The 138500-nt window shown below is 51.5% G+C and overlaps 9 protein-coding genes, 1 long non-coding RNA gene and 12 other non-coding genes across 22 annotated transcripts; 11 read left to right on the forward strand and 11 right to left on the reverse strand.

Moving 5' to 3' along the window:
• Positions 1–10492: 10492 nt before the first annotated feature.
• LOC100903646 (5-hydroxytryptamine receptor 3A) lies at positions 10493–12338 on the reverse strand. The gene is made up of 6 exons (XM_029110733.1): positions 12143–12338; positions 11763–11991; positions 11461–11652; positions 11213–11327; positions 10989–11108; positions 10493–10888 (listed from the first exon to the last, which is right to left on the reverse strand). The coding sequence occupies exons 1-6, from the start codon at positions 12336–12338 to the stop codon at positions 10493–10495; spliced, it is 1248 nt and encodes a 415-aa protein (XP_028966566.1).
• Positions 12339–18792: 6454 nt separating this feature from the next.
• LOC100904987 (uncharacterized) lies at positions 18793–20162 on the forward strand. Its single transcript, XM_003740731.2, has 5 exons — positions 18793–18884; positions 18987–19073; positions 19220–19344; positions 19440–19488; positions 19626–20162. The coding sequence occupies exons 1-5, from the start codon at positions 18859–18861 to the stop codon at positions 19705–19707; spliced, it is 369 nt and encodes a 122-aa protein (XP_003740779.1). The 5' UTR covers positions 18793–18858; the 3' UTR covers positions 19708–20162.
• A 3180-nt stretch (positions 20163–23342) lies between these two features.
• On the forward strand, positions 23343–26564 carry LOC100903784 (uncharacterized). The gene is made up of 10 exons (XM_003740805.2): positions 23343–23378; positions 23499–23643; positions 23806–23951; positions 24034–24190; positions 24424–24650; positions 24739–25017; positions 25588–25719; positions 25831–26067; positions 26177–26347; positions 26436–26564. Exons 1-10 carry the CDS (start codon positions 23343–23345, stop codon positions 26562–26564), a joined length of 1659 nt encoding a protein of 552 aa, XP_003740853.2.
• Positions 26512–27473, reverse strand: LOC100905128 (uncharacterized). Its single transcript, XR_001951157.1, has 4 exons — positions 27334–27473; positions 27090–27235; positions 26905–27006; positions 26512–26790 (listed from the first exon to the last, which is right to left on the reverse strand). It is a non-coding gene; the product is annotated as an uncharacterized LOC100905128 (long non-coding RNA).
• Positions 27474–27769: 296 nt separating this feature from the next.
• LOC100903929 (mitochondrial ubiquitin ligase activator of nfkb 1) lies at positions 27770–29832 on the reverse strand. The gene is made up of 5 exons (XM_003740806.2): positions 29530–29832; positions 29098–29309; positions 28743–28954; positions 28388–28624; positions 27770–28292 (listed from the first exon to the last, which is right to left on the reverse strand). Exons 1-5 carry the CDS (start codon positions 29659–29661, stop codon positions 28018–28020), a joined length of 1068 nt encoding a protein of 355 aa, XP_003740854.1. The 5' UTR covers positions 29662–29832; the 3' UTR covers positions 27770–28017.
• A 1545-nt stretch (positions 29833–31377) lies between these two features.
• On the forward strand, positions 31378–34079 carry bbc (choline/ethanolaminephosphotransferase 1 bbc). Its single transcript, XM_003740733.2, has one exon. The coding sequence runs from the start codon at positions 31714–31716 to the stop codon at positions 32887–32889; it is 1176 nt and encodes a 391-aa protein (XP_003740781.1). The 5' UTR covers positions 31378–31713; the 3' UTR covers positions 32890–34079.
• Positions 34080–38482: 4403 nt separating this feature from the next.
• Positions 38483–43346, reverse strand: LOC100904077 (peroxisome biogenesis factor 1). Its single transcript, XM_029110734.1, has 16 exons — positions 43210–43346; positions 42941–43049; positions 42732–42846; positions 42400–42629; positions 42144–42282; positions 41825–42006; positions 41397–41677; positions 41076–41272; positions 40744–40958; positions 40508–40642; positions 40231–40354; positions 39931–40109; positions 39641–39840; positions 39395–39534; positions 38901–39277; positions 38483–38677 (listed from the first exon to the last, which is right to left on the reverse strand). The coding sequence occupies exons 1-16, from the start codon at positions 43344–43346 to the stop codon at positions 38483–38485; spliced, it is 2955 nt and encodes a 984-aa protein (XP_028966567.1).
• A 2931-nt stretch (positions 43347–46277) lies between these two features.
• LOC100904219 (putative GTP-binding protein 6) lies at positions 46278–48270 on the reverse strand. Its single transcript, XM_003740808.1, has 5 exons — positions 47883–48270; positions 47646–47787; positions 47262–47490; positions 46543–47130; positions 46278–46403 (listed from the first exon to the last, which is right to left on the reverse strand). Exons 1-5 carry the CDS (start codon positions 48268–48270, stop codon positions 46278–46280), a joined length of 1473 nt encoding a protein of 490 aa, XP_003740856.1.
• Positions 48271–48859: 589 nt separating this feature from the next.
• TRNAR-CCU (transfer RNA arginine (anticodon CCU)) lies at positions 48860–48932 on the reverse strand. The gene has a single exon. It is a non-coding gene; the product is annotated as a tRNA-Arg (tRNA).
• A 1134-nt stretch (positions 48933–50066) lies between these two features.
• Positions 50067–56382, reverse strand: LOC100904359 (bromodomain-containing protein 4-like). Its single transcript, XM_029110735.1, has 6 exons — positions 55553–56382; positions 54837–55522; positions 54516–54728; positions 53591–53808; positions 50338–50761; positions 50067–50200 (listed from the first exon to the last, which is right to left on the reverse strand). The coding sequence occupies exons 1-6, from the start codon at positions 56380–56382 to the stop codon at positions 50067–50069; spliced, it is 2505 nt and encodes an 834-aa protein (XP_028966568.1).
• TRNAR-UCU (transfer RNA arginine (anticodon UCU)) lies at positions 53181–53253 on the forward strand. The gene has a single exon. It is a non-coding gene; the product is annotated as a tRNA-Arg (tRNA).
• On the forward strand, positions 54298–54370 carry TRNAK-UUU (transfer RNA lysine (anticodon UUU)). Its single transcript has one exon. It is a non-coding gene; the product is annotated as a tRNA-Lys (tRNA).
• An 11110-nt stretch (positions 56383–67492) lies between the features above and the next one.
• TRNAF-GAA (transfer RNA phenylalanine (anticodon GAA)) lies at positions 67493–67565 on the forward strand. Its single transcript has one exon. It is a non-coding gene; the product is annotated as a tRNA-Phe (tRNA).
• Positions 67566–71813: 4248 nt separating this feature from the next.
• TRNAE-CUC (transfer RNA glutamic acid (anticodon CUC)) lies at positions 71814–71885 on the forward strand. Its single transcript has one exon. It is a non-coding gene; the product is annotated as a tRNA-Glu (tRNA).
• A 53-nt stretch (positions 71886–71938) lies between these two features.
• On the reverse strand, positions 71939–72010 carry TRNAD-GUC (transfer RNA aspartic acid (anticodon GUC)). The gene has a single exon. It is a non-coding gene; the product is annotated as a tRNA-Asp (tRNA).
• A 3128-nt stretch (positions 72011–75138) lies between these two features.
• Positions 75139–75210, forward strand: TRNAA-CGC (transfer RNA alanine (anticodon CGC)). The gene has a single exon. It is a non-coding gene; the product is annotated as a tRNA-Ala (tRNA).
• An 846-nt stretch (positions 75211–76056) lies between these two features.
• TRNAY-GUA (transfer RNA tyrosine (anticodon GUA)) lies at positions 76057–76142 on the forward strand. The gene is given in 2 exon segments: positions 76057–76093; positions 76107–76142. It is a non-coding gene; the product is annotated as a tRNA-Tyr (tRNA).
• A 992-nt stretch (positions 76143–77134) lies between these two features.
• TRNAV-CAC (transfer RNA valine (anticodon CAC)) lies at positions 77135–77207 on the reverse strand. Its single transcript has one exon. It is a non-coding gene; the product is annotated as a tRNA-Val (tRNA).
• Positions 77208–77527: 320 nt separating this feature from the next.
• On the forward strand, positions 77528–77599 carry TRNAE-UUC (transfer RNA glutamic acid (anticodon UUC)). The gene has a single exon. It is a non-coding gene; the product is annotated as a tRNA-Glu (tRNA).
• Positions 77600–77604: 5 nt separating this feature from the next.
• TRNAQ-CUG (transfer RNA glutamine (anticodon CUG)) lies at positions 77605–77676 on the forward strand. Its single transcript has one exon. It is a non-coding gene; the product is annotated as a tRNA-Gln (tRNA).
• Positions 77677–77997: 321 nt separating this feature from the next.
• Positions 77998–78069, reverse strand: TRNAG-UCC (transfer RNA glycine (anticodon UCC)). Its single transcript has one exon. It is a non-coding gene; the product is annotated as a tRNA-Gly (tRNA).
• A 1755-nt stretch (positions 78070–79824) lies between these two features.
• Positions 79825–84927, reverse strand: LOC100904504 (ras-associated and pleckstrin homology domains-containing protein pico). Its single transcript, XM_029110736.1, has 10 exons — positions 84820–84927; positions 84631–84712; positions 83669–83857; positions 83347–83552; positions 83142–83219; positions 82844–83003; positions 81068–82660; positions 80729–80938; positions 80374–80576; positions 79825–80233 (listed from the first exon to the last, which is right to left on the reverse strand). The coding sequence occupies exons 1-10, from the start codon at positions 84925–84927 to the stop codon at positions 79853–79855; spliced, it is 3210 nt and encodes a 1069-aa protein (XP_028966569.1). The 3' UTR covers positions 79825–79852.
• Positions 84928–138500: the final 53573 nt, after the last annotated feature.

Below are 138500 nucleotides of genomic sequence, written 5' to 3' on the forward strand. Positions count from 1 at the left end.
ATCGATCTGTAGACCTCGCTCCGCTCGAACTCTATCCGATATCCCCAATGTCTAAGAGCTCTGTTTTCGTTCTCCAGCTCGGTCGACCTCTCCCCGTCCGGCGGTTTTGAACATCGCGAGACGCATTTCACTTTGCTGAACGATGGACCTTGAACAGAAAATTCGATACCCAGATCAGACATGATGAGGAAAAAAGTGACCCGATCTCTAGCCATAAACAGGAGATTCCGAGAATTGGATTGAGATCCGACGATGGACTCTCATCATCAAGAGTGCTGAACTCAGTGTGAAATACTCAGTTTCGCGTTCCTCGAAGCCAGGAATCTTGAATAGTGCACTCCTCCGAGAGGTTCAGCCAGCCCAGTACGCTCGTTGTCGGGCGCTCCAAGTTTTTTTATTCCGGAGAAAATTGAGAAATTCCTTCCTTGATCGACGGATCTCTCTTACACTCCGTGAGTGCAGCACGTTAAGCTCTTTACCTCCCTCAGAGAGCTGGGGGCTCAAGGATAATTCAATGTAGGACGCTTTTTCTGTATTTCCGCGCATTGCAAGAAAATCAGGAACTCGTTTTGCACCGACAGACAGAAGAATATCCAGGTTGAGAGAAGCCGGGGAGAGCCGTCGAGCAAGCGGTCTCGAAGAGCAAGGAGGATTCGTGTGCTTTATACAATTTGGAGATCGGGGTTTGTCGCGACTTGGCGATAATGAGATTTATTCTGCAAGCGAGGTGTAGGACGGTTGTTCGAGTGGGAGGGGAAAAGAGCAGGCGATAGCGACAAGATTCGGACGATGCCTCTCTCCCGGAAAACCTAAATGTCAGGGAAAGTATGGAAGTGCTGGAATAGGGGAAGACGGTTCGGAGACGCTATCCAGGTAGAGCTCGGAGAGCTTACGTGGGAATGTGTGGTTTCGCTTCAGGGGCGTTTGGACCACCGAATCTGGCTGTCGGGAGACTGATAACTAGACCCAACAAGCGAAACCTTTGATGTTCCAAGCCTCATTATCCGGAGAATCATTAGTTTCCTTCTCGAAATCGCAGAGTTCTCCCTCAATTTTTCCCAAAATAATCTCCGCTCCCCCCTGCTGGATCTGAGCCCGGATTGCTCCTCATCTTCGGAAACCCACTCAATCAGCGGGGGCATTGATGGAGGATGTGCGCACCCGCTATCCTCAGCAAACTGTCCTCACTTATCCTTTTCCAACTCGTTACAGGATCTCTTCGACTCTGCCTAGTCGACCAACCGGGGGCGAGGCTGTGCAATCGCCAGCCAATTCAGCTGCTAGGAAGCCTCATACTTGCTTTCCCACTCGGTTTTTCTTCCTGTTCACGTCCGAAGCGGGGGACAATGTCCTTATCGACTGGAATGCTCAGGCGAATGAATGACTGTCTGCCTACTTCGGGAGGCATCGGGAAAGAGTGTACAGAATTGCGGTCGAAAGGTGGGATGTTCCGCCCTCGACGGCTTTTGTTGCCTCTTCTGTATATTCATGACCCAATCCTCGTGTTATTCCTTCGAACATGGTCTTCGTTTTTCCGTCGCTGTCAACCGGAAAACATCGATTGAGTCTCGGATATCTGGATCATCCCTACCCCTCTCGATCACAGTGTCTGACGTTCGGGCTTGCGGAAGTGCGTGTCCCTGCTATTCGCGTTCGAGATGTGGACTCGTTTTCGATTACACCCGCTTCCGGCTATGCTACGAAAACAAAGGATCCAAGAAAAAATGAAGTATCCAAGCTCAAGAAGCTGAGTCAGAAAAACTAAGATGGGAACAACTCATCCCCGGCAATCTCATACTCGGATGGAAACGCGGATGTCCTTCCATGAGACAGAGGCGCGCAGTGATGCTATGTATCCAATCTCCGATACGGGGAGACATGCCCAACGTCGGAGAGGTCTCGTGTCCGAGCGTATTCCCGAATAATTGAGCCGAGCAGAATTACTGCGTTCGAGAGCTGCAATCTATTGATGCAGGCCGCGAAGAAGCTCCAAGAGGGCCCCAACCCGGGATAAACTCGGAAAGTGACTGATCGGGATCAGGTATTCGGCGAACGACCCGCCTAGCAGGGAGCTTTTCGTTCGAGATGACTTTCCGGGGAACATCGAAGTCTTCCATCCGAAACAAACCGGTGAAAGTCTTGAACAGACACAGGACTAAAAACTCACCAGAGTCCATTAAATTCTTTCTCAGACTTTGAATCTAATTTCCATCTCAATGAGCTTCTCGCTGGCCGTCCTCAGAGGCGCTTCAAGAGAGCATTGGAGTCTCTAGAGGAAACGCTTCGCCTTTTGGCTCCGATTGGAGCGTCCGGCGCCCTGGTCGCACGCTGTCCGATCGCGACTCGGGAAAGTCCGAGTCATTGTGGTAGGCGAAAAACATTGGGGATCCGTTGCGATCGATCAAACATCGAAGCAGTTTGATGATCCGGGAGAACGTAGGGGAAACGTTCTGGACAGATGGATTCTGTCCTAGACATTGGAGCTAGCAAGGGGTTATATGTGTTGCTGATTATGAGATTCGGGACTCAACTTGGGACGTTTTCGGACATCGTAGGTGGGGGACCTTCCTCGTGTCCACTGCGTGGCTCCAGCGTGGCTTCAGTACCTAGATCAGATTTTCGTAGAGGGAGGGCCGTATATGTCAATCATCCTCGGACGTCATTGAAATCAGCTGACGCCACTTCTCTGAGAAAGTCTTGCTGATCCGATCGATTCGAACATCATGAAATTCTCTCGAACCATCAAGGGAAACTTCGAGGGATGATTGATAGAATCGACGAGCTAGAAACTTTCAGAAATAATGCTCGACGAGGCGGAGTCACGATCTCATTCTGGCCGGGCTGGCGAACCGATCGTGGGATCACAGGGGGCCACCATCGTGAGTAGCCGCTCATTCAGCATCCTGAATTATTATGCCGCGACTCCCGTAGCCGCTGGATGATAATCCCGTCCACAATGCCCGGTGGATCTTATTGTCGGGACAGTAGGCGCAGCCGGAACAAAGCCGGGCTATAAGGATTAAGAAAGAAAATCTCGACGGAGTTCCCACGATGCTGCCATTCATGAGACCTGGAGAGGATGGAGCGCCCTTGGGGAGGAGCGGATATATTCCGGGCGAGCGACTAGCCTACGAGAGCCCGTCCTCAAAGTTGGTTCCATCGAGTCGACAGCTTTTCTTCCGCGGAATAGCGGTGTTTCGGGACCCTTCTCCCCCGGCGGGGAAGGTGGGTCATGAAGCACCAAAAAACTCTCCCTCGTGGTATCCAGCGCAGTCCACAGATGAAGCGCTGGCTTCTCATCCACGAGACGCTTCCGTCGCTTGGATTCCGGCACCTTTGAATAAGGTTGTTTGCGAGAGTTGGTAGCGGAGGCGCCACCGGCGAGAAGGAATCTTGCGATGCAGGGGAGCCACTCTAATGAAAGGCTCACGAGGAAAAACTCGCAAGGTTCTCCGACTGAAATTTCTAATCGTAGGCATCATTATGATCCTGCGCCGCGAGACACCAATGGTGCAAGTTGTCTCCCGCCAGCGTCGGTTCCTCGCTAGTATAGAATTTTTTGCTCTCGTGCTAATGGCTTTCTGCGACAGCATTTCCTCAAGAGTGCTGCCTCATCAGCTTGAGCACCAGGGTAAGATCCAGCGAGCTCAACAGGAACAAGCGAACTCCGAGAAATTTCCCGCAGGGAGTAGCGATCTTCCGCCGCTGCGCGTGCAAGTCCTGCCGGCCAGTCGGATCCGGACGCCTCCTGCCAGAGCTGTCTGGAGGTGAAGGGTGATTGCGCCGTGAGCTCTTCTCGCTTGTAATCTCTCGGTGCATCTCCAACTCGCACACGAGGGTCACCTTCATAAGGAGAACGTATAAAAAGTGCATTGGTTCTCCTGACACGTCGTAAACAGGAAAGTGGCTGAGAACAGCGCGAACGATCCGAGCTCGAAGATACGGAAGATCATGAATGAGTCAGCTGTCCCCCGGCCAGCTGTGTACCGAGGGGGCTACCGGCCTCGTGAATGACGTACTTTTTTCTCGCTCCTCGGTTACGCTGTCCATCCACAGAGAACGAGAACGTCCCGAGGCGCGGGTTCCCTTAGAATGATGGAATATGGATTGGGAGCATCCGTACTCGTGTCGGAAGTTCCCCATTGTTCTCTCATTCTGGCCGTTTCCAAGCTCGACAAGATGCAATCGGAAAATGAAAATCAAGCTCCTCGTGCATGTATGATCCGATTTTTCCCCGCGTATCAACCCGCACCCAGTCCTCAGAACTTGGGATTTCGGCTACGAACGAAGCTCATCGGAGACTTTTCGATGCCCTTCATTTCTACGTTCCCTGCCCGGCCGGAGTCCGGAACGAAGAGTGTCAAGACTTAGTATTTTCTGAACTGCGTGCAGGATCGGAAAAACCGCAGCCATCCCAATCGCCCTGGGTGCATCGAGTCGAGCGTCCCGTCTCTGAGCTTGGAATCTTTTCCTTCGTTGCCGACGAATATCGAGAGCGAGGAGTGTAGGGAGCAGGATGAGACGCTCTTCACATTCCTTGAACATTGATCGTATGAAGTAGGTACCGTGATTTTGGTAGCAGGCGAGGTCCGACTTGCAGATTAAGCCTCTGTGGGGGGAATTCCGAAGGAGATTGAGCACGACTGCTTTGGCGATGAGACTCGGTGGCCTGACACGGAACAGCATCGACTGCAGAACCCACGCACCGTGCACATGGTTGAAGCCGTCCACTCCGGCGATAGGAAATCTGTAAAAGAAACGCCGATAAGCAAATATTTTGCAGGCGCTCTCGAGCACAAGAGGCCGCTAGCAGATGGAGGTTTCATTATCTCGCCCGGTATGTGCCGGCGACTATTCTGTCGATCCGCCGAAGCAAACGTGACTATGTCAATATTGGGAGAGAATCTGGCGTGAGATGAATCTTTGCAGACAAAAACTCTCGTCGAATAAATATGTCCTCATTCTTGAGATGTCCGTGACGCAGCAAAGCAAGCGTCAGACTCGAGCCCGACACGGCTTGCACAAAGCGCTCCTCTCTGCTCTCTCCGAGGGAGTCCACCTGCCCACTTACTTTTCCTTCGGAATACCTCGGACATCTTCCAGAACTGTGAATGCCATAGTTCCTTGAAGCTCGCGGGAGATCTGATTCGGAGCCCGTGAAATTCCAAACTCGGAATAGCATCGGCGAAGTTTACGACGGACCTACATAGCTCGAATGTTCCGGAGCGGGTATAACCAACAAGCATTAAATAACTCACAAATCCGGAAGCGAGCATGTTAGCGCTCATTCGAAGGTCAAGACGCCTAGCAGCAAAAACCCACGAACTCGGAACTTATTGAGCGGACACCGGAAGGTTGTATTGGTAGGCCACCGAAGGTCGAGAAGGTTGCCGAAGCGCTCCCAGCGACAGGAAAAAAGTCTGTGATATTGCCCATGTAATATATGGACCATGGTCCGCTCCCATATGACAGGAAAAGGTCCGCGAGCCATGTTGGAGACTCTGAGCGGAGAGCAAGTCTTTCTGTGAGCTTCTATCGCACCACCAGAGGCTCAGCGGCTTTCGGAATTCAAGAGAGGTGATTATTCCCCCTGATCATCAAGTGTTCCTTGTCGGAGCTCGAGAGGATTGGATCTTCCGTGTCGGAAAAGCCTGCGAGAGTCCACTTGGATTTTCCCTCGTAGGTATTCGAATAAGATCCGCATGCTGCCTGGAGCGCGTCGTTCGATGCGGCGAAGCCCCGAGTCGAAACGGAATGAGAATCGAAATCGATGATCAACTCGAAAACTCTGCGGGTTCTGATAGCCTACGTCATCTACGCTGACTGAGTTGTTGTTTTTCTTATGGGCCTGACTTGATGGGGCAGCGGAGCTTACTCCCATGGTCCTCCTCCCGTCTAAGTTGTGAGTACAAGCGATTTTCTTTTACGGCGCCTCGCTAGCCTCTCCGACACATCGCATTTCCATATTAGAATGCCTTAGAGCACCCCGAGCTCTGCTGTTGAAGACATTAAAATCGAGGACCGCGACCTCCGGCCCAGGCGGACCTTGCTGTGCGACTCACTTACCAGTCGCTGACTTTCTGAGGAATCATTTGTAGTAGTCACGCAACAATGTCTCATGCGTCACGAGGTGACTCGCGTGAGAATTGCTACTTGCAATCCGCCTTTCATCACTCTGACGTTCGAGCAGAGCGAGACCTAGAACGATTGATGCTCCCGTTCCTGGTTGCGATCAAACGGTTTCGGATGTGGTGTGTCTCGGGACTACCAACGCATCGCTCTCACGCAGGTACATATATCGACAGAGCAGCCGAAATTTCGGGAGTGTGTCACGTTTAACTGGCTCCGACGTGGAGCGAGTGACCCCCTCAGCCTCGGGAGCTTCAAAAAACAATTAAGACTATGCGATCGCCTTCGATCAATGTTCGGATTTAGGGGAAGAAAAGAGGATTTCGCATCCGAAAAGAGCATTTCCAATTGTGATGGGGCTCTGGGCTGAGTGTGCGGAGCCGAGGCTATCGAACGTTTCTTGTAATTTATGCAAAGTCGAGCGATATCAAGTTCCATCTAAATTGTGCCGGCAGACCGATCACAATGAATTCTCTCTCGAGCGGAATCCCTCGTTCGTCTTTTATTGAATGACCTCGCGGGAGAAGTTCGCTCAAACCGAATGAAGATCTGAGCAGATGTTTTCTGGTTCAAGAGATTTGATGCGGCTCTGATACGTTGCATTAAAACCTTATTAGCCGTCCATGATCTGGCGTCCCGTTTGCCATGTTGGGGCTCTTGAATGAGAATATCGCGAGCTCGGTAGAAGTAACAGGAGGGAGCCTCCGACCCAAGGAACTTGAATTTTTTGAGGGAGTTCTGCTATGTCGAAGACATCTTTCGGGTGCTCCAGCATGCGATCGGCGGAGTATCGTATACGCCATTTCCGAGAATCGAGGAGTGATGTCCTGATGGGGAAGCCGACATGAAAATAGTCAAGGTCTGCATTTTCACCGGCACTTTCTCGTTCCAAAATAGCACTCCCTCCCTATCCGGTCGCTGTTTTTTCCTCAAGATCTGGCGGCTCGAATCTCACGAATGCGGAATTGCAGTTTTTATCCTTTTTAGTTAGTATCCACCCCGAGCTCACCCCTCACAAGGAAGGCGATCGAGAAATTGAGAACCGGGCGATCGATAAGACTTCAGACCGGCTAGATCTTTAATGGGAGCGACGGAGTCAGTGATCATTGGCTGGGGGAAATGACCGACTTCAACTCCTGCTGATTTAGAGAATTGGAACGCTCAATGGAGGAACCGATATGTCTATAAATTGAAACGCTTTCAACTTTGATTATTAATGGCGAATTATATCACTAGGATTATATCACGAGTTATATCACGCTAGTTCTTTGACTGAGAATAATTCTTCCCAATGATCAATATCGCTTGCTCTAACGCTTTCAGGAAGAAGGGGCTAACAGTTGCAGCTGAGACGTGGAACCTTCTTCGCCATGTCTCGATTGTTTGATGAGAAAGCGGAGGAACCTCGTCTGACGAACCCATTGACGTCTCAAGGCTGTCTGGGAGATCATCAAGCAGCCCTGGGGACTTTCTTGTCGTGGGATGAGTTCCGTCGTCACCGAAATCCTTGAGGAAGCAATGGTAGATGCCATTAGCTCCGTATATGAGTTGGGTCGGATGCTGCTGTAGCTCCCGAGCTACCAGAGTTTCGCGGTATGTAAATTGCGATGAAATTAGGCAGCGAACTTTCTCTGTGAGCCTATAGTGCGCATCTTACAAGTGCATCCACGCACAACTCGTTTCCATTGGAATAAAATCCAAGTGTGGCGTCAGAGAAGGCCTATCGATCGACATGAAGAACGGAGACTCAATAAAAAGTGATTCATCCTTTACTACTTTTATTTTTATAGGTCTGCTCCGGAGCATACAAATAGTTTCAAGTCTACGACCTCGAAACTCTCAAACTCAATGGTGTCTCGAGAAGAAGAGCGGTCGGCGCATGGTACAGCACACCCGTCGGGTCTGCTGACTATTCAAGGCTGATTGAGGAAGCGTGTACAAAGAACCGTAATTCTGACTGCTTAATTGCATCGATTGTGTCAGGGAGCATGCGGACAAGCATTCCCGTCCCTAATCGATGCCGGCCTGTCCGGCTGTCCTGTTGTCACGGCGAAAAGGCTGTTGTTTGGCTGTGCTCGCTCCCATTGTGAATTGTGAGCCTGTAGCCGATCCGGTGTGTATCTGTGGGCGCTAACGCCGGCGACGGATCAACCCACGAGTAGAGCTTGGTATGTCCTCCAGCAGGAATCCCGATCGCAGCCGAACCGGAGGACTCCGTGTCCGCGGACGTCCGAGAATGCGGGCCAATCCTTACTAATGAATTTCTTGGTCAGAGCCGTGATAGGTAACCGCTGGCTTCCATTGATCTGCGCCTCCCCCCCCCCCATGAATGTCGTCAACTCCAGGCGGGGGGGGGGGGGTGGATGCACAACAGCAGGGGAAGACTACGTTCTGACTCGGGAGCGCAACAGGTAATAAGCAGGTGGGGCAGTCGGGCACCTGCTGCGAGTCCTGGAGAATTTCCGGTTCTGTTACCTCCGGCGACAAATTACTCGTCATTAAGTCGACAGGGCAGCGATTGAACGACCTCGATACCTCGAGGATGAAGGTCTTTCGCAGTTTGATCAGATGTTGGCCAAGGTCTCTTGTCCGGTGAAATTCCAGCCATTATCGATCCTCCATGTTACTCTGGGAGCTTCGGGCCGAGAAGTGGACAGTCCGCGGCTATCTCGGCCTAATTGGTGACCGGTCAGAGACAGTTACACTCGAGGGGGCCCTCTCGAATCGATATTGAGGTTTTCAAGGTAAGCATCTTGCTTCGTGCTCGACCATCGGTTCTGTGAGGCCGCTGGAGCAAGAGAAGACTCTTTGACTGTATATCACCCTTGTTTAGAGTACAATGGGCTCTGCCGTATACCACCATCGGATGAGGAGATTCCAGCGTCCTTGAAATCAAGAATCCCGGAGTATGGGCTGGCCTAATTGTACGGGAGGTTTGCGCGTTTGACGCGTCTTTTGCCATCATCGCACAGACAGCTGTAATGAGGTGGCGTCTGTTCCACGAGTTCCAGAAAAAGCAGAACCACCTTTTTTTGTTGTCTGCGGGATCCACGCGAAATTTCTTCACTGCGCGTCACGCTAATCATGATCATGTTTGGTCACAAAGAACTCCGATGTATGGGGCGTATCCGGACTCGAAGACATTAGAGGAAGTGTCAGCGAACAGAATGGAAAGCCGTGGACCGTTGGATCAATTCCGTCGGGGGAATTCCTTGGCATTCATTCCCGGGAGCGCGGCACTGTCTCTTCCAGATCTTCAACAGAATCTACAGAAGTCGGCGGGGTGGGCTGGCTACTCCTTCGATTATTTCCACGAAAGCGGTATCCCGGTCTTGGAAGTAAGCATTGAATTTTTGAAGGCTTGGAGGGTCTCTCGATAATCCAGGAAGATTGTTGCCGGGGACTCGTCTTTGTGTGACTGAGAGTGTCAAACCCTCGAACTGAATGTGGTTTCCTATATCGAACAAAAACTTGGATAACAATGGCGGCAGAGTGTATCGGCAAGCCTTTCCCAGCACTTGCCGGTCATAGTTTCCTCAGCTTTCTCAAGAGCTCCTCTTTAGAGTGCGGCCAGAATATTCAACCGGATCTCTGCGGAATTGAGAGTCAGTCAGGAAAGCAGTGATAAAGCCTCAAACTTCCACCGCCTTCCCCCGAGCGAGTGAGGGGGCAATCTGGAGCGGCGTCCAACCTTCACGGACTTTGTGAACCTATCGATTGCATTGCTTGCTCGTCGAGGACATAGCTGCGGTCAAGCGATGAATGGAGTTCCGAACAACAAGGTTCGTGTGCGCTTTCAATCGCTTCATCTGAAGGAATGGAATCTGGGGGTGGAAATATTTCGCTAGCCTGATTCTGCGTCCACTTACCCAGGGGCAGATGAGATCGCCATACGGGATTCAATCGAGCATTGGCGATGTTTGGCACCGAAAGTTTTCTGCGAACTCGTTCGCAATTGTGAACAATGTCACATGTCCGCTGGAACTGACGTAAGTTAGACAACGGTGAGCGGAACTCGTTCCGGCGCTCGACCGTCCTGAGAACACATTGACGTCTTGATCGCCGTGAGCGTGAGGCTCGAAGCAGACGATGGAGGTGAGGGTAGGCCTCGTACCGCAGGCACTGACTGCAGGAGTACTCTTCCTATGGGTACACTACGGAGCTTTTTATAGATTCTGCGGCCGCGCATCAGGACCTCTATACACTCCGATGCGCATGGTCTCTAAACTTCGTATCGCATAATGAAACTTTCGGGATTCTCCTTCATGGTTCCGAGTCCTATCAAAGACATTGATTCTTCGTTTTTATCTACGACGGAAAAAAATGCTCTTGTAGAACAGGGTTATAGAAAGAATTTATTATTCTAGAGAAGCATGACGCAGAAGCTTAGTATGTTGTATAAGCTCACGACAGTCACAAAGAATCGGATTGTTATGCCGGCGAAAAAAAGGAAACTCATCGGGGTTTCTTCTTGTGGATTCTTCTGTGATTCATTTGGATCCACTTCTTCGTCAAACTTTTCGAAAGCCCATCCGAAGAAGTTCACTCGGGTCCACTCTGCGTATTTGTGCACGACGCTGTGAGAGTACACGAAGTCCAGTTGAGCGTAGAGCCGTCGGATACTGTCGGAGTTCTCCAGGGAAACTTCGAATATAACCAAAATTCCAATCAGTAGCTGACCAACGACGAGTTGCCCGAGCAGTGACAGGACCGTGGGTGGTTTTGAGCAATGCATGAGATGCCTCGAGTACAGTTGTATCTAGAAGTTTCAGACAAATCTAGGATTATCCATCCTGCGTCCCCCGTGTCTCTTTCAGAGGAAGAGTCCTCGGGCAAGGGACTAAGAGGAGTCTTCCAACCTGGAGCAGTAGAATGGCGATCAGAGCGAAGCAGAACAGAAGAGTTCGAGTCGGGGTCTGATCAGGCAGCCACAAGCTGATACAAGATAGCAAACCGATCAGGATCACTGGAACCGTCACCTGCGAAAGCCGGAAGATGCGGGGATGGTCTCCAAATGCCAGAACGATCATGCCTGATATTATGTGTCTTAACATTCGAGACTGCTGTCATTCAAAATATTCACCGAATTCATCCACTGCCTAGAGTTGCGACGGACTGCGGCGCGGAGCATCGCCGAGTTCTTTCCCTGTTCCCGCTGGAGGAACAACAACTCGAACCCGGAGCCAGTGAAGAAACTTCTGTGAATTAGAGACGGACGAAATGCCATCCAGAATCCGTCATAACAGTCTCATAGGAGCGCATGTCAAATATGTAAGCTGTGCAGAGAGGAAATCGGAGAGGAAAAATGAAAGGCTAGGAGAGCGCCCGTACCGCATCGCTTTCCCAGGGCTGGTGCCTTCGTTGATCGAAATGTGTTGTATGTGAGACATGGGACTCACGTCCTTGATCACCGCGTTGCAATTGAATTCCTCCGCTGGGAAAGCGTCGTAGCTCTCCTCGATTGCGCAACTCAAGGGCATATGAACTTGAGGGCAGAATTCCGTGTAGCCGTTCCAAGAAACCCTGCAATGATATTCCGAAACATCGGAATTTCGATGCTTTGAAATTACTGCTCTCAGATCGAAGACTCTACCGAGCCCGTCCAAGGCATCCATTCTTACGTTACGGGAGACATCCGAAACTTCCAATACTGCGAGATGGCGAACGCTGATTGCGGTATGATAATCTCATGCACCTCCAGGATGGGTGACCATACGAAGTTCGTATAGAATGCCGTATACGTCACGTTATTGAAGTCGCGAGGGTCCCACATCAGCGAACTTGCGTTCCAATTCATACAGAGAATCATATCAAGCCAGAGGACGCCGTTTGAATCCACAGTCATATCCAAGATGTGATCGGCTAGGGGGAAATGAATCCGTCCTTTAGCGAAGACCCTGATCCTACTCTCAGAAATGTCAACACATCACAGCCCTCTGCCGGGACCCGGGAATGTGCTCTGCCGGCGAACCGCTGGGAAGACTCCCTCCACGCCCAATGCTTCAATATTCACCTTGTATGGTCAAGTTTATCGCGAATTTTGCTTTTTCCGCTCTATCAAGAACCGGCAACACGAGCCTGTCCCGGGCGGGCAATAGATAATCGCGTAGCTTGAGTTCTTCAGCAGCTTTGAATGTATTCGCGGCCGAGCACGGTGCCAGCATGAAGCACGAGAAGCCCGCGATCATTGAGACGAGCGACGAAGTCATCTCGAACGAGGCAGATTCCGCTGAGGAGCGCAGCTGGTCTTCTCCTTGAGGGCAGTCAATCCCACGGGACAACACGAAAAACTTAAGTTTCTCCGGAGGCTTGCCCGGCTCCGGATTAAAACACAAATCGCCACAGCGTCAGCTTGTTATTTTCCTGTTCCCGCTGCGCCTGCCGAGAGAATCGACCGACCATTGACTGTTCTCTATGAGGAGAATCGGGGGCGTTGTGTCCGCTGCCGATCGCGAATGTCTTCGAAGCGATTCCTTTCAATTGAAAGTTCCCTCTCGCAGAAACTGCTGAGTGTAGCTGAATCTGAAAGACTGAAAAGACGAATCAGGACTTCGAAACAGTCCCAAATCAAGTTAGAATCCGAACTCAGAGAGAGAACACGATTGTCTGCCGTCAGGAGAGCATCGACAGTGCAATCAGGAAATTTCGATCCTCAAGATACCGACCGGACTCTTGAATCCGCTGCACGTGATTGGAAACATCAAACCTACGTTGTACTGTCTCATTACTCATCCCGACGAATAAAATTACTGTTACTCTTATTTCTATTGTTACTTATTGTGGCTATTTGATGTTACTTATGGTGGCTACTACCGATTAGTTTTTATGTTCCTTGATATTACAGACACCATCAGGATACACACGGAGAAAATCGGGAGTAACGCGGGAAAGGGCTGATCGGGCAATTTTCAAGCATACTCCCACCTCCCCTTAGCGGCATGGGTTCTCCGAGGCTTTCGCTCGCCCAGAGTGAAAAGAGGGTCTTCTGTGGGATTCTGATCCTGGAATCATGGCAGTCTTGCTCTCGTCTCTCCCCGACGGTGAGTGCATCTGACCCGGGTCTACGGTACCTCTCCATATCCTAATTCGGAGAAGCAATGGAACCAATCATATCTTCGTTCGCAAGTTTATCTGAAAGCTCTCCGAAAAAGCGAATAATTCCTTAATGTCTCTCTTGATCCTGCGCCCAAGCACGCAATATGTACCTGTTCCCCCTAGAATCGAAGTATCCGTAAGCCATGTAACGGCAAATATCCTGTTGCGCTGCTCGAACCCATGTCGAGCCGGCATGGCAGCTCTCCCCCGTGAAGAAAGTCTCCATGTCATCGATTGGTGCTGATTGGAATGAGTCTGCTCTCTGGCTCGGATGAGTGTCATTCGAAGGTGATCGAACACCGACGAACCATGAGCCGTAACTAACTTGCATGGACATAAATTGATGAAATTCAACTTCCGAAGCTCCCGCTGTGCTCAGGCCATGGAAACCTTGACCGGATCTCCCACTACAGGAGCCAAGTTGGTGTCCCTGACACCAAATGGGGATGAATCAGCCTGGACCCTAACTCTACCAAAATCAGTCCTCTGGCAGGGCTTTCGGTCAGCCGCCGCCGGTCCTTTGTCGTCCATGCAAAATCCTCGTGAAACTAAAGTCAATCAGCCCGCAACCGATAATATCATCTGGGGGAGACTGACACGAGCCTGCTCCAGAACTCAAACTGGTCGCTACTGGACCGATCTTGATGCGACGCTGCGTCCTTCTCGGGAGCGCAAGTAGTGATGATTCCATCTCCAGCTCGATCTGCGGGAAAATAGCGAGGTAATAGGCTTTGGTTCAGAACATACCTACCCTTCATTGGTGAGAGCTGAGAGCGCTATTCTGCCGCAGAAGCCTGGCGGCCATTGGAGATCAATGTCGTTTCAAGTTCAGAATGCGGCGCGTAAGGTGAGTGGGACAAGCACAAGGACGGCCCGTTTCCCTATAGTACAGACTTTGGAGATAGAGTGTGGACCAACAGGAATCGGCTGTTCTTATAGGTCAGAGGGAGACCGAGAATGCTCCTGAGCCATCCGGTGGCCGTGTTGAATGACTGCAGTCTCGAATATACATACAGGCGGTCTCTTTCGGAGGCATCTCTTGAGGTTAGGAACCTACCTGTCCGAGTCGCAAAGAGTGCGAAACTTCTCTCGCATCTATCTGCCCGTTATTTCGAGACGACATCATCTTCCGACACCCTCCTGCCGTTCCTCTCTCCCCGACTCCCTCCGATTTCCCGGCCTAGATTCTCGTGTAGGTTGACGAAGGAAACAGATGGGCGATTTCCGATATACGTAAAGATTATTCGCGCATCCTTCATGAATTTACCCATAGAATGTGCGCGAATAATTTCGCGACTCAGGGTACGAGTAGGTAGGGAGATCGAAGTGTAGACAAGCAAGCCCTCCAACTCGGATGTTATATTCACGGTTCATCAGATCCGAAATAGAGGCCGGGAAGGGGAAGCGGCCTTCTGAAAATTGCCCCGAATCGGGTGATTCATGATTCATGACCATGATCATGGTGACTGAGATCGAGCCGACATTGAGGAGAAATGTCTCGGATAGTCGAAAAAGATTCGCGGCGAAGGCACCGCGATTAGATCTGGAGGTCTACCAGGGAGGGCATTACGAAGTTCGACCTAACCAATGTTCTATCAGCTAGGTCGCTGAAGTTCCTCTACAGCACGCGCCCTGCTTGATGAGTAAACGAGGGCAGCGTTTGCTGGTGATCTTCGTCCGGCAGGAAGTCGCGTTCTGCCGCCCTCTCTGGGTGCCCATGCTAACCAATGACAATGACCGAAACATCAGATGGTATCAAGGTCTTTTGTGTAGGAGTCTCGCACATGCGACCATGAAGCGGGGGAACAGTTCGGAGATTACCTTTCGCAACAGGGGTGTCTCTGAACCTCGACTTACCCTGGTAGCGCTCCACTGAAGCTGAAACGGTTGATGGAAGAGTCAGCAAACCGCTGATACCGCGCATGTTTGAGCATCGGATATCCCGTCTTTCTGAGGGAAAACATAGCTCGATCGGCACTGGGAGAGCTTCTCCGCAGTACTCTTCCCTATCCCGGCGCATGTTGAGCTAGTGAGAGATTCCGCACCAGCTCAGCGAGGGCTGGAGCGCGGCATTTATCGGCATTCCAACTTGTAGTGTTGGAATGGTGAATTCTCGACAGATGGGATTCCCAGATCAGATAGACAAGAAATGTTATCAGCAACTGAGAATCGCCGCCATCGGTTTTCGTGCCGTGATGGCTTCAGAAGACAATCGTCTTGGGATGCGCGTAGATAGATCCAAGACGGACTGACGAGCTACACGTCGGGGTTGACCGTGAGAGGAGTCTTTGGTGACGAACTCTATCTATCTTCACAAGAGGACTGAGATGATTGATTCCGCAGCGACCTCGCAAATACGAGTATCTCGAATATCTCCAGGAGTCGACGGGAATCCGGATTCGACGATGAATGAGATCACAATATAGATAGACATGCGCAATACCCGATGAAGGATACCTACAAAACCTGACACCTTCCTTCGCCGTCTCTTTCAACAATCGGTCGAAGAGAGAGTGCCGGCTACAGACTTGTACACCAATCCTGGACTTGAAGTACTGCTGAGGAGCCGCCGGGCTCTTCGCGAGATGACTCAATAACCTCGGAGTGGGTGTCCGCAGATGCGGAAAACCAACGAGATGTAGATACTCGAATTGTAAAAAAAGGCCGCCAGATCCATCCAAATATGCATGCTTGTTATCTCATACGAGTTCTCCCCTCACAATCAACTACTTGAGGCTCATCCAGAGAATCGGATACTACAGCCGGCAATATTCGCGGAAGCAGCAACTTATTCCTCGCCAAGGACGTCGGAGCGCTCGATCGGGATCATGGAATCTTCCTGCATATAGTTCTCAGATTGGAAAAGAGACCTAGCGAAACCCGATTCTCCTGTCAATTTTTCAACAGGACTTCAGCGTTTCCATGGTTGTGGGAATGATTCTTCGCAAGCATTCACAACATCCTGTAGTGACCGGATGGATTCGGTCCCCTTAGCGTGTAAAATCTTAGGCGAAGTTCCTACGCGCTCCATGCAGTGGAGATCTGTCGTACTCAGAGCCCGTCGTCTGGAAGTGAGGGGTATTTGTGATATTATTTGGCGAAAGAAGAGATATGTCGGGTGCTTCGCCTCTTTCGTGGCGGCGATCGTCGTATTCCTCGAAGATTGGAGTCCCGACAGGTCCCAGCCATCGGTGCCCGACACCGATGCCGGGCATGTAGCTCCCTGGAGGCATTTTAAATCGACCTTCGAGGCGTCCGAAGTTGAAGAGAACATCATCGCTTCGGTTTCCAGCGAACTAAGACGAGTGATGACGGAGACAGACGACCTCAAAATTGAATTCGTCGATTGCTCCCTGAGACTCTGGTTCGAGACATCACTCTTTCCAGTCCTCACGAGGGATTTCAAAGGTTTCGCTGAGGATGACGGTTTCGCTCATGATCGAGAAACACCCAGTGACCGCAGAGTGGTTTTTTTCTGCTATAACAACACCGCTGAATTCATCGAAGCGAACTTAACGCAGGCTTCGCTCACTTCGAATTCGGGACGCCTCTATGGAAAAGCTTCCACGGACTTGCTCATCGTGATCACTCGAAACAACCGTCAAACACCCGTCATAACGAAACACCTTTTGATTTTCCCGAACCAATTCCGAGAAATCGTCCACATTAATGCTAACAATAAACCCGGGAAAGGTGTCGGCCCCCCAACTTTCACCTGCGTCAGAAAGACATCCTTCAGAATTCCCTTCGGCTACGCGATGAGCTACGAAAACTTCAAAATGGTACCTGAGGTGCGAGAATGCCTCCGCGAGTGGATTTCGCCGGACAATCGAAGGCCATGTCAGAATTTACCCACGAAAAGGCAAATCATAAGGAATACACTCAAACACGGACCATTGATGATGAATTTTACGACGGACCTCGAGCCATGCTTCAATGTTTCCGTGGAATTGTACAATGTCAACCAGGTCAATCGAATGCCATCGAAAATCCCATCATTCGAGAAAAAAGGCCTCGTCGCGTATGGCTTTGCAGAGCATGCCTCTATCTCGAGGAACCGGGGCGGTGTGTTCAACTTCGCCACCTTCACCGTGATGATCCTGCTCGGGACGTCCATGTATCTTCTGAGCAACACATCATTCACTGATTCATTTCTAGGTCTTCTCTGCACGGTTTCGAGCTCTGGACAGCTTGCCGAGGGACTCAAGAGGGGCGTTCCGATCGCAGCCTACACGTGGGTTCTCGGGAACATGTTTTTCTCTCTCTATCTGGTTGAAGATATGACTTCGACTGTTAGTTTTCCGGTCGGGTTCAGGTTCACTCACGTCGAGCAGTGTGCGCACAGATTTGGCACCATCAACTCTGACCCATACATTAGGATGCCGATCAATATATTCCTCAAATTCTTGGGAGGAACGAAAAGGTTGCGAGCGGATGCCAGAAGCATCATATGCGGACGAGAGTTGGAAATCGATAAGATACGCAAGTTCTTTGGTTTCCGCAACCTGTATCGTATACCCCTGGGGAAGACTGAGGTGGCAAGGATGCTCTTCCCGGAACATATTCTTTGGATCAGCCAATTCCTCTGGAAGTTCAGGAGAATTGACATCATAAAGGCCCGCCCCGATACTACCGAATGGAATGAGTATGCTCTGATACTGCTCCAATTCGACCTTGTGAGAGCCCCGCACTGGAAAAAGTACATCGCTTCCATTGATTCACAGCTCGATGGCCTCGAGAAAACATACAGCTGTTGCAGCAGGAACAGGACGAGGGCAGACCGCAAGTTTCTGAAATTTCTCGCGAGTTTCGAAACGGAAGGGGGTGCTCCGAGAGAGTCGGAAAGTGACTTCCCGACATCATTCTTGATGGTCACGATTCTAATTTGTTTGGTGTGCTTGTCAGCTGAAGGCGTCTTTCATTTCGTCTCTCGGATCCGAACAGAGAAGAGAAGTGAACACTCCCGTGCCTCGCAGAAGACTATACTCGACTTCCCTCAGAGGGAGCTTCGCCTCAATTAGCAGCCGAACCCTCGACCGCCTCAGACGAGGCTCCATGCATAACGAGGCGGTTTCCAAACGGAGATCTAGAGATAGCCTAATGAGAGTGCTCGATTCGTTCTTTTGAGCGCCTGGCTCTTACTGGAGCAGGTTGATGTCATGGATCTTCCGGCCGAATGTTCCTCGATAGCTTCGTGGTGTTCACGTTGTTATGTCTGTTCTACAGGGATCACCCAGGAGTCAGGAGTCTGCGAAATGGCTCAACCGCCTAGACGGCGTCCGAGGGAGTCGAGTCATGCGGGGCGATCCCCGCATGCCGCGGGCTTTCACGATAGTGAATACGAACAATTATTCTATATCTGAGAGGGACCGCTCCGGTTCTCTCCTTCCGACCGAGGGAGCCTCTTTGCGTTCCCGAGCATGCCAGTCGAAGAGATGTTGACGAGCGGTGCACATGTCTCTAGCGCACGAGAGCTCACATAAACACAGAACGTCCACCAAGAAGCATCCATCCACGATACGAGCACATCCTTCAGAAGACGGCGCATTCGTCAACGTGTAGAGAAGAGCGGGGCTCTACATAGGCACAGACTATTCCACTCCAAACAGACGGCAACCCCCCAAGTCTCCGGAAATGAAGACTGTGCCCCTGCAGAAGATGTGAGTTCTATCCCGTTCGCCAATTCTCATCCAAGCAGCTCCGACAGAGAGTGTATGGAAGCGTCCCTAGGCTGAATATCGACCAGGCTTGAATTTCTTCAGGTTGGAACAGAGCACGACCATCTTGATGCAAGCCGGTGACCGCCTGGCCTGCATCAGAGCCCAGCTGGGGGCTGCGGAGAGCCGGATGTGCGTAGACCAATTTCATACGACCTTTCTCGAGTCGTAATTTCTTCCGTGAATGAGCCATACATGTGCATACAATACAATATCGATCCCTTGGTGGGAATGAGGCCTCCCGGAACACGGAATTCCTAATCTAGTCTTCTATCCAGGGATGAGGAACTGGTCCTCGAGGCCGACCAGAGTATCCGAGGCTTTGAGAGTGTCCTCCAGAAGGCAAACGATCAATTCAGAGATCTAGCAACAGAATTAGAAAGATACAGTTTGAGGGATGAAGGTATGGTGGACTGTACTAATCATCCCACAGCCGGAACCTGGTCGGTTCCTGACAACCCTGTTGACTGACGTTTTCTTTTCTGTCCCGCTCTGCAGATATCGAACGTCTCTTCGAAGAAGTGGATAGTCTGTGCACAATATACAAGTGGGGATATTAGCTTTGACCGATGCCCTCCATATCATTTATTCAGGAAGCTTCATCGGGTGCTATCGCAGCGCGAGGTCCGGTTGAATCGATGCAGTGAGTCTCCCCGACGGACTAACGGATGAATTCTTCTTCAGGGCGAAGATGCTCGAGCTGACTCTCGTTTCCGATCAACTGAGATCTCATTATAGAAGGATGAGGAGAAGCAAAACTATTTGAGCCGAATGGAATCGAAACACCCTCGGAGGAGCCCCAGAACGTTCTACGTTCAGAGTGGAAGCCTGTTTATCTCTTCACTCGCGACATCAGCTCTTCACAAGCAAATCACTGCAGCGACGCTACGCCTCGGAGAGAGCAAAACGATCTGCGCGTCCTACCCGGAGCTCCGGGCTATTCGGGAAAAAATCGACGGACTTGGCTCGAAAGCCTCTTACACGGAGACGATCAAGGACCCTGGCTGGCAATGGGAAACCCGCTTAGCGCGAGTCGATAACCAGCCATACTGCACTCCGCTGGACCTTCACCAAAGGACATTTTTATCCTCACGGACTTTGAAATAGTCGACCGAGGGATTCCGCCCTCAGGACAAAGTTTCAACAATGACTCGAACAATGTTCTTATTTTATAGGAGACTTCTCAGAAGAGAACTTTTATGACTCTCAATGAAAATTTATGCGAATGAGGAAAAGTTGTGTCGTCTTTTCATATCGTCGCCGAAAACGTCGAAAGCGGCGGAAACGCTCAAAATCTGTCTCTGATTGCTTCTTCCGACTCACGGCGGTCACGCGAACGTGTCGCTCTTATAGCGCAGTTCAGCCGGAAGAATTCGCGGGGAGGAGAGAATATTGATCCTTCGATTAGCCTACTGTCCTCATATTTATTAGAGATTACACACGGGAAGTCTCGTTTACCAGAATCGATCCTTCCATCATCAACACACTCGCTCAGTTTGTGCATGTCACGGACCAGCATTACATGCGTAATTGTGTACAATTTAGTATATGTCGGTGTATATTGCCAGAAGTTGGGCGAGGTTCAACCCGCAACTTGACCTAAGAATTTCAAAATTAGTCGCCTCGATGGTTTCTGAGTGCCTTGATCCGAGAGTTTACCCCGGAGCGAGGTCTTCGTTCTAGGCTCAGATGTCGTGGTGGGTTGCTGTGTGACCATTTGATCGTTCGCCACGCTAGGTGGGCTTGTGGGTTGGGGTAAGCTTATGAAAATGTTTTCTTCCTCCGGCCGTCCGAAGAGTCGACGAACGGTTGCCATGGGCGATCGATGTACCGGGTTCGCCGTCAGCGTGGGCATCTGAGAGAATTGATTGGCTCCCGTTAGAGCACTGGCAGGTGCCCACGCGGGCGGACTCTGGCGCTCTATTGGAAGTTTTCCCGGAGCCGCTTGCGTGGAAGGTGCACCGGGGAGAGGCAGCTTCGGATTGAAATCGGTGATCACCACCGGTGGTCGTGAACTGATGCCGATCAGTCTATGGGGGAGTCCCACTTGTCCTCTGCCCGGCCGAGCGTTTTGCGTCTGCAGAGACAAAAACGTCAAAGCTCCTTGAGTTGATGCTTCGATTCGGAAGACGTTCACGAAGAATGAGCTTTTCCTTATTGTGAAACGTTTCAGCAAACATGATACTCACCGCAGCAGAAAGGAGTTCTCTAGCGATTGTGGCTTCCATGATCACAACCGGAAAATGAGCCAGTGACTGACGCGGAAATTGTTGGAAAGACGCGTGTCGGTGTTGTTGAAGTGGATGGGAGTTGAAGATGCGATTATCACGCGTCGCTTTCTGCGATTCGGGACCCGTTCGGTTTCCTTGGCTCATATTTTGAGACGGCGACGCGACAAAATTCAACCTTTGACTCTCAGCCGACAAGTGGTGCGGCGGATTCCACTGGCGTTGCTAATGGGACAATGGTCGAACCTCATTCAATGCGGTCTCTTCGGACTTTACGCAGCGTATGGATTTGACTTTTCAAGGTTTACTCACTCCTGGCGACCTGTTCTGTAACTGTCCGAGCGGGACCCTGAGTACTCCGAGCTGCGGAATGCCGAGTATTTGACCGACATCGACAAACATCAATTGGTGTCGAGGTTCGTTGCCCGCGACCACGTGCCGGGGGGAACTCGCAGCCGTGTCCGGTTTGTTGGGTTGGCCTTGTTGTGCTCTCTTCTGATGGTTTGAACTCGGGCTGGGATCATCGAGCTCTGAAAAAGGGTATGCCGGGCTTGAGTTCATCATGAGGCTGCCTAGAGTCCTCGTGGACGGTCTCGCCAAAAGTCCTTCTAGGTTCCGGAATGAGATTCATAGTCGAACACACAAGAACTAAGTTATAGTCATTGGCAAAGGAGAAACCACGCGAGAAGGTGGGTCGGGCTGGTGGCGTTCTGATGGCCCATCAGCGCGGAAGCCAAGTCATGTCTCATGAGGTGGCGCTACACTTTGGAAAGTTCGACTGTATGGGATCTTCGCGAGTTTCGGATCTTCTTGCAAGGATCGAGTGGCTCCTCGCGTGGGACCCTTGATCTCAAGTGCGACAACGCTGGGGTTCTGGCTGTGGATATCATGAGCGGTATCGCTCGGGCATTTTCCCGCGGCTGATTGGAAAACTGTCGCACTCTGAGGAGCTCTGTCGGAGGATTCCATCCCAGAGATTTGGGCTTCTCGGTGAAGAGTGTTAATGTAAAATGTATCTAGGTGTTCGTCTCAATTAGGGAACCGTCGCTAGCGACGCCAGTCCTGGCTGGGATCGAGGGAGCACTGCTGAAATAGGCTCACATCACATCCGGGAACTGACTATGACATTGGGAAATCATATTCTACGAAGTGTCAGTAGATGAAGTCTCACTGGAGTCTGTGAGCAGTTTCGCTTCTACGATGTGAACCTCGTCAATGTCTTTAACTCGGTCTAGTAGGTGCCGAACAATTTGGAGAGTGTTCCGATCTGGATAGGTGGACACCACAGTATACACAGAGCACCACGAATACAGAAGAACAAGTTGACTCCGGATTTGCATCTTGCTGGACTGTCACTCCGGTCGATGATTTGTTGTCTGCAAGCCCTCTTATAGCTTCACGCTCTTTCTCGGCTGAGGGAGAATCGACAGCAGCCAAGAATTTTTGAGTCCCTGGAGGGAAACGTTTATTTTGAACGTCTCCGCTCCTTCTCCCCCCACCGAAAGTCAGAAATCGCAGCCGAAAATGACGATGGGACCACGACGATGCAAAAAGCGTGTCCACGACAAATATCGCTGACGGAGGAAGTGGAAGCGATTACGAACTTCTTACAGTGTGAATAGGAATTCTCAGCTTAGATGTCGGCTTGAGCGGGAATCCGAGTCGAGCTCGCGCGATCGGGCCACCGCTTTCGACCCACTCATTTTTCAACCAGAGGTTTTTCCTTTCAGCAGGCAAGAAGGAGAAAAGCTTCTGCGTTCCCACGTAACTTGATTAAAACTCGTTCCTGAGGGAAAATAAAAATATCCACTCGATCCTAACGGATTCTGAAGCCGAGTTTCCCGCAGGCTGATTGATCCCTGCTTCCGCGATACGAATGGTGTGCGTCCGAGAAGAGTTCGGACTTCCCTTGCCGTAGGGCGCACCCTTCCTCTCGGAGAGTACGAGTTTCCAGCTTCTGGTAGATTCGTTTGCCATCAACAAAGGTTCTCAGGGACCGAGACCTATTTTAAGGACGGCGTCTCGGCCTGCAGCCTCTGTGATCGTGATCAGACAGCACTCCTAGCCGACTCATGAGAGTTCGACGGGCAGTCTGTCATTTATCAATTATCGCAAATAACTCGATAGGCGGAATAGATCCTATCGGAAAGTGACTCGTCCACAGGCTCCAATGATGTATTCAGACGATGAGGACTCGAGCGGAGACGAGGTATTTGTCGTTTTTAGTTTTTTTCCGAAAATCGAATGATTGTTGCCTTAATCCGTACGAAATTCGTGGAGCGAAAAGACAAGGTGCTTCCTGCCTGTAGATAACCATTTTCTCCGAAAGCCCCCAGTCAGAGAATATCCAGCCGGGAATGCTGAAGATGATGTCAATGATGCGGACCTAACAGACGAGCAGCTCCGCTACCTCCTGGGCTTCAGGCCACGTGAATTCATCCTCTATGGGAACTCGCTCTTGACTCAGTTCAAAGGTCTCTCCTCAGACGTTTATGTCCATCGATCCGCATAGCACGATTTCACGCTATCGTTCCTCATGGCTTTTCCTTGGAAATTATTGAACTTCGGAGCACACAGAAGGCTCCTGAAATTATGGACTCAAATAGAGCTGATCGGCGTCTATCCTCCACAACCAGGCAAGGACGATAGAATGGAATGCAGAGACTCGTATGGCGAAGAATTCTGGCGGAACTACGTGCCGAAATGGGAGCACCTTCCAGACCTGGTTATCGAGCAGATTTTCAGCTACCTCTCCATTCCGGACAAGCACGCGGCCTCGCAGGTACATGCGTTGCGCCTTCGATACCCATATCAGCACGTCCAATGATTGCGAGAAACAAATCGCAAGTTTGGTTTGCCGTCAGGTCTGTCGGAACTGGTATCGCACGTTCCACCTGCCCAACTGTTGGCGTCAATTCCTACTCGATGATAGGACATTAACTAAAAGGAAATACACTCGCTACCTTGGATACATACGCGAGTTGGACCACTACCGCATGCAGCTCTGCCTCCAAAAAGTCGGTGAGCCGTCGGTTTCCGGGAAGCGTTTCCTCTGATCTGCGGCTTCGGCTCGTGGACCATTGATGAGCAAACATGCGAGTCTTGAATAGGATAAAAGACGGAGTTGTCCTGTTTACTTAGAATAGATTTTCAATTATGTGTCCGCGTCGTTCTAATAGTTCTTGCGCTTCCCTGTTACGACATAGAAATTCCCCCCGGGAAGTTGAATTGAATGCTGACCTCTTGTGTTCCAGCTCCTTTCTGGCAAGCCATCCACGTGAAACCAATGTCGAACCTCATGAATCTTTTCAACTTCGTGACTTTAGCGGCTCACTATAGCAAATCGCAGCGAGAGCGCCGGGACGTCGAAGTATTCGCCAACCTTCATATATTCGAGTTCTGTTTTTCCCCGGATCATCTCCAGCAAGGTACGGAACGACACGACAACCACGTTTACGGAACAGGCGGTCAACTCCTAAGGGTTCGTTCCATTTTTGCTGTCAAAGAGCGACTATTTGAAGATTCCGAGCACATACAGCTCCTTATGGATTCCATTTTTTCTTCGGCAGGGCGTGGTGGACCTACTGCGAGAACTGAACTCCTTGCGACATTTGATCTTGACGAATCTGTTGTTGGAAAAGGCTTTGGAGGCGACGAGTCTACTGGATGAGGTTGTCGCGAACTGTATGCTGACGCTGCAGACACTATCGATCGTGAACTTGACGAGAGCTCCAGTCACATTCTTGCATCCAGGCGCTTTCTTGAATCTTCGCGTTCTGAAAATGTCGCCTCAGAACCTCCATGGAGACACGCTAATCGCCATCGCGGAAAGCTGCCGATACCTGAATGTATGTGTAACGAAGCTTCCCAAGTTGTTCTTCCCCACTCCTAGATATAGGGACCGCTCCCAACCCGGAGAATCCTACCTCCGGGAAGTTCCCGGTCGGCCCGTTGTGGGGTCCATACCATGGAGGGGCTCCCACTCACCCTGTTGATCCCCGCTCCTAGGCGTGACTTCCCAGAATGAGGGCTACGTATTCATATTTTATGATCTAAAATGTGTGCCCAATAGCTCGTGCTTTTCTATAGAGTCAGCTGGTTTGATCCTTCGACCACAGAAATTTACCATGCGAAGTCCCAAGCGAGATTCGGACTGCGGTCATAAAGACACACGGGTCTTCGGAAATCTGTTCCCACGGAGCGTGGGATCCCATCCGGAATCCGGGTTCGAAGTTCAGTCGTAGTCGAATGGAAGTCGATCTTGTCAGAAATATCCAAGGGGATAAAGTTCGCGACTCGTCGGTTGAGTGGAATTTCCCGCAGTATTTGATGCTCGAGCTCACAAGCGAGCCGCGCTATTACCCGCCTGTCGGATGTACGGAAAGAATAATTCCGCTGTGAATGTTTCACCGTTAAAGGAGATCTATCTCGTCCACAATCAATACACGGAGATCGGCATGATGCTTCCTGCGAAAAACTGGATAGAATTCAACAAGCTCAATCCTCGGATCAGAGTCAAGTTAATTTTCCAAGGACGGTCGAAACGCGATGTGAGTAGGCCTGTCGGAATCGAATCCCGGCAAAGTCCTCAGATCGAACCCGATGTGGGATGCTATAAATGATTGAAAATTGATCCGAGTCTCAAATGATGTTCTCCACAGCTGATATGGCAAGAGAGATGTCCCGTGGACAGCGTGGTCTTCGATTCGCAGCTCAAACCGCTCACAGCAGAATCGGCGATTATTATGACTTCGCTCTATGCCCCTACGCTCGAAAATCTCATCTATCTCGGCTTGCCTCGCTTCCACCAGCCCCACCGCTTCTCCGATCGATGTGATTCTTCTCTAGTCCTCTTAGTCCGGCAGTGTGCCCAGCTCAAGCGCCTCGTGATCCGGGAAGTGAGTTGCACTCCAGAGTCGCACCATTCGGAGAGATTCCCGAAGCGATGGAGATCCGGTCCTCGACCGTGATAATACTCACTCGGGCTAAGTTCTCTCTTCCACATAGGTGATATCCACCTGTACTTTACTCTTGATAGCATTTCACGGCCAGCAAACCGGAATGAAACTCCTCGTTGTTCGCAAGAACGCCATACGACAAAAATTCGACTTTCCCATGAGCCCCGAATGGAGTTCAGAATTCTCACACTGGCTCAAGAAAAGCTCAACGAACTTCGAAGTAGGTACCGGGCTTGCGTTTCGACCCGCAACAAACACCGTTCGCGGATGCTCATGATCGAATATTATACAAATGTCTTCGTTTCCAGACATGCTTCGCAGAAATAAGGCAGCTGCTCGGAGACCCCCTCTGGAGACCCCTGACCGATAAAGAATTCACCAGGCTTCCCGACTATGGGTCGCTTCTTCATTGTGATCAGCTGAACTATAATTTTTGAAAGATATGGGGAGGGACTCTCATGAAAATCAGACCCCTCCGGAGCGTCGGAGGGTTCTCGAGTCGCCTCGCAGGGCGGTCCCGCGTCCGCCGACCAAATTCTGGCGGAGCCCACGTCGATCGGCGACGAATCTTATTTATTCATTGAAGTCCTTGCAATCGTATTTTTCCAGCTTCGAGCCTCTGCCGGGAGGAATCCACATGTACACATCGCACTCGCGAAGACCCTTGTAAAGAGAAAAACTTCCTAGTAAGGCATCGGAAGTAAATCATTCATATTTCGTATGTATAACTTTTCATTGGAAGATTCAAGGTGAGCCTTCGAGCAGGCCAACCCATACCAGTTCGCGTTGGATATCACAGTTCTCGGTGTCGAAATCGCCCACTTTGCAATTGGAAATGCCGTAGATAGCGGTGAAATTGTATTTCGGCCACCGGCAAGGCTGCGAAAGAGTTCATGGGCGAGGACCCTTCGTTGTCAATATATTCCTCGAAAGGAATGAGGCACATCTCAAGTCCATCGTACCTTTATGAATGCCTTGACGACATAATCCAACTGATCTTTGTAGACTTGACCGGACAGCTGGGATTGCACATGAGCCGCGTACTCTGCCGCCACCTTGATCTCATGATCGCCAGCATCGATGGGCTCCCAATCTTTCCCACATTCTCCTACAGTTACATTTGGACCGTAATCCTATGCATTCCTCCCCTGCTTGAGAATGGACTCATGTATTCGTGAACAAATAATCGACGAGGAGGCCGCTCACCAGTCACGGGATCGTCGTAAGCGATCGCTGTGCAGAAAACTGCAATGAACACGGCTGCCAAGGAAGACTTCATCATGGTCTAGCGGCCCTAGATACGAGCGCCACTATTTATATGCAGACCCTGAGAGCGAGCATCTGTCAGGCATCTGTCGAGTTCTCAGGGAGGGTCAACAATAATCTCCCACCTGAATCCCCGTATTAGCGGGGAGATAAGAGATCAGATTGATCCTCTTGTTGTCTACGTGTGATGCCTGCCAAGCTCCCTCGTGACATGGGAAAACAAGCTGAAATAGGTAATTCATTTCCCGGCGTTGCGTCTGTGGGAAGCGAGCTCCAGCAGATGGTCCTTGGTTGGCAGTTTAAGTCGAACGGTGGGACTCACGTTCAGCGTCTATCCCTTTTATCCAAGTCGAGCAAACAAAAGGAGGTGTCGAAATTTTCCCCATACATTCATTCATCGTTTTATTTCTCCTGCCTGCCACCGAACCCTCTGAGCGGATATTAAAAGAGACTTCACAAGAAGCCCATGTAATTTCAAATCATCGGAATCTATCATTGTGGCGGAAGAGTCCCATTTTCGCGTTGATCATCAGAACTCATTAAATGTTAGCAATTTAACCTTAAATTTAACAATGATAGCCAGGGGCTTCCGTTCATCGCTGGATGTCCGCGAGTCCGACAGAATCAGGGCAGGTACGCCGCGACTTGACGCGTGTAGACCGTGCGACAAATCGGGCAGAGTCCATCGACTAGTTGTTCGCAGCAATCAGTGCATAGACATAGGTGTCCGCATTCGAGCAGCATAACTTCGACTCGATTAGACATGCAGACCACGCATTGCGGACCCGTTTCTACGAGGGATCGAGCTTCTTGTCGTCGCTTACGCCGAACCTCGTCGCGCCGTACAGAATCTGTGCGTTGCTGTCGACATCGGCGGTAGTTGTTGAATAGTCGATATCCTGAGAAAAGAAGATTATCAGGGCTCGGTGATCGAGAGGCATTCAAATCTGTCGAGTGGATCGAGATAATCATGAGACTACTCCTAATTCCTTACCGACATAAGCGCCCAGAGCAACACATGAGAACCCGAACAAGAAAGCCCAGAATCGCGCGTGAGCTCGTTTCGAGTCGAGGGTTTTCACCACTACGGGCAATGTATCAGCTGTGAGGAACATGGGCGTTCCGTCGGCTGGAGGTACCAGAGAAATGGTACCCGTGCCGTCCGCTTTCAACGTCCCGAAGCCCAAGACCAGAGCCCCTTCTTTGAGGATGTATTCTTTTTCCCGCACACCTGAGGGATGGAAACATTCGGTTCTCAGATTACTGAATCAATCCGGAGAGCACGCAGCTTCGGCGCATCGAATGGTTGAATTCCCGCCAAAGAATAGAGACTCGACGTCTTCACTCACCTTCTGTATGCTCTCCGCGGAGCCATCCGGTCAGGTGAGACATACCTCCCGATGCCGGGGTGTACTTATCGTATATTTTCGTGAGGCAGTCCAGCCCGGCCTCGAGCGGTTGCGGAACGTCGACGAAACCTCTCCCTTTCACATTACCAATAGCAGCCAAACCGAAAGGTGTGTGCCGAAAGGAATCTTGGATAACTTTCTGTTCATGATGCCTGAAATCGTGGAGATCGGACTATCGATGACCCGAGTCCAGCCGCGAATCACTCCGAGATATCTGTCAGCTAGGGCTCAAGATTCCTATGGAGAGCATAGGCACAATATGTTGTAGACGAGAGGAATCTTCAAGACCACTTACCACATTCTAGAGAACGGATTCCACTTCATTCGGTAGTCAATCGTCTTGAAGCGAACCAAAACACCTTTCTCGTCGCGAGCCATCCTCGCGTAGAGGAGCGGTCCGGTCGCTCTGACAGTCCCGCGTACCACTGCGTGAACGCACCCTGTTTCGGGGTAGTCCTCTTGGAGGATTTTTCCGATTTCATCGTTGATCTCAAGTTGGCGTGCAGTCTGCGAATCGTACAAGTCGTTTTTTTTTCCGAGAGTAGCTCGCACGGCGACAGTGCTCTCAAGGGAGAGAATAATTAAATGAAGGAGGCCCCGATCTCATCCGGAACTCTGCTCGACCCTCCGGCTGACTCCTACGCGGGCTCGGTGCGCGACTCACGAATAATAATTATAATAGCCAAGACTTCGCACGCCCGGTATGCGATTGAGGAGGCATACTCACGAAGACGGCCAGAAAGCTCTTATACCGATCGTTGTATACTTTATTAGCGTAGCCGAAGGCACCGGCGCTAAAAAGCAAGCACGCTGAATCCCAGGTCAAAAAGTTGTCGGTCAAATCGTTCCAAATCGTCATCGTGTTCGCCGGGTGGCTTTTCCGTAGCTGGGGAAAGGCGGATGGTATCAGAAGACCATCAACCTCATCTCCCCGACGACGATCTGTCTCTATTCGACGGTGCGAGCAGTATTAGAAAACGAAGACTATGAGGAAGAAAAAACAGTGAATGCCGCGCGAAATGTTGATCAACAGAGCAGACGACAGGTTTTTAAAACTTGGCACTTTTCGTCGCCCCACGTCTCGGCGATGACCCCACGAGCAACGAGGGAGCGAGGAGATGGGGTCAGGGGGGTGTTCCTGAAATGCTCTCAATTTATGGTTCGGATAGGATTCCCGAGCAAGCGTCGAAGACGCATGACTCTGCGTCCTCGCGCTCCTGCACGGATCATCACTGCAATAAATCGTTCCGGGAAATCAAACCGCGCTATGGATGAGGGAGGCAGGAGAGCGTCTCAGATGGTCTTCACTCAATCTTTCCGCGGGTATATGACATTTTCGAATATCATTCTTTATATGTACTTTCATCTTGATGAATCAGACCTTCGGGAATCGTACGAGTACTGCCGAGGCTCGATTAATCGGACTGATTCGTCAGAGGTTTTCCTTCGGGATATGGAATGTCCTTGAAGATACCCTGTCGGTATCGCATTTGGTGAGGAGCTCGGCTAGGACGCAGTCCGTCGCTCATCTCACCATTGATTCGATCTGTGAGAGCGGATTATTCTTCAACAACGCCCGATGACTTCATGACTGAAGGTTAGTCTCTGTTTGGAGCTTGGGGGTGATCTGTATATGAGTGATACCAGTTCATCATGAGTAGCCCCCCGGAATGAAGTCCAAGATGATCCCCCCCTCCAACGCCAATGAGACCCACGGACTCAGAGAAGGCCAGCGAACCTTCGTCATCCTGGCCTAGCATCCTTTTCATTGTCATGAGCAAGGTTGGCAGGCCTGGTCGCGCCAGAAGACATTCCCCATACCGAGGTAGCTTGAGCTGGCCCCCTCCGAATGCCGTCAGTCGACCTGTGTGCGGCCATCGAAACTTATCCCAAAAGCATTCGCGGTCCATTATCACGATATCGAGTCACGGCAAGCACAAATCTATCGCATGTGAGGTCATTCTCGAAGAGAAAGGAAAGCTTGTATGGAAATGATACGCATCTGATGATCGCGGATTTCCGAAAGTCTAGAGTCTAGACCGTTGTGTACCGAGCGCATTCGGGCTTATGGTTCTTAGTCTTTCTGCGTTCTGCACGGTAGTTTTTCATGAAGAGACCAGGTTCGGGATCAGCAATTGGAGGACCAGGGAATATCCACATGCGAAGACCGATGTATATCGATCCGAATGGCTCAAGAATAATCCGACTCAATCGCAGAGACGGCGACCACTCGTCACTGGGATGGCTGCTGCCTCCTTCCGAAAGAGTCCAAAATATCCAGAAGACCATGAGAATCTGGGACCTGCTCAACGAGGAGACAGGGAAAGGACGCTTAGACCATTTTCCTTGTTTATTTTGGGATCTAGTCAACGGATTCGCTCCATCCCCCTTATCGCTGACGGAGCGCAGACAGTGCGCGGAGGAGAGTCGGATGGAGGAGAGATCGGCTCTCCCCTTCGGAACTTCCCTAATCCGACTGCGATTAAGGAGGAAACCTAATCCGTCATCGAAGCCCATGGGACGGGAATTTCAGACTCCAGAGATTCTAAGCCCGAGTATACACGTAGCCATTCCAACGGAGGGGACGGCCGTCGTGTCCCATGTCGTTCAAGTTCGAGCAAGCGACCCAGACTTCATTCATCAGAATCCAGATGCTCGGCTCGTCGTACCGGAGAGGTGGCGCTACCTAGCGTCGGAATCGACTTCGCGCTCTTCCGTTTGAAATGCTTCTCTCACCTCTTTGTGGTAAGCACCGCGTCCGAGGGTCTGCCTTTAGCAACTGTCGAGTTGTTCCTCCGTGTCGACCCTCTTCTACAAGTGGCGGTGGCTGTTCAGAATCGAACGACTCCCAGCAGTCGGTCAGTGTAATTCTGGGTTAGCTCACACCAATGGGAGCCAAAACGGAGCCGCGATGCTGAAGTGGGTGTGCTACGAGAAGATCCTAGAGCCGGCGCAGCTGAAACGCCTCGCGCAGCATTCCTACAAATGTGAAGGCCGCTCGTTTCTCGAACCGGTGTTTCAACCCTTCTGGAATGCGGTAACCGCTCGTCTTCCGCTATGGCTGGCGCCAAACCTCATGACGATAGTCGGCCTTGCCGTCAACATCGTAACGACGCTCCTACTCGTGTGGTACAGTCCCGATGGGAAGAGCTACGTTCCCGCTTGGTGTCTCCTACTTTCGGCTCTGGGACTGTTCATCTACCAGACCCTGGATGCGTGTGATGGGAAACAGGCTCGACGAACGAATTCGAGTTCGCCGCTGGGCGAGTTATTCGATCATGGTTGCGATTCTGTTTCAACGGTCTTCGTGTCGATTGGATCCTGCATCACGATGGGATACGGTGCCGTTCCGGATTACATGTTTCTCCAGAGTTTCATCGCGATTTCCCTCTTCTACTGCGCCCACTGGCAAACTTTCGTTTCGGGCAGATTGAGCGTCGGCCGTTTTGACGTGACCGAGGTGCAATGCATCGTCATACTAATCTACGTGCTGACGGCGATTTTTGGTCCTCAAATCTGGGATGTCCGATTGCCCATCGGAGACCTCGAGATGAGATTCGTCCCGTTCTACATAGGTCTCGTGAATGCATCGCTCGTTTTTCTGCGGCAGTTCAGTGTGATCCTGTGGGGTGGAGCGGGAAAGAACGGTTCTTCTGTCGCCGGCACATCGGTACTATCTCCCAGCATACCGTACGCGTTGGTGATAGTACCGGCGTACTGCATCTTCAAGAAGAGCGAATCGCACCTCTTTGAGCTCCATCCTACTCTGTACATCATCGCGTTCGGCATCGTCGCTGCCAAAGTCACCTGTCGCCTGATCGTGGCTCAGATGTCGAAAAGTGAAATGAAGTACACCGACTACGCGCTGGTGGGCCCGGTATGCCTCTTCCTAAACCAGTACTTCAGCGAGTTTCTACCAGAAGTCTACGTGTTGTACTTCTGCACGCTGATCGCGTGCATTGACATCGTTGCCTACAGCCATCAGGTCTGTTCGGAACTATGTGCCCACTTGAAGATCCAACTTTTCAGGATAAAGTTCTCTCCTGAAATGGAACGAAGGACTACGAGGAGTGGCGCTCAGAGATGACTTGTGATGTTTTGACGAGAGAGAACACACCGAAAATATTAATTTAATGACTGTCTGATGGAGGGTTAGTGTAACACAATCAAACACAGGCTTAAACACGAAGACAAGAAAACGCGTCACATCCGAGACGGTCGGAAGCACTTCTTTTCTCCCCCGGAAATCTGATATCCCTGACAAGGCTATGAGCTTCGGAACACTAGTCTGTCTCTTCCTGAAGTGTGATTAACTCGAGGATGATTATAGCTATCATGATAATGATTATTATTATCATGAATGATATTATTAACAGAAGCACTGCTCGAAAACATTGTCCGCGCTGAGACGGTACTTAGAGATGATTGTTTAATCGACAGCTGTACTGATTATACAAAAACCATAGACTTGCTGCGGCTTGATTTTCTTTTAGAATGATTTCTCGTCTTCGCATGTTTACGATTGATTTACTGCTTGATTGTTTAATTTTTCACCGATCGTTCATTTGATCGATATTAATGGGTCGACGACCGAGAGACCCGGAATGTTTCAAAGCCATCATATGTGGATCAACGACACAGATAATGCTGTTAAATCATAATGTACAGAAGATCTATGCTCGAGAAGCGCCAACCGCTCTGAAGGGGTTGAGATGACGGCGAATGTCGGAGCAGGATCCTGGAAGCTGGAAACCGAGTCTGGTTTCGGAGTACGAAATCACTCGATCGATCGGAAGATGCCGACCGTCAAGATGATCAATTACCCGGCTCGCCCTAGAAGTCGAGCAATCACACGTGAGCATCCCAAATTGATCCGATTTGAAATCGACAAGAAGTTCTGGCTTGCCGTCATCGAACAATCCGTGTGTTCGAAAACATACTACGTCACGAGGGTTGCGGCGGCGGACGTACGTGAGGAAAAGGAAACTGAAGTCACACCGTGAGAGAAAGGGCAGAATTTCCGGACATCAGGAGACATCAACGGATTTTCATAAATGTATATTCAAAACAAAACAGGACCCTCCTAGACTCGCGCGCACTTTCAAGGTATTTGATTTTCAAGCCAAGAACCAAGCGACCGAAGATATCGAAGCGCGTAGGGAGAGTGAAGTCATGAGCAGCCAGACAAAGACGCCCTCGGTGAGCATTGCTTAATTCTGACAGAGATGGAGAAGATGCCAATAAAATTTAGTCGCCGACCGAAATGGCAATCTCTCTCCTTGATGTCATTCTTCCACGTTGGAATGGTCCATTTTTCTGTTCGAAAGTCGAGACAACGATAGAAAACCAGGAGCCTATCTTCGACTTGATGATAACTCCGACGCTTCCTTCCGAAGTGATGTTAGCAGCCTGAGCTGAAATCCATCCCGACCAACACAACGACTTCATCGAATGCTGGAGTAAGGAGGATTTCTTGGACGGTCAGCCGTCTATTGAACGCTTCTTCTTTGTCTTTCCTTATTCGATGCATTTGCCCGCCGCGCCGACAAGCTCGGTCTCTGACTGGTTCCGCGAGTGAGCGATTGATTTCTATCGGCCTGTTATCTCGATGACTCTTCAAGGCCATTGGTTTATCCCTCTGTCTGCACAGCTTATACTCCAGCATTTTGGAAGTCATTCAGGCAGTCACCCTTTTTCCAATTTTACCTAGCCGCCGCGTCGAGTCAGACAGACTTGTTATTCCAAGGGACATGCAACGGATCCGTTCGTTCCCGTCGCGGAGGGCGAAATATGGCCAACATCGAATGATGATTCAGAAAGCGAAGGTTGTCCTTTTGGATACACGTCCGACATCGGGCAGATTCTCTGATCTCGATGTACGCAAACTATTCTGGTAGGCTCACTATTATCTGTGCACAGTCTGAGCATGACAGAGGAGAGCAGGCTAAGGGGATGAATCGCTGACAGAAACAGCTTACAGCTCTGACATGGAGAGCACATGTAAGTCCTGATATATATGGCATGCCTTCTTTCAGGGACATCGGTCAGGAACGGAAGGTTATATCCGCTCCTCGGGCGCCAGCCACAACGAGTGTTAGTTGGTATTCCAGATATCACGACGACGGCTTACTTAGAAGCAACCATCAATGAAACACCTGAATGAACATCTTGGTGTTCCGATCCGGATCAGCTGGGCAGATTCCACCTGGCAGGAATCGATACCACGATCTATGTCGTCGCTCCTCTCCGGCATCAAGGAAGGTCCGTGAGAGTCGACTGTGCAGGGTGGTCGGACCATCTCAAACACCAAGGAATTGAAACCAAGGGATCTAGTCGTACCGGGTCAACCGATCGATTCCGTGTCCTCATTTCGATATTGTTCTCCTGAATCTTTCCAGTCGGACAGTCTAAGGGAGAGCAAGGGCTTGACTCGGCGTCTGCCGCGAGCTAATGAATCCATGGTAGCGTTCATTTCATGGACTCGGTCGTGAAATGTTGGCCGACCGATGGTCATTCCCTGTGTTCGAGGGGGAGGCCACTCTCTCGACCCGTCGCGTACTTTTTTGCGTTCTTATTGATTCGAGCTAGACTCGCTGCGGGAATTGACAGCTAGGTGAGAAGTTCTCCTAATCGGATCCCGCAACCTCAGAACCCTTCCAAGTTTCGGAGGACCAAACACGGAGGAGAAACCAATCTTAATTATAATCAAGGCGATGATGTCATGTTTCATTAGAATCTTGAGGTCCCGAGAAGATTAAGTCATCATCAATCATCGTCGGGCCTTCATGCTGGATTAAGAGTCAAATCCATGCTTGACGTTTCATGGCGATCGTTCGTCGTGACAAAGTCGTGTGCCGTGACGAGCCTGAATTCGTTCACCGAAGTTTTAATTACTCGGCAGAATCGCTGACTCTCAATTCCCGCTAATGGAGCTCTAGCCAAATCCTTAAACGGTGAGGATACTCCTTCCCGATTTGACAACCATGGGACATTATGTGATTCATCTTCGGTGAGCTGTCGAACAAACCTCGCCGTATCACGAGGGGAGCAAGTTGGAATCGGAAACGTGTTGTTTCTTACGAGATGTTGGTTTGGAGCATAAAAGACGAGAGCTCGACATTCTTCTCTCAGACGGATTTGGATCGAGCCGATAACATCAATGCAGAAAAATATTCAATCAAGGGTCACGCGCATCGACTCGAGGAATTATTGTAGCGGTCTTGAATCGACTACAATGACCTCCAGTATAATGTCTGGCTCATCTGAGTGAGAAAGCTCTTGAAATCCGACCCGTCTCGTTCGCACACAATGGTCGATGCGCCAAGACGTTCCGTTTCTCAGCTCGACATTCTTATCCATTCATACAACTCGCAATGAACGGAGCATCGAATGGGCTATTCTGCGTGACACGCAAATACCAGATCGAGCCCTCTCGTGGAGAGAATCTCACAGATGACCGCCTGATTCTGACTTTCACTTTTCGATATTCTGGTTCTCAGCTTTCAGGTCTCTGTGCCCACACGACATGACAATATTCCGGGCAAGGCCATCGAGACCTCTATCTAGGAAGGAGACAGCGATCAGACCTGTGGCCTGATAGATTTGAAAATAGACGTTGTAAACAGTCCCTCCTCTTTTGGGCCAGCTGGAGAGCTTCATTGGAGAGGATGAGGAGATTCGACGCTGGGAAATATTGCACAAAACGCAAGAGGTCGCTGATTGCTGCATGAATATGTAAGAGCAGGGAATCCGAAATCGCCGAAAAGGGTAAAAATTGGAGTTCTCCTTGGCAATGCGTGTACACTACGAGATTCGAAAAAATCCATTCCGAGTTCGGACGTAGGTATTTCTGCTCGATCTGACGGTGATGATAAGGGATTCCCGCCGATTTCCAATAATTGCTCTTCCCTCTCCGGAAGCGCCGTATCCGTATCGCCATCGTCCGACTCTTACGGAACTTCTGGGGTTGCTGCCGCCCGAGCTGTGAGCGAGCTGATTCCGATCGGCTTCTGAGAAGTCTACCTTGTTTTCCAGGAATCCCATCGAATTCAGAACTGGCGTCGAAGCGGACAGGCTTTCACAGAGCGTTCGGTGTAACTCCCCGTTTTCCAGCGGGAATGAGCTGCCAAAGTTCGAGCTCTTAGAGGAAATCCCACGGTACGCGGAGTCAAGGGATTTTGAAAAAGAGTTTTGAGCGCCAATCGTCAACAACCTAAAGTTCTTTGCATAGAGGACCTATCAAGGGACTTACTTCGGTTTCCATGGAACGAATCCCTCTTTTAACATATCGGCTGGGCGAAGCGGAGAGTCCCCCGCACGCGGGACTGTGAGGAATATGACGACATGACCCCCGTCCCAAAACTGAGCTAACATCCACGATTTCGGGATTCTAATGGGCATCAAACACGTCACGGATGTCTTACCCCAATCGCTCATCGGGATAAAATCGACTTCTTCCATCGAGGTATGGAGTCGTCATTCATTGATCCAGGGGTGTCAGTAAGGAATGTTGTAAGTTGGACGTATCAGCCTTCTGCCCCCTTCTCCCATTCCTCTTGAACTCGTTTGGTTCTCGCCACGATTGAAGGATCCCACGTTCGTTCTTAGAGGTCAAATCTTGGGAGGGATTCTTCGCCCGTGTGGATTGCGTCGACGCATTCGAAGAACATGTGCTTCACGGTCGACTCGAATGCTCCTCATGTGGGCAGCCTTCCTCCTGCCATGGGTCAAAGGATCTACCCTGGCTTCACGTCGGCGAAATCTCAGCCCCGGCCGAGGCAGAAAGATAGTCCACTCTTGGATTTCCGTCGGATAACGAGGTCTTATTCGCCCTGCCGGTGAGCCTTCGGGCATCTTTCCCAGGCTCCAGACCCTCTCCTGCGCCTGTCTAATTCTCCTTTCCATCAGAGAGTTAATTTTAGATATAGGTATTCACACGTGGTCTCTCCTTCTCCAAACTCCTGACATCAATCAGGCAACTTCTAATCGCAGCAGTTTTACATCTCCTCACGCTTGCTCTTTCCGTACTTTTCTGCCTGTATTCTCTCATATTCGAGGAGCCTATCGGCCGTCTTCCGTAAGACATGAATTTGATTCCTTTTTTATAAATCTCACTTAGTTTGCTTCGGGCCTCCCTCGCCCCGGAGGATGAAGTTTTATTCTCACAGAAAGTACACTCACACCCGAAAATCACAGACAATATCCCCGGAGCGAATTCTTCCCTCGCAGGAATTATGTTTCCGTTTTCGTGAACGAACAACGAAATCTTATCACAGCGAAACGCTTATGAGACCGGCCGACCATCATCATCATGGATTCTCGTGATCGATCTTCACGCGAGCGTCACCCGGGGCTTCACATCCGTGGTGAGATCCACGCCGCCGTTTCTAAAGGAATGATACCTGGAAATGGGAGGGAGGAACTACTGATTATGTAGCTCCACGGGATTCGGACTGCCTAGAGGAAGCCTCGACTTTGATGAAAAGAAAGTACGATCATGAGAGCTCCGGAGGGATACCCGAGCCATCCGGTCAAGTATTCGATGACCATGTTTTGAACGAATTGATCGGGCACACTTTACGCGATTTTAGGCAACGAGCTCGTTGGCATCATCTGGGCGCCGATTTTGCTGGCTCGGCTTCCCGGTCGGAGGTACCTACTCGCGGACCTCTGAATCACACTTACATTGCACGGAATTTCTGTATCTCTCTCTCGCTCAAGGACGGGTGTGTGTCTTTCAGAGCTAACCGCAAGTGGTCTGTGCGTAGCTTTATTTGAACTTCCGTTCCACCGGTGCGTCCTTCCGTCGTTCGGAAGAGTCCTTTCATCTCGAGCCGATCCTGATCTGGCAGAGATTCGAACATTGAACGCGTCATCTGGAAAGTCATCGTCCCATTCAGTCGACCGATCTTGATAACTAGATAGCCGAACGACTGCGGCTTCCATCGGCATTCGACATTCTCTCCGTCCCGATTCACGACTCGACTCGTCGGCCGAATTCACGGAGAAAATTGGTTTTGCTTGAGCTTTCCATCCTATAGCGCGTGGGAGCGTAAGTGATGAGATGTCAGGGTATTCCCTGCCGAAATGTGAACTTACTTCCGTCTGTGGCTTGTCCAACGACGGTGACAGGTATTTGCCCGTGAAATCCAGTTCTTCTCCCCTGGTCGAGAGAGCCGCATCTGAATCGCCACCGCAAACGCTTCTCGTAATTTCTTGCGCCGCTGCCAACTGAGCGTTGAACAGGAGGGCTTGTAGATCCGCGCCTGAGAAGTTGACGGTTCCCTCAGCGATTTCATCGAATTCGCAGCTGTCGTCTAGAGGAAGCGACTTCGACAAAGCGGTCAGAATGGCCTTCCGCTCGTCCGCAGAACCGGGCAGCGGACATTCGATGCAACGATCGAACCTCCCGGGTCGTAGTAGCGCAGGATCTATGAGCTCAGGCCTGCTGGTGGCCGCCAACACAGCGACTCCCCCTGGAAAAGGAGATTATTATCTATGGAAGAAAAAATTGATGCTCGTCCTCTCGCCCTCCGCGACACGGCTCTTGACCTATCAGCGAAACCGGTACCGAAGCGAGACATCGGACTGACCTTCCGTTTCGACACCATCGAGCAGCGTAAGGAGTTGATTGACGCATCGATCTGTCACTCCGGTCGAGTCGTGGCCTCGACGCGGTGCCATCGAGTCAAACTCATCGAAGAAAATCACGCATGGAGCGGCACTTTTCGCTCTGAAAGTCGGACGAAAAACGTCAGATCGAGCCCTGAGGTGCATTCCGCTCCCAACAGACCCCCACCAACGATTTAGGACATCGAACAGAATAATCGGTTGCCCACCTCTGGAACAAGTCCCTGACCGCCATTTCACTCGCTCCGACGTATTTCGACAAGAGTTCCGGCCCTTTGACCGAAATGAAGTTGATCCTGTGCTCTCCCGCCAGGCAGGATGCCAAACGAGTTTTTCCCGTACCAGGCATCCCGTACAATAGAATGCCTGACACCAATCGTATTGGGCACTGCTTCATCAGTTGAGGATACTGCCGAAAGAAAAAAGAATGAGAGCGATGATTTCGAGGATCAGCGGGGCGTAGGCCAGTTTCTGCATTCACACCAGTCTGCTCACGTACCAAGGTCGGCCACAAGAAGGTTTCGCGAAGAATCTTCTTCTGAGAGCTCAATCCTCCGACGCTGTCCCAATCGGGAGGTGTTTCTGATTTTTCCGCCAGTTTCAAACCGCGCAGGGCGATGGGCTCCGTGGATTTGATCGCTCTGTCCAGAATCTCGTCAGTCAATCCGGTCAGACCCTCTGAGGGAGCAACATTTCTCATCAGCGGAAAAAACGGGGTGATGCCGTGAACCTCGCTCATCAGTCGTCCTCCTCCGATTCGGCAAGGGACCATTGCATTGCCAACCTAATCGTCAATTACCGTTCGTCATCATGCCGCTCAATGTCACAGAGAGAGCCAAGACGTCCCGTGCGACGAAGCCATCCAAGCGACGACCGATCTCGCTGGCGTCTGCACACTGAACGCCTTTGTTCCCGAGTAACACCTGGGTTTCCGGGAGAAAGAGATTTCAGCCACCCGGATCGCTACATAGTAAATCGACTGTGAGAGGTATATGAGCCGGTCAATTCGAAGTAGGACGAATTCTCGCGAGAATTTTCTTCCAGATCGATTTTCCTCAGATCTCTTCGCGACCCACCTTGAATATTTGCGATCGCTCTTCGGCCGTGGGCGGTTTGAGCTCAATGACTTCGTCGAATAATTTCGAACCGGATGTTTTCGTCAAGATGCCGCTCAAGCCAGTGTACGATTTTGCGCTTGCGAGAATGCAAATCTGAAAAGCACTCGAATGATTGAATGGCACAGCGAACCCCGACGCGATCAGACCCGAGGTCGATTCGGATCGCCTGCGCATTCACTGGTGGTGGGACTCACTCTTTCCGATGAGAACCTGGCCTTTTCTACGAATTCAGAGAAAGCGCGGGAATTCCTCGCTATATATTGACTATCCGGCCCGTTGCCACCGTCCTGACCAGAGGGAACACCGCAAATTGCGTCCAAATCATCAAAAAATATCACGGCGGGGGCTCTAGCCTTGATTTCGACTAGAGCGTTCCACCATTCTTTAGCTAGAGTTTCCGTGCGTTTTCCTGGAAAATCGACGATCGTGTTGTCATCTGCAGCGTCTCTCCCGCGTGATCATGAGCGGGACATTGAATCAGAAATAAGCCAATTTCGTCGTTCGCGACAGTAAGATCCCCAAGTACCTCGTTGACTCGAACAAGGAATAGTTCTCCAGTAGATCGACCTTTGATGTTTCAGGTGGGAGAGGATAGTTTCCGTGATGTAGGTCTTACCGACGCCTTCGGACCCCAGTATAAGCATCGATAGACGCAAATTGTATCTCGAGCCGAGTCCGTTCTTGATGCCACGAGTGAGCGTCGTCACGATACTCTCGTAGCCCCTGAATTGAAAGATGGTCCATTTTCATCGAACGTCTTCGCAGATCAACTCGCGATGAAATCTGTCCGTAATCAGTGGCTTCGATGTCGACGACAAGAGAGAAAATATACATGTGCGGAACCCACCCTATCTGGTGTAGCCCCGCTGCCGGAGAAACGAGCTCAGCGGCATCTCCCACTGGAACAGGGAACGGCGATTCGGCCACGCTGTGGGGCTCCAGTTCTCGTCCCAACGAAACGGAGACCTTACAGTTTCCCTGTAGCCATCCTGTCTTTTCGACATTCAGGATGACGCCGCTGTCTCGCAATTCAAGGTAAGTGCCAGCTGTCACCAGAAGAGGGCCATTCCGCGAGGCCTCATCTCGGAGACTCTCCTGCAGACCAGCCTCCGACTTCGGACAAGAAATCTGTGATGAAACGCAACAGCCCTCATTAGAGAAAATGTTCAGCTACGAGTCGGCGCTGATTTCCGCGACGACCTTTGAGGATCGCCCTGCTGCTCTGCGACTCGCTTCCTCTCGCGGGTGCATGTGCTTATTGATATCCGGACTAACCTTATTCAGAATCGGGCACACAATCAACTTCGATATGGGTTCGAATTTTTCCTTGAGCACTTCTAGCTGAACAACGCAACAATCTTCCAAGCCGAGACGCTTCCTGAGCGCGAGAGGACTATAGAGCATATTTTCATTGTTCCAGGCGTTCAGGTGCACTCGGACGCGGCAGACCGTGCTTCCTGAGGAGTGTAATGCGGCTTTTCAATTTCCGCTCGAGTTTGTAGCGACAGCACTGAGTTTCGAAACCCGGACAGAGCAGAAAGGCAGAGTCCACGCTGTCCGTTGAGGAAAAGGCAATCAGGTCTGGATCTCTCACCTCTCAGAGGGTAACAGCCGTCCGGTAGGATGGCATCGTTTCTTTTGTCAGGTCTCCGATTCTCCGAATCTGAGAGCAGGCACTGTCTGCGGACTAGAGCCACGAAATCTCCCTCGACAGAGTTGGTCAGAAGCAAAAGCTGCGGGGAAAGAGGCTTCGGTAGGTTTTCAATACTTGGAATCCCTCTACGGTCGATAGTCAGGGGAGGCGGCGAAAAATTGACGGCGAATGCTCGGTGACCGAAGCACACTCATACCTCGGTCTGTGGAGCTTCGATAGTTCCATGGAGACGAGCTTTGAGATGCACTCTAGAAGGGTCCGTTTCCGATTCGCTGAGGGGAGTGAATGGTAGCACACCGTCGGCTTTCGTCGCCTCCATTGTTGAAGCCGGAATTGATTTCGGTTTCCTCACTCGTTCTCGGGGCACGATATGCACTTCCGTCGTGCGACACAACTCCAGAGGGGTGAACCCCGGTTGCGCAGAGACTGAAGAGAGTTTCTGTGATTCTCGGAATTTCCTCTCAGACTGGAAGATCAACGACGAAGCCAGAGCACCGAATTCCCAAGGCTGAAGATATCTCTACTCACCGACCCGCAGGGATATGGAGAAGCCGGGATGTACAGCAAACGGGAACAAGAGATCTTTCCAGAAAACTCTTATTTGATCCAAGAGTCCGTTCTCCACCTTGCTGACATTCATCTCCTGAAAAACAGAGAATCCCGCCGAGTTGCGACTCGAACCTCAACCCGAAAGTAGAAACATCCGTTCACGGATATCCCAGAAGGCTCGAACTCACCAAAACTTCCCAATCGTCTGCAGATGCCGGCTCCAACGTAACTTGGAACGACTTGACGAGATTCGGCACGGGTGTGAAGACGACCTCTTCTTGCTCCTTCAGATTCAGACTGGAAATTTCAGACAGGAGTTTCGCCCTTATAATCTATTTCAGAGCACAACTTTCCCTCCGTGTCCCTTATCAAGGGGTTCGAAAGCATGAGATCGATCGGAGGATTTATGGACGAGCCAAGAAATCAGAGCCGGTGTTCGACTGATCCTGAAACCGACCTCGAGGCTAGCTGCCGATTGATTCCCACTCGATCATCATCACTGTATTCTCCACTCCACGACGCGAAGCTTCCCTGCGAGGTTTCTGCCCGTGTCAGCGAGAACGTCAAGAATTCGCTCCCGGTTACCTGCTTCATTCACAGGGGATTTAGTTGTCAGCTCAGAGAATAACGGAGCTTTTGGAGAGCGATGTCAGCTCCAAAGACATGTTTATCCCCATCATCAGAGTTTTCGTCGGAGGCCGATGGGTCGAGCCTCCTGGCCTAAATCTTTACTTCACGATTCCACCACCGTGGTTGAGCACCCACCTGTAGTCTCCATGATCGAGGGACAGTGAGGAAGCAGTGGTTTCTATTATGGAACTTAATGCGGCAGAATATTGGGGAAGCCGACATTCTTCTCGAGGAAGGGACAGGGAGGCAACAGAAAGCGTTTTTTCCTGGTTCAGGAAGCAAGTTCTCTTCGCGACATCACGCTTCTCTAATACCGGTTAAAATGATGCCGATGATCTTTGACTGCCAGAGAACGATTTTTCTCTTCAGAAGCGCGTTGAAGTTGTCTCTCGTTCCGCGATTAGCTTTGTGCTCTAACCAGGAGCTGGCACTGATCGAGAGTAGAGGTTCAGACCGTACGACAAGTCGTGATGAAATACACACAGGGATTGAGAGTGGGATACCGGATAGCGGACAGTGCTTTATTCTGTGCTTTGAATGTCTTCATGTACCTATCGAATGAGAGAGGAACCTGAGAGAGGGACATTGATGCATTAAACAGAATGTGAGCTGGGGTTCTGATGAGGCGTGCTTCCGGGGTCAATTGATTGATGCGGACGAAGTATGGATGAGGGGTATGAGGGGTCGGACAGAGATGGGGACTGAAATTCACCATCTTCACAGTCGTTCATTTCAACAGCGAGAGTTTACCACTACCCCCGAGAACGAACTTGGAAGGGTCCGAGATTACTTCGAGGCTCAAGCCTCAGCCGTCAGGATTCCCGACGAAATTACCTTGCGGACTACCTCACGTCAAAAGTGTACACTCGAGCTTCGTCACTAGCTCAACGGTTGAATCCTGGCTCATGCACTCACTTCAGCAACGGTCTTCAGAAGATAGAGTATGAAACGGGCGGCGATTCTTACTACCGAAGGGGGGAAACTTGTGGTGTAGCGTCAGTGTATCCGAATCCGCTCTGGTTCACAACTCCTAGCCAGTGAACCCTTCCCAACCCCTTGCTCATTTTCTGCAGTACAGTGTCTGTGGTATTTTTTTATACATTGAAGTCATGGGTCAGGTTCCCATATGAGTCCGATCCGGTCCGGTCCAGAAGTGCGTTGAAAGAGGAGCAGCCTAAACGGGTCCTCACGTCTATCATTGAGCAGCCCCCCTCCTCATCCCAATGCCGAAACGCATGAAAAAGAAGGAGAACAATAACCTAGATCGAATTCTTGCGTCCGCCGCCGACCGGGCCGATACCGGTCGGAGCGGGTTGGAACCGGCTGCTCTTCATGAGGAGTACCTACAACGTAAAATGCGGCATGCGGCCGATGCACCGTCACCATCCTAGTTTCGAGGCTTATTCTCAAGTACAGCCGAGCCCTCACAACGGAGACAAATCCTGGGTTCGCCAATGATGAGGTTGAGACCGTGAAAAACGGAGGTCGCGATAACCAGCTTGCAGCCCGTGAAATTCACGGCAATCCTTCGGTGGACCGATTCGTCGTATGGATGGCTTTGATGACAGCCACGGGAAATGACGATAGCAGTCCTCATAATTCTTCCCCGATTGGGCTTTTATGTTCCGACCGAGGCATGCCTTTCATGATTCGATCAGTTGAAAACACACTCGGGAAGAAAACTTTCAATGGAATACCTCGTGGCCACCCATGCTTAGAATGACAGTGGAGTGAGAGTCTACTCTTTCTAGTAATTTGAGAACCGGAACTGTTCTCGTTCTTTTCAGCCAGCTTTAAAACGAATCGGTGGATGTGGCGCGTACCGAGTTAATCTTCGAGTGCGTCCGAGATGGAGCCTCTGCTTCTTCTGTTCGTCTTCACCATGGTGCCGTCCATTTGCTACTGCGTGCCGATCAACGTTGCGCTCGGAGAGGAAGAAGCCTACAATGTGTTGCAGAACTGTCTCGCCGAAAGTGGCGTGGAACCAGAGCAAACGATTCGACTCGGAGTGCTGTTCTCGAAAGCTGAAAACATGAGCTCCGATGAAGTGCTGGAAGGTATCAAACCTATCTTGGGACCGGAGAGGAATGATCTGTGCATACTCTGCTTTGTGAGCCATTACATGAGGGCAACTATCGAATGCGCTAAAAGAGTGGACATGACCGATCCGGAGAAGGACCAACTCCGTCGCCAGAACGATAACCTCTACGAAGCTATCGCTCTCAACGCCGACTTCCCACAGCTATTGGAAGAAACCATTGGGAAGAGTAGAGCTGAATCTTTCAAGAGCTGCGGACTCCTGATAACTTTGTTCACCGATACGTCGTGATGACTTGGAGCGCGAGAGGGAGGGGGGGCCGAGCGGGAATACGGAAGAATACCAGCGGGAGTTCAATAAAAGCCAAACCTGTCAACCCTTGATCCCAGACTACTCGATACTCGCGGAGAACACTAAACACGCTAGCCACGGACCGGAATCGTCAGTCTCCTGAGAAGGAGTGGGTATCCCCCAGCCGCTGGGGGATACCCACTTTTTCGATATCGATATTGATTCGGTTTCGTCCGAAATTGATTATAGGTAGTACTAATTATAATTCCTCTGGCCGACGGAAGGAATTGTCCTTTGGCCTCCTATCCACCATGCCCCTGATTTGATGCCAGATTCCTTCGTCCCGGTCAGTCAACGAACGGGTGCATCTCCCTCCGCAGTTGTAGTCCGCAGTTGGTCCCGCGGATGATTAGGCGGAAAGTTGGTCATAGATTTGCCTCGACCTCGTTCCGGACGATGCGTGCTGGAAACTCTCGAGATAGCAATCGACAGTTCAACAAAGCCGAACAAGCGAGGGCTGCTTCCTTCTATTTCGGAAGAATCTCTGATTCAGCACGGAAATTATATTACACAAACTCAACCGAAGGGTTTCCTTTGAATTCCGCCCGTAACCTCTGCTGGTTAGCCGGGCTGACGGTCACCTCCATGATGGAAAAGTTTTCATCGCTGCTGTCAGGGGTCAACTGAAGCACCTGCGGCACGGAAAACAAATGTCGGACTTCCTACACTTAGAATCCATGGACTTGACACGACTATACTATACTACGAATCCACGGATTTGAGGTTCTGAATGGAAGATATCAGAGATCACTTCTCACATCGGCTACTGACCGTGTCGCTGCGGCGGTAGATTTGTGCGTACTCCGGACCTCCTGTTCGGCATCGGATCTTGAGCCTGGTCCTATTCGAATTTTCGAGGAGCGTTCCCTCTATCACTTCCAGAGCGTCGCGTATCCCTGCCGCTGTCACGGCGGATATCGGTATACAACTACCAAGAATTCTTTGGGCTCTGCTGATTGCGGTGTCTGGGTCAGATAAAAGGTCCACTTTGTTCCCCAGATGGACGATTGATTCGACGAGCCTCCGCGGAGTTTCGATCTCCTCGAGCGTTTTCATGACGATCTCGCATTGATTCTCGAGGTCGGGGTGACTCAAGTCGTAGATATGGATGATACAATCGGACAGCAAGGCGTCCTCCAGTGTCGCTCTGAAGCTACCGATCAGCTGAGTGGGGATATCGCTGATGAAACCTACGGTATCCACGTATAGTACTTTGCCCAGCTTGGGTAGACGAGACGGATGACAAGTCACATCCAAAGTTGCGAAAAGCTGATCTTTCGGCTGCAACGTCCGGGAATCCGTCAGTTTCTTGATGAGCGATGTTTTCCCTGCATTCGTGTAGCCCACCACAGCCGCGACCTGGGGGACGGTGAAGGGGAAGAAAGGAAGAAACAACAAAATGAGGACTCGGCGCAGGCTTTCCGTCATATTTATCTGCCTCCGTATATATGTATATGCCTGCATTCGATCATCATCGGGAGAGCCCTCACCGGTACTTCCATTCTACGTCTCTCCTGCCGCAGGAGAGCTCGGTGCTCCTTGAGATTCTCGAGCTCTTGTCTCAGCGCGACCTCACGCTGCCCCAGCTGAACCAACATCTGATCGGATCCATGGAATCCCATCGCCGCTCTGAAGTAAGGAATCTCCGCCAGAGAAGTCTGGAGTTTCGCCTCCTTACTTCTCGCGTGGTGTTTGAAGATTTGTAGCACGAGCATATACCTAAAGGGGAAGGAGGAATCATGTGGTTTAACGAACGCTTAATTTCAAACGCTTATCTGCGACGCGATGACCGATGGGCCGGTCTCGAGGCTCGGAACACGCCAATTCTGGACAAGTCTCACCACGAGGACCGTTCTCGAGGTTTCAATAATCACCTATCGTAGACGTCAACTCCCAGAGCTAGACGCAGTTCGTATTGCTGGAAAGGCGTCAGCGTGTTGACGTTGAGGAAGACAGTCACGTTTCCATGCTTCCGCTCGTTATAGGCCACCCTTTCCAGGAGCTTTCGGAAGTTTCCTGTCGGTCAGGAGACGAGGACTGAGTACGTGTGGTCGCAATGTCTGCCTTCAGAGTTTTCTGCGGACCGCTGAGCGATAAAAACCTGAACATACCTTTCCCGAAGAAAAGTTTCTTTCTCTCCGACTTCGTGGAGAGGCACAATGTTTCACAAACTCTCAGCCGACTTTCCATAGTTGAGACCAGAGCTTGTGCCTCTTGCAATTGCAGTTCTGGGGTTGTCTTCGAGTTGTAGTTCGATGAGGCAAAGGCGTTTTTATAGATAGGCTGAACTAGCAGAATATGCCGGCGGTAGGACGACGGAGCGACGAGCGCGGCACTTTTCGAGAGATCTTCGTTGTCGAATACCCCGATATCGTCCAACCTCAAATAGCGTTGCTGTTCAACATTAGCATAGTGCCTCGTCGAGAGTACAGGGCCGCGGTAGAACACTGGACCCATCAGATCGGCGATCCTACCACAGGTGATCTTCCTCAACCACATGCCCATTGACAGCTGACGGAGCTCCCCCGAATGTTATCGAATTCACTTCAGGAGCTCGCCCGGAACGAGTTTCGGCTGCGCCGAATCGCAGCGCAGAGATCCATTTGCGTTGATCGTAGAAATGAGCTCGTTCCACTCGTGAGAGCTGCGTGTTTATGTTTACGATCGAACTCCGAAAACCGGCGGCGAAACTTCTCCGCGCCCCACACACGTCTCTTGTTCGCCGTGACCGTGTCGAAATCTCATCGGAGCTTCAGAAAAATTGGCACATCTCCTTCTCATTTGAGGTGTTTGTACTCGACTTCATGTTTCCGTCCATCGACTGCTGCTCGAGACGTCGTTCCTAGCTCTTGGGAGGTTCCGGGGCGCATTGCTACCGACTGAACCGATTGGGTACTTTCAGCTCACGAGCCTTGAGTTGATGTCAGCATCAAGATTCAAGGACCCGGGAGAGCAGGCTCGGTGACTCAATTAAACAAATTCCGCGACTCGTAGCTCGTAGCATCCGTTCCCTGAAGGAAGTAGTCTCATTGGACTGGAAAACTCGGTTCGGATCCTCCAAATGATATTCGACCATAGAAGAAAAATATACCCTCGGCGGGACTCGAACCCGCAATCCCCGGTTTAGGAGACCGATGCCTTATCCGTTGGGCCACGAGGGCACACGTGATCCTCAGGTCTCGCAGACGGGGTTTGTGATGTTTTCGCTGAGCAGAGATCGAGATGTTAGGCCAAATTTTCGTACCTCCGTACCATGCGCCCATTCATGCCGAACATAGTCACTTATTGGTCTCATTCGGTGCGAGCGCTAGCGTGGAAGTTCCGACGTTCATTCAGATCGAGAAATCACCATCCTTTGCATAGTCTTAGGGTAATTCTGAGATACTCATCTTCTCATAAGTCATGATGGATCCCTCTATCACCCTCCTCACAGGATTGACGACCACTTCCAGAATTTATTAGTAGCATCTATATTTATTTCGCTCGTCCGCGTTCTTTCGTCAGCTCTGAGGGATACAACGCAACGGAATGATCCGCACTCATTTACGGGATAATTTCTCAATATGTATTTTCGACCCCGCGAAAATGTCACAAACTAGCATCCACCGTCTACGGAAGGAAATCTTTTTCTCTCGAATTCTTGCTTCCGGAAGCTTGACATGATCTCTCTCGGCAATGATTAGCTCTCCCGATGCGATATTAGTGGAGGTAGAGATTATCGTCGGAATACTCTATGGTGGTGCCATGGTTTGGCGCACGGAAATTATTCGAAGAAAACAGTATGTACAATAGAGTCTTGTCTTTTGGTCGCGTCGGATTTCTTCCCTTGAACTAAGGAGGTCCGCTGACAACCTCTTACAGGATCGGACACCGAATCTCAGTCCGCTGACTCACACAGTAGATTTGCAAAAAATAGACTCGTCCATCGAGTTTCTCTCGATGTGGGGGGACCAGCGACGGACAAATTACAAATCGACGGAACCACTGACAGGTGCAGTTGATAATAATTGAAAAATTTACTGGACGAGGAATGTATAGTGAATGATCGACGCACACAAAAGACAATATCAGCAGAGGGTGTCATTAGTTTCACTAAAACTCGGTGGTTCCAACTATTTTGCTACATAAGTTACAGGATGATGAATACCACTCGCCGAATCGATCAATAGGCTCGCGATTCGAGCCTCCTATTGTTCGACTCTTAACTTAGAATCCTCAAATCGCTTGACTCCGAGAGATCGTCAGATCACCACCGACGCCGCTGTGTCTGGCTCTGAAATACTTCAACCATTTTCTCATGGGAGGATGACGTCCTTGCACCATTTGTGGTCGCTGGGCAGAAGAACCCAGTCGACGACGTGGACCACTCCATTCGACGCGGGGATGTCGGCTCGGTACAACGGCGAATTATTCACCTCGTAGAGGCGCCCTGAAAGCGAAGACACAATTCTGAATTAATTCCGAATTCGGCTTTGACTTTCTCCTGCAGGAAGAATGCGGTCGACTTCTGAGAATTACGTGTCAGCAGCCTCATTGAAAAATTCCGTGCAACGGTCGTGAACGTACTTCTACAACCGTCGATGTTGACGCCGACACGGAGCGGCATGTTTCTATGCAGAGATGTGAGATATTGGCCATCTCGAAGGTCGTTGCTATAGTGAATGCCCTGAGCCACATGGTATCTCAGGAACTCGATGAGCGCCGTCGTGTTGGTTCGGATGACTGCCAGCTCGTCTTTCGGAACTTTCGACAGCGCATCGTTGCTCGGCAGGAAGAGAGTGTACCCTCCGGCGTTTCCGGCGAGCTCCCGGCTGAAACCCGTGCCTGCGGCCAACGTGTCGAAGCCGTCGTATTTGTCGCATTTCTCCACCAGGGGAATAACTTCCTCATCGGCGATAGGATGGATGAACCCGCCGACGATGTGTAGGAGCCCTCCGTTAGGGATCTGAATATCTCCGTAAATGACTCTCTGCCCGTTGACAGTGATCACCTGAGGAGAGAAACGCAGTTGAAAAAAAGCCGACACGTTTGGGCTACATCGTTTACGGTCCTCAATGCAACCGCGTGTAGTCGCGAGTCCTAATGTCATGAGAAACACCAAAAACCAATTGATAAAATTCGAGCTGAGAGACGAATGTTCGATTTCCGCGAAGGAGTCTGCTGGTTCTTGTTTTCGCTTTCTCCCCAGGCTCAAAGAGCCGAAGTCGCCACTGCCGAATTCCAAGCCCGTAGAAGTGGCGGCCGAGCAACGGACAACAAACTGTTTTCGTTGACAAGGGACGCTGAGGTGAAAATTAGGGGAGCTTCCGCGTGACCGCGACGACGTGACCTCTGACGCAAGGAAGAACGTCATCCTTTTAATACTGAATTGGAGACGTCGTGGGACTGTCTGTTCTACAATTCGTCCGGTTGGGCCGTCCGTCGGCGGACAGTCCCTCCATTCGTCCGTGCACAAGTCAGTTAAATCATGTCATATGGACTTATCAAAGCTTGTCATATCGTTGACAGTGCTATTTTCCATGCTCACATCGCTCGAAAGTGAGCGTTGCCGTTGTGGGCTTTGTTGTGGTTGTCTTTTTTTCCCGTCTGCGACGAGCTAAGTGTTGCTCCCATCGCACCAGGTCGCATAGGGCATCCGCGATTCGTTCTTTTGTACAGGCTTGAACAACTTTTCGGAATTGTTCGAAAATACCCAATAACGCAATTGTACGCTTGACCAGACGCCCTCAACATGTTGTTTGGCGGAGCCTATAGGTCATCGGGAGGGCTGACTGACAGACTGACAAGAGTCTGAATATTGGATCACCAAGGCGTCATCCTTCGATTCGCTCGCTTCCATGGAAAATCAATCCCGATTAGTTTTGGGACAAAGCCTCGAACAAGGCTGGAACTCGCTCGGTGCTATGAAATGTCTGAGAGGGCACAACCCTTTCTTCCTCTCGAGAAATTACTGCGGCGGCGCTGCCCTGACCCTGACACGACGTTGTTTGAGAGTCGCCGCATGCTTCTCCGGAAGCTGTAGCCACGAAGATTCGTGGAAAAGGTGTCATTCGCGTAATCGCGGAATGAAGTTAGCGAAGACTGAATTTTTGCGAGAAAGCTCATCGACCCCTGCTCGGCTTCGGGCACCGAGAGCCCTGATCTCGAGCTCGAGACCATCGGAATGATCAACAGAGCGAATTTTGGAGCTCTGTCCCGCTGATCTCGCCAGAGAGTAGAATTCGGTAGCGTATCGACCTCTATGGCCAACTGTCACAGAGCACAGAGCCATTTGCGAGATGGCCCCTTGTATTTTAGCTAAGGAACATTAAGGTGGTTCGCGATGGTTGAGGGCTTACGTAACTTGAGAGGGGCCTCATCCCTAACTGCCAGCGGCCTTCTATAAACTAAGTGAGACGTATAATCGTGATCAGAAGAAGGGCTATCATTGGCTCGACCACCGACTGGACTCTCATTTTTCTCCTCGATTTCTTTTTGCATCTTGAAGGATCTGCCGGACTCTCCGACCGTTAGCATTCCTGTCTATAATCGACGCTTCAAATTTGGCTCGGAGACTCTTTCGACATCCGAAACTCTGCCGAGCGCACCTTTTCTTTTACGGTTCCCTCCGTCCCCTTGAGCCTAGGTCTGTTCACAAGATGCGTCGAGCGTGATTTTATCGGAAGGTCCGGTACGATTCCGCTCCGAATGAAACTCATCAAAATCACCGTCTTGAAAGCGTTCGGAATACGACGGGCGGAGCTCCGAAAAACTTCAGAAAAACCCACACAAAAGCATTCGACGCGGAGCTTTCCGGCAATTGGCCATATTCAAGGGGACGGCATGGCGCCTCCGCGCCATCATCGTCTGTATATATTCTTGGACGATTTCTCCCCGCGTGAGTCAAAGTTCATCGTAGTCTACGTCATTGTCAACTTGAGAACCACACTTCTAACGAAAATCAAGGAAGCGGCGGAAAAAGAAGAAATCACTGACATAACAAGTGACAGGCAAACCGACTTCAGACATGAAGACGGAAGACCCCGCTGCGTCGCTCTTACAAGCGATCCGAATGTGTTGTGATGATCATAAATGCGGACGATGGCTGAGAAATTCTCAAAGGTTTCCGCGGGCTCGTCGAGAACTTTCACTCATTCTCCTACTCACTCAATCACAGCGAGTGCCTGAACTTCCTTCAACACCCGACCATGCATGATTTGTTCGCCTCGCCATAGGTTCCTCGTCGAGCCTATTCGATTAACCTAGCAACCTACTCAGCAAGCGCTACGAGGGAGTCTGAATTCAAATCCCAGTCTGAGATCGGGCGTGAATCCACCTTCTCCTCTTTCTGTGGTTTAATTCTTCTACATATTTTACTCGAAACAGTACTCGATATAGTCACTCCCAGAAGCGGCGCGTCAGGCCTATGTGTCCCTGTAGCGCAGTGGATAGCGCGTTGGACTTCTAATCCAAAGGTCGCGGGTTCGACTCCCGCCAGGGATGGTGCACATCTTTTGCTCAAAAGTCTCTCCCATCTCGATTTCGACGTGAGTCAATCGGATTGAGCGCCGCTGCCAACAGATCGACTGTTTCCAACGCCGTCACAATCCAATAAGACAGGAACGTGATGTTTACGAGCGCATTTCAAATCTTTTGGCGCCAAGCGCTCATCAATGCCCCGAAGGTACCGCCCCGGGGCAGCGGTCGGGAGACTCGGACGCCGTCGGCCCTTAATCAGATCCGTGAGAGTTCCACACAACTCTACACAAAACGAGCATCGCTCCTATTCCGCATATCCTTAAGATGCTGGAGAAGTCGCGGACCGGAACGTGGAACTTACCCCGTCGTCGTGGCCTCGGCTGTTGATGATAGCGTTCTGGCTGGTTTTCGTAACGAAGGATCCTCCGCGTTTGAGTTGATCCAGCGTGATTTGCCCCGTCACGATGTGATTGGCCAAGGTGGACATGAAAGCGTCGCGATTCTGACGCCAGGAAGCCAAAAGCTCAGGATTGGTGAACAAGCGGGCTTCGTTCGCGGGCAGGAAGACTGTAAATTGGCCTGAAATTTCTAACCTCCTTAGCGTTCCTGTCCTACAGTCGAAATCGTTGCGTTCAAAACGCTGGCGGTCCCTGAAACTTGAACTCAATGACGCTTGGCACTTGTCCAAGGGCAGCGTTTCAGAGTTGTCTGTTCACCCTGACTGTCACCCTCAGCCTCGCTCGGCCCAGAGAGTTTCTGAAACTTTCTCTGTAGCGATTGGCGCAGCTTTGTAACGGTCGACTGATATTTCGAGCGAAATTTCTGCCGGCTTGCTGTGTCGCGAGTGAGCCCGAACTCTCTGCGGTGTAGATGTCGTGTTCATCGCGTGAAGCGGATTCCTTTCGATCGCTTGGTCGGCCGAGAAGCGGAGGGGCCGCTTTACCACACACGGCTTCTCCTCACGTCTTCAAGATTTGTTGGTCCAAGCCTAAATGTCCAAACGGCCACCGTCACCTGACGACCGTCTTGCAATGTTCAATTCTGTACTTGACTCCATTCGAGCGACGTGCCCAGATAGCTCAGTCGGTAGAGCGTTAGGCTTTTAACCTAACGGTCCAGGGTTCGAGCCCCTGTCTGGGCGCTCTCTTTTTGCTGCACGTCTCGATGAATTAAATTTTGCTCCGAACGGCGAAATGCGCGGCTTCTCCGCCCCCGACTTAGGTGTAATGCCGAAGTGGAAAAAAATATTCAACGGCGACGGGATTGCGATGAGCCGCGCTACTCACCTTCGTTTCCTGCCGAAGAGAAGATGTCGGCCTCCGAAACACCGAAGTCTGTGAATACGTAATCGGCACCGAGTTCTCTCGCGATGTCTCTCAAGCCCTGGCTCTGGGTTTGTGGTCTTGGAGTTGCAGCACAAGTTGGGAGTCCTCTCGGTTCGATGATTCCCACACCGGCTTTCTCGTCTTCAGTGGGAGTGCGAGCCGGGGAGACGGTACCTATAGCAAGCGTATATCTCAGAATTCCAGACGCTCAGGTCAAGACTTCGGATCACGAGCTCCCAGCAGTCGCGTGATCTCGCGCAACCGGAAGGATCTAGGACTCACCCGGGAAGAATTCAGGGGACGGCGCCACGGTCACTGGTCGCACTTGAGGTCGTTGAGGGACGTCGTCGTCCTCATAAGGCTCTGGACGTCCGTAACCACCGCCACCGCCGCCCGATTTGACGGGCGGTTCGAGAGGGATCGGTTTGCTGTATTTCGGCGGCTCCTGCGGTCTCTGTATCGGTTGGCTATAGCTCGATGGGCTGTGCGGTCTAGCAGAAACTATTCCGACAGGTCTTGGACTCGGGTCGAAGGCTTTGGATTGGGGCTGAGCAAGTTGGCCTTGGTACGACTGAGGGGCCTGTCCGTAAGACGATGGACGTCGCGGAGCGCCGTAACCGCGTTCGATTTGAGGGGGGCTTTGGAACTGTGGGGGGGTCGGGACATAGAGGGCTGGCTGGGGAGGAACTTGCTGAGGTGGTGGGAGCTGAGAGGGCGGCTGCTGCTGCTGCTGCTGCGGCTGACTGTAGTCGGGGCCGGGTCGACGGCGATTGTTCCCGTAGCCTGGCTCAGGGCGTTCGGTCGGCGGAGGACTCGGTGCTCGAGGAGCGCTTCCGTAACCCGGTTCGGGCAGGTCATCGTCCTCGGTGTCATCGATATCCGGAACTCCATATCCTCCTCCCGAGGGGAATTTCGACGGTTGCGGCGCTGACGAGCTATGGGGAGGGGCTGAGTTGTATTGTTGAGGTCTCTGCTGAGGGCCCTGCTGAGGACGATACTGCTGCTGCTGCTGCTGCTGCTGTTGGGGAGGGACCGAATACTGAGGCCCATTCTCCGCCCTGGGTCCGTGATAACTCTGAGGGTTTGGGCGAGGGATTTCCCCTTGAGGAATGTACATTTGGGGACCTCCGGACGAAGTGTACTGGGACACGGGAGTCGGTTCGGCTCCGGGCGGAGGCTGATATGCCGGTTGCGGTCTCTGATAGTTCTGACTCTGAGGTGGTGTGTGCACCGGATGGAAACCACTGTAGATCCGGACCCCACCCGGCTGGACATCGGAACCCTGATCCGGCAGATAGTTGGGCCGATGACGGCCCGAGTCGGAGGGCACGAAAGTCGAGGGCCCCGATGGACCTGGAGATGGACCCTGCGGCCCGAACGACGGACCATGATCGAAGTGGCCATTAGGTCGCCTGAACGATGTATCTTGATGATGGTGATGGTTACCGCCACGGAAACCACCGCCGTGACTACCACCGTCGTGAGCGTCCGAAGTGTCCGGGTGGAGGAAGCGCGCGGGCAGGTAGACGTAGAACGCGTTCGAGTTGCCCGGCTCGATGAGAAGTCTGCCGGCTCGATCCGATTTCACGTCCAGGTTTATTTTCTGTGGCTCCATGTTTTTTGGCTTGGATTTGGTGAGCACGACTTTTTCACTCATCTTCAATGTGATATTCTTGCCCGTCTTCGGGTCGGTAACAATTGGCTTCCAGTCTCCCCCATGGATCTGAGGGCTCTTCACCGCCGAATCCTTTTGTCCCTGAACTAATTGAACTCCGAGAAGCACAACAATCGAACACAGAACGAGCACAGTCTGGCCGCGGAGGGCCATCGTAACGCGGAGAGGACAACGTTGGACACCCTCGACAACAGACTACGAGCAGGAGCGGCAGCACTACGGGACGGAGGTACAACAAGTAAATGATGCGGAACTCGACGGTGACAACATCGACTGTCCCTACGGGGTAGCACGTGTGAGCCTTTATTGACAAGACAAGAAAGAAGAGCCCTTAGCTCGAAGCTAGCGGAGAGGGATGTACAGAACAAGAATAAGGAGGAAACCGAAGAAGCCCCAACCGAAGCCAGAGAGCCCCAGCGCGAAGCGTGCCTCCTTTCCGCCCGGTCCGCGCACCGGCCGGACGTTCGGTGCTCGCTCAGCAGCTCCAAACACCGAAGTTGAAACGCGAGAGGGGAGTCTTGCTGGATTTCGGATTGACCGTTCCAATCAGGGAATTCGAGTATAAGTATTCGTCATCATCATCCGCCAGTCAAATCGATATTAGTACTTGCGAATTTCTCGAGTGCGCGGAGACGAAACAAATACGAATGACTTCTGTCCGCCATCGACGTCAGAGATTCTCAGAAGTCCGTTGGGCAGCTAACACTGTTTTACTGATCGAGCCGACCGACTAGTGGGAAAGAAATGCAATTTTCTCTGTAGTCGAGTCGGCGATCTTCCCTCGTAAACTTCGTGAACGGCTGTCTATTTCTTCGCATCCGACTCTTCGTTCTCGGAGTGTCAAGGAGAGGAACGAAAATTTATGCGCCGCGTACTCGGAAGGGCGTGATTTTGACGTGCGTCCGTCACCAAATGAAGCACATTAGGCTGATCAAAAGCGCCCCGTCCGAGGGCAGACGAATCGAGCGTCAATCCGATTTACGCTTTACAACTTGAGCTGCTTTTTCGGATAGATAGGAGTTCAAAGAGTGTTTTCGACATCAGAAGGAATGCACTTCAGATCTTTCATAAAGTCTTCTTGGCATTTGAGCCGAATGGATGGAAGAGGTAGGTATATTTTTTTGTTATCTCTTTTCTCCTGCTCCTTCTTCGTTTGCTGATCCGGAGGTGTCGTGGCTTCCGTCGTCCTGATGGGATCACGCGTCTAGATCGAATCAGTTTCCCATCCTTCGGCTTGTATCGAACAAACTACGAGAAGCTTTTGGCTGCGAACGGGAGACAACAGTACCGACTGAGACCCATCCCGATTTCGTGCAATGGGTTTTTATGTAACAAGTGAGCTCTGCCAACGGTGGCGGCGGTCACACAAACTTCCGCCGTGAATGACGCCTCGTAGGCGCCGTTTAATCATTGTTCAGGGGGTAGGCTCCCTCGAGTCAGGGTCGCTCGTTGAGAATCAAACTTCTTTTTTTAGACAGACGAACATCACATGAACATGGAAGAGCAGGTCGAGTCGCGTCCACTTTGCCTCGACGATGGAAACAATGATGATATTGCTAGACAGACAGACAGGCAGTCAGTCAGTCAGTCAAGCAGCCACCCAGGGGGAAAACACTCGGTTAGCTGTCGGACACCGCGCGCGCTTCTTCAGTGGGCACAATGTTTTGACCCTCGACACAAAGGGATCCGATGATGAGTGAAAGTGTCGCCCGTACAGTGAGAATAAACAAAAGGGAAAACGGTAAAAGTGCGACCGTAAAATGCAGCGAACTTTCCCTCATCGCCCGCGCGACAGGACCGGTAGCTGTGAAAATCCGCCCGCTCCGGAGTCCATTCGATGCTCGTCGATGCAGCGATGTCACTGACTCATGATTGATTTCTCGGAATTGGTTGGAAATAAATTATGCTGATCCGCATATTTCGGATGTATGCAGTCCCATCGAATGATTAAATATTGGACGATCACCATTCGAGTCCACGAGTCTGCGAGGAGGAACGTCTTCGTCGATTAGATGAACCAGAATAGTCTCGAAATTCCCAATGCCGGGAATGTCTTCCCAAACCTAGCGAATGGACCGGAGGAAATTTTCCCGGACACCGACGATCATCTGGTCTAGAGCGCATCGCCGGAGATGACGTTCAACTCCGCATGAGTTGAGCATCGGACCATTTGAAAATCGATGGACTTCTCTGCGTTTCGCGCGTATCACACAATGATGAGCCAAATGAACTTAACGGAATGCATCAATCAGACTGTATTTTGCATCGAATTCCGATACGGATCCGCCGATCGCAAAGCAGAGAAAATCGTCAACGCCTTCGGAGTCGGTGAGACGTATGGGGATACCTGGGACCAAGTCTCACTACTTGAGGAGACTGACCGATACTACCGTCTTCCGCACCATAAGGCGCCCGATCCCCACCATTTCCCGGCGGATTTCCGAAGCGATGTTGACGTCATGAGTGGCGACTAGTGACCCCATCGCACTTCGAATTTTGAAACAAGACTTTTGTACTGAATCTCAGTCCGAAGATGCTTCTGCCTCTTGCTGCCGATCATTTTGTCGAGTGTTCGTCCGGCGGACGATATCTTCCCTTAGTTCTTCATGTCGGTGTTGTCATTGCGTTGTCTTCTCATTGGAAGAATCCAAGATGAGCTGTTTCCGCGCTATTTCTCACGACAACTATCGACACTCGCTTGGATTTTCCGAAGTGAAAGCCTCCATGGTTGAGATCGGAGATCGGATGAAAAATCTTCTCGCCGATTCTTCAACCCTCACTATTTCTGGATCCACGTACCCTTTCCGGGAAAGGCTCGAGGAGCTGGAAGTTCACGATGCCCCCGAATCCCCGACATTCTATGCCAATCCCCGAACTGGTGTTGCTTATGGGAGTTTTGGCGAAATTACGAGATACATCCCCGATCCACGGTACGCCACAGCCCGAGCCTGGAATCTGCGCGCCACATCGTAATAATTCGTCGCTACCAAGTGCCTTTCTCCCATCTATCTTCGGATGCCCGATGTCAAAACCTTCGAGGAGCAGTTAGCGAGCGAGAAGTTGTTTTCCAGCGGCCTGATGTGGAATGGGCCTCGACTGATGAGTGGCGAGTATGCACACTCAGTTCAGATATGTGAATATGTGCACTCATAAATAATGCATCGAACCAGGGATTCGGTCCAAGTCTGAAGGACTATGGTTCAATGCATCAGATCTGGTGTGACACCTCCCAAGCTAGCTGAACGAGAGAATATCGCGCGGAAGAAGCATGAATCGCGCGAGCGAGTGGGCCAGCTGTATCCATTCCATTCCTTGTGTCGATCAGCTGTTTCTGGCGTCGGAGCTAATGATGGTCAAGTTCCTGTCTCCACTCGTTCTCCGGATAATGGCGGTGTCTGCTGTGGTTGGTTCGTTGTCTTCTTCGGAGGAGGGAGGCGAGACTTCGAAGCCACAAGACGAGGGTGACACGTAATTGAAATGGATACCACTCAGCCGACCGGGGCCCCTCTCAGGGTTCAACAACCGCAGATCGGGAAACACTCCGATTCTGTCAGCTCACAAATTCGCATTAGGCACCCTCGGAATCGATTTGCACCGGTCGAACTTGGGTGGATTCGAGCTTCCAATTCGGAGTCGGGTTCGGGAACGAGCGCATGAGGACGAGTCTTCTGGAGTCGGGAAACACCGCCATCGAATTCCCGAACTTTCCTACGCTCTCGGTCATCGTTCGCGTTTCTTCGTCTGCCGACGGCGCTTAGCACCGTCGAACTCAAGTCTAAGTCATGCAACGAGTTTCCAGATGAGTGACCGTTATCCGAGGATTGGCATGAGGCAAACCGAAAAACGATGCTGCTTCATCACGTTGGGGCCTGGACATGCCGAAGCCCTCGGGTAGGATCGACAGCGCTCCGACTCAACGTACAGCCCGCCATCAGTCTCTATCACCATCACCAGTGAAACGATTCGTCTTCCGATGGGCGCCCGGGACCACCTCAGTCTGCTCTTGGTAATGGATCAGCACTGCGCTTAGAATCTTGGAGTTCACTCAGCCTTCGTCAATAAATCGAGAGCATTCATTCGCGAAACCCTTTTCTACTCGCCCGAGAACAAAGTGCTTCTCGAACCTCCATCGTCGGACTCCGTGTTCTGAACCCGACTTTCGATCCATGCGTCCCAATGGCCGAAGTCCTTCATTCGAACTTCGATTTTTCAGTTCCATAAATCGCGGGGACAACAGCTAAGCTGAGCTTTCGTCCTTGGCAATCGAGTGGTTCCCCGCACGTTTCAATGCCGCTCAGACGGCCACCGACGTCACAACGCGTATTTCCCTTCGGGACCGTTCGAGTACGACTGGATCCCTCCCGATTCGAGCCTCGGCGTACGCCGGTCAGTGACGTGGCGGACCGGGATTCCGGTTCACTGCGACGCAGGCAGCGAGAGGGCATCGTCGATGACGAGCATCCGGCTAGCTCAGGGCCTTGAGACGTTCCTTTGAGCAAAACGTCTCCTTTGTTAATGATGCGCTTTCCGATTAGCATCTGCGATCATGCTCGTGTCAATGTCGCTCAAGTTCACTTCGAGTTGTCCCAGACGATTTGATGGAATCCTTATCCGATGTGAGGCAATTCTGCAGGAGCGGGAAGAAGCTCGTGCGGCCGTCGTCGCCTTCCGACTTGCCTCACGCAGGACAAAGCAGACACGCCCGATCCGCTGATTGCACCTGTCCAAGTCTGAAAACGTTGTGACCTTTGGAATTCGGATCGGTCCTCTTCGCCAACCAACAAAATTGAGGGGGTTTCATCCGAAATATCCGATCGAGAGGGAGTCGGCTCCTCTCTCGGGGTTATTCTGCGAGAAACTTCGTTTGGTGCACCGTTACCCGCGGACGGATCATCGCTGTAGAATGAGCAAATGATTGTTAAGCCCGGCTGATCTCCATCACGAAAATGAAAGACAGCAATAGATTGGCTTAGCTCGTTTTCTGATTCCGGCCACTAAGCGAGTCCATGTTGACTTTTCCATCTCCTTTGGTTCAGTCCGTAACTGTTTTCGTGTCAGCCGGTGTTTGTCATTTTCTAAAGCGGACAGATCAACTCGATCAAGTTGAAATGTAATGACCGAAGAACTGAGCGAACGGGCGAGCCAGCCACCAAGCAACCAGCCGACCAACAAGTCTTGCCTGAGCGAAGCAGAAATTCTTGGCGCTCGAGACTCGCCTCATGTTTCAGTTTCTTCTACCTTTTCTTCGTCTACTTTTTTCCCCGTTTTTCTCTCGACGAGCCAGCGAGCGAGCCAGCCAACTTACAGACAGACGAGCGAGCAGGCGAGCAAGTGAGCGGTGATCTGTAATCCTCGTCGGTAGTTATTACATAATGGGTAATAGTTTATACGTGAGCAAGTCTCGATGCGGGTTAGGAGCTTTCAGATCATCCGTCTCGGCTCTTAGGGTTGTTGACCTCCATGCATCGGTCGTGAGATTGGTCGCCACGACCATCGTCGCTGACGTCCATAGCGACCGATCGTAATGATCCACTCGGAGCGCCGGCCGTAGGTTCTCGGTTCCGTTCTCGATCCCGACCGAGTTCGTCACCTGCAGCCGGCGGAATTTCGGAGACACCGCGCCGTCCAGCGAAAGCGTCGAGCCCTGATGGTGGCCAGGATTGACATCAGACCTTAGAGCGTTGGGTCGACGAGTTGTCTTGACGAGAGGCAACAGAGTCGAGCTGAGAAGAGAATGCGTGTCCCCCATTCATGAGAGCGAACACGTCTGGAGAAGATGCCAGCGAGGGGAACGATCCCCGGGCACGAGATTTTCCACATCTCTTCGTTTTGGACATCTCTGGAAGTTCCGCTCAGAATCTCTTGGTATTTCGCATCGCTCACCCCCTCACGAGTGTGAAGATTCAGCATTGAACTCAATATATTTCATTCCTCCGTTTACGCTGAATATCGGATATTTCGTTATATTAAATAAATATTTTAAATAGCGTTAAACTTATTACACCTCTCGATTCCGGGCCATAAGCTCGTACACGGGCGAACCGCCGCGCGGTACTAGGTTTCACGATTGCTGATTCTAATCTCTGATGGACAGGGCAGTTCCGCTGACTTTTGCAAAGGCATTGTTCTCGCCAGACGGTCACGATTCTCAACCAGCGATCGTCAGGTCGTTGCCGTGCATCGGGCCTCGGAGCCTAATCCATGATTGCTGGTCCCTGACACGAAGCCAGCTCCTCGAGATTGAAATTAACACCGACAATCCGACATCCTACTCCTATCCGGCACCGTATGGGAACCGGTCGGGAGCCGCGGTCCCTCGGGGAGTCGAGTTCCGAGTGCAAAGCAGCGTCACGAGCCCAGCGTACACGGTATTCAGAGCTTCGATCAAGTCACTATCATGATGGACGCTTGACGGAGAAAGACGGTTGGAAAACGTCAGCCGACGTAACCTTTTCTCTCAAGTGTTGTTGAGGACAGCTGAGGAATTTCGAAATTCGATGCCAAGAGTGGACGGCGATGAGTATCCGATGCTCCTATCGAGCATCATCATCAAACTTGAGAAGATGATGCTCTATGATGATAATTGTAGTGATCGTGAACTTAGACATCGATCAATTGGTCCCGAGTTTCAGAAGAAATGATCGTAGAAGGGCCAACCTCCTCCGTTGCTCGCCTTCATGGGACCTTTCATCATGGGGACTCCTGATGATTCTAGAGACAGCTCGGGTTGAGCTCGTATGGGCCTTTTTGCTGGTGAGGTCGTGTCACATCGGGCGCGGGAGCTCAGCGCAACTGAAAGGGAGGTTTTTCTCGTCTGGATCGATAGAATGGCAGATCCTGGCTCCACTAAATTCGTATCGGTGAATACTCGGACGATAAATTCATCAACTAAGGAGAACCTGCCGTAAAATAAACGTTTGAGTTCACTGCAGCCGTGAGAATTCCGTGCGATTCTCCCCCACTCGCTTCCTAAACTTTCGATGATCATGCGGGGCCGATCGGCCATAAAATGCGTCGGCGACAAAGAATGCCTTTTGAGACTGAAGCATAACCAGAATTCGCGATGATCTTTGACCCGTTCGCTTTTTACACATTTCTCTCGCGGCTCCGGGTTGTGGACGACGACGACGACTGTAAAGACTTCCGACGGGAGTGGTTGACGATGACAACGTTGCAATAGTCGACCGACGATTCGCACGTTGTGGGAACGAGCTGTGTGCGTGTGTATACGGAAACCTTCAGCTGACTTTTCAGATTCCGTCGACTATTAAGAGACTGACTGAGTGAGTAGTGGAGGACTGAGCGAGAGAGCGAGCGACCGACTGACTGACTAGATGTCCAACTGTCAATCCCACGATGCCACAGCGGGCAAAAGTGAAACCGCAGAATGACTAGCCACGAGACGAAAAAGAGCGGAAAGACACCGGCGGGAAGACATGTCAACACAAGCCCGAACGATGGGACCGAAATTCGATACTGGTCTTCTCGTCGATAATAAGGCTGACCCCCAACAATCGCTATTCCGATCAGAACTTCCAGCCATGGGAGAAGTTGGGAAACGCTTTTGCGGCAAGCATGCCCCGTTCCACGCGGTAGCCATACAAAGCAAACGATCGGATCGAGGGGTTTTGAGTAAATCATTTTATGATCACTGCAATGCAGGGCTTGGGCGTCGTGAATCTATGACTTTTGGTTTTTGATGAGCCGCGTGCTAAAAATATGTATGTCCGTAAACTCTTCCCAGCGCTTGCCGAGACATATTTTTTTGTTTCAAATCCGGCCTTCACTCGCTCCTCCGAATTCGGCACGAGAGGGACGACCAGTTGCTCTATGACCTCAGATAAAAAAAGTTTCTTTTTGATATTCTAAAGCGTAGACACCACTCCGAAAGGAGCTGACGGGGGTCCATGGCTGGTCGAATATGATGTTTGTCCGAAAAAAATTGCCGTAGGGATTCGTTGCTAGCTCACTCATCGCTCGGAGCCTGGACAACCATTAGCGCGATCTAAAGTGTTCTTCGGAAGACTTCGGAGAGCACCTATTCGATCCGTCAGGGTATCCGCTACGTCAAGAGGAGTATCCCTCTGATTCCAAGCCTCGAAGCCACGCCGATTCAGAAAAAAAAAGTCGGGATCAGGCCGCCGATCTTCTTCTGCGGTGATCTTCACAGGTTCGACGCGAGGCCTACTTTACGCAAACTGTTTCTTCTGACTGAGTGAGCAGAGAGCTCACGGGTAGGTATTTTATATCTGATCGGGATGAATGGGCTCGAGAGAAAAAAAAGAAAAATCACTGCAACACAGTGATTGGGCGGAACCAGTTTAGTTGAGCAGATTCTCGACAGAGAGAAAAAAGCCCGCGCCGAGGAGAAGAGGCGTGCAATAGAGAGGAAGATGTATCGCCGTAAATTAATATTCCGGTGCCCCTCGATAAAACGTCGGAGCGGAACGCCACCAAGCCTATGTGGATTCATAAACTGTTCTCATCACCTTGATGCACTTGTCCGCGCGTCGCAATCGTATCCGCGACACGCAGCCCCATTTTCCCGCAACGACGCCGGCGTCTTCTCAGTATGCATCCCGAAAGGCTCCGGCGGTGTCCGGCTGCGTCCCAGAAACTTTGCGATCTGATCGCTCCCGGTCCTGACGTTTGAGACCACTCGTTTACGCATGAGCACGCGTTTGCCAAAATGCATGTGACCTTGCTGACCGCGAAGTTATGAAATGAAACTGAGGAACAGGACGCTTCGGCGGACTGCTCGTTCGAATATTTGCAATTTTGCGCCGCTTTCCAGCGGACAGGGGGTAACGAGCTAGGAAATAATATGTTTGGAAGCGCTAGGCGCTAGTCGAAAGACCGCTAGCACAATGTTCCATTTAGGAGGCATTGAGAGACGCATTCCGATACTCGTAACGTTCCGTAACATTATTGACCCCGACCGCCTTTTTGCCTCCCTCCCTGACTCTTGGTGTCAACAACATGGCTGCTGTATCAACGTGAGTAGCCGAATGTGTTTGGCTTGAACGCTTGGCGACAAAGTTTGTTTCTTTTTTCCCTCCCTGTCTATTTCCAAATCGTAAGGTCAAACGGAAGGAAGTGTCGGACCTTCGTTCATTCACTTGCCTTTGTCATGGGGAAAATCAGAGGGGGCGTCGAATCGGGATTTCGTCCGAAACTAGAGTTCAACATACACTTGTAGCTGAACCCGCTTTTCGGACAAAGTCTGGGTCGAGATGTACAATGGCGATGTCAGCGAACAGAGCGTGCAGGGGGTTTCCATCGATTTCGATTTTCAATCACACTTCAGATCCACTGCGGTGGAAAACGTTCATCGGAAATGTTGTATCTTTTTTGTTGTGGGAAGCATCACGTTGATTATAATCGCCAGCGATTGAAAGCATCGCACCGATACTTACTGGTGGTCACAAGTCAAGTCGGAAACCGTATCATGAATGACAATCGGAAATTCGGGGACGAGACGAAAGAGAGAGAAATTGCCAAGTTGTTGATTTCGTCGGTAGAAACCAGGAAGCGTACTTTCCGGACCTCTTGTGCCCGATCGGATGATATTGTTCACGGATTCGCTCAGATCACGAGTTTCTTCTCTTCGCCGCCGCAGCATGAACTTACAGTGCTCCGATCCAGATGAGAGGCTTTGACATAAGTGACGATGAGCGAGAGTCTGGGGAATGAAATAGTTGGAAACGGAATGCTTTTCCATTATGAGAGCGAAGTTAACGCACAATAACCTTTGACAAAGCGCTCACGGGAGTCCGAGCGATTCCACCCGTTTATTACGAGCACTATAATTCGCCCGATTCGGACCCGGTATGTCGGAACTTTCCAGCGACTCTCGGGATAGACTCCCAGTGGATGAAGTAGAACCTCTCCCCATCAGGATAGAAAAGCTTCCGATCGGAAGCCTTCGGAAGGCCGGTGGCGGAAGCCGAGGCGGGCCAATTCTCAACAGGACACCTCCGCGCCCTTCTGACTCAAGTGCCACAGTTCGAAGGGATGATAAAGATGCTGTCGGTGTCTGGAAGACCTCCGACGATTGACTGGCACGAAGTCAGAAGATGGATCATGGAATGAAACTGTCTGAATAGCGTACAGTCCGCGGAAATTCCGGCATGATCGTTCCTGAAGAACAGCGGATCTGGGCAAGCATTTTTCTGGAGATCGCAGATCCGAAGGCGCAACCTATTCATGTTCCGCGAGGTTAGAATCCTCTCCGGCCCGATTATTCTCCGGGGGGCAGGGGCGCGATAACCTTAAGTCGAATTTGAATGATTCCCGGGACAACTCTAGGGCAATATACGAGACACTGGGCTGAGAGTCAGTGATTCTCTTCGAGAACGATTGGTTTCATGGTTCCCCGGACGTCCGTGATCGAGCCCGGGCTGTGATTCCAGATGAGTCAGAGCACTGAGCCCAGCGCCTCGAGAGGAGGTAAGATCGCGACTCAACTTCGGAAGTCGTTACACCTTGTTTCTGAGCTATTGAGATCCACTTCCGCGAGTTCTGGGGATGACAACTCACCATTGGGTTCGAAGACTATCACTTCCGTATCGGTGGAATGGTCGGGTACGGGGAAGAAACTCATTATTCAAGGAAATTCTGAGGCTATTCCGTGGAGCGTGAAGGGCTCCCCTTCCAAGCAAAAGAAGATGGCTTCCATTACTGTCTCCGTCTCCCTGTGTTTCCAACGGCACCGATCGAAATTCATCAGCAGACGTCTCCGCGTCTAACTCTTCCGGTGGGAGCTCTTCTTTTCGGAAAAGCAATACATGTCGATAGACGTTAGCCCTCCGGGAAATTTTCCAATGAACCTCATCGCCTCGGCTCACAGAATCTCGGTGTTTCCCGAACGTCCTCTCGTGGTCAGCTGATTCTTTCGGAGTCTCTCGCTGAAAAGGACCCAATGGACGGACCAATCAGATCGTCGAAGAGCTCGGAGCCATGAGCCTGCGCTAGTCAGGGACGATCGCTTCTTGAAGCCTAAGTAATAACACGGAGGAAAAATGTCCAAGATCATCGGAAAGGATTTTCCTCGAAGAGTTTGAAAAGCGCGCCAACCTCCTCGGACTTCGACAGCAGTGTCTTGAGCCCTTCGCCAGCGGGTGAAGTCAAAGAAACGCGGCAGTCAACCATTAGTGGAATTTCAAATGTTCAAAGGGTTTCAATTCAATGGTTCGAAATGGATAATTACTTGCGGAGAGCAGCACTCAGGTTTTCGGTCACGAAACGTCGCTGGGAAATCACGGCCGAAATAGCTCAGTTGGGAGAGCGTTAGACTGAAGATCTAAAGGTCCCTGGTTCGATCCCGGGTTTCGGCAATTCTTTTTTGCTCATGCTTGTAAATGAATTTCATAAGTCGATGACTGCGAGATGACAAAGGCTACAGGCGGATCGTCCTCCCGAATACACCGAAAGACTCTCACCACGATTATTCGAAAAGCGATTCAATGATCGTCGACTCGATCAACGAGCGCCTTCCCCATTATTCTCGGCCGCACGCCCTCTCGGACGCCTTTCTACCTAACCGCCCGCCCGCCACCGCTCGCGTTTTCGTTTGCCCGTTCGCGTGCTATCGAGTATTTTGCTCCGCTCGATCCGAGAGTCAACAACCCCGTGGCTTGATAGCTAGGGATAAAGCCGAGAAAAGATAACGTTAGAAGATAACGCGCAGGAGTTGCGAGCTGAGTCGCTTGTCAGAAGTCCAATGACGCGGCCCGACTTCCGAACTGCTTGAGAGAGTGAGCTCGGGCCCGACATGGGCAGCACCGGCTGCCGTGAGAGGAATCAGATTGCACCCTGAAGATACATACACGTTGATTATGAAAGAGCGACTCCGGGCATATCTTCTTTCCGGTGAGGATCTCTCCGCTTTCTTCTCCCGCAGAGAAAACGGTACGAAAGAACTATCTTATCTATTCCCGCGGAATTCACGGATCCGACATTCCGAAGAAGGCGTCATTTTCTTCATTCCGACGAGATGCACTCATTCAGACAACAGAAGACCGTTCGCGACTTCTCGGCCCAATGTTTTTAGGAGTCGGACGTTCGATCATTGGGGTCAATAATAATGATTGAGGCGCGTTCAGTTCCCGTCCTCCATGTTTAGCGTTGTCGGCTCCCCACCTACCTACGCAGGAAAAAACTGTGAAGGAGGCAAAATCAACTTAGTTAGTCAGCTATTCCGTTCCTACCCGCTGAGATTTCAGCCCCTTTGAAACATGATTGCTCTTGATGGATCGGCTCCTCGGCGGTGACTCCAGTGATGATGATGATGATTACGACGACGACGATGATGTCGACAACGACGACGCTGCATTGCAGCCGGCGATGATCGGCTGCCCCTGCACCGAGTCTGTCATTAATCTGTGATGTCGAGGAGGGCGCGAAAAATCTTCTTACAACTATGTAGCACTGTCAAGAGTCCCTTAGTGAGCCGGGCGAAACTTTTTCTTCGTCTGATTGCTTTTCCCGTCCAAGAATCAGAAGATGGCGTTCTTGAGATGACAGCGTTGGTGGCGGCAGCGACGAGAATGAACGGACGTCCATCTGTCTAATTATGCTGGGTGTCATCGATCGGCGGAAGGAGAAGAGTAGGAGACATCGAGCGTCTCAATATATTTAGCGTTGTCAACCTCCGGGTGCCGCAGCCTCCGGTTACCGATTCCGACAAGGCTGAGAAAAATCCAGGAGCGTCTCGCGCCTGTGGCTTCGATGACCTTCATCAGCGGACCCCGGTTGACAACAGAAGGCACGTTCCTCCGTCATCGTCTCCGCGTGAGTCCCGCGTACCGAAAAAACATAACGTTGCTCGGACTGTATGGAAGCGTGTCGGGGAAATAGCGTCTTCGTAATCCTAGCAGAGAACTCTCTCAGGGTGAGAATTCGGGCCCATTTCATGACTATTTCATGCATAAAAAAATCTATTTGCGTCGTTGCCTCCGAGCGAATGGTGCGTTAGGATGTCAGGAGTGAGGGTTTCGGTACATGTTTTCGGACACTTTCTCGAGTTGAAAGACGGTGTTTTGCATCTCCCCCAGAGGGCTCCCCTACAAAATTGCTCGAGATATCTCTTGTCGCCTTGAGTCGAAGACGGCCCCGTGAGGGTTTTCTCGTTGGTCTCTATTTTTTCAAGAAGGAAACTTCGGAAGGACCTCCACCGTCTCCGGAGCCTCATGGTGAGCTCCGTGTCATCATTTCGCTCATGGAACGAGCCCGAGTCCGTCGGTACGAAATACGTCTTCTTTTTCTTTGGCTCCTCGTAGAGGAATGCGGAGCGAGGAAGAGCGGACCGGTCGACTGCTGCTCGCTAGCGGGCTCGCTTACCAGCTCGCTGGTCAGCCGTTGTCAGCTGTTCTGATGTGTGTTGTTAGTGTATACCCATTTGAGTCTGTCTGTGTGTGTGTGTGGTGGCTTCTTATCGGGTGCCCCGCCGGGCAACGAACCCGCGTCATCTTCGGCCCGCGTTCCCGCCGCTCTTGTCGTCGTCGTTGCTGCGCTCGCGGCCGCCGCCGCCGCCACCACCATCGTCGTCATCTCCAGCTACAAGACCAGCTTAAGCAGTCAGACGGGCATCCATGGGAAGCAAACGTAATAGTTAGCGCGTTATATAAATTAACTTCACTGAGATATAGCCGTAGCTCGACGGACGGAGGCTCGATCGGACCGTCCATTGGCCGAACCTGCTGCTAGAGAGGGACAAGGATGGACCGTCGGACCGACTAAAACAAACGAACGGGTATGTAGTGAACCGGACGTCTGCCTGAAACGATTGCTGCGAAGTCGCACAGTGAAACTTTTCTGGAGAACGAAAATGACGAGTCGCGTTTGCCTCTCAGTATTTGACTTTCGATGATGGCAACAACATCTACGGCAGAAAGGAACGCAGTCGGATGCTGTCGCCTTCCTTCACTACCGTACATTTTCCTTCGGCAATCGAGTCACTCCTCTCACAAGGGGAGTGCCGAACATGTAACACGCCGATCGGGCTGAAACTTTGGTCATAGAATCCCCACCCCGAGAGAAGTTTAACCCTAGGATATTATCTGCGTATGGCCACTTTAAGGGTGTTTAAAAAATTTTCGAAAATCCGCCCTTAAGCATTGACTCTATGGGAATAATGGAAAATACTATGAACAATGGACGAATATTGGATCTGCCCGAGATATCCGAAGACATAATATGTTTTTGGATCGCCGGATTCAAATCTGGCGCATCTTCATGAGTGGTATCGACTCCCAATTCCTTCGAAACAGCCAAATAATTAGAGCCTTTCTACATAAACGGAATGGAGCAATTTATTCTGACGAATTCAGTGTACGTGGTAGTCCACGAAGAAGCACTTCACACATAGATTCTGCTTGCAATGTTATGAACGGAATTCATATGTTATGAAATGAATCACCGGAACAAACTTCGGTGACCGAGAACAACATCTCGGCGATACTCAGGAAGGGTATCTCCGGCACATCGAAGCCGGACTTGTACCAGCCGTACAACCACATACTTCGGAAATCAGGGTGCTGAAAATGATTATAGATGAGTGATTGGAGTCGAAGGACATCATCGCGGCGGTCGATGCGGCATGCGATCAAGCCACATGCTCGAGTCATTCGCTTCGCGAAATTCTTCTACATTTGGAAGCAGTAAACGTCCAGCGGCTGAATCAGCGGTGTTGACCCCGGCGGTAGTGTCTTAAGGCAGATTTCTTCGTCGTCCAGTTGGAACAAGCTCTGATCTCGCTGTCCGCCCCAGGAATCGAGATAAAGCACACATCGATCGACTTGGGTGCGATCCAGAACTTCCTTTAGAATTTCCTGACACCAGATCTTCATCAGTCCCTTGTTCAACTTCCCAACTTCCCAAACTTGGTGCAAGTTACAAACAGATTTTTGTATTCCGTTCATAAAATGCATACATTGCAAGCAGAATCTATGTATTAAGTTCTTTTTCGTAGACTACCACGTATGCTGAATTCGTCAGAATAAATTGCTCCATTCCGTTTACGTAGAAATTTGGCTCTAATTATTTGGCTGTTTCGGAGGAATTGGGAGTCGATACCACTCATGAAGATGCGCCAAATTTGAATCCGGCGATCCAAAAACATATTATGTCTTCGGATATCTCGGGCAGATCCAATATTCGTCCATTGTTCATAGTATTTTCCATTATTCCCATAGAGTCAATGCTTAAGGGCTGATTTTCGAAAAAATTTTAAACACCCTTAAAGTGGCCATACGCAGATAATATCCTAGGGTTAAACTTCCCTCGGGGTGGGGATTCTATGACCAAAGTTCCAGCCCGATCGGCGTGTTACATGTTCGGCACTCCCCTTGTCAAACTTCAAACTCTGTCGGTCTACGGGGCTGAACCTGAGTCTTTTTTGAGCGGGCGCTCCACGCCTCGGCTCTGGCGCCAGAATCGTGTTGTACTAATAGATGACGAGACTTAGGGACGTCGATTTGCTTTCACCTCGATTGACTGGTGAAGAGTCGTTGAAGATCACGGTGGACTCGGCTGCGGGATCGGAAGAATCATCGACGTCGAGCACGGCTGGACTCGTAATAGACTCCGGCATGGTCTAGTGGCTAGGATACGTGGCTCTCACCCACGAGGCCCGGGTTCGATTCCCGGTGTCGGAAATACATTTTTCCATGACGCTCTCGAAAAAAATGTCACGAACGGAGAAAAAGAACTCCCCGTCGGGGAATCGAACCCCGGTCTCCCGCGTGACAGGCGGGGATACTTACCACTATACTAACGAGGACTACACCAATGAAGGTTCGGATATGCGAAGAACTCTGTGCAGTGTCTCTCGGCACTCCGATCTGCGTCATACCATCGTTATATCGCTAAATCGGATTCTGCTCCGTCGGCATCCATACATGTTCGATGATCCCTCCATCGAATAAAGTCGCAAAGGCTGTCTGTCACCGAACTTGGCACTTTCCTTCTCCGAACAGCCTTCAAACTTTTTTCAATCGAAGCCCAATCACGTCAGTGAGGCCACGAAATACTTCTCAATTTGCTCAGATGCTCGCTTTTCACAGGATTTACGTGATTCCCCGCTTGTCCTTACTTTCTAATCGTAAGATTTGTGAACTTTTTTTTCACTATGATATCATCACAGCTCTATTTCAGGGAAATGAATGTAAGGCGATCCAACATTCGAAGTTCTGATCCGTGGTCATGGGGTAGCGGAGCAACTTGACCGTTTTGTGATGGGGCGTGAGCTAGCTTCGGGACCGATTGAGAGACGTTTCCGGATCGCGTCCGCTCGCCTCACTGTCGGAGATTCGGTGCAGAACTCCTTAAAACTAGCCGTCACCTAATTCCAAGGTACACGAGATTCCTTGTTTGAGGGAGGGCGAGTCCTAGCCAGTCAAAATGCAACAAAGAGTTTCGCGGTTTCGGAAAATCGTTCCTCTCTACTCGTACGAAACATCATCACAATGCCGCGGGTTCCATAATGAAAAATCGGGTAAGATACAGGGGATCGAGGTCTTGATCGAATTGCCTTGACTTCATCTGGTTACGAGTGGTGATCGAACACAGACCAATCGCCCAGATACTCGACTTACGAAGCATTCATTGATCTTCTGAAGCGACAGTTCTTCATCGGAAGGGGTATGCTGACGGTCGTGGGGAGAATGATGGGGCTTCCTCTCCGCATGAACTGTTCGAACTGGAAATGAAATTGACCGTGAAATGGCCGATTTCGACAGCATACGGTCTGGAGGAATATCTCCCCTGTACGGATGATGACGATTTTCAAGCATCTAGGACAATGCATGGGTGTCGCATTATCTTACAGGACAAACACTTGACGACCTCTCGATTCTACAGAGCCTTCCCACTTGCGCCGACTATGGAGAAGCGGTTCGTCAAGAGAATATGTTTTTATTGCACACCTTAATACCTTTCGGAAACATGCCAGCATGAAAGTAAGCTTGTGAAGTATCTTTGTCAAAGCGTGAGATGCCGGTCAAGATGGCTTGCAGTGTGTCGCACGCGCGGGACGGGAACGAAGTGAATTTTTCACACTGGGGGAGCCCCATACGCGCGGGGTCTTTTCTCCGTCAGCTCCCTTCACAAGTTCCGCTGCCTCAACCGATTTCCATAGCCGAGCCTTATTCTCTTCTCGAGAGCTTATTGACTTCGAGAAGGAATGTCTCACTTCGTATAATTAGTCGTTACCGAGATACTCAAATCTGGAAAATCAGTCGGGCATACCTTCCACGATATGATATCTAACTCTTGCAATTGCTCATAATGGCTCATTGCCTCGGAAGGATCCGACAGGTCACCCCGTCGAGACTGCTCACCGAAGAATGCTGGAGTGCGTTCCCTCTCGTGGAGAAGTTGAGGTTTCGGTGCTGATGTCGACGCTCTCTGAGGTCCTCGATGTCAAAATAGTCATCATCATGGTCACCCCTTGTTTAGCATCCTGCTTGCGCCGCATTCGGTTCGCGACACGGCGATTGTCAAGCAACTGATTGTTCCACTCTGGATCGCTTCGAAATTCGGGAGACTAGTTCAACTCACGTCCTCATCGCTGACGTGCTGATCATGGCACCGGAAGCAGCATGAGCATTGCAGTTTCCTTGGGAAAGTCCATAGCCTCAACAGGAATTATCTCCGAGGCAGTCCTAGAATTCGGTGCGAGACGATAAGTCAATACTCGACTTACTTCTAGAGACTATACTTGACTCGACAACGCCTCGACTGCGCAACCATCCTGGCGTATTAACAACCACCGGTCGATTTGGATTACCCAGGCACTCGGCTCCATGAAATCTCAAGCCTATGGTCCGAAACTCGGAGGAATCGGCTCGTGTTCTCGTCCTCCTCGTCTTGACAATGGAAAATGAGCGATCCTGCCTAGAAGTCAACCGTACGATACTTCGAGACCGTCCATGGGATCGACCAATGGAGATCAGTCACGATTAGAAGGGGTGTTTGTGAAGCAGACTCGATATCGTTTCCAAGCGGCGCCGGCGGTCCGGCCATCGTCTCGGGTGAATCATGACTTATGACCGACCCGACTGTCGGAAAGGGCTTCCACTCTGGACCGGCTTAGAGCCTCCCGTCGCGTCGCCTACCGAAGGGATATTCTCGCAGAGAACGAGGAGGCTGTGCTCGCGGCAGGTGCGGCGATTCGCTGCGAGAATCAAAACTCTTCAGGCACCGGAAGACACATTGTTTGATCGCAGACCGAAAGTCTGGGCCACTCGGGTTAGTTTTCACTCAGAGAATTTATCTGCTTGGAATTTGACCTCAACGACGATTTTAAACGGAAGTTCGGAACATTGCCCGAAGCAAATCAAACTACGGAAGGTCTCTTCATCTGTCGACAACCGCGGACTGTTTTCGTAATAGACACGACATGTGGAATGAGAGAGCAGCGAAAAATAGGGAGGCAGCTTAAAAATTCCGATCATGGCGGGCGGACATGATAGAGTCCAAGCTGGTAGGTAGCTATCCAGAGGTGTGCCAGTCGTAAGCCAGTGGCGGGTAGAAACGAAGAGACTACTAAAAGCTTGAGATGGGTATCAGAGTGGAATACTTCGAACAATTCACTCGATGCCGAAAGATCCATTGCCCTGATCTGCTCCGATGAAATGAAAAAATCTAGGATCCCTGGGCCCAGGTATCTTGGCAGGTGCCCCGTCAGGGAGTGCGCGGCCTCGTGACGTAACGGATAAGGCACCGGAGCCTCACCCTCTTGGAGAGTTTCGACAGGGGATTGCGGGCTCGAATCCCGTTGAGGCTGGATTTGTCTCGCGAGCAGCGTGTCAATAATAAGGGCGATGATCGGGCCTTCTAAATATGATTGGGTTTTATCCAGGACTTTGGATCTCCTTGATTCAGAGCACTTAGCGGCTCCAGAGCTCAGGGGATGTAGCTCAGTGGTAGAGCGTCCGCTTCGCATGCGGAAGGCCCCGGGTTCAATCCCCGGCATCTCCAATTTTGCTGCGGGTTCCACAAGAAGTTCCAGGGTTCGACTGTTCCATCATTCAGAGGCGCATGGTGACCAATCAGCCACACTCCTGGATGAGAGGCAAGGCTCCGCTCCGCTCCGAGAACTAGCGATGCACTTCCGATCTTGGCTCAGAACGCGCGATCTCAAACTCGTTATGCTCCCTCCGCCACTCCTCGAGAACGTTTCCACGGATTGGCTCTCTCGGTTCCTGGGATGAAGTATTCTAGAAAATCCAAGGTTCGAGACTGTCGTCCGCGGCTCCATACGAGGCGTTCGGCAGGGGACGCAAATGAACGCGGTCCCCGCATGGTTCTGTCTTGGTCAGAGCTCCCTATCGGGGCGAAAAACTTTCTGTCATTCCGTGACTTCTAGCCCTCGTGCCCATAGGAGGGTGTCCGAGCAGCGATCTACGAGCTCGTTCCTCCGTCTCGGATGTGCTTATCTGCTTGAAGACGTGCTTCGCTTCGATGAGATGAAAAATACACTTTTTCCGCCACGAACCAAGTCTATGGAGCGGGAAACCGGACTTCGCAGTTCACGGATTGCCTTTCCAATTCCCGAAGTCAGAACGGGCGACTTCGTCCAGCCCACAATTCGGAAGTACATCATTCAACGTAGAGGTTCTCGAACCTTTTCGAACCGTGAATCCTGGATGATTTCTCCATGGACCCGAAGCATAAGATCTGAAGACTCTATCGACCCTCGCCCATACTTTTACAGAGGCTTGGCAATCGCGAGAAGTTTTCGAAGGTCCACTTGGACTATGAGAAGCATCAGTTCAGGGCGAGGGAAGTCGGAGCCGGTCGCCTGAAGTCCCGGCCAGCGAACAGCCGTCGATAGCTCAGTTGGTAGAGCGGAGGACTGTAGAGCTATGGCAGTGATCCTTAGGTCGCTGGTTCAAATCCGGCTCGACGGATAATTTTGAGTGGACTTAATTTTTCGATCGCTTGATAGCGGGAAGTCAGTACATCGAAAGCGGCGAAAAATCGGGTCTCTCGCCCTTTTCGAAATGAGACCATTCCATTGCTCGCTTCTTCAAAAGTTAGAGAAAACGATCCGACTGTGATGAGATCTCACTTCCCTATTCCGAGAGATCTTCTCCAGGAGTCGAGCTATCGAAGGACGGGGACTGCGGACGTCGAGGGAAGAAAGATCTAGACTCTTCGTCTCTCGGTTCCACGCCGAATCGAGCCCAAAGCGAGACCCGTGAGTTCGTATCGTAGGACCCCTCGCTCAGGTAACAATTCGACCATGAATTTCCCCGTCGCCTTGACCAGCTGTCCGGAAACAACTCCGATTGACCCTTCGGGGAGATCGCGCCCGATTTCTCCAGTGAGCTGGAGAGACACCCTGAAATGATTGTATATTAATTGTTGCAACCCCATCAAAGAAACCGCTGCATTTTAGCTGTGTTCTCCGGGGCAGTATTTTCTTGGTCGAACATGGGAGCTTCCGTTTAAGGGGCCTGGCACGAGGGATGAGAAATTCCGACTTTCGATTCGATTCGACGATCCTAAGCACTCGACCTGGGGAACACGCAAAGCATTGCTCGCGATCAGAGCACGCCGAGATAGACCGGCGCGTCTCCGTATCGAAAACCCCTATGGGGACGGAAGCGAGCATTCGCTCAAACTGTGAAGGGAGTCAAGCTTGATGACGATGGAATCTCCATCTTTTCGCATCCAGAGTCGAGCGAGCTCCTTACAGAGGAGCTCAGAAACTATACCCGGAGCTCACCGTGAAGCATGAATTCAGACCCGCCGATGAGAGGGGGAGAAAGCCGTGCAGAATATCAGGGCCGACTTCAGTAGAATTCCGAGCTGGGAGAGCTCATGAGGGCATATCCCTGTCACGGCCATCTGGGCAGTCTCTCCTTCCGAGCTGTCATTACAAGTCAAAAAGATGAGCTGTTTCCGCCCGGGATCGAACCGGGGACCTTGCGCGTGTGAGGCGCACGTGATAACCACTACACCACGGAAACCGATGCCTGCGAGCGGAGTCGCGAGGGTTTGATTCGTATGCGACTGGAAAGCTGAAGGTATCCCCGTAGGTTCCGGATGTCTCGGAAGTTCTCAGAATCAAGCCGAGGATCTCTGGTCTGCTAGAAAGCTCTTCACCTGAGGTTGTCCGAGTTATGCATCATCGACAGGGCTCGCAGAAAGAGACGAATCTCATAATACCGCGAGAACTGGCTGAATTACCATATCCTCATTCATGTCGGAACACCGAGTCGAGAGAGTAATTTTTTCATTACGGGAGGGATGTGGTGTTTATACCATAGTTGACACACTCTCGAATGTATCCGGCGTGGTCTAGTGGCTAGGATTCCTGGTTTTCACCCAGGCGGCCCGGGTTCAATTCCCGGCGTCGGAAGGTTAGGTTCCATGGTGTAATGGTTAGCACTCTGGACTCTGAATCCAGCGATCCGAGTTCAAATCTCGGTGGAACCTACATTTTGGAGCCGGTGGAGGATAGGCTTCCCGTAGCTGCTGAAGTCCTGATGTAACTTGCTTGTTCCGCGCGAGAGAATGTGACCACCGAGCCTTGATGATTTATGCTTCACAACACTCGATGTCGTCTGCTCCGCTACCATCTCCCGCGGCCATCATCAGAACACTTTTTTCTTGTGTTCTCGAGCAATCGGGCGAAACTGAAAATCGCGGAGGCCGGAAGCGAGTCTTGAGACTCATGAAAAATCATATATGAGAGAAGGGAGAGAATCTAACAAGAAGGGCGATGAAAGTTTTAGGGGAGAAGTACCGAAAAAAGTTTGCGTCGGCCGGGAATCGAACCCGGGTCAACTGCTTGGAAGGCAGCTATGCTCACCACTATACCACCGACGCCTATGATGTCTCGCAGCGCTCAGCCGATTGGGTTGCGAGCATCGCTAACCGAACGTCGGAGGCTCCCCATCCGTTTCGCAGAACAGCTCAGAATTATTGAACGCTACCGCAGGATAGAATCGAAATCCAAAGCAGATCGAGATTAGCAGCTTGGTACCGCGAATCATATCCTCATCGTCCATATCCGAAACTCAAAGAAATTCCCGAAATCATCGCCGGGTCCGAATTGATGTATGCCTGGGTGCGACGCTGGGGGCTGTCGATTGCTTACTCACTCACAGAACGCTATTCCGCAGCATTGTAATGAGCAGACTGATCGTAACTTTACCGAAATGATTGTTTATTTACAATTTGCGTTACTCCATGGAGTTGCTCATTCCGAGGATAATTCCAGTTCTCGAAATCGAATCCGCGATCGCTGAGGGCCTTAGATCGATGAGAACAGAGTTCGCTTCCGTACAACTACGAGATTTCTCCTAACAGACAGCACCGTTAAACCACCACAAAGAAAGGTTGAAAAACATTTTGATATTTGCTCGTCATGAAGACCTGCTTTCCCTCGGATACATGGATCCTTCCTCAGTTGATTGAAATGACTTTAATTTGGCTCAACGAGCAAGTCGACGTCAGGGTAGCGGAATCGCTTTCATAAAAAAACACACTTCCACACAAACACACACTACTTCGAAGTTCGATAAAGTTCTGCTGGCTGCAGGATGATATATTAATATTATCCGAGGACACGATCAGTACCGTTTTCTTTCATGCCCGGGGAATCGCTCCAACGGTAAGGTTCGCTCCGCTCCAAGAATTTTCGTTGACTCCCGTCACTTCGTGTAATCCTCTTCCTCTCCGACCCCGTTTTCGTCACAGAAATTCAGTTTCGGCTCAACGTCTTCCTCCCCGTCATCGGCCCATGTCCCTACCAATGTTCCGGGCGATTATTGTTACAAAAGCTCTCCACCACGATGATTATTATATTAGTAAATTTCTGCAGTATCTGCTTCATGACGTCTAAATACTGATGCTTCCAGCAGAAAACGAATCGACCGTGTCGTAAAAACGTGGCCTCTCCCATCCTTTAGAAAAAGTCACCCATCTGGAGCCGGCCATCATGTCTCATTCCAACATTGATCGTGGTAAAGTTAGATACACATTGCGTCGTCCTCCATGGTTCTATACAAGTAAAGCTTCTCCGGCCGTCTCGCTTCATCGGGCGACGCTCGTTGGCACTGCGGGTTCCTCAGAATTAATAAATTAGAAACACACTTCGAAGTGCCGAGCGATGTTTCGGAGTACGAATCAGCCAAAGTTCCTTCATTCCAATCGAGATGGAGTATCCGAAGGGTTCATCTCCAGTTTCCCCATCACTATTCGATGATCTAATCGTCAGCCTAGATAAATCCGTCGCTTTTGAATCAATACGTGTCGACTGTCGATTGCTGTTTCGGATGCGTGTCAGAATCAATGCCAGCCTACGAAATAGGGGAAGGGGTTCCAGGAATCCAGACAATTACAATGCTTTGAAAATTGCACGTCCAAAGCGGAGTTCACACAACGATGGACATTTGTCCTCTTTACCCGGCACAACTTGTGTCGCTCCCTGTATGCGCACACCTCGGTTTTCGAATCGCGGCAAACGATGTGAGCATCGAGCTTCGCATATCGTTTCTCACACAATGTACGTATACTGTATGTACCTTTGAGATATACATGATAGGCAGAGCGGAGATCAGAGAGGATCGATCGACATCTAACTCGACTCGATCTCATCGGGCCTCATCTAGTAGATGCCGAGTCGCTGTCCGATGGGACTCGCCGGTGATTGCAGCGTACACGAAAGCTGGGTAGTGTCGCTGCGCTTTGGTGGTGGCGGTTTGGCCTTTGGCGAATTGCACACAAGTCCTGGGAGATCTAGGCGAACTTGTTTCGGAATACGATTGTTACGCTCGGGCTCCTGAACAAGGATCCCTCGCAACGGAGTGGTAACGCTCCTTTCCTCCTCGCTGAGAACTCGAGGGTCTCGAAAGCCCAAAATCTGGTGCGCGGTGTGATCCTGCATCGTGGTAAGTGTCTGAGCAACTTTCCATTTCTTGTCCATCACACGATGAAGATCTCGAAGGAATTCGTCAGGGGGACTGATCATCGATGAAGGGCTCGTATCCTGCAATGGCGGAAACGGTTCAATACACGAAAAGAGGGAATCCTCGCGGCCGACGGAGAGAATAAAATGACCGGCGGAGACCCCGCGCGGGGGGCAGGGAAGAATTTCGCAGAGAGGTTTGAGAAAGAACAAAAACTTACAATGCGCTGTTCATTGAATTGCACGCGTTTACCGGGCGACGACAATCTTGTAGTCTCACTTCTGCGTGGAGGGGCGGGCTTCGCGCGAGACGGGGATCCGCACAAAGAAGATGCCCTGTTCAGCCATGACGGAGCAACTTCTCTTGGTAGACCCACACGCTCGTTCGTTGGAGTTGCTTGGTTGCTGCCACACATAGGGGAACCTGTGCGAAGATTGAGGTTGATTACTCGATGTGTTTCAAACAAATATGAGGCGTCCACGATAAGGTCCCATCGCTAAAAGAGGCTGAATTATCAATCACGGGAATCGAAGCATCGGCACTGAAGCAGAGCAATCGCATCGAGGCGAACTTACCGACGGTGGGCGTCGTTTGGTTCGAGAAGGGCGGACTATTTGTCGGCGTAGCCAAGTTCGAAGGAGGTGGCGGCAAGGAACATAACGAGGACGTCGAAGGCCACGACGTCTGGTCCCCCAGAGGCATCGGAGGGGGTGGCGGAGGCAACGAGTCGATCGATGTCGTACTCGCTCCGAGAGCCGACGATACGCACCCCAGGTTCGAAGTCGCTGAAAATTCATATCGGCGTCAGAGATCAAAATTTCATGTCCTCGGTGAAAGCGAGGGTTCGAGTCCCGCGAATGGGATCCGGTAGACTCGACAGGCGAGAACCAAGGCGCCTCCGATCGTGAACTAACCTTGGTAGTGAGACGATAAGCTCGCAGGATTCGTACAAGATTGTCCGTTCGCCGTAGCAACGATCTCCTGTATTTTCGACAAACTCGGTTCCGCGTATATAACCGATGGTGTCTTCTTGGGAGCGGGGCCTAGACTGGTTAGGTCTGTTCTACATTGGGCAGCCAGGTCCTGGGCTAATTTTTCGAGGTTCTTGGCGGTGAGTGGAGCGACCGGACGGTGCTGAGGCGACGCCCTAGGGGTCGCCTGACTGGCCTCGGAAATGTCTTCGAGACTCGAGGCATCCACTGGTGGCATCGGTAAGAGCTGTATCGCTTTCGTTGGCGTCAAAGGTCCCTTGCTGGCGACCATGGGGGCCGTGGGCGAGGCCACGTTCAGAGGTTGGCGTTGTTTGAGTCGTGCCAGGGTAGCAGTCATTTGCTCGTCGGTGTGTGATCTCCTAAGCGAAAACCGGAGCCCGGCCGTTCGACCCAGACTGCCGCCGGAACCGAACGACGAGCCGGAGACGATAGAAACGCTGTCGTCGAGGGAAGAGCCCACCCCACTGGCACTGCTCGAATCCTTCACGAGGCTCCTAGTGGTGCTTGTGAGCGGCAGACGGGGTGTGAGATTTGGTTTGCGCTTGATCGTACCGCCCGGGAAGTCGAGATCAAAGACCACGGCCGGGTCGGACGCCACGGAAGAACGATCGGACGACATACTGCCTATGCTGGAAGATCCACCGCTGGACGAAGCGATTGAGTCTCTTCGCCGTAGACTCGAAGGGGCTTGTGGTTGTGCGGTGCTCACTGGAATTTCGGGACTCGTTTCGCCCAGAAGGGTGGAATCCGATCCTGTCGAAGCGCTGTGGCGGAGCTTCGGCTGCTGAGTTACGTCGGTTGGACTGCTGGAATTGCTCGAACTGTCTGGACTCACGGCGAGCTGTTTCGCCATCGATGAGACTGAGAACGACCTGTGGTACGCTAACTTCTCGAGGTCGGCTTCAACGATGTCCCGTTGTATAGCATCGTAGTTGTCCTTGATCTGTCGGCCGTATTTTGCGATACGGATCCCCGTCACCCACTTGTTGAGAGTGGGAAGGTCATCCGCACATAGGTACTTGATGTTCTTGCAGGATTTGCTCTGAATCTGGGGATGCTTCATCGCGAATCCGAACTCTGATGGCGCTTTGTACTTCTTCTTCCAGCCTACGCCGAAGTAGACGCAGTTCATTTCGAAAGTTGTCAAACACACGAGATCCTTGGGCAGTTTGGACTTTCCTTTCGGGCAATAGTACAGTCCAGATGCACGCAAAACGAAGAAATGCTTCTTCCAGTGTTTCTTGCCCTCAGACTTGAGGTAAAGCTGACCTTCCACTTCAGGAACAGAAACTCCTGAAGTGCCAGGCGACAGGAAGAACTCCTCAATCAATCCCGTTCTCTGGTCTTCGTCGATGTCCAACTGGGTTTGGGTGCACGAGTCCGCGAGGTATTTCTCGGGCTTGGCGAAGACATCGTACTTCAGCGATCGTTCCTCGAACAGGATCCTATTGCACGAGTCCCGTGTCCAGAGGAGCAGGTTTTCCACGAGGTTTTCGTGTTCTTCATAGACACGCTCTATTCATGAGGAGATGAAGGAGGCGTTAGTTTCGGGTTTCGAGCCGGAATCACGCGTCGGGAACGGACGTCTACTGCCATATGCATCGGAACGAGACATCCGGAATCTCGGGGAACCGTTTGACCGGATGGGGAGGGATCTCGACTTGTATGAGAGACAGAGAGAGAGGGGAAAGAACTCACCCATATACAATTCTGGAATGGTTTCTACCAGAGCCCATTTCGGATCCATATTGACATGACTTTTCTCGGCGAGTAACTTTGTCAAGTACGCTACGGACATCGTGTCATCAACGAGCAGACTTTTTGCCGAGCCATCGGAACAAAAAACTTTGATGAAGAGCTGGAATATCGCCAAGGTTAGTTCAGTACCATCCATTGCCATCGAGAGAAACTACGTATACAAGCTCGACACGATAATCGGTGTGGGGTCATTCGTCGAATGTTCAGCGGGTGCCGAGAAGCGAAGAAGTTGTAATACCTTGCGGATACTGGCTTCCTTGAGTTTTTGTAGAGCCAATTTGATTTTTTCTTTTTTGACTTGCGCTGCTTGATCCGTCTGTTCGATAACGAGACGAAATGAGCGTTGTTAGTTGAATTTAGCGAAGAAGGGAGGATACTGCGAGATTTCTTCGATAGCGAATTCGCGCCAGAGGTAGGGGAAGTCTAGATCCGCGGAATTTTACCTGAGTTGTTTGCACTTCGTGGAGACCGACCGCTGTGGCGAGCTCCTCGTTTATTCCAAGTGTGCCTTCTTGCTTACTACTCTCTTGCGACGAGGACGTCCGTGCTCCGGAAGACGCCGAAGACTCGCCGGAGAGCATCGATATGGAGTCCGAGAAGGCCGAATCGTTATCGGGACTGTCAGTTCGACCATCGCTTCGCGTGGGGGCTATAATGGCGGGACGATAATTCTCAGGAGTGCGCACGTAACCGATACGTCGTGGAACTCGCTGTATGGTACAGGGATCAATCGCTATCGAGAACCGAGTTGGCAATCGCACTCACCGATAGTGCTGACAGATTCAGGAGCTTTAAGTGGAGCTGATGCTGTGGGTTTTGGATCCTTCTTCAAATTAGTGGTGGCCGGAGGCGATTCCTCAGTAGCGGCTCTGAGTCCGTGCAGCTCTTTCTCAAATTGGGAGCCGAGTGCACAGAGCTCTCCGAGGATTGCATCCAGCTCATTATCCTGGCTCTCTGCGGGAGGGGAAGATAAGCTTGCGTTACATTCACCGGAAATCATGAGGGGGATTAGTCAACTCTTCTTCACTGAGAAGAAGAATCTCCGGAAGAACTGATCTAGCTCCGCGGAAAGGTGCGCACGGCAATGGTCCAGCTGCTTCAGGAACAGGAACATTGCCTAATCTCTGCGTCATCTGGGGTCAGCTGACATTTTCGACTATAAGTCGATGGTGACGCCGTAATTGAACGCGACGATTCAAGGGGTGCTCATCGGCTGTCACCGTTATCAGCGCGATAATCGCTATTCGAAGTTGTCCGAATCGCACGCACTTCTTTCGAGCCTGAGCCACATCGTTGAATCCGTAGTCGCAGCACATCCATACACACACGCAGGAATACACCGGCACAATGGTTCTCTCCTCTCAAGGGGCCCTGACAGAATAAGAGGCCTACAAGGTCGGAAACCGCGGCTTTGCAGGAGCGGTGTATGAGTGCAATCGAGGGTGAGAACCTCTCTTTCCTGGCCGGATTTAGAATCTCATAACATCGCTCGCATTGGCACCACACGAAAAAGTTTCGGCTCTGACACGAAATCACACCCGCTCCACCGCTAATCATGCGATCTTCGCAGGGTTCAAGCGCGAGGTTGCCTGATACCTCCGACATCCGGAGCCAGATTCGAACGAGTGCTTCGTAAATGACATCCGTAGATGAGGGAAAAATCGGAGGCGATACAGAGGTTATTGAATCTAGAAATGAATTCGAATGAAATTTATAGTACTACTCACCTTGCAAGTTCAACATGGAGAAACTGTACGAATCCAATCTGGCGACCTGGGATGGTTCTCCACTCGATCCTCGAGCAGGTCCCTGGAGATGGAAACAAGAGGGATCATTAGTCGATCGGCCCATGCCTCCTCGGCGACGATATTAGACCACGGGGGAAAAACCAAATTCTGCAGGATAAGAATCCACACCGATTCGTCATCTTCCAGGTCGAGACTCAAGGAGTCATCCTTTTTGTCACACGTACTCCCGCACGTACTGCTGCCGGAAGTACTACTGCTCGAACACCACTTCAACATTTTTTGTACTCTGTACGCAAATGAACATGGGGACGTCAAGGCTACGCGGACTCATCACCGAGACTCTCCGCGTTCGAATGAGCTGCCGCGTGCTGGGGTTCTAGGCGCGATGATGTATCTACCCGATCACTCGCCAGAGGCGCTGGTATCAGCGTCAAGCGTCAGAGGAGCAAGCGTCAGAGAACCGAGCGCTTGAATGGGGCACACGACAAGACACGTGGGCGGCTACGAGGGAAGCGAGCGTGTCAGGTTGCCTCACGCTTGCACGTTCGAATTAACTCGGGAGGCAATCTGGAAAAGGTTCCGCAACCCGCTGGCGATGTTGCGTTCCGAACGCTTTTCTGATCCTGATCGGTCACGCGGTCCGTGCAAGCCTCAGCGCCGAACTCTCGCACTCTGTCTAGCGGGACGGCAGATGGCAGCCAGAGAACAAGACACTGCTTACTACTGCCACGGTGAAGTAGGAGGGGGCTCAGGAGCCAGAGCTCACCTGCCGTGGGGCGCGTGCATCTGGTTGGCACAGACTCAGAAATAAGGTTCGACGCGCGAGTAACTGTACCATTCGACTCACTCAGTCAGACTGATAGAGAATCCGCTTGAACGAGCGATAGACCAGACGCTCTTCAGGTCACCGCGAGCACGCGCATATGTCTAAAGTCCCGCTTTTATTCCTTCACCGAGGCTCGAGACATTTTATGCTACTTCCGATAATCATCGAGAGCGCCGGCGCTGCTCCACGCGCACCTGCGGCGAACATAGTCGAAATGAGTGATTTTCCGGGATGAATCTCCCCTCTAAACGCTTGCGAAGACCGTCACGTTGTGAAGGGCTTCAAGAAATCATTAAGGTCGACGGAAACTTCTGATCGGAATCCCTGAACAATATTGACCGGGGACCGGTCATCATTTGAACGCTCATAGGCAACTACATTTCAAGAGTCGAGGCTTGGACAAATCGGGAAGCAGCATCATATTGCGCGTCTCCATCATAACCAGCCGATCTCTCTCCAGCTAATTAACATCAGCGATTTGGGAGGGCCGGAAAATTCCGCATGCCGGTATGCGTGCTGCGTAAAGTCGTATTCGCAGGAGGATTAAGGTGGACGCTCCAGTGGGGCTTCTCTCCGATGTTTGTTTCGGTACTCGCGGTGGTGGCTGAGATGGGCTACGTAGTAGTTGTAAATGGAAGTCGCAGTAGGCAAACAACTCCCGGAGGGCCCCGCACCGCAATCAAAGGCAACATAGGAAACACTATGGGCTCGTAGTATTTTGCTCTCTCCTCTCAGTCTTCCTCTCCTGCTCGCAGTCGAATCTCCGGTGCGATCGTGTGCGCCAATCGAGCCGACTTGTTTTTGGCATTCGCCGCTGTTGTTGCCGTCACCGCCCCCGGTGTTGTGGGGTTCGTCCTGTTTGTGACAACCCGAAACACACCTTGCTATCCTCCCCCGACCGCGTCTGCAGGCCCTCGCGAGCTGCCTTTTTCCCGCGGACTGCCACCTGGTTTGACTCCCTGCAAGTCTGCATTGGTTTTTACTTTCAGACGTTTGTCTGCTCGGCCCGATATAGGCTCCGATACCTCCGCAATAGTCCCTGTGACGTTCATGCGTAGAAACAATGGTCTGGTCGGTGAAAGCCCACAAGGTGCGTGGAGCTCGACTCCAGCAAATTACTTCCTGTCGACATCGAGTTAAGCCTCGCCGTCGTGTCCTCGTCTCCACGAGTTTCTCTTTCGCGTCTTGATGTCATCGCCGACGCCGCTCTCATCGTTCTCGACGTCGTCGTCGCTGTCCTGTTCTCTGACTGAGTCCGTTCCCCTACCTGAGCCGGGTTTAGATTAAAACCCGGACCGGGAAACGCGCTGCAGCTCTACCCGCTCCAACGCTGCTCGTCGCTAACGTCTGAGAGCTAATTAGCTTTTACAAACGACTGCGAGCGAGCCTTGCGTCTTTTCAGCACGGGGCGCTCGTACTTTCGAAACAAGCTCAAAAAGATTCATATGAACCCTATCTCGGACCTTCAAGAGCATATCCAGGGTGAAATATCTGAGTCGAGCGAAAATCAAGGCTAGGTAGATTTTGGGGTGGTGCTGGGGTGGTCGGGAATTTCAGGCGCCGCAATCGGATGAACGCTTGGATCAAGCGAATTTAAAATAGCGTGCTTTTTCAGAGTGCGATTCCAGCTGCCCTTCTCCGTCGGCTCGCGCCTGAAACTGACCGGGGAGCTCGGGGCGCGAGCGTTGGAGCAGGATGAGGTCGTTGGGGGCTTTGCCTCGCAATCGGTTCTTTGGAGGTACATCAAGCGGGAAAAAACTTCGTTCCGGTAATGTTTATCTTTTTCGCGAATCTGACATTGCTACGCAGGCAAGTTCATCCGGCGCAAACCATTTTGTTTCCGTTACAGGGTGAGTCCGTTCTCTAGTGCTGGTGGAAAACGAAATCACCGAGAAAGTCCGTCTCAACGACGGGTTTCGGGTCGAGGAAGGTTTTTTAAGTAGTCGATTGGTGAAATTCAGCGTCCCAGCGCCGGGGCTAGACGTTCGATATTCGAGTTTCAGCAAGTTTGCCTCCGGGTATCGGAACCCACCAGAGCCTCCTGAATGAGGTTCGGGCACAAAATGAACTTCTTCTCAACTTTGCCAAACCACCCCATGGATTAAGAGACGATAGGCCGTTCCACAGCCCGCGGTGAACATGTTCTCGTCTCACGTGCACGTTGTTTCCCTAAGCTGCAGGATCCCGTCATGATCCCAGTCAGTGAGCGTAGAGCGGACAGCTCAGGTCTCTCGCCCCTCGGAGGGAGTTCCAAAGACATTCAAGGCTTGGATACTCGGTCATTGCCATAGGCATTAGGAAAGGTTGGGTCTCCCCCGTTTGAGCTCTTCGTTTGTGGATGTTTTCAAGCGATCCAGGTTTCCGGAGACGATCGACAGTCTCGTGATTCCCTGCTAATTTGACGGATCGTCACATCTCGATTCGATTACGACCTCGGGAAGACCTATCGAGCACAAGTCGTACGTCGAGCTGGATGAGTGACGATCGGGACGAAAGCTCGCACCGGTGACGGTCTTTGCCCGAGCTAGGAGGTGAGTGCAGAGACAAAGCTGTACGGGCATGTTCCTTCCCATGCGCGATAGCCGGAACGGAAGTTGAGCTTGGGCTCGCGGAGATATGGTACCTCGGTAGGCGAGAGCTCAGTTTCTCGCAATGAATTTTGGTCGCGTCCCACTACAGGGCGCGCCCTCCCTCCGCAGCTTATCGAGTGATGACTCGCTCATTAGTTCGAGGAGCGGATCAGAGCTAGGCAAGAGAAATAGTTGCTACACAACAAACACTTCATCATCAACACAAATTGGAGTGCATATCACCCAACAGCATTCCTGTCTGCCGATCACAGGTGCACCTCCCTCATACATAGGGCGCAAAAGCATTCCGATTCGCGAGGGCTTCAAGAACAACGTCGATGACGGTGTTCGATTGAGGATCTGAACAGATGAAATCACAGTTGTTTGGTGTGAGACGCGAGGTGGTCCTCAATTCAAAGTAAAAAAACATCAGTATGTGGGGTCGCCTTCTCCTGCTGCGAACGGGATGCCCCTTGCATACTGCGGTGGCGACGACATCAAGAGCGGTTTAACGCCAAAAGACCCTCGGATACGACGGAATTCCGTGTGTTCGCTGAATGTCGTTCTCAGGGAGCCTACAACAGCGGGCACGAGAATGGACTACGGCGAGATAGTTTAGGGGAAATGAGGAGCTATTAAAATCAACCATCGAAATGTGCGAATTCTTTTTCGTAGGCGTTTCCGAGTACTGTCGATCGGACAAGCGAGGACGCGAGGACGAGGAGTTGAACGAGCGATCGGATTGTCTGAGCGGGGAATGACAGCGAGAATCGTTTACACTCTCGACCCACATCAACAGTGCCGCCACCGCCACTACTGAGAGCGGAAGAATGCTTCTGATTCCAATGAGTCGTGCGGTCGAGCGCTGCATCGATCGAGAGATGCTGATTAGCCCACGATTATTCCAATACTTCGGGGATAGAGTCGATCGGATCAGCCCATTGGGTCTCGATTATGATCGGATCGGAGTGGTGGGTCTCTTCAACGTCGAGCGATCATGGACTCCCGCTCTGAATGAGTTATCAGTTATCAGTGACTTCTTTCAAATCGGAGACAACTTAGTTTAGGGATCGAATTCGGTTTCAATGCTTAGCTTCTCGCAAGAATGCGTCTCCTAGCAGGAAACGATTTCATTGAGAAATTCTTCGGATGCTCATCTGCTACGGATCCGGTTTTGTTTCTTGTTGACGACAAACGTTCCTGGAATATGTATAGTAGTTCAACAGCGAGCACGAACTGACACGCTCGCGGCCTCACGGATCTCCAGACCTGTAGGCCTCCTGTCTTCTACGGGAGTCGCTACTCAGGTAGTAATTGAGGTCCGTTCGTCGGTAGCTCGGTCAGTCCGTTAGCCGGTCGGTCAGTCACTCGTTCAGCTGGTGGGCCGGCCGACCAATGGATCGTCCGGTAGGTGTACGTTCGGGCACTCAGAGGCCATTGTTGGGGGTCATCGGTAATTTAGCCAGATTGAACACTCTCACCGAATCGCACTATCAACCTTAAATCCTACACGCGTCCCCCCCCTCCCGACGTGTACCTATTCTTACATACGTAGCATTCCATCCGAAGTTTCTGATCGGGTCAGGACCTCCATCATTCCAGCCTATCCGTTCTGTGCGTCCTTCCGTCAGCGGCTGAGACAGCCCCGAGCTCTCTTCAAACGGAAATTGGATGAAGGATAAAAAACGTTCTCTCGCCAAGACTCGCACCGGACCTGGTCTTCGCTCCGGCGCAGGCGAGCGCCAAGCCTGGCGTGAAGGCAACGCCGTGATGTTCGAGGTGATGCATCATATCGGTCATTCATTATATTTCACCGACGCTTCGGTGCAATGGATGCTCACTCCGTTACCGTCAGCGCAATTATTAGAATAAACGGCCCCGACAACTAATAGATAATCGATATCAAGATGATGGGCTGCCGCTACTGCCAATGCTTGCGGTTCGTTTCGGATCGAGAGCTCGGCAACCCCATCTGCGGGCGTGAGCTAACAGCAGGCTCCCAGACCCGATCCGGAAAGAACGCGAGCCTCCTGTCGTAATTCAGTCCTCGCGCTCGATCCGACGCGCTACGAGTGTATCACGCTCGATAGAACAACGAAAGACCGCATGCGAATAAAGCTCCGACCCCTTCGTACTTATGCACGCGCACGAATGTCCCCTTCATTGGTTCCAGAGCCACCACGAGGCGTCAGAGCAGCCTGACTAAGACATCGGAATGCGCGGTCAATGCCTTTTCCGAGAGCGCCCGCCTTTTGCCGTTCTGCGAAACGTTCACAAAGACGACTCTATTTGATTACCACCAGCTGCAACACCAGTAGCAGAAATGGTATGACCAACGTCCTCTTCGCTCCTTTCTGCTGTTTCGCGCTTCGGAAACAATCCGGAAGGCACTGGGAATAGCCCGCCCGCCCACGAGGGAACATCTCAACACCGCTCCTCGGGGTTCGATACAGCTATTAATCCTAGATATTACGAGTTGTGAGCCCCATATTCAGGGTTATTTTGCCCATATTCTATTACATGAAGGTACATACTTCCACCGATACTCGAGCAAGTCCCCATACGGTTCCGTCAGCGATTTTCGGAATCATCTCCCGAGATTCTCCTACATATGAAATTATTAGACTTTCCACGCTTTTCGGCTCAGAGGAAGGGTTTCTTATATCAGCTGTTGGAGCGTGTCGTGTTAGCGAGAACTCGAACTCCACTTGCCATCTACATCTGCCACACGACCTGAACAGATGCCCCGGACAGGTTCTGGATTCGGTCCTCGAGGCTCGCGAATCCGCACAAGGGACCCTCGCTAAGCTGGAGTTCAGACCTGGGTTCTCGAATTCACGATTTTTCGAGTGTGCGTCTTGATAAACAGCGCCGACTGTATCCAATATCGCCCATACTATGTATGATTGCGGCCCACCGCGCAGCACCCCTTTATCAACAACAGATCGTCTTTGCTCAGTATGCTGTCGGCAAGCGACCAGTCAACGCCGTGAGCGTCCGATCGACCGAGTGAGCGCTTGTCTGCCCCCCGAATCTCCCTCTTTTTCGCTTTCCCTCTCATCGACACAACAAACGTCTCGTGCTCGGCTACCACAGGTCGGTCGCTCCCTCCCTGAGCTCAGACTCAGTCAGTCAGACACCATCTGGTCGTCAGGATGGACGACACAATAGAACAACTTCTGCGATCCACTCGAGCAGCGAGCAAAAAATTTGAGCGCGGTCTTCGTAAACGGATCCGGCGACTTCAGACTGAATGAGTTAGCACGAGTAGCATTGCGATATATGCGACTAGATCGCCGGGATGGCTAATGCCACGAGCGGAAACAATGCAGAGAGAAGGGCTTGATTTTTTGCCTACGATTCATGAATGTTCCGCTGATGAGGACTCTCGGGAACCGATTCGTTGATCTAGATCTACACTGCTCTCTCAAAATGTACTCCGATACCTCCCAGAGTTGCTACGCATGTGCTGATTTACAGAAAGTAGCAGCTCGCCGAATAATTCAAGCCGAAGACTATCTTTTTCAGATATCGCTCCTGCCGACCTCGAGCAGTTCTCAGGCGCTAAGTGGATAGATTATGAACCATCGGGCGCTAGAGACAGGATTACGAACGGGATCTCATGCCTCTTCCATGTCGAATTAGAAGGATCGCTGCCCAGTGAAAGAAGATCCGGCGAATGATTTCAGCCACTGGTGCAGAACGCAGATATCTCTCCGACGGACCTCTACCCATTGAGTTTCAAATTGGGACTTGCAAACGAGTGTCATACCCCGTTCGTCGAGCGCGGGACAAATTTCGGCAAAGACGAAACTCCGTCCGACGCGCACCTGTCTGGTGGGCAAACTCACTGGTTCTTGTTCTTTATCTTGACTGCTCGCGGAAGGTTGTCAGTGTCTCGTTTCGCGTCATCGGGCCACCCCACCCTTTCTCTTCAACATCCTCCTCCCTGGCCGAAAAGCTGTCTCTTTTTACGTTGTTCGTGATCGCCTTATCACGAGCACGGTTCCCAAAACGTGGTTCAAATTACAAGGCGAGTATCGGAATTCATCTCAGATGGAGTTCTTTTAATTTCGACGAAAGACGATATATCCCGACGAATTGCGGGAACGGAGAATCGCAGGGCTGGACGTAGAATCCGCCCTCCTCATCTCCGAGACTATTGCCAGTGATCTTCGAGAGATAATGCCCACACATCGGGCTCAGCCTTCTGATGGATCCAAGTTACTGAGTGAAAACGATCACTGGAAGCCTTCGAAAACGATCCGGAACCGTTCGCATCACGCGAGCAGCGAGAACATTCGCGAGCGGAGAGACATCGGGACATCGAAAATCTATGACAGGATCGTCGTGCAACTTGGCTCGTCTTGTTGCATTTCGATCTGACTCCCATTTCGCGTTCCGCATGCACTCGGCGTAGTCACGTCACACTTCGTACGTGTCTGGGCTCCGAACAACGGTGCGATATCTCTCGGGAGAACAAGCGGCACGGCTTTTTGAAACCTTCCGAGAACTTGCCGGGGAAAAATCGCTCGGATATCCGTGGTCTCCGGGACATTTTCCGAACGGGTGAGAGGATTCTCCTTTTCGAGACCCGAATGCCGTGCACCACCAAAATTATCCACGTAAGGCTTTTTTGGCCAATGAGCAGAACCGCTCCCGCAGATTCGCGCGAAGTTTCTTTTTGGCGAGTCGAGAGAGGAAGCACGAGCATATGACTCACTGAACGAGATCCCGGAAGCATGAATGAAATCTCGTCCGTAAAGCTCAGCATGTGGGATCTCGGTGGGAGAGATCCGTAATTAAAAGCGCTCTTGTCCGAAGAGATACGGCTGATATGGAAATGTCCCGAGCACCCCACCTCATCATCGAGGGTGTCATCGACTTCATCATATCCCTCTTAATCCTGCGGGGCTCGAAATCCTAATTGCAGTGAGTCATTCTCGGCGCCCGACTGCACGCCCGTCGCCTTCCCGTCAGCCCCACCGACCGCCGGGCTGCCTGCCGCCCGATCATCGGCTTCCATGTCGCAGACCGCCAAGCCCTCATAATGTCCCGCCGTCTGGCCGCTCGTCCGCCCGACTGACATCCCCATTAGATTTAGCCGCAGCACATATGTATGTCGTCCCCTTCCCTCCCGCGATCCCCTAAATAGAAATGCTCATGCCCATCCTCAGCAGCTCGGAATCGACTTAATTGATAGGTACGTTCGAAGGAGGATGCATCCGATTGGGCTCTTCCGAGAGATCCGCTCCTTTTCCCCTCCGTCCGATTTTCGCAAGTGCTTCTGAGCAGCGCGTGCGTTTTTGAAGCAGTGCAGGAGGGGACGGAGGAACGAACTCGCTCCGCACGGGCCCATTCGCGATGCGCTCAGTGTTTGATAGCGAAAGAAAAACACTGTCTGAGTGAGTCATCACACGCCCATGAGCCGATAAGAGTCGACAACTTTCTTTCTTCCCGAGAAGAGCGCGCACGAACACCCCGAGACGAAAAAAGAACTCAGCGGAAATGGCCGCGGAACCGCCGACCGCAATCTCGGGAAAACCTTGAAAATTCCTCCCGCTTTCGGCGTTTCCTTTCAATGAGTAAAGCCCGGTCGGTGTTCTCCGTGACCTGCTGGAATGATCGTTCGGTTCTTGAAACAATATCGGGACCCAGCTACGAACGAGCTGAGTTCTCTTCTCGATAAGTTCTGCTTTCGGCGGCCTACGCTCGCCGATTCACAGGGGCAGGTTTGCCTACCGTCGATGCTCAGTGTTCAATTGTGCACGGATCGGTTAAGATTGCCTTTGTTCTTCGGATTGCTTCAGTTCCTTTCCCAAACAAAGGCAGCGAGGAAGAACAAACAGAACTCTTCGACGCTGAGTCAGAATTCAGAATCCCTCCCCACTGAGGATTCGACTCTGTTCCTGTGATCCTCGGGAGACCACACGAACGCTATATACGTACGGGGAGATAGATAAACAGGCGAGTGGTAGCTTGATCTAAGTGTGACTGACAAGCAAAAACACTTACGAAGTTGTCTGATACGTTCACTTGTCAAAGCCTCGATTCAAACTGCTATCCTACTCGAGGGAGGAGTAGAACAACATGTTATCGCATTATGTATCGTCGAAACCCGTCGAATGGAACCCCCCTCCTCATCTCCCGACAAGATCCAGTGTAGAGCACGCGCGTAAGTCCCTGGGCAGAGGGTAAAAGGAAGAATACATTGTCTGAATTTGCAAACGAGCACTCATACCCTCGTTGCTAACCCAATTCCTGGTCAACTAGCAACCGGAGCGGAACGGGGAGCGAGGAACGCACAAGAGGAATAACGATAGGAATACGTTTTCCTCAGAAGAGGACAAGATCTCCTACGACGAGACGATGATGACGTGAGCGGCAGCGGGCTCGGAAAGAGATGACAGAAGAGAGAAATTGGCGAAACGCTCCAGTGCCGCTGACACGAGTTTGAAAGCTTCGTGGAAGCCCGCGGGCGGAGGACCATGCGGTTTCAATGCCGGAGAATGCCCAATGTTGAGGGGAGCAGCCTGAAGAAACGGCCACAGACGAGGCAACGGAGCGTCCGCCGTGAAAATCGGCAAACGGTGACATTCCCCATTCACCAATGCCGAAAAAACGGTCGATTCGACCGAGAGAAAAGTGTAGATATTCCCCTACTTTGTTCCTATTCCTTCTCCTCGATCGACGGACGTCTACGGGCATCGGATCTCCCATGCTTTCGATGTCCAGACGCCTTTCCCTAATCGGATATTGGGCTTTGGGTCGTCGCCGGCCGTCCAAAAAGCTGCCTGCTACTCCATCGAGCAGCTTAGCTCGGACGGACCTAATATTTCAGCCCTGTCAACCGTGGCATGGGCCGTGCATTTTTCTCCCCGCTGACGGTCGTCTCTCGAAGTATCGACGGTCGAGCGCCGAATAACGCTCGCCTCCGAAAGGAATTTCGTCTGAAAACCCCTCCGTCGGTAGGTAAGCGAAGGAAGACGATTGCTGAAAAGTTCCATCGCGTCCACGGGTGAACCCCATTCGGCGGTCAACTGAGCACCTTGAAGGAAGCGATGGCAGAGGCTGACCGCGTGGAACGATGAGAGGAGTGCTAACTTCAGCAAAAAAAAAGCAGAGGAGGAAAACCGTGTACTCGAGGGCGCTTGTTGCGTGTCATCATCAAAAAAGAGAAGCGAAATGCTATTTCGGTAAGCTTTTCGTAGACACCCCTCGTGTCGTACAAGAGCCACGAAAGCAGAGCAAGCGTCTGTTGACATTCTAGGGCCATCAGCCAGTCAGTCACCCAGCCAACCAGCCAGCCAGTCAGTCACCCAGCCAACCAGCCAGCCAGTCCGCCAGCTCCTAGTCTGGGCGGCTCCCTCCTCTCGACAACAGCTCCCATCGCTCGGGATGTTTGTAGTCAGTGAACACTCCAAAGCAGAGCGATCGATGATTAAGCGCTCTGAAAGCGCGGACCCCTAGTTCGACTTCGCACTGAGCAATTCAACCTGTGGAGGTTGACGAGTGTGAAACTTCGAAAACGTTTCCCGGCATTGTCGACAACAAGCGGGCCAGCAAAGAAGCTCCCGCGTACTGGATCACGCAGCGGAGCCCCAACACGCAGTGCTGTGAATTGTTCCAGTCCATTGTGGTAATGGAGAGGATGGCTCGCTCCATCTGTGAATACACGGGGTCGGATAAACGGCCCCTCGAGACCTACGTCATACGAAACCACGCATTACTCACCTGAAATGGGAGAAAATTAATGCCGTTAGAATCAAGTTGATGACGACCGCATATTTCTCAAATCTAGCACTAGAAGACCGAAAATCCCATTGTGTTTTCCTCCCGACATGCGTCCGCGATCTGCAGAGTTTGAGGAGGGGTTCACCAATTTTGATCTCCGGATCGAAGCAAATTAGCGACGGATGGATCGATTACAGGTGGCTCACGGATGCGAAGATGGCGCTCGGAGAAAGCCAATGGGCCAATGGGCTGTAACCATCTGCAGATCCATCTCGTTCTCCGGAGGTTCAAATTGAGCCCGATTCCCTTGAAATAATTCGACTCGAATTCCTCGAAACTGATGAGTGAGAGCAGATTCGCTGCCAGGGTACTATGTATAAGCTCCACCACGAGAGAACGAGCTTGAAAAAGAGTCTGGAGCGTCGCAATCCGAGGGAAAGTCTCTGAAATTGATCGAGGCATAGGTTGGCGGGTAGCTTGCTAGGCAGGCCATTATCGGTTAAGCACTTTTAGCGCACGCGGGGAAGGAGCGAGGGATTCTCCGTCGTGTGACAGACAAGGATTAAATTCATTCGACATCAGAACAGCGCGGCGGGTCGAGACCCCCTCAGTGTCAGGAAATGTTCTACAAATTCGAATCGAACCGAAGCGTAGATACGGTCCATAGATCATGGGGAGTTTTTTTCTGCTGCTCCCCTTATCCGTTTCGAAACAAAATTGAGATTGGGCTTAAATGATCGCAACGGAAAAATAGAGAGAGTCCCGTCCGGACTCAGATGAATCTCGCGAGAATATTCGATTTCTCTGTCTCTCATATTTATGACACAATATTCATTTGTCCGCGGGGAAGCATCGTGATCCGTCGTCAATTTGAGCTGTAGCCTTGACTTCTCGAATCAATCGCGCCTCGTGGACTCTGCGTGGAGAGCCAGCGCCCGATGTCCAATGTTCGGGAGCGGTTTCCGTGCGAGGAATGACCAGATTCACTCTCGGCGTTTGTCGGAGAAGCCTCCGGGGCTAATGAAATATCTTCAGTTTGACCCATCTGGCATTGGTATTCTATTGAGAGATTCAGACACGGCATCCGAAGCACGAGTCCACTGGGGACGGAGAACCAACAGAGCAGCCCCCGAGCCCCCTATCGAGGAGCATTGATAATTTGGACTCGGAGCACGGAGTCCCATATGAGAACGTATACCGAATCCTGTAGCTTGTCCGCGCTTCTTGTTTCCTCGTACACGAAAGACCCACTCGTCATCCAGCGGATCAGGGAAGAGTTTCCTATGAGGATGCTGGAGGAGCCGGATGCTCATGGCTGCTGCAGGTCGCTTCGACGGGTGACAGGAAACTCAGAAGAGATAGGCTGGGGGTAACGATCCGATTTCACCGATCAGATTCACAACATCCAAGGAATTCTCGGATTAACTAGCAGACATTGAGGCAATAATAGATTCGGGAACTCGATAAAGCGAGAATTTGTAGTCTCATGAATAGAATCTACTTGTTATTCCTACTCCCAGCCATTGTGATAGACGAAGATTTGCTCGCATCTACCGGGACTTATTTCCATGGCGCAATCGGCGGTAGAGAGGAACCTCTCAAGGCAATTTACGAAAGAGTGAAATTCGGATCTTTCGTCTTCATCGAACGGCGTAGGGTGAGGGACTGTTGTTCTCTTCCGGAGGACGCCACTCCAGACTCCCGGAGAGCAACAGTGGCCGGACCGTAATCTCTGTGCCGACTTTCGTTCCGTTCTTTGCCGTTTCCCTTCGTTTTCTGCCTTTTCCTCCCCGTCGAGCGAAACGCTTTTACGATCCGAATGCGTTCGGTCAGAGGTTTAGAAAGTGCGAGAATCAACTGGCGGGGTGCAACGAGGGTAGACGGCAAAGAAAACGCTGTTTGCATAGAGACGCGGAAAGCCACGCGTCTTGCGAACGATGGCTTTTCCAGCGAAGAGTGCGATTCCTCAAGAGTTCCTTGCCCTCCCGATCGTGCTTCAACGAATGTGGAGAACTTGAGTGGACGGCAGCGGAACGCCAGATTTTCCACTGGTCGAGGATGGAGAAGACGGTGGGAACCTCCGCGAAGTTTTGGAATGGCTACGACCCCAAGGATCGATTTTATGCGGAGACTCCATAGAAACATACGACATCATGGTCGTCTTTCGAATATCGTTTGTAGTGGACGATTTCCATCCACACTGCCACTACGAAATAGTACGTCGTGCTGCACGCGCTCCGCCAGAAACTTTATTCGTTCATGCAGCCGATTTCAACGAAAACAGCCCATTCACCTTCGAGACTATCCTTCCGTCCTTGCTCTCGGGCCACAGAGCACGGTGGGGAGCGAAGACAAGTTTACCGAGGCCACGTGTTTTTGCGATCAGAGCTCGAATCGAGATTCGAGCGTTTCAGGAGATAAGGGAACGAGCGTGCCATTCAAATCATCAGAGTGCCGAATAGCTCCCACAATTGTAGCTACAAATCATGAATTCGTTCCAATACTTGATGCTTCTCGAACACTCGTATCGAACGAGGTTGTAAAAAAGGGCTCCGTTCTTCCGCGGCGACTGCTTCGTAGTATCGGGTATTCTTTTCTTCCATCCTTAAACGACCGATATTCAAACATCAGCCCCATTCGAAATCCCGAGCCTCGGCTCCTCTCGCGATTTCCTCTTTTTCAGTTCCTTTTGCTCCAGCCTGATTCTTCGCGCGTTCGCTCTTTCTTTTGTCCTCAGACCCTGCTTCCCCTCCGGGTTCTCCACATGTACCGCGTCCAAGTTCGTCCACAAGGCTTGTTGGAGCAGATCAATCACGCCCGACAAAATAGAAGAAAAAATCAAAAGGGGGGAAAACCCGGGTAAGCGAATATTTAAAAATTGTCAAAGTCCTGACATGCTGTCAATGCCCCAGGCTAATCTGAGCTGGCTCGCCCACCCTGTTGGCACTCCCGGAACGCATTTTTAGATCCCAGGGTGGTGGCCGGTCGGCTGCAAGCTTACTCCGTCCGCCGGTGTTCGTGTGTCCGCTCGAGTGCATTCTGGATGCTTCTCGTTGCCTACGATCGTGGTCTCAGCGTATATGCGCGCACGGGAGACCTCTCTAGAGCTCCAACTCGCGGAGATCGGACGGAAAGACGCACGTACACACTCGAGAAGGAGGGAAGGCCTCCGTTATGACCTCGGCTACCCATGCACCACCGTGGTTGAAGGCTCAGGAACAGAGTGGAGCGACGAGGGAGCGTGAAAATTATTTCACTCAGTGGTCGTCGTCGTCGCCGTTGTTGTGAGTGTCGGAGAGCGAGCCATCGTACTATGCGTCCGCGGGCCGTTTCATTCCGGCGGAGCTACAATTAAGAGATCGTTAGACAAGAGCAGCACCGAGCGTCATCTCACCATGTCCCGGAACGATACCAACGTTTCCGGAAACAACATGACACAAGAACGCGGACCCGTTATCCTATCTCCCGGGGAAAATAAGAATTGAAGTCGCGCATCTGGAGGGCTGCGACGAGGCCCTGTATGGATGGGTGTGAAAATACAAAAAACTTGTGCTTGCAAAAAGTTCAGACGACGCAGCTTCGTGGCGGTGTCCTTTGGAAATCGTAATTTTCATAGTTTGAGACGCCTTGCCAATAAGAGGAATTTCCCCGTATGTATCCTCCCCCTATCAGAAACCTATCCGCTCATTGTTCTTCAATAGATACCGACGTCGGCCTCGAAGCCATTTCAGGCCGGCTGGAATATCGAAAGCTTACTCTGATATGCAAATAGTTGGAAGTAGGTGCGCCATGGCATATAGGCGAAGATGTTGAGGAAGAATAGCCCAAGGTCACATTCCAAGGCAAGACAGATAGTCTTCTTGGATGCCGGTCGTAAGGCGGCTACGAGAACGAGTTTATTGAATGATAGTGCGAGGACAGAGTACGCCTCGACTCGTAGATGCGACGGTTGGATTGTCGTTCCGGCTAGGAGTACAACTAGCTCGCATAAGTCATGATACGACCCAGAGAGCGCTTCTCGGTACAACGAGAACAAATCGCCACGCACGTAATTGGCCTAATCGTGAGTAGTTCGCCAAATTATAGAGAATCGCTCTCTCTCTGGTGGCTGTTCGAGTCAATTATTCAAACCGATCGCCCAATTTCCTCGTGCTCTTAATCATTCCCGTTTGTAGCGCGAGATGGAAGAGTTTCTCAGCGCTCCATGATTTCCATATAATTTCGCTCAACTGACCTCTGAAGGTCAGATGCTATCTTGTTCCGGAATTAACTGCGATTCCAGAATGCTTCGAGCGTGGAATTCCTCGTTTTTTATTTTGCTCTTCACCGTTGAGCTCGGAATCAAGCTCGCCTGCACCAGTGCTGAGGCTTCCGAGGTATTGCGGGAAGTTCTCCTTCCCAACACAAGTATGAGTGTCATCCTGTACAGGAACGTTCATTGATGAATACCCCGACAGCCGGAATGAGCAAGACGGACGAGAAGCGTTCAGTCGAGCTCGAAATTGGACAAGGCACGCCAGAGCTCATGAGGAAAGAAGTCGAACCGACCGTCCGGACGTGGATGAGCCCAATCAGTATCGGCGGTCGGTCTTACGTCGGGGCCGACCAGAGCTGTGAAAAAATGCTCCGTCTTCTAGAGTTCAAGGATGATCTGAATTCCGGAGCGGTGAGTCGCAGAGATTATTCTCGATGCTCTTCGAATTGTTCCGCAGACTCGGGCCGCAAGTGAATTTCTATCCGAAGCGGTTCTCTGGGAATTCCATTCTGGCTCTCGGAAGCTTGATAAGCAAATCGCGACTCTTTCAAGATACTCCGATTCATTCTATTCAAGACGGAGCATGGAGAGCGGAGCTTGGAGATAGGATGTGATTGAGCACGAAGATCAGCTGGAACGAGGTAGACCAGGATTGTGAGCGCTGCTTTCTTGGCTTAATCGAATTTCCCTCTTTCCTCTCGCTGCTCTTCGAACAGAGCTCTGTTTTTGCCATTTTTAACTCGGGGCTAGCCTTGCGAGAGTTCCTCAATGTGGGAACCGAGCGCGCGGGAACGGCCGGGGAAGCCCACCCCACCGTGGCGTACGGCTGAACGTACGTACATTGGCCGAACGGTGGGTCAGCCGACCGTCGAGATAAGATCCAACCAATCGCTCGCATGCTCCGACTCGGCGGGAACATTACCCGCTTTTCATTATACTGCGGTGTTCGACGCGATACGACGGAAAGAAAAACTGCTCGACTTCCGATAGGTTCGAGCCATTAGAAAAGCTACGCGTTGAGAGATTTCCGTGGGCAGGAGCTCCCGCCGGGGCGAGTTGCGTACCGCTCGAAACTTCTCGCGATCAAACGGGGCTCGCCGTTGCTTTTGGCGACAGCGTCCTCCAAAAATATGTCCCTGGCCCACTCACTTGCGGAAGCTCGTTGTTTCGTCGACCGACAATTTTCGCGGCATCAGCTTCGCTTGCAGTGGGTCGAGTGATTGCGAATAAAAACGAACTTTGATAAGCGACTATCCTCTCTAGACAGAGGGATCGATTGGTGTTGAAACATGTATCGATTTAGTGCCTGAATTTTCAAGTGGAGACGTCTCGGATCCATGGGAAACAGCCATCAGAGCGTGGTAAGAGAGGCGAGGCGGGAACGAGGGGAGACGCTTGCACAAGCGTCTTCGCAACTCGCCAGAGACTCCGGGTATAGCGGGCGAAAGTGAGAGAATCGAACAAAGACGTTTGTTTGGGACGCTTTGACGTCGCTCGTGGGCCCCGTCATCGCATTCCCAACGGACTCCGTCGTCGTGTTTCGGCTCGCGAGGAGACGTCAGTTTTCTGCGTATGCATGCGCCGCTTGTTCGGGCGTTTCGTCTCGAACTCCTTTTGTCTCTCATGCCCGAGCGTACCTCGTCCCGAACAGACTTTCGGTCAGAGATGCACTCAGCGAGAACATCTCCCGGGATAACAACCACCCGAAGTCCGAAGGAGTGCGCGAGAAGACTCCACCGACTCTCGCAGCAGAGCATCATCTGAGAACAAACGGAGCAGGTTTCTGAGAGCGAGGATCGTCCCGCGAGATTTCTGAAATCTCTCGTCGGCTTAGAGATTTCCGGACCCCCTCCCGGAAATAAGGAATTCCAATTTCCCTGGTCAGGAAAGAAAATCTCACCGCAGGTCTCAGAATCATCATCGGCGCTCCCCCTGAAGCCACGGTCAACTAGACCCTACAATGTGAGAATGAAGCGAAAATAAACTGTTTCGCCCTCCCCGTGGGGAGTTGTCCTCCTCCCGAGTCGCGTGCCCTATTGTTGATACGAGATTCTCACCTCTGTAGTCGCAGCAAAAACGCCTCCTAGAGATGAGTCAACCAGCGCCAGCCATCATCACCTCTCTACTAGCAATGGGTGGACTGAAACAAAGGTTTCCTATCGGGACGAATTTCGTAGACGAGCTCTTGACCTGCTCGCGGAAACCCCAAAGCGGATACCAATGTCGCCGCTCGAACATATATGTAGGTACACACTTATCGGGTACACCGATCTGGGAAACGTCCGAATCCAAGCCCGTATCTAGATTTTCAACGCAGCAAGACACGGAGAGCATTCTTTCTCTGACAGAGGATGAGATCGAAGAAGATGACGCACTCGCATCACGCGTTAGCGGAAGAGAGATTCGTCAGCGGAGGCCATTAGCAGATTCTGCCGTTGCCGAATGCGTCTGGCACTTTTCATCGACGTCGAGTTCGATGACAGTCTCATCAATTTGAATCAAACCGGAAAGGGTTCGAGCCGTTCCACGCGAGGTATTGCGATCTTTTACGGTCGGTATCACCATTTCTGAGGGTTATATGTAATGGAGTAATGGATATAAATATTATTCCGTCGTCTCTGCTCACAGCGAGCATAATCCTATCGAGGTCGCCTCCTTCAGGGATGCCTGTTTCCCAGGACTCACGGCCGAGCGGTCTGGCTCGATCGATCCCCATCGAGTCCATCGCGGTGTCTTCGTAACGTGCGAGCCAAGATCAATCAGTCCGGATGCTCACAACATGAGCGCCGTTATAATGGTTGTCGGATTCCATGGGAGTCGAATGATCCCTCATCAGTCAATATTCATCTCGATGCGGAAGGAAGGAAGCGGACGACAAAGGAAACGCCTCGCTACGACGCCGAGGGCTGTGAACTCTCGGCAAAGCACGTATTGCGTCGTCGCGATCGCCTCCGTCATATTTATTCATAACGTGATAAGGACGGAATAAGGACGGCTCTCGTCATCGCGTAAGCGACGATGAACAACGGACAAACGAGCGAGAAGAGCGCATCGTCCCTGCAGCAAGCAATACAGTCCCGGCTACGTATGTAATGAGCCTCATGATTTGAGGGAATGCGAGACCCGGCCGTGGAGTCGACGGTATGTCTACCTGCGAGCTCAATAGCTCGATTGCCTTGATTGGAGACGGCGCTGCATTGGTGCGAGAGCGAATGCGGTATTCAACCCTCTGTATTAGCGTGAAAAGTCCGGTGACTCTAGTGTTCGTAATTCGCTTACGCACGTATTCCTTTCGCGACCGAAATACGGCACCCACAGTTCCGGGCTTTCGCTCTCGTGAAATTCTCCTTTATGCTGTCGTCCTGGCCGTCGGACCAGGCCGCAGCGCGAGTTCCGAGGACGGAGCGCCGGTCGTAACTTGATATTTTATTCATGGGACAAGAAGCGACTCGCGAACATTCTCCGCGGCAGAGATGTTTTAAGGTGGGGTGGTAAAGGAAGGATAGCAGGGAAACTCAAGGAAAATAAGCAAGAAGAGAAAAAACATCCAGGCAGACTAAGGGACGTACAGACAGAACTCCGAAAAAACGCCACCGGGAGCAGTCGTAAGACAAAGAGAACAAAGAATACACGGTTTCCGTGCATTGAAACAGACACCTGCTTCCGAATAAGGCGGTTTTGTTGACCCTTGTGATCGCAACGGATACGTATCCGCTGTGGATCGGTGGAAAAAAGACGCAATTTGAATACTGTTCATAATATGAATAAATCGGAGTGAACGTCTCGGATCACGGAGCACGAGGAAGTTCTCAGCGGTTCGATCTTGCGCGATTTGTCCCCTGCCTATCGTGAATATGCGTCACACGAGAACCCTACTGCGAAGGCGAAATCAGACCTTACCGCGGTACGCAGCCGACTCATTTTCGGATCACTATCGTTGCAAGTCATGGCCCCGGGTGCTGGAGCTGCGTTTTTCACGTACTTTCAGTGAGAATAAGAATCTCTCACCGGAGACCGGAATCTTGCGAGCACTCCTGGCAGATCTGGCACTAGAACTCGCGACGGATTTCCCTCGCTGTTCAAGCCGCCCGGATATGCGCAGAGAAGGGAAATGCTTCAGATGGTCTGCTCATCTCCAGGCAATCCCCGGTTCGGAAGAGAACCATTTTGGAGGAGCTTGAAAAGTTCTCGGTCTGAGCCACACCGTCGAGAACGGGCAAGGGCGGCGAATCGCTGCCAGTGACGAGGGAGCGTCTAAATTTATGAGAACGGTGGGTCCGGAGCGACTCCGCATGCAAGTCGCACAACTGTCCTGAAATCACCAGCTTGATTTGGAGTCGAGCCGACAGCGTAAGCTTGAGGACCTCGGCGCATAAAATTTCGTTTCCAGAAGCACGTATCTCGCGAGGCACAGACCTATACGAGGAAAGTCCCTCTCGAGAGTTCACGACACGAAAACTTCGATTCCGCTCCTCATCAAGCAGAGGCTCCACATGAGTGACCGATATGAGTTTATACCCCTTAATAACGCGAAACTGACTCGCTCCGGTCTGCTCGAATGCATCTTCAATGGCCGTAGCATCCACCTCCATAGGAACCAATCGATAATTTCGACGATGAAAACGATGTCGCTCCGCTCGTGGTCTCTGCTCGTTCACAGCGAAAGCAACGATGATATGAGTCAGCAGTCGATCGCTGAATTCATCTCGCGGGCACGAGCAAATTATCACAAACTATCACAATCGATTTCGAACCACCCACATCCTAAAACGGTGAGAACAAAGTTGGCGTTGTTGTCCGTGGTCGGATTCGATGTTCCACACTCGATACACGAAACATTAGATATTTTTAACGGTGCTTCGCTCGAGTGAGCGAGACACCTAGGAATTTTCCCGCTGAAGTTTGTCTTTCGCTCATGTTCTGAGTTTTCAGGATCGGTCAATGAGCGATGTTTCAAAGCTTCCTCGAAACCGCCGGCTCGGTCGGAGCGTTCGGTCGACTTAGAGTCACGTAGAAGTTTGTGCTCGCAGCACTTGATGAACCCGGTGCTGCAGAGCTCACTCCACAGCCTGCTCAAACGAACGCTGATAGACCAAGAATCCCGTCGAGCCGGTGTCGAGTGTCCGATCTATATACATACATCCAGCAGCTCAACTTGAGCCGGACTATCCGGAGCCGCCTCATTCGATAATGTCTGTAGAGCCGTAATCGGCTATGTCAACGCTTCGTCAAGGCAATAGAGGAGCTGCTCGCAGCCGATATTGACAGATATCACCCAATCAACCACCGTCTCGCTGGGAGTCCTCCCTTTATCCAGAAAGTTTTCGCATCCAAGAGCTCGGATCCGGCAACGCTCAGACTCCGCTCGCGGTCAAAAGCCAGAGCGCCGGGGAAACCCGAAAGCGTGCTTGGGCATTGTTTATCCCGCTAAATGCGAGCTACCTTGGGAGAACTTTAATCTTTGAACAGCGTTGGAAAGTGATGCTGACGGCCGGTTCTCTGCAACCCGCGGCATCCTTCCATGTCATGCAAAATACCACAGAAGGCGCTGGTTCACCATTCTCTGGTTCGGCCGGCCGGCCGCCCGTCCACCCGCTCGCTCGGCACTCAAGCAACCACTCATTCAGTCAGTCAGTAAGACACTCAGCCGCTGAACCATCTGGTCGAACCGTGGTTCTGTATAAATAAACTTCAGCTGCTCAGCAGAGCACGAAGTGCGTGGCCCCAAAACCGTCAAAAGATGCGAAATGGCAAGCACACAACGTTTCGCTGTGTTCTGTTAAAACGCCCGATGACCGTCCGGTTCAACTAGCGATACAAAATTATTCAAGAAGCGTCTGACCATGTCCAAACAGTGTTCGTAATTCACTAGCTGTAGAAGTTTCGCCCGTAACCGGCTAGACCCTATGTCGCGATCTCCATCTTGACCCATGAATACACGGAGGGAGCCCGTGGAAACTTACCTGGAAATCGAAGAAAAAAACGTTAGATTCTCGAGGGAGCAAGTGAGCACCGAGCAAGACCGGAGAGGTCTTTCCGGGCAAAAGCTCAGCCTATGAGCGATGCCAGTCAGCGTCGCTCGCTGAAGCTCGATTAGGGTATTTAGCGAGCGGAGCGGATATTCGTCATCCGATGGACAAAACGGGATTATCTGCCCGGTGAGTATGAACAGGAAGGGTTGTGTCAGGACAGCAGCTAATGAAAGGGTCGCTTCTCTGGTACCACAAAAACGGCTGAGGAAGGATCGTTGGGAAGTATCTCTGGGAAGAGCAATATTGAAGAAATGTCCAGAGAATGTAGGAAATGCCGCCTGAGCTCCCGTCGATTTCTCGCGGAAAAGTGCAAACCCTCTTGGATTGAGACGGCCCGCGGCCGTAGCTAGTAGAAGACCAGTCTCTGCTGTGAACGACGACCGCACTGCATAATGGGGTATCGGCGGCGCGTGAGTAAGCGAGCTCGAGGTTCAGATACAGAAAGTCGGGGCCTCAGAGGCCGCCGCCGGCAAGGCATTCTTTCGCGTACAGTAGCGTCGAGCTCACATGATAAAGGACTCGTATCTCGCCATCGGAATCCTTAATTAAATGCAGAACGTCCGCCCTAAGACAAAACGTTTAGCACATACGAGGAGCCCGGGGAGTTTTATCACCGGGCTCAACATCGATCGCGTTGAGCGTATCCGTTATCACGGCCGACGTGAGCGAGCGAGAGAACCGACGTACGAACTGAAAGACAGTCGCTCGGAGCTCGTTGCTCCGGCCGTCCGGAAAAGCAATCGAATGCGAGCGAGTCCTGAGCGAGAGCTGAAAATTTCCTCTGACGATCGGGAGATCCGAGAATCGGGATCAGCGGTTCGAGAATCCAGCGATTCCAAGCCATCATTCGCAGCTAGGCCAACGGTCGTCAATGAAACGAACTCGTTTCTAGCCAGGATATTCTGGAATGCGGGAGAGATTTATCGAAAGCCCACGCAGTAGTAATTCCGAAGAATGATTTCCAAGAACAAGAGCCTCCGCGCTCATACATAGCGGGACGAGGAGAAAAAACGAGCTTGTGACTCAGACGCATCGAGGGAAAATCCGCTCCAGTTCACATAATAACTGTACAACGCCGCAATCCATCTCGCAAATGAGCGGCCGCTGCCGGTTGCGCTACCGCCGCCAACGCAAGAGCCATTCTTTATCAATGAAGTCAGCGTACTACGGCTACTACGAAAAGAATTCGTCGAATCGGCTTCGCGTGCGTGTAATATTTACCTTCGTCTATCTATCCCTCACCGGACTGCTTCATACGTCTCGCGGAATGACTCATTTGTTTGCCTCGCCAGCAATGTCGACTGTTTGTATATCGAGGCGTGAACAGGAGAAACGTTAAACACCGGGGATATCCAGAAGCTGCGGGTCGGGAATCAGGCAGAGACTCCGAGACGCTCCAATAAATTATCCGGAGCGGAGTGTCGTTTACCTCAGAGTGACAGACTGACTCCCATACCCCTCCCCCCTCCCCCGAATAAAGATCTTCCAACGGGATTTCGAGCTCGCGGAATCCAGCGGTCGTATTCAAACCAGGACGCGAGCCTCGACTCACAATTGGAATCGTCTCCTCTCGTCACTCGCCACGCGGAATGGGAATTTCCATATGTCAACCGCAATCGAGCTCAGCGACCCGCTCAGTGAGTCTGGCTCGAAATTTCGATATGCGACCACCGATCATCATTTGGGGAAAACTCCAAAGTTCGCGGCGAGATCCGCCTGCTTCCTCCTCATAGAGCTGCGAGACACACTTCAATCCAGTGTCATGAATTGCTCCATGTAGGTGGGTACTCGAACCACACTCCTGTTCCATTCGGATTCCGGAGGCTCGCTTCCCCAGCCAGCTCATCTTGATGCTGCGTAAGTTTACTACTCGGACACTCGGAGTCCTAGGCTCCATCTGCGATGTGGGTATAAACTAGCTCAAGTTCCGTAGGCTGAGAGCTCACGTTTTTGTACGCAGCATCTACATACATCCATACGAGACGCCAATTTACAGCCTGAGGAGTACACTTCCGTTTCTTCGCACGGCCGAGATGCATGTACTTGGTGTTGGTATGCGTCTCAGGGTTTTCGTAGGCCGCTTACGGCCGATTCGGACGATTTCTGCGAAATGCGAGCGAATATTCGCTTTCGCGAGCATCGACCAAGAGATCTCTGTTCGGCTGGTCGAGTACTGGTTGCTTTCGATGTTGTTGATCGAAATTCCCTTCCGAGCCGAGGGTAGAGGTTTCCTTCCCACCGACTATGCCTGAAATTTTCCCCAAAGGATTTCCTCTCCGCAAGTATTCTCTGTAAGAGTTTCCGCTGACGTCGTCGGCGGCGGCGGCGAGATCCAACTTGCTTCGAGCAAACCGCACTCGTTAGAGAACTGTGCTCGCGCCCTTCAAAGTTGTTGAAGCACGTTCAACTTGAGGAGCCAGATGCGTGTCCCTCGCCTTCGAAATTCACGCAGCCTCCCTCGACGAGTTCGGAAGTCTACTCCGTCGAGACCGAACCGCCTGAGATCCTTCTGCACTTTCGCGATTCAGGCTCGGCTCGACGCCAACTACAAATGAAGAAAAAAGTTCTCCACCGACCTCGAGGTAATTGGAAATATGCGTTAATATTTTATTAGGCGTGGACGATGACGTACGGGGTCACCGTTGAATACTCAGAATAACGTCAACAACAACATCGCTCAGCCGGTCTCGGCAACAACGGTAGGATGGAGCCGGGAGCCTGAAGTAATATTCTCAGGCTCCGCCAGCCTGGTCCCCCCGACTGAAATCTGTAGCTCCCCACGAAGCATTGTCGATGCACTAAATCCGATCGGGGTACCTACGCACGTATGTCAGGAGCAGTCGCCTCGCACGCGAATGCCAGTCAGACGCACTTTGCATGAGCAATGATACTTCAACTGTTTCAAAAACCCCTCGGACTCCGTGAGCTGCACCCCTCCGAGGCCTTGTAACTCGAAATCACCTACGAACGATTCGGGATATGTAAACAACAGTAGACAACAAGCACACAGCGACGATGCGTGGCTGAGTGCTTACGAACCATGTAGGATGTTCGTCTCTCGGAACTCAGACCCCGACCACACCCTGTCATGGGAGTCAATTTGTAGATTACTCAAGATCCCTGCTCACCCGCCAAGTGATGAAGGCAAACAGAATCGAGAGAGCAACAGCCTCAGTACTGAGAGTGGCATTCGATTCTTCGTGAACCAACGGAACTGCCGAGGGACGATTTCTGGACTCGAGCATTGACCTCGAGAATCGTTGTCTCACGATTGTTCGGAAAATCAAAAGGGGAGGAGTATCTCCGGCCTTTCGTGGATAGGATCGATCGCATGACGTCTTGCTGATCTGTGACGCGAGGTATCGAATCTCGAGCCTCAGCGAAATGCCTGGCACTCTTCGGAGTATCCGACTCTCGGGGCACCGTCGCGAATACATCCGTACACGGGGATCCGGAAGAACGGCAACGACAACAAAAACGTAGGGCAATAGATCCGCAACGCATCAAATCGAGTCGAGTTGCCCAATCGTTCGAGAGCTACAACACAATGTAGTGCCGTCGAAAGAGCCAATACGGCGGAAATAGACCAAACATTCTTCTGCATCGATGCCTCCCTCGTCTAGCCGAGCGAGAGGGGCGTAGCGTTTAACTCTGCGGGACCGATCATGCGTGCGCTGATTTCTGCGCCGAGATTACGCGCGAGTTCCAGACTTCTTTCTCGGGCGAGACGCGGGGAAGCCCGCGACAAGGCGAATGTTTCGAGGGGCGAAGGAATCCGACGCCGCTAATACAAGATCCAGAGCTCCTTATGTCCATCGCTATTCCCCAGGCCATTAGGACGACCGGGGACCCACCGCTGTTGGCTAGCTCACGCGTCCCCTCAATTCATCTCTATGGCGGTCCATTTCTTACGAGATTAACCTTCACCTTGGTGGGCGCGAATTATTCACAATCCACCCACCAACTTCTTCTCCTTGGGACCAAAACTACCACCCCACCTAATGCACCACAAGCATCGCCGCAGGGTAAGGTGTGGCCGGGACGAGTGGTCAGCGTGCGAGTGCATTGTTTCAGAGAGACTCGTTCCTCTGAAGCAGAGCAAGCTTTTCCCGAGGCGGCTCCCCACCGCTATTTTCGGATAGAAAGATCCGGGAGGGAATGGATTAATGCACGATGGAATCTCGTGGTCAGCAGTCGATAGTCCAGAGCTGCTTGGTCACGAATTGGCAAACGCTCTCGGGTACGCTACAGGTTCCGAAGGGAGCGCTCATCATATCCAAATCCCAAAATTCTACATTTCGGTGTCCTGGAGTCGCCTTCATCGGTGGGCCCGCCGCGGCCGCCACCACCACCGCCGTCGCCGCATCGGAGGACAATAGCCCCCACGTTAAGCACCCCCGGTTGTTTTGGACTCTGGGGAACGCAGCGAGAAGAAAGCGGGAAACTCACACACAATTTGATTTAGGCCTTTGGACAGACCTCGCATCGGTTCGTTCGGAGCGGCTCGTCAGACTCTTCAAGCTGCCAGCCGACTCTATTGAGTGGCCAGCTCTCGGTATTGGACTTCATCAATCCAGCCAGCCAGCGAGCGAGCGAGTGGACCGACCGACGGACCGGAGGGCTGTCCGGGCGACTGAGCTCAACCTTGTTGCCCACGAGGCTGAGCTGCGGCCTACGCAGGAGAAGTTTATGAATGTATGAAAAGTATATTCCTGCTTAGTCAGTGGATACCACCGCCTACGCTGCCGCGCCGTCGATTTCTCGGACCCGTCAGCGGTGTGTGGTGTCCATTCGAGGTCGCCGTGGCCGAGGATCCGATAAGGCACGGTCGAGAACTCCCAGATAGCGGCACCGGTCTCCTCAAGAGCGAGGAAGTTCGATAATCATGACTGACATCGGCTGCGAACCTGGCGCAAAAGAACTCTGCCACTTCATATCTCCCAGCCGTTCACTGCTTCCCGTGCGAGCCTTTCAGTAGCTCAAATCTGCTGGAGTCGACGCGAGGACCGGCCTCTGCTTTCACGGACCAGCCGCTTCCCTCCTGCTCTTTTCGCTGAGTTGAGTTCTGACACGGAGATGGGCAAACAAGCCCCTTCAGAGGCCCCGGGGAGAACTCGCTCGGCTGGTTGGATGAACGGGTGGGTTGTTGGCGGGCGCACGAAGCCAATACATGAGCCAGGATTCGAACGGGGCGACAGCGCTTTACATGCATCGATGGAAACTGGGCCAACAAGCGGGTACCGCGCGACTCCTTCCTGATGACGGAGAAAAAAACTGGCTGGTCCTCCGTAACGATATTATAGTATACTCTTGACGTTGACGCGTACCGTTGTTGGTGGACGTTGCGCATTCCGACGCCCTGTCCGTCCTGAGTGTAGCGGAAGGGGACAGTGGAGAATAGAAGATGAACGACGTTAACGAATACTTAATGCACTCTTTCCGAGTCCCTGGGGATGTTCCGACGCACGAGGTTGGCGCTTTTCGGCTCTCCCGATCTCTCTTTCGGTCGGTTATGCACTCACTCGGTTGAATGCTGCTAGACTCGCATCTCGGGGTGAAAATTCTACGTGCTCGGCGCCGCCTCGCCGATTTCTCAAAGTTCTCGTACGCTACGATACGGCGTCGGTCGGTCGGTCGGCGGCCAGCTATCGGATAGCGTTCCCGAAGATTACCCTCGATGTATAGTTTCCGCCCGAACGTGACGAGTATTAGTTTGCGCTACCGCTGTCGCGGAGCGCTGTGAGCCGCCCATCCATATGCAAGCGTGATGAATGGCTGAATGAATAAATTCGTCAAAAACCTTATTCATCGTCACCCATTCATCGTTGGCCTTGCACCGCCCTGATGGAGTCTCGTCGTGAATTTCCCAACGCGACCTTCGGTAGTTGCGGACAACCGTACGCTGACGCATCCTTTTCAATTCCATACGAGAGTTCTCTGTCACCTGGAGTGGTATGCATGCACACAAACATCGTCTAGGTCCTAGACGATGAGCCGTGGGAGCCCGGTCGCGACCTCCAATTTCCCTACGCGCCATTACGGAATCCTCGGGGTCGCCGCGCCATGGCGGCTGCGAATTATGAACGCGTTGGACTGACTAAGGCTGAATGGAGCGCCGTTTCGAATATCAGCGATACAATAATGGCCCGGTTTGGCCAACGGAGACCTGAGGCTACTTCGGAGTTTCCGAAGGAGAAGATCCGATTCTCGGCCGCAATCACCATGCGAAAGATAAGATTGCTCATGGCGAAGCGTCTCATACCTTATCGGGGGTGAATGTGGACAAGGGACCAGTCCGCAGTATCGAAAACGAACATTTGCTCGAGTTCCTCGAGAGTATCATGTAGCAGATATTGCTCTCGTGGTCGGGTAATCGTCCCTTTCCCGGAGCATCGACCATCCACTTCCGTAAGACTGTATCGTCGATCTATCTGTTGCAAGCACGAAGCACCGAACCAATTTCTGAATACCCACTCACTCAGCGTGTATTCAACCGAGCTGCCTCATGCCTCCGATATGAGAGTATTTTCTGTTGATAGAAATATGAGTTCCTCATTTTCCTCAGGCATTGATTTTCTCGATGGCTATGCATATATCCACCGGAAGCGGAGAGCCATGTACGAGGCCTACTGCGGGAGGACCAAATGGCGGAGGAAGCGTATACAGAGACGATCAGAATTATATTCATAGCCTTTTCCCCATATCGACATGCTCTGGCCTTCAAAGCAGTTCTCGAGCTTGATCATGATGGAGGTCCGAGACTTCAAATATTGAAAATTCAGGAGAATCAAGTTTCAGGCTGTTTGCTAGGAACGGCCTATCGAGTGCACATGCGTACATCAGCGCCGGGATGAAGAGTTCCACGGCACACGAGCCGGTCAGGGAATTTTTGCTCAACTCCAGAGGTGTATCGAATCGAATTCTACCGGCGACGCGTGCTCAATTCAACACTCGGAACCTCCAGTTGAGTGTTGGAAAATCATTCTCGGGCTCCAGAGGGCGGAACGATTCCGCGTAATCTGGATAGCTTCATCGATGAGTCGTTTCCTCCGATGGAGCCCGGACGAGAGCAGCTGGTCAACAAAGAAGAAAATCCATTCTGTACAACGCACAACCGCGTTGCATCTTTTTCGAGAGCTTTGCGTGCTCGAAAATTGGCCGCTCCGTTATATACGACCTCGTCTGCGGCGTTCATAAGCATGGAGGAAGCTGCCGGAGGCGCTTCCTCTCTGACATCTATTTTACGGTGGCGGACCGGGTCTCCGTCGGCCGGCTTTTCCCAGACGGCAACCGATGCTGCCACTGAACCGTAGAGAAAAGGCAGCGGCGGCGCAGTACCAAGAGGACGCACTTGACTTTATTTCCGCCTGCGCTTCCGGGTGTTACAGGGGATTCAATTCAGAAAGAAGATTTATCATTTCTTTTGCTGTTCTCGAGCCGTGTCCTCGGTGTCAAATAGACGCGAGGGAACCGCTTTCGTCCACGACCCGCCGGGATCGGAAAAGCACGGACCTAAGCCGGCCCGGGGCTCGTGGGGAGCGTCGGTTTCCCGCAGGAACTTGTGGCACAGAGCTCAAACCGGGATTACGCGTCTTGGGAATTCTCCAACGCGGGTCGGGCATCGGCACCGCATTCCCGATTAGAGGCCCAACAGTTCCTGCAACTCACTGAATAACTACACCCCTTGCTCCTAAGTGTATGATGAACGGCCAGGAAACAATCGTTGGTCCGGCTCATCGGAAGAGAGCCTCGATTCCAATCGGCATCTTACTTCCTCAGAGCAGCACTGTTGACAGACTGTGTTTCAATTCTTGGTAGGTAGAAGCTCATCAAGTTTATGACGGCGCTGATTCTTATAAGCTTTTCTGAAGGCAATGCCTCGGGCAACCGCTTGTCATCGTGCCGTCGGATACGTGCGTGCGGTCAAGAAAAATGCTAGCCGCAGGATAAGCTCAATGCCTCGCTCGTCATGGGCGTTCATTGACGCTTCATTTTACGCGGTGATCATATCGCAAGGAAACCACTTTCGCGGTGGAACGTGAGGAGTTCAGATTCGGTCTGAAGCTCAAGACTTAACAGCACAAAAGGATCTGATACGAAAGCTATCAAAATCTTCCGATGCTGGATGTCGCCTGCGACGCTCTCACTCAGTTGTTGCTTCTTATGTTCACGTTGTTCTCCTTGAGAAAACTTGAGGGAAAGAATGCCGAATGAGCTTTCGAGGGAAATAAAAACCAAACTGAGCTGAAACAATGCCGAGGAGCGAAAAAGCTCGTTCGGCTTCGCTCCGACAATCAGGCGTATCTGAGAGAAGTATCGACGATGTTGCCACGCTTCATTTTTCTTCTGACGCCGAGGCGGCTTAGCGGGACCGGCGAGTTACCTCTCGATGAAGCGATTGTCCGTTGCGCCCGCGGCGATTCTGCAGAGGACAGCGATCCCGGAGCAGACGAACTCGCTTCCTGAAGTCCACACAACGCCGGCGACGACAAGAACAACTTCATTAAAGCCATGAAGCAAAAGGAACAATATGGGCGTTGTTGTGTTGGTGGTGGTTCAAGAAGACTGTCGGTCCGTCAGTCAGTCCGTCCGTCCGTCCATCGATCCGCGTCGTGAACAGTATGGATAGCTCGGGCATTGTTGCTGGTCGCGAGCGGGCGGGCGGTCGGGTTGGAAGTGCTTAGCAAAGGCGTAAAAGTCAGGGAAAGAACAAGAAATAGCTTCAATGGTCTCTGTTTTGGACATATGTTGTGCCGCCGTGCCGCAGACACTGCCCGGTGCCGCTCTGATGTGTTGCTGCCGCCCGGATGATGTCTCGCCGCAACCGACACGATATCCTGTCCGCGGCACGGGAGACAAGGGAGGTCCTGTTTGCGAAGCTCGAATATTATCCGACAATAGGGCATTAGCGCCTCTTCCAACCTGAGGCTCTCTCGTTATTCCAATAGCTGCTCGGATTTGGTTCCGAGTCCATTGAACTCGCCCGTTATCTCAGTCAGTCACATCTTCCCGCAAAAATTAACGACCTGACCGGTTTATCACAAATCGGAGTTGTCTTTGCCGAGTGACAACTCTCGGCGAAATACCCCGCGATGGAAATTTTTATCTGGGCGCTAGTAGCTCGAATTCTCCAGCGATTCGTCCTGCCGTTCTGGAGTTCGACGCTTCAGTCTCGTGATAAGATCTCATTAAACGTCGGAGCAGAAGGGAATGCCTCAGAAATGGACTTTGCTTTAAATGGACTGGCAGCGGGACTGAGTGAGTTGAGACTGATTCTTCTCAGAACCGCTAACCAATCAGTCGAAACGCACGTTCGAAAGAACATTTCGCTCGCAGCGTTTTCGACCTAGGGCGGGCCGGTTGTGCGGCGTTCGGGAAAGTGTTCAAAAGTTCCGAAACGGAACGCTAGGCAGGTAATCTGTCACTAAGCGAACTGTCAAACTTCTAAGAAAGATACAAAACACGGTAGGCATGACCGGCGGGTTTGGCACCGGAAATGGGTAAGAGTCGGGGACGAGACGCGTCGCACGACAAAATCAACAAGTCCTGAAGAAAAATCGATGTGGTTACCGACCACCGGTGGAATTCATCATTGCTGTTTCAAGTTTCAGCCGGCTGGTCATCGATGATCAAGACATCACTGTTCTTGATGATAATGTCTTTCTTATTTTGTCTCTTCCTCATTCGCTCACCTGAGCGATGAGACGAAGAAGCTCCGATAATAATTCCTTCATTTGCAGTAATCACCTTCCACTCGTCCCCAGGCAGTACCGACGTCCGTTCACCGTCGACCTCAACGAGAAATCCACTGATCCTCGGCGAGGGATGCACGTCCCAAACATAAATTGAATGATCCGGGCGTCATCTTCTCCCGATGAAAGCTTCCCGCTCGGGATGCCTGACCGAGGGAATTCAATTTCGGAACCCTGAGAATTGTCGGAGCTGGTCCGAATTTCTGATTGTCCCAAGGCATCGACTCGCATGTATTCGTAGGCCTCGCTATCGGACCGACGCGACGTACGGAAGGACGCGACGTACGGAACGACGTTTGCCCATGCCCGAAAAAACGGCTTATACGATTATCGTTGTGAGGCCAAGGAAGAGGAACCGAGTGTGTGTTACCGCGGCAGGACGGGATGGATGTCCTAACAAGCAGAAGCGGAGCAGCTAGACGAGCAGGCGAACGTTCCATGGAGCGCTACTCCCACGGCCAGCCATTGTTGGGAAACAAGAGCGTCGAAGAGGACGGGTTGTCTACAGTTGGGTCAAAGGCTAATCATCGGAGCAGCTGTTTGCTTTGATGTCGCTCTTTAATGGATAAATACACCGAAACGCGTATAAATATCGTTATCGTGTCTCGTTCACCGCATTCGTCAGGCCTTCATCGAGAGCTTGCATCGATACTCGAGGCTCGGAACCGGCGCTTGCTCTGAGTGTCTCCGTCTCTAAAAATTTCCACCCCACCTAAGCCTTCGGACCGCGGTCGAGTCCCTCGTGGCAAATTTGTTTCCATGCCACAAGAAGCCTAAGTCTCTGTTGTCCCTTGTACCCTACCGGTCGGTGTCTCTAATTAGGCCGGCCGGCGTATTTTTTTTCGTTGCATCTTGCTCCCGCAAGGGCATTTTGAGATGCATTGTTTGTGGCTCCCATGAAATTCGAACACGCGAAGCACACCGCGAGCCTTCGATGGACGCGCCAGCTGATCGCAAGCTCATGGAAAAACACAAGCATTAGAAAAGCGGCGCGTTCTCCGCCCTTCGAAAGTTTCATTTTGGAAGCCACCCGTACGCTCACTTCTTCATCACGGTTTTTCGCTTCTCGTTTTTCTCCCGCTCACTGCAATCTATAGTGGCTATTAATCTGCTACGCGACGGCAGCCGCCTCCCCGCTGCCGGTACCGTTGCAGCGCAGGGGCTCGAACTCACGCCCCTCTTTTGAAATCCCGCTTCGATGCTCGTCGAGGAGTCGGCTGTCCTCCCCACCGACGACGCCGTCCGCCGAGATTTGTGGATTCTTTTGTTGTTGTCGGTTGTCGCCCTGCAGCCGGTCAGCCAGCCGAACAGCCGCGTCGACTCAAAAAAGGCGTTTGGGTCACCCCGATAAAGAAGACCGATGTTGCGGTGGGGAGGCGGGGGGGAATTGTAGGAAAATTTGTCGTCCGAATCTACATGCCGGCGCCATTGACGCTCCAGCTTGCTATCGGGATACATTGAGAGGAATGGAGCGAATGAAAACATTCTCGTCGGAGGAACACCCCCTCACTCCAACTCATTCCATATAGTAGGGCAAATTCGAGCCGTTGGAAAGAATTCGACATCGTATCCTTTCCGTGAATCTGCTACGCGAGCGCTGTCCCCTCGAACACGATGCAGTCGGTCCTCATTCGGAATGGACGCCTGATTTCGTCGGCTTCGACATCTGTCCAATGAGTGCACAAGAGGAACAACCAGACAGTTTGTGTTTCTAATGGGGCTACGATCCGTTGGAGTCGTTCGAGACACGGAGGGAACATCGAGGCAGACAGATTCCTCTCCCCTGAAATTAGCGCCATTCATTCTGTCGTCCTGCGCAGGCACGCTGCCGTGCTCTCCGATGCGAGAGCTCAGACCTGATCTTCGGTCGCGAGATACTTCGGAACGAAGGAATGGAGTTCAGTTTCCATGGGACGAAAATATTCCCGACATGGATTTCTTGAGTAAGAACCGGAGGTTTCCGACTCGGGAGCTACAGTACCAGACAGGGTGGACTTTCTTCGCCTTGTCCTGCCCCTACAACTTCTTTCCGAGATAAGTTCAACGACCGAGTCTTCATCCGTACGGTATCTGGAGTACCATCGCTCTTTCCGTGGAAGAATCTGGGTAGAAGGTTCAGCAGCAAGTGGACCCCCCTCTCGCTGTTCGAGTTCCATAACAGACTCCATTCATCAAGTTGCTGCAATTCCCAACTCCGTAGTGCCCTATACTTCCTTGCACTGTTCCTGAAAAGCTCTTCCTCTGAATGGCCATGAGACTCACTTAGCAGCACGGAGAGAGCCGAGTTCCGTAATAATGGCGAGGATTCGCGGCCGCATGGCTTCTCGAACGCAAGGAGCTCGATAGGAGCTCGGCGGGAGACCAAAGGAGGCCGCGCCTCCCGCAACAACAACTCATCCTTGTCTCGGAAATTCGGCAAGTTGAATTAATTGAAATTCATTTCCCCCACGAAACGAAACACCTGAGGAAAATAAGCGACGAGTCCTCGTCTCTGGGAGCGCCTGTCTCCTTGCCGGAGTCCGAGTGCAACTCTCGCTAGAGCCAGAGGGAGATTACGGATTCAGGACGAAAAAGTGATCTCTTTCCAATGCAGGCTCGACGAAATGACCGGTCCGCGAGCTAGCTGAGTGGCCGAAGGTTCTTCGAGCGCTCCATAGATCACTGTAATGAAAAGCATTCCCCAGGGCAGCGCAGAACACCGTGTTGCCTCTTCCATATTAGTTCCGCTTCTGGGAGGCGGCGGTGACGGTCGTCGTCCTGCAGCTGCCGTCGCCGCTGTAGTATAAGTAGCGGCAGCAGACAGCCATGAGAGCACGGGAAGCCGGAAAGGCGACGGAAACGTTCACAAAAGGAGGGAAATGGGTAGAACATGGCCTCAGATGTTTGTGGGTCGAGTGGAATCGATCCGCCCTAATAATCTACAGCGATCGATCTACTCGTTGCGACCGTCATTCATTTCATCTCCGCGGAATGTGAATCGTTTTCTCCGCTCGAAACCTCACAGGTTCCGTGCTCGGTGTCCGCGGGAACTCCGAGTGAACCGCAAGGGTCCGGAATACCGAACGACGAAAGATCCGTGAGGTTCCCATGCGAGACACGTTTAGGTACATATGGCTCCCAGCGAGGAAGCATTGAGACGGACGACAAAGTCGCGATTAAAATGACAAATCAACAAAATAGCCGGCGGACAAAAGCAGCCCGGGCGAAGGGATAGGAGTAAGAACCGATCGTATCGCTTCGCTCGGATCTTGAGTCTTCGAACGTCGTCATCAAGTAGCCCATCGTCACACACGTCACGAACCCGACGGACGTCGCGAAGCTCAGCAGTGACTCACAGAAAGAAAAATCCCCGCTGGATGTTCAAGTGTCTCAATCTGGAACGTCGCTTGGGTTTCAACAGAAGCAAGCCAAGAGGTCTTAATCTTGGTCCTCGCTTCGGAATTCCACCGCTGAGAAATACACTGCGAAAACACCGTCAAGAGATTTCGCAGAATCCTATCTTCAAACATCTGAGCAGATGGATTCCCTGGAAGGTCCCGAGAACTTTCGGAACAACACGGAAGGGGATCGTGTTGGACAGACGGTCGCCCACAAATTGTTTCCACGATCTGTGCACGACTTCCCTCGAGATTTTGCAGATTACAGGCGACAAGCTCGCATGACACGGTGTACGTCGCGATAAATACAGGATGGGGACAGATAGGGCGAGCCTCCGAATTCCTGAAAAAGCAGCAGAACGCGACAGAGCGGGGATCATGTTGGATTAGATGCTACGTGCAGCTCCGAAGCAACATCGAGCAGAATCCCAACGCTTGTTCAAGTTGAGCGAAACGGAGAGTGAACTCTCTCAAAACCGAATAATCATGCTGCACAAGGTCGCGTCCGTACCCACCCGGCGACCCAGCTAGCGACGTCCTCATAGCGGGCACGACTAGTCGTCGGTGTCGCAGTTGACGCTGTCGTTGTGTTGAAGCCGGCGTGACCGCACCAGGCGCCATGTTGTCAAAGCAAAATCCGCGAACGGAAGCCCCGAGTCGCAAAACAAAAAGACGACGAAGAAAAGACTCAATGAACTCGCTCACAATAAAGCACGCTCACTCACAAAACTTCCCTCCGCGTGAAGTCTGCCGGCTCGACCGCGAGGTTCTCCTCTGACAAGAACGGAGAAGCTGTTCCAATGCTCACGTCATGAAACGGAGCTTCATCAGATAGCGATGCAATAGTGAGTGCGACCGTTCTATGAGTTCGCTCGCTCCCTCCCTGTCCCCACCCCCGCTCCCTCATCGTCCTTCATTCCGACCCTTATTTTCTCATCTTCTCCCTTCCCCCCGATCTCGACCCCGCGTCGGCCGCAGCCCCGTAACAGATGCCACGATCGTCGCCGTCGTCATTGCCGCCATCGGTACCTAGCTACTTTCCCCAAAACGGATTCGTTTCCGCGAGCTACTCGGCCGGCGATGCCGCGGCCCCCACCATGTAACGTTCTCGTCGCCTTCTTTCTCTCCTCCGCCGCGATTCCCTGAAAAGCCCGTCTACGACTCCGACAGTTCGGGATTTCCTCCGGAGCCCCCTCAGACCCCCCTCCCCCGGAACCTCGAAGCCCCTCGGAACCCATTCCAAACAGAAACCACCCCCTACCACGTTCTCCAATAGCGATCTGCAGTAATGGCTTTCCGTCACCGGTATTCACGCCAAGCTGGATTGCTGGCTGGATGGGTCGCGAGAGGGTCTGACTGCGATCTGAAGTCATGCGTACTCGGAGGATTTCGGAGGTGAGTGGCCTTAGCCACAGCGGGTCGGGTGCAACCACCGAACGAAGAAATTCAACTTACCTGGAACAAAAAATAAGCCCTCGGTTATTCGCGAGTTTTGGGGGGGTGCCGGAGCGAGTCAGGAAACGAGGGGAGCCATTCGAGAAACAATGCTGACTGCATTGCGACTCCGCTCTCAATTTATGCACGATTTGCAATCAAGGCGAAGATGGCGCGATATCGTGCCGGCGGCTCGGCAATACACACGACGACGAGTCGGAAGATATACCCCGTCTCTGGTCTTGTTCTTCTTGTTTCCTTTTTTTTCTCATATCCTTCCGTTTTATCGTTTCAATTTGAGAGATTTCCCTCGCTCGAACGTGCATATCGCGAAGCGGGCCCTGTGGACTGACATCGCGATGTGTTCCCCGACAGATCTTGATTACGGTGCTGTCTGTCAGATGTCCGTCCGGGGCATAAACGCCGCCGTCTACGAGACAGTCAGTAAGAATGCGACCCGTTCGTCCCCGAGAACAGACGAACGAACGATTCAGTGACTGACGAAGACTTCCGAAAGAAGAGACTCGTATATGCATTTCGGAGTCGGTCGCTGACATTTCGGGTGGAGGAGACCCTTTCGTATCTCCTTCGGCGACACATTTTTTTGGTGGGAGACCAGATCCGATTCTCGACCCATCCCCGAAAAATTAGGTGACTCCTCCAGGAGCCTTCCTACCTCGGCTTCGTGCTTGATCTAATTGGAGTGTTCGGTGGCAGGTGAAGTGAAGGCGGGGAGGAGACCTCGCTTGGCTTGGAATCCCTGTGAGCTCAGAAGCTTCCAGACGAGGCTATTTCACGCTCCACTTCCTCGCGACGCTGCCCTCGGACGCCACATTAATGACACGCGGGCGAGTCTGTGAGAGCTCGCTTAGAGCAGTCATAATTGAAAAAGGTCGTTCATAAACTCCGCAAAAAGTGCGCAACTTCCTCGCTACGAAATGTCTTTTGAAACCCTAAGACATTGCCGAGCTTGATTTTTCCGAGACCAGCGAGAATCCGCAGAGGATCTTGCCGCGGGGACCACGCCCTGTTCCAGATTCCCGGAATCACCCAAGACGAAGCAGTCCCTTGATTCTCAGAAAGCTCGGGAACGTGTGCCTGTCCTTCCAGGAAGAAAATCGGCAAGACACGTTTTTCAGGAAAGATGAACCAGAATTACGGAACCGTCTTGCCCGAACCACAGCTTGCTCCATGGGCCGTGCGCGGGAATTGCGCGGTTAGAGACTCCGAGCTCCGCGAACGAGACTCGGCGGCTCGGGGTCGTTTTCTGGAAACCCGACGGTACGTGCGTGTCGAACAATTCTCTTTCCTTCACATTGGAAAGGAAAAAACCTTCTCCACCTGGAATCATTCCCAGCCGAAATCCACTCAGCGGTTCGCTAGCCCACGATTCAGAGCTTCCTCTCGCTTAAGGAACTCCATTCGCAATAGGGCGTTCGAAGTTGTCGTTCTCGTCGTTGAGGTTACGGGAGTTTTCTTCGGCATAGGGCAATTGGAACACCGGATGGAAGTGCACGTGAGGAGCTGCCTGAGGGGATCGGGGCGGCAAACGACGGGAGAGCGAGGAAACGTCTCGAGCGCGTTCCCATTCAAGCGAGTCAGTGTGATGGAAAAGACACCGAATGACGACCGGCGGAAGAACAAAAGGAAGAAGTCGTGGAAGAGAATCGCTGCGCTCCGGAGAACTACAAAAACTCGCCAATTTTCGACCATCCGACGTGTTGTGACATTCAGCTGTGTGAAAATCCTGGCGCGACGAACCGAGGGGGGAGCATACATATGTACGCGAGACGCGAGAACAATATAGAAAGTGTCCATTGTCTGAAACGCTCAGAATCCAGATGAGACTCCTCATGGCGTGGGACCGGAGAGATTCGGTGTTACGTGCTCTCATCCGCTAGAGGGACACTTCCGATCGGAACCAAATGATGTCATCTAGAGGCGGCGAGGGTAGAGTTTTCCGAGACGAGTCGATAATCTACAACGGTATCGCCCACTTCACTTTCTTGACAGCGGGGAAATCATCCAAATGATGGAGTGTTCGCTGTTGAGCAGCCCGCTGACTGCCTGGTCAGATCGATGTGATGTCGGCTACAGAGACAACAACGGCAGCGACGTTACCACGCTGTTTACGCGGAGTTCTCGTCGTCCGACGAACGAACGGGAACCGGCAGAACACGTGGTCTCTCAATTAGAGTGGAAGGAAAAAAATGCGAAAGCCAGCGCTTCGATTCGGGGACGATTCGCAATTCACAGAAATCCGAACACTATTCGGGTTAACGAGCAACCGCGACGTCGCGGGAAGAATGCTCGGACAGGAAACATGTTGTCCAATCGTTCCGCTTTCGTGTATTGACTCGCTATTTATCTCAACGGTGATATCGGCGATCATGAACTGGAGCGTAATCATCGAAGATCCTCGTCGCGCCACTTCTGCGTGGGTGACTCGAAAGCAAGAAACGAAAGCTTCGTGGAGAGTCCGAAGCCAAGTCGCGTCTGTTTGTCGTCTGATTTCGGGTCTCAGTCAGTCATGGGCGAAACCGTAGTCTACGCGTACCGCTGTCCATATACGCCGTCTCCCTGAACATTCTGTATGCGGCCGACCGTCGAGCCATTCAGGACCGATAGGAGTAGCCCGCTGGCCCGCCTGGCTACCTGCGTTCATAAGTCAAGAAACGACGCATGTCTCTCCTTTGCTGTCCTCCTTTGTGCGAGCTAGCGAGTGGATCTGTGTTGCTTTTCAAGGAATCCATTCCGGCTTCGCTGAGCGAAAACCATTCATCATACTTCAGCCGTCACCACCCAACTCGTCACAGGATCCCAGCTCCCGGCCGTGCGACCGACCGAGCCTTCGGGCTGCCCAACCACCCACCACTACCACCCTACCCGCTCGCTTCCCTGACTGCGGGCTCGTCGTGTGCGCTCGCCTCTCTCCATGGACGTCTCATATTCTGATTTTGGAGACTCGGAGAATCCTTGAGATGAGAAGATAACACGCTTGACAAAATCCCCCGATCTCGGGACGACGTATAATTATCGAAACAGTCATGGGATATCGAAGTTTCGGCTCACTGTTGGGACGCGAAATTCTCACAGCACGAAGTATTTGGATGAACCCAAGCTCCGAAAACTCGGCCCGAGGCGGAAGGAACTGTGTACGGGCCCGGACGGACTGTGGAGAGGAGCATGCGGTCGAAAACACGCTCAACTCGGCGACTCGAGCATTCATTCGGAGAGGATGTGAAAGAATTAAAATAATTAAAATCGCGTTACGTCCTCGTTCCGTGCGCCCGCTCTCCTCCTCGGTCCCACCGGAGGGGCCCGCGAAACGCTCGAGCCCCGAAGCGAGCTCCGCTAAAGCCGAATTTATTTTTGTCTCCCTCGAGCAGCGGTCTTCTTCGAGAGACAGAAAGTAGGAAGCGAGCATTCCATAATTCAAGGAAACTCTGGTGAATTCGTTTTCTCTCTCGAAGATTCGCGCAAGAAGATGATTTGTAGGCTAGAACGCCGCAATCACTTTTCCTCTCCATAAAAGAAGAACGCATGAGATCGTTCCAGCTGAAACGGTCGGTGTCGGAGCCCTCGGCTTTTTGTATGCACAATCTGAAACGAGGCAATTCGACGGGTTGCTGAACCTCGTTGTGGTTTCTGTCGAGTCAGGAAGGTGAATCATATCCCGAAAGCATCGATCTTCGCTGACCTGACTCATCTCAGATCTCAACAGGCATTTTCTGGAAGTTTCGCTCCATACGGCTACCGTTCGATCGGATTGTCGCGGGGACACGATTCGCGCGAGAGTCGTACCCCGATCACCTTTCTGTTACGTGTGTGGATCCTTCGTCGAGAAAGTATCCCGCTTCGAGAGAAGACAGAAATCTCGTTATGTTATACGCATATTTCGTTTACTTTTCATGGAGACGCGGGCCGGAAAACTTTCGGCAAGGGTACAAGGCAGGTCGGAACAACGGAGCGCTTGTTCGAGGTGGCGAAACACTTCATCGTCAGGCGTCGTCTCTGCGAGTTGTTGCGCACTTTGTCTGCTTCATTTCGTACCAGAAAGGAGTTCTCCCTCTGCATGTCCAACGTGTCGGGAAGCTCACAATGGATACGGGGATTTTAGTGAGGCAGCTTCTTCCACAATTGTGGCCAGAGTTATATCTAGCGATATTTTCGAGCATCGTGACCTCTCCGAATCCGCTTGACCGCAATTCGAACGATTAAATTTTGTTTGCAGGAACGATAATAAGCGACGGCTGCACCCCTAGTGTCCGAGAGCCCCGAACGGTGAAGGGAGGAATGAATTTCAGACACAGCATCCAATCCGCATCAGTGTTCCTGAGATTCGGAACGCGCTGGTCTCGAAAAACTTTGCCCTACCATTCGGTCGAGGTGTGACTAGTTGTGTTCTCAATAGCTGATGGCTATGAAGATTTGAGATCTCATCCTCGCCCGTGAACCGTGAATGATCGAAGATCGGAGTTTGAAGGGGTATGGTTCACGATGTTTCGGTGGCATGCTTTTGGCGATGCCTGCTGTTTTTTTTGGTGGAAATCGTGTTCCGAGCCCACCTTGTCCTTGGTACCGAGCAGCTGAAAATCTGAATTCATTCGGCACGATCCATCAAAGAATACGAATGGCATCAATCGACATATATCGACGTCTACGATATTGTGTAAGTTTTAGGCGAGACGAGTCATACGGACAATGAAATATTCGATTTTCCAACCAGAAGCGACAACCTGACACGGCTGAGATCCGGGCGGTTTCGCGTCGCCGTAACGAACCCCCCGTAACGAAAAAGTCTCCTATGCCGAGTACGGGGCCAGTGAAGTCGGAGCTGACTGAGTTGTCTCACGAGCGACGTCGGTGGAACACTGCGGTGGTCAAGTCATTCATGCGACTAGTACCGTAGCATTCTTGTTCCGTTGTGGTTGGGTGACCACGTCGAAATGACGTGTTTAGCACGTACGAGCCACGCTCAAAGACAGTGTTGTCATATGTGACGGGCCACTACGTTGTCACTAATCGCTACGTAACGATTCCGTAGCTTCAACATTCGCGAATACGAGCGAGCAACTGGGTCACACGCGAATGAGCCCAATGCGACGGAGACTCCAACTATGAGGAGACTGGCTCGTAAAAGCGCGATCCGACAGATGTTGAACAAATATTCGCGTCCGTGACATTCCGGAAAAAGCGGCGACGGACCCCCGCGGCGGGAAGACTCCACCTCGTGGAGCCAGAAGAGAGCGCTAACGGTGTTTCCCCCCTAAACCGTCTACGCGTCGGACGGAGACGCCATTCAGACCTGTGAAAGCCCACTTGAGCGCCTGAACAAGTCATTCAACGACTAAGCGGCCGCCCGACGTGATTCGGACGAGCTTTTTTTCTCAACAAGCTCTCGCGCCCAGAAAATATTGAAAGACAAAGTCATCTTTTGACAAAGTCAGTGCTCTAATCTCGTTCCCGAGCGGCCCTCCTCATTAATCCGTTGCTGCTGGCGCACTAACTCTCGATCGGACGTGTTTTGGGCTTTCGCCCGCTCTCAGAACGTGCCGGGTGATACGCGTGTTCCGCACGAGTATCATCTACGAGATCTATACCTGTGGCGGTATCATTCACGACAGACTCCGCCGCCACCTTCGCTATCGGTGCTCTAGGGTAGCGTAATTATCCTAGCAGATGGCACAAGTGTAGTTGGAGGCCGAACGGATAACAAAACGCTATGATAGTTACTAGCTCCGGGTTGGCCCTTGAGCTCCTCCCCTCAGTTAGAGAGGGAGCCCCCGCTAACAAATGGAAGGTCTACAATACCCCCTAAGTACATACACGGGAAGCTCATCCACCCTGTTCGCGAACTCATTCGCAGACCGGGGGGAGGGACGCACCGACTTTCATACAAATACGTTAATCGAGTTAATATCGGACCGACAAGCAAACGAGAATATACAACTGCCATTTCAGCAACTTTGGCAAGCTGTGGGATCCAGCTACATCGGATCTCAGCTGTGAGGCTGCAATCATGAAGTAGGGCATGATCTCCCAATCGTTTACGTACGACGAGGGCTCAGTGTGTCGGGGTTCGTGTACCGCAGCATACTCATATCGAGGCTGATCATGAGTCCACGGAAGAGTTTGTTCCTTCCGCAGTCCTCGATTGGTACTCGCTTCATCGATCTCAGATTACGTCAATTGTAGAGCTCCGCTCAAGTCCCTTGCGGCGGACACGTGGGCGATGGGTCCTCAGAATGACGAAATCCGTAGAAAATGAAACGTTCAAGCGACACGTAGCGGTCTTTCACTACTGTCTACTCGTGAGAGTGGAGAATACAGAATACGGACGAGCGTTAGACCTCCTCGGTTATCCGGATCGATGAGGAGCCAGGTGGGCTGGGTTCTGGGCTATCCTCCTAGTGATGAGCCATCCAAGACTTATTCAATACGTCAGGCGTGGACCCGTGAAGACTCCGCTGATTTCTCCCTTCCGCCGGATAACGAAGAAATGGTTGGGCCATTCGATCGTCGTGTTATCCGAGAGCGCCTTCCATTAGGCTGGTTAGTTTTTCCCCAGGAAATTTTCCTGTGTGACTTTCACTACATTGGCATCGTCGGGGACGTATAACCACGCTCGATGTCACGTCTGTTCACGTCGCCGGAAGCTTCCCCGATGACTTCCGGGCCTTTGCGCGAGTCTTTCTCCAATAATATGATCGAGTAAATTTATGCAATGAGCTAATACCATGGGTAAGCAAAGTGTTATCGTTTGCCGACTCCCGCAGCTCTCGTTCACCGAGCTCTGACCTAGGGATTCCGTACCTTTTACCGTCTCATATTCATGAGTGTGCTAGGTCCGATCTGGAACCGAAAACGCGGCGTGCCGATCCGAACAGCGTATTTGAATCAATGAATGGAGCGTCTCAGAAAGACAGCCAGGGTCACGCATAAGGGGAAACCGCCTGGCGTCTCCATGATTCATGAACTACTCATGCGATAAAAATGAATTCGCTCTTGAGAGAGTGTTGGGACCAACAGAATGCGACGCGCACCCTTCATTAAGGTGGGTATATGGACTCGAGACCCCGGGGCATGAAGGATTGAATCCGCCGACGAGAATCCCGCTTAGTTTACCTCTCGCTCGCGAAGCGATTCGTGCTCGAAGATTATCATCAAGAGATCAAGCCCTACAATTCCGAGCTTCGGTCATAGATATAATATATGAATCCGACGATACATTTTCTCGTAAAATTCGAGGAGGCCCTCCTGTTTTTTCGGACCTAGGTCCGGAATCGGGGACAAGTCGACTCATGATAATCATTGCTCCTCGAGAAACCTGCTTCGCATCTCGAGTTTTTTCACGCAAAGCAACTTGTTGTGCTCGGGGTGTCTCTTGAAAGTCTCCTCGGGAACTCCTCGGACTGAGTGCTTCGTTCTGAGATCCGAGGGGCAGCGATCGATCCGAAAACTTTGCTCACTCAGCCATCGTTTCGCTTGTCGGATCCATAAACGTTTCGAATATCTCTTCCGTGCCCTTTGTGCTCTCGACAGACAGCGACTCGTTGCAGTCGCTTCCATCAATAATGATCGTTCGTTCACGGCAAATAAACATTATCGTTGCTCATGACGCGTATCGTTCGCCACCCAGTTCACAGCAGCCAATCCGGCAGTCAGTCAGACAAGCACCCGAAACTCCCACCCCACCCCAGACGATCCATACGAGCATTGTCGCTTCGACGAAATGTCGTTCTCGCCCGTTCACTCCAACTCTACGACGACATTTCGAAGGAAGCAAAAAAGTTCTCCTCGGCGGAAGAACCTCTCCTCTTCCCTGAGGGCTCGTGTCGGGACAGCTCGCACAAAAACATCGTTTCTTCGGCAGAGAACATTCTGCCTCGAGAACGGGTTTTTCGAATCGGAGAACTCCTCACAACCGCCTCCCAGCGAACTTCGATCGTCGACGTTTTCGCTCACCGCGAAAAAAAAAACATTTTCATGCGGCCGGGCAAATTAGCACCTATGGCGAAATGCGATTTTGGGGGATTCTTCTATGCGTAGCTCTTAGCGGTATCCGCTAAGCGGATTTCCGGTTTTGTTGGGGTCAGGAGAAATGTTTGGCAGAGGATTTGGAATAAGTTGCGCGGGGGAGCGAGCGAACGCGCAGGGCCCACGTAGGAGACTGCTCCGCCGAAAAGCCATGAACAAATCTCTCATTTTGAATATCATATTAGGGTTCGCATGCTGGGGCTGGATTCAAAGTTTTAGGCTTCCTTCGGAGATCTCCGCGGAATAGATTCAGCTTTCAGGGACAGGCATTCACCCAAGAGACTTGCGACTAACCACACGAAAAGCTTGAATTTAAACCCGGAAGATTCCGCGGAGATCACGCTGCTGAATAGTGGGGTAAACCGATCAGTTCTCTACGGTAGACATCAGTTCTCTATTTTCCCACTGCGATGATCCTATATCGATACGGAGAATGATTGACTCGGAACAATCCTCAAATTCGCGAGGAGAAACTAGCGAAATCATGTCGCTCAAAGTAGTTCCGCGCTGGGTTCGATTATTCACCGAAATTTAACACTCTTGGCTCAATCGTGTCCGCGGTGCGTCCCGGATATGATACGGATCCGAGATCCCCAGAGGATTCTTGATTTCAGAGCCTCGGGAAGTTCGTCGTTGCCGATGCTCTCAACTCTCCGGTCTCCGGATCGCTCGCTCCCCACAACCCGTGTGCTCGTCTGAAGTTATATAGCCGAGAGGACCAGACTCCGAGACAGCGGCGAGCTTTATCTTTATGCAGGTCTGCTCACGGAAAAGCATAAGATCCCGCGCCGTCCTCTTGCTACGTGCAGCTGCAGAAGCATTTTAATTAGGACGATCTCAGACCGTGGAGTGGGTATATGTTGGAACAAGAGGGTGTGGTTGTCCTCTTGGGATGGGAGAAGAAGTCCGATGGAGTGCGGTGACCGTCTCATCGAAGCGCTACTGGGCTCAATCGGGACGGCCAGCAGAAGTGCGTGATTGTGAGTAGCTGGTAGGTAGGCGATCATTGGGATCGAGAGTCTCCCGATACGGTGGTATATATATGGTCTCGTAGGAATAAATGAATAATAGAGTAGACTGTAATCACTGAACAGCCGGAGACGCTTCCGTGGATTTTCGAATGAGACATTTCAGTGACAAGAAATTACTCTTCCCGGAAAAAAATCTTCTTCTGGTATACTCCTTCTACTCCCGAGGGAAGTTCGTTGCAGCTCTCGGTACGAAATCGTTATCGTAAATGGGGCAGCGCCGCTGAGAACGGGCCTCTCCATAATGAATAATGAGTGATGAGACCATTCCGGAGTGAAAAATGGAAACGGACTCGGAAATTTGCTGGAGGGAGAAACATGGAGCCACCCTCTGTATTCTCTCTAACCACGCTCAGTCTTGACGTGTGAGGATTATTTTTCTTAATTTTCCCCCCAGTAATGAAAGCGAAAGTCATTCGTCCTCGCATCGTTTCCTTTCTCTGGCTTGGAGTCGTCCGGAAAGCCCAATCAGTCCGAGAGGAAACCTGGACAAAATCAAATCATTGCTCGCGAAGCCGTAGGCGTCGATTAATGTCCATGCCACCGATGACGAGACTCGTCGACCTATTGCCTGGATCCGACCGCAGCATTCTCGAGTGTGGGCGATTAAATGAAACCCACGTTCGTTAAGGCCTCAGGTGTCCACGTTCGATTGATGAGCCCGATACCATCCTCCATTAACACGAGTTGCTCGAGCCTACGAGTTGCATGAGCATTCTAGAATTCCAGATCTTATCCGATGAATAAAAGCTCCGCTCTGACAGCAAGCCGCGGCTTACAGAAACCACCACAGTGAACGACTTTGGAGAACCGGTGCAACTCTCTAATGAATGGAGCGCCTGTTTGACATGCCATTAGCACGCGTCCCCTAATCGTTACAAATTTTGAATTAAAATCTTCGTGCATCGTCTGCGTTGTTATTTCGCTGATCCCCATCAGTGTCCCTACTGCGCACCACCGCCCCGCGCCTACCGTCGACCCGCACGACTCGATCATGCATCGCATCTGCCGTATCATCCGAACGGAAAGAAAGACTCTCATTTGAATCTTACGTAGTCCTCGTTTCCGATCGAGCAGAAAACGGGGCTATCGGCTCCCGGTATGTTTCCCTATTGGATCTGTCCCTGCCAGCGCTTTCCTGTCTCGGCGGGGAGTCAAGAGTAGAAGAAAGTCGACAATGCCGAGTAGAAAAATGCCGAACCGTGCTGCGTATCGTGACGCTTGACAGAAACAATGGCTTTCAAGAGACAGTCGATTTCCGCTCAAATCCGCCGGATCAGCTCCTTCGAATAATAAAAAAGTGATAGTGAGACTCTCTTTTACACGGGGTTCATCGGATTTCTCGAAAGGCTTCGGGGGATCCCCAGGTCCGGAGCCGCGTAATGGATCAACTAATTGGAGAGCTCATCGCTTTGTTGGGCACATGATGCTTCGCTCATTCGAACTACATTGCAAAAATATTTCTTTCTGAATTCACGGCCAGCATCCCCAGGGCAATTGAAACAAAAACAATATGTGAGGAAACCTCAAACGTTCGATAGACGCATTTGTCGAGATAAGGGTCACCTGTTCGGAAGCACACTATCTAAGAAACAATAGGTCCGAAGATATAAAGAAGGAAGCGAACAGAGCTCGCAATGTTTCTCGATGGCTGGTTAGCTACTCCCTGACCCGCCACCCCGCTTTCCTTATGTGCGGTAGGCGGCAGGCCAGCGGGTGAGTGCCCGGCGGGGAGAAGTCACCCCACCCGTGACGTTTATACGGCGCGTAGTAAATCTCTCGTAGGCTGCGCAGTCAGGTCTCCAGCGAGCGGTCTGGTGAGTTGCCTGTTCGGCCGACCATCCTGTGGCCACATTTGGTATACGGTCGCGTCGTCGACGACGACGGCGTCTGGATCAGGGTTTCAGGAGGAGAGCGCCACGTAAAATGCAGTCATAACTTTCGTGCATGTCGTCACTAGATAGCGGTCTCGAAAACACGCGGAAAGATTCTTTCGACGCATTCTTCCGCGAACAAATACTGAGGGAAGCGCTCCATGTCAAGCATTCTCCGTCGGACAGACGTCGCATCGGATTTTACGAGAGACTCGATCTTCGCTAAGGACCGTTTGGGAACCGAGTTGATATGAAGCTCCATCCGTTCTCAATTAGAAAGCGTAGGTATTTTTCCGCATCTTAGAAGTGTCGAGCGCGTATCTTGTGCCTTGCACGGAATCGCGATAAAGATCCCGAACTTCCTCCGCATGGAGTCGAGGCGCATTCCCGGCTTCTGATGAGATGCGCGGAGAGAAAACGAACAACCTTGATGCAGCAGGAGCCTCCGCTACCGGTACTCGGGATGTATCGTTCACGAATCCAATTAGATAGTTAACGTCTAGGAAACGCCCTACGAATAGTTTGAGACGGCACAATCTTTCCTCCACAGAGATCGCGACAATAGATATCATCGGACGAGGCGATCAATAGGGATTTATTTCGCCCGGACTGGCTGCCTTATACCTGCCAATTATTTCTTAATTATGAGAGCCAGCCCTTGAAGTACGAGGTGAAAGACGAGCGAAGACGACAATATCGCTCGCCTACTGGATAATTGAATGGTAATTCAGAAAGCCCTCGTGATATTGTGCGAGGGTCGTCTCGCTGTCCCGATGCTCCCGAGTAGCGGTGTCAGTATTGGAAAATCAGATTTCCTGCATTTCTGTGACGGGGAACGGACTCATCTTCGGAAACGAAATTTCCGTGGCATCTTTGTTTCTCGGCGCGGAATTTCCAGCACCAGAATACCGCTGCTACCGTGGCAATGATGCGCGAGGCTTGTCAACAAAGTAAACTTTTCTCCCTCGGTGCAAGATGGATGCGATCCTGAGTGATGACAAAAAACTCTAACGGTCATCGCGCGGCGAAAACATCAAGCGGCCCGGAGTGCGGATACTTGACAAGCCCGACCGCCGAGCCGGTGAATCGAACGTAAATAAGACATAGTTTATACACTTTGGCTCACTCATTTTTTCCCCTCGGGTCGTAAGTTCACGGCTCGCACCATCAGAGGGAAGGATGTCGCCGAGAATGCGACGCGGGCGAGCGACTTCCCGCGCGATCAGCCTCCGAAAAAGGCACCCGGAAATGTTCGTTACGTAAATTTTCTAAATGGAGCACTCTGACAGACTAGTTTTGACCGGAGGAGCTGACCCAATTAAATTTTCTGTCAATGTAACTGAGAGCCAAGGCTGGTTTACCAACATCTATTCGGTCAGTCGACTTTCACTAAAAGATGTCTCTCATGTAAACATCCGGGTTTGTGGATGTGAGAGTAGCGCAACACGCGCGTCCTTAGAGGGAGCGAGGAGTATCGATTGAGTCTTGGAAGAGCTCCGAGAAAATCTTCGAGATTCCGGGATGTATTCCGCGGCTCACAGAGTAACTGGAAAAATTCCCATCTCTGTGGGTCCATGGACGCATATCGAAGTCGGATCTCTCGCTCAGCGTGCTCGAGCGATCGGTCAAGAGGAGGACTTTGGCGAAAAGGAATAAAACGTTCCTCGCTCGCCCGCTTCGGAACGCGCGAGTGTTGATCACACCAGTGACTGATGTGCCAAACGTTCTGAAGCATCTCCGAGTCTCTTAGCTCTCGTTTCAAAAAACAAACACGCTCCTATGACCGGACCCGGAGAACTGGGAATCGTTTCTCCATTCCTTCATCGCCTCCCTATTCCTCTATTTATCCATTCATTCATCCATTCGATCTATCCATCAGTGTTCACAGTAGTCGGCCGGCCCGCCCGCCAGCCAGCTTCCATTTCCAACGCTTAACCACGGACCCACTCGACGCTAAACTCTGCGACTAAGGTCAGTGAACCCGACACGTATCACCACGACTTTACTCGAAAACACATGTCCACGCGTCACTTCTCAGTGCGAGTGATTCGTCGCTTATTGGCACGAACTTCTAAGTGCGATCCTCGAAACTCTCGAGTTTTAAAGCCTAAGGTCATGAGCAAGCTGGTCCTGACTAGACTGCGCGGTGCGTGTCTCATTTTTCGGATTATCGAGTAGGCCGGCGGGAGGAGGGGGGACGTTTGCCAGCGTCACATACGGAATTGTGTTCGCGGGAAATCGCCTAAGAATTTCGCGTTATTCCCATCGTGCGTGTCCGTCATCCGCTTTGAGCTGATCGAAATCGGAACCGAAAGAAAAATCAAAGAATTCATCGGTATCGTTTCCGCAGCTTCAATTTCAGACTGCTTTGTATACCGGCTTGAAAATCCGCCTCGTACATCATTGAGCTGACCGGAACAGTTGTTCATCAATTCTATTTGCAGACCAACAGGAGCAGCATTGGATAGATGGCGAACGTTGTCGCCGTACGTCCGACAAGGAAAGATCTCTCATCTTGTAAAAAGACACCGCACGGAAAATGGAATCTTGGCCCTATTCTTAGATATACCCGCAGATATCTAAGCCCGATCTTCGAAGACGAAAGTCTGAGCGCTCCTCCGCCGCATTCGGACGAATGATGAGCTACTCATTCAAGTCATTGGCTCCAGCAATATTAGATTTGATTCTCTTTTCGAGCCTTCCCGTAAGCATCCGACGGGAGTTCCTCTTCTCCTGTCTCCCTTTGGGAAGAAAGAGGTAGGGCTTTGGGTGGATCCGGGTGGAAGCTAAGCGATTCGTCAAGAGGAGCCGAATATTGGGAAGGAAATATCACCGGGGAAAAGGAGATAAAATTCAATTTTGACAAATCTCCGAAAGGCAAGGCTCCGCTCAGTCAGACATTCCGAGCAGATTGGCTCTCTGCCTCTCGAATGGACCCATTTCGAAATCGAACTCTGCGAGAGACTTGCAGAGGATGGTAGATGCAGGATAAATGGTAGGAACGATGAGACTCGATTGATTCAACTAAACGCTCATTGGCGACCGATCAGTTTACCCGGGACAGGATAAATAAAGAATACGAACACTCGCTGGAGCAAGAGCGGCTCGCACTAGACGAGGCGGCACGGCGGAGGAGCATGAGAGTTCGGGATGGTATAACAGACGGATCGAGCTAAGGGATTGATGTCCGAAGCATGCGTTTGATGTGGGAGGTGGACGAGGCGGAAGCGAGCGTAACAGAGAGAAAAGATCTACGCAGTAAATATGCTCCGGAATTCGAAGCTTACTCCATGGGCCTCTCCCGCACCCTGAGCAGATATCCGAGAGAGCTCGAATTGAACGGTCACACGCTCGACATCACGCGCGGGGAAAGACAACGAAAGCGTTCACGGAGAGCAGAAACATCTAGGTACTTTTCAACGTTGGGCGAGCCTCGATTTCGGAGACGCCGGAACTAAGGCGGCGGACGTGTCACCGTATGCAAATTTCTCCATTTTCGGAACCGCAGGGCTGCGGAATCAGATGCCGGCAAGAGTGCTTATTCGACAGAGGAAGAAGGGACGATCGATCGATTGCCATCTGGAATATTCTCCTATTGAATCGTTACATCCTCCCCGGGGATTGTAAGCAGTCGAGCCGAACGGCTGCGGCTCGGATGAATCCAGCATTCGATTCGAAGATTTCCAGCAACTAGGCATAGATGACCGATTAGTGCTTCATGCAATCCGAGATCCGTTGCAAGCACGAGTTTTTCCATAGAATGAGATTCTGTATTCGACATCGTAATCTCTTCCAGGCAGACCTTGAGGAATTCTATAGTTTTCGTCCGACTCTCCTAGGTGGCAGCTCTCCCGATCGTATCGAGTATTTAATCGTCGGTGAAGGTAGGATTTAGGAAACCTGTATTCCAGGACTCAGGCCGCATGAGAACAGGGGCCCTACGAGTTTGTTCGGTAATCAACTTGAGAATCTCTCCAGACTCCCACACTGACTGGTAGTAGCACGTAGCTCTATTCGTGATATTCTTCTCCAAGTACGTTCTCCGTCCCTCTGTCGATGTTTCCCGCAGAACGGTTACCTCGGCGAGGGTGACGCCTTGTGATCCACATCCCTTCCGAGCCTTCACTCCCCCATAGTTTGTGCACAGGTTCCGCAAACTCTCTTTTCGACGAAGTGAGCGAGCCAGAATTATTCACAACGTCGAAACCAAGGAATCGACTTCATTCTGTTCCTCGAAGCCGTCTGTATGGCGCTGCTATGCCCAACTAGCAGAGAGTCGACGCACGAAAGTTGTGGATTTTCCAATCAAATATCCCCGACGTGTTTCAATGTGTTTGTTCTCCCTCTGTCGTAAAGGCCCTGCCCGCGCAAAATTTGGAAACAGAAGTTCGTGACGACGATAGCGTGATCAGAGTAATTACGACAGAGCGGATTTGTGAGAGCTTTGAACGTCACAGGTGGTAATCGACTACCACTCCGCTACGACGCCGAGTTTATCACTAATAGATAAATCTGTTAAATTCCGCTTCCACTCTTGTTGGACATGAGCCCACGCAGATGTCGAGGTTAAGACCCGTCAACCGCGGGATTCCGGCTCTGAATCACTACTGCTTCCAGATTTGCCGCTCGCCGAACATGGCTCATTCAACGATACGTCACAAGACTTATTTAGAGCGATAAGTCGAACGAGGCTTAAGAAGCGCATCCGACCTTCGACTTGGACAATTCACCGTGGATGAGCTCAGCGCCTGGTTGACGTAGAGTTCGAATCGCCGACAACAATTATCATCCGTCAGTTAGGGCATGCTGCGCCCCGTACTAGAGGTAGGATTCAATCCGCTCTTCCATAGGAGCGCTGATCTCGCGAAGGATTCCGTTTGGAGGGATTCGAACGGTATAACTTACCTGGAAAAGAGAAATCGAGCGCTGTTAGAATATTCCCAGGCAGTTTTGTCGGAAGCGTAGGCAAGAATTTCACCCGGCTCCTAATAACCACATGCATGGCAGTCGAGACCCGCGATCCTCGGCTCTTGGGTAGGTGAGCAAAACTCGTCGGAGGATTATACGAGACGCGTTAGAGCAGTTCGAACGGAGAATAATCGCATTCCGACGAGGTCTCGTCTCGCCATCCGGGGAAGTAAAACAGCACCTGCTAGAATTCAAGATCGTGTTGCTCCTCTAGGATCTGTTGATAAGACTCTCGTTCAGAGAATGCTGACACGCGGGCAGACTTGATCTCCTTCGTATGCCTTGCGTTGATGGAATGTGTATTTCTCAAGAGCGACGACAGGAATCGGACCCAATTCCCACAAAGAGCGCTCCATCGCGCAATCCGAGGAATATCGCTGCCCAAGGGCAGATGTCGCATGGAATCGGAGCGATTTATTACGTTCAGATCGAAATGTTTCGATAATAATTTTATCATTTCGAGCCGTCGGAGTCGAGCGGAAATACTAGACGGATTGATTTTGCATCATTCCAAAATTTTTGGATCTCGATTTTGGAAACTGGGACGGCGCGGAACTCTACCTGCGTATCGTCAGGGAATCTGGAGGACTAGAATCTCGGACCGGGAACCGGGAGGAAAAACATTCCGAAACCTAGTCGGATTCCTGCCGCCGTCGGTCGATCGGAAATCGATTCCGGAGAGCTTGCGGGACAGACTTGCCCCAGGAGTGAGCAAATCTGGAATCTCAGATTTCCGAAATGGTAATTAAGAGCGTTCCTGGGAGAGTAAGCAGAGAACTTGTCGTGCAGGATGAATGAGAGCTCCGTTCAGAAGACACGGGAGAAGATCCATTTGTCGTCAGCTCCTCGTGTCCACGTGAGCAAGACATGTCTCATCGGAAGCGACCTGAGCCACATGTTTCCAGTCTCAGTCGCTACGTCGGAGACTCTGCCTCTTCCATGAGAATAATTCCATGTCCGTATCCATCAGACATTGATCGATAATGAGTTGTGTAGTCCACAACCGGTTCAGCTGAAGACTGATGGGAGTCAGAGTTGTCATGACGTAGCGTAAGCCCTGCGCGAATAACGATGAGTCCAAGCGGAGGCTGATTTGCAATGCCCTCACGTTAGGGTGGAGAGGGCCGAGAATTAGGGAAATAATCCTGGTCCGTTCGACTCGGCACAAACGGGAAACGTATGGGGTGTTCGTTAGGAAAGTTTTCTCAGGCCTCTCCGACACGGCGGGATCCCTCGCTTGTCGGGTTGAGTTGAGGTGGTCTCTTTGCAACCGAACTCCAGTCCCCGCTCGTCTCACACTACGATTCGCCTCGGTGGTCCTGGCGGGCCCGACGACCACCCCACCTACGTTAAGGAGGGCCGACGGCCTGTTTAGTGACCCTAGCTGTAATTACACAGCTTAGCATAAATACACGAACTTGGAGAGGACCAAAAAGCTCCGAGAAGAAAGCGGAAGTTCTCAACGACTCAATTTCGGCGTATCACGTGCGAAATTTTCCACAGTTTTTTTCCTTAAGGAAGCGCTCCCACCTAGCTCGGCTCGCCCGCGGATATCAGTAATTCAGTCCCTGCCCAAAGGATGAGACCGAGCTCTCCCTGATCTCTTCTCCGGGCGAATCGATCGTGAGAGGCCACAGAAAAGAGTTTCTGAAGTCGAAGCATCTTCTGGACAGGCACAACGCGGTGAGCGAAAGCTATTCCCTTCCCGACAGTACGCTGTGCTCGGTTTCGCTACTTCGTATAACAGAGGGTGTCGTTGTTTGACTGTTGCCATTTCTGTTTTTTTTCTACATGTCTTCCGAGGAGGAGAGCTATTACTTTTTTTGCTTGAATTTCTCGGAATCGTAGAACCCGCAGGCGGCGTCCGACTAACAAGAGGGGAGAAGGAGCAGATGAACAAGCGGCTAGGCTTGACGCCAGCATTCGCCGGATGCGAGCTTCGGCTCAAACATTGCCAGA

This window comes from Galendromus occidentalis, unplaced genomic scaffold, assembly GCF_000255335.2.
Source record: "Galendromus occidentalis unplaced genomic scaffold, Mocc_1.1 scf7180000077086, whole genome shotgun sequence".
NCBI lineage: Eukaryota > Metazoa > Arthropoda > Arachnida > Mesostigmata > Phytoseiidae > Galendromus > Galendromus occidentalis.

Coding starts and splice junctions, on each gene's coding strand:
- bbc (XM_003740733.2), top strand. CDS start 31,714: ATGCTGAAGTGGGTGTGCTACGAGAAGATCCTAGAGCCGGCGCAGCTG.
- LOC100903929 (XM_003740806.2), bottom strand. CDS start 29,661: ATGACGATTTGGAACGATTTGACCGACAACTTTTTGACCTGGGATTCA. Junction 29,310..29,529: donor AGAGCTTTCTGGCCGTCTTC/GTGAGTATGCCT, acceptor TACGATTCGCAG/ACTGCACGCCAACTTGAGAT. Junction 28,955..29,097: donor AATCCGTTCTCTAGAATGTG/GTAAGTGGTCTT, acceptor CCACGATTTCAG/GCATCATGAACAGAAAGTTA.
- LOC100904987 (XM_003740731.2), top strand. CDS start 18,859: ATGAAGACTGTGCCCCTGCAGAAGAT. Junction 18,885..18,986: donor ACTGTGCCCCTGCAGAAGAT/GTGAGTTCTATC, acceptor GAATTTCTTCAG/GTTGGAACAGAGCACGACCA. Junction 19,489..19,625: donor AGTCTGTGCACAATATACAA/GTGGGGATATTA, acceptor ATTCTTCTTCAG/GGCGAAGATGCTCGAGCTGA.
- LOC100904504 (XM_029110736.1), bottom strand. CDS start 84,927: ATGTTGAAGTGGTGTTCGAGCAGTAGTACTTCCGGCAGCAGTACGTGC. Junction 83,858..84,630: donor CTCCATGTTGAACTTGCAAG/GTGAGTAGTACT, acceptor CCCCTCCCGCAG/AGAGCCAGGATAATGAGCTG. Junction 82,661..82,843: donor CATTCCAGAATTGTATATGG/GTGAGTTCTTTC, acceptor CCTCATGAATAG/AGCGTGTCTATGAAGAACAC.
- LOC100903784 (XM_003740805.2), top strand. CDS start 23,343: ATGTATTCAGACGATGAGGACTCGAGCGGAGACGAG. Junction 24,651..24,738: donor CAGGCGGTCAACTCCTAAGG/GTTCGTTCCATT, acceptor TTTCTTCGGCAG/GGCGTGGTGGACCTACTGCG. Junction 26,068..26,176: donor AGCGCCTCGTGATCCGGGAA/GTGAGTTGCACT, acceptor TCTTCCACATAG/GTGATATCCACCTGTACTTT.
- LOC100904077 (XM_029110734.1), bottom strand. CDS start 43,346: ATGAAGCAGGTAACCGGGAGCGAATTCTTGACGTTCTCGCTGACACGG. Junction 42,007..42,143: donor CGGCTGTTACCCTCTGAGAG/GTGAGAGATCCA, acceptor TACACTCCTCAG/GAAGCACGGTCTGCCGCGTC. Junction 40,110..40,230: donor GAGCGGCATGATGACGAACG/GTAATTGACGAT, acceptor TTGCTCCCTCAG/AGGGTCTGACCGGATTGACT.
- LOC100904219 (XM_003740808.1), bottom strand. CDS start 48,270: ATGTGGTTGAGGAAGATCACCTGTGGTAGGATCGCCGATCTGATGGGT. Junction 47,788..47,882: donor GAAACTTTTCTTCGGGAAAG/GTATGTTCAGGT, acceptor CCTGACCGACAG/GAAACTTCCGAAAGCTCCTG. Junction 46,404..46,542: donor TCTACCGCCGCAGCGACACG/GTCAGTAGCCGA, acceptor TCCGTGCCGCAG/GTGCTTCAGTTGACCCCTGA.
- LOC100903646 (XM_029110733.1), bottom strand. CDS start 12,338: ATGACTTCGTCGCTCGTCTCAATGATCGCGGGCTTCTCGTGCTTCATG. Junction 11,109..11,212: donor CTAGGCAGTGGATGAATTCG/GTGAATATTTTG, acceptor CGGCTTTCGCAG/GTGACGGTTCCAGTGATCCT. Junction 10,889..10,988: donor TCGCCATTCTACTGCTCCAG/GTTGGAAGACTC, acceptor TGAAACTTCTAG/ATACAACTGTACTCGAGGCA.
- LOC100904359 (XM_029110735.1), bottom strand. CDS start 56,382: ATGGCCCTCCGCGGCCAGACTGTGCTCGTTCTGTGTTCGATTGTTGTG. Junction 53,809..54,515: donor CTCTTCGGCAGGAAACGAAG/GTGAGTAGCGCG, acceptor TAGAAATTTCAG/GCCAATTTACAGTCTTCCTG. Junction 50,762..53,590: donor GCCGAGGCCACGACGACGGG/GTAAGTTCCACG, acceptor TTCTCTCCTCAG/GTGATCACTGTCAACGGGCA.